This window comes from Populus trichocarpa, chromosome 1 (assembly GCF_000002775.5).
Source record: "Populus trichocarpa isolate Nisqually-1 chromosome 1, P.trichocarpa_v4.1, whole genome shotgun sequence".
NCBI classification, from domain to species: domain Eukaryota; kingdom Viridiplantae; phylum Streptophyta; class Magnoliopsida; order Malpighiales; family Salicaceae; genus Populus; species Populus trichocarpa.
In genome coordinates this window covers 9376346-9504230 of record NC_037285.2, presented here as the reverse complement: position 1 = coordinate 9504230, position 127885 = coordinate 9376346, and the positions used below count along the sequence as shown (strand labels likewise).

At 33.0% G+C, this 127885-nt stretch overlaps 10 protein-coding genes, 3 long non-coding RNA genes and 1 other non-coding gene across 26 annotated transcripts in view; 8 read left to right on the top strand and 6 right to left on the bottom strand.

The window, feature by feature from the left end:
- LOC18094410 (SNARE-interacting protein KEULE) overlaps positions 1-6389 on the top strand; it is an 11052-nt gene extending 4663 nt beyond the window's left edge. For 4 of the 7 annotated variants that reach the window (XM_024607051.2, XM_024607085.2, XM_024607069.2 and 1 more), the window contains 13 exons: positions 1-74; positions 164-247; positions 345-443; positions 520-596; positions 1617-1713; positions 3297-3422; positions 3504-3599; positions 3745-3864; positions 3952-4032; positions 4522-4712; positions 5046-5136; positions 5255-5344; positions 5443-5802. The exon at positions 1-74 is cut by the window's left edge and continues 118 nt beyond it. In XM_024607051.2, coding sequence (XP_024462819.2) covers positions 1-74; positions 164-247; positions 345-443; positions 520-596; positions 1617-1713; positions 3297-3422; positions 3504-3599; positions 3745-3864; positions 3952-4032; positions 4522-4712; positions 5046-5136; positions 5255-5344; positions 5443-5496 — 1280 coding nt within the window. In that variant the 3' untranslated portion in view covers positions 5497-5802. Of the gene's footprint in view, positions 75-163; positions 248-344; positions 444-519; positions 597-1616; positions 1714-3296; positions 3423-3503; positions 3600-3744; positions 3865-3951; positions 4033-4521; positions 4713-5045; positions 5137-5254; positions 5345-5442; positions 5803-5890 lie in introns of those variants that run through there. The other 3 variants (XR_002983351.2, XR_002983350.2, XM_024607062.2) reach the window with 3 other exon arrangements.
- Positions 5719-9856, bottom strand: LOC18094411 (deoxyribodipyrimidine photo-lyase). 3 transcript variants are annotated; one of them, XM_006368651.3, is made up of 10 exons: positions 9382-9854; positions 8793-9136; positions 8472-8712; positions 8081-8238; positions 7949-7985; positions 7779-7837; positions 7284-7365; positions 7134-7205; positions 6654-6822; positions 5719-5950 (listed from the first exon to the last, which is right to left on the bottom strand). In XM_006368651.3, exons 1-10 carry the CDS (start codon positions 9706-9708, stop codon positions 5931-5933), a joined length of 1509 nt encoding a protein of 502 aa, XP_006368713.2. In that variant the 5' UTR covers positions 9709-9854; the 3' UTR covers positions 5719-5930. The 3 variants fall into 3 exon arrangements, 2 of the variants coding, with proteins under 2 accessions (XP_006368713.2, XP_052309125.1); XR_008059290.1 differs by lacking the exons at positions 7134-7205; positions 7284-7365 and having other exon boundaries at positions 9382-9856; XM_052453165.1 differs by lacking the exons at positions 5719-5950; positions 7134-7205; positions 7284-7365 and having other exon boundaries at positions 6343-6822; positions 9382-9856.
- Positions 9857-10006: 150 nt separating this feature from the next.
- On the top strand, positions 10007-13615 carry LOC112328464 (uncharacterized). The gene is made up of 2 exons (XR_002983352.2): positions 10007-10313; positions 13299-13615. It is a non-coding gene; the product is annotated as an uncharacterized LOC112328464 (long non-coding RNA).
- A 15762-nt stretch (positions 13616-29377) lies between these two features.
- On the bottom strand, positions 29378-34324 carry LOC18094412 (uncharacterized). 3 transcript variants are annotated; one of them, XM_024588683.2, is made up of 2 exons: positions 31601-34324; positions 29378-30230 (listed from the first exon to the last, which is right to left on the bottom strand). In XM_024588683.2, exons 1-2 carry the CDS (start codon positions 33949-33951, stop codon positions 30107-30109), a joined length of 2475 nt encoding a protein of 824 aa, XP_024444451.2. In that variant the 5' UTR covers positions 33952-34324; the 3' UTR covers positions 29378-30106. The 3 variants fall into 3 exon arrangements, with proteins under 3 accessions (XP_024444451.2, XP_006368715.3, XP_024444456.2); XM_006368653.3 differs by having other exon boundaries at positions 31647-34323; XM_024588688.2 differs by lacking the exon at positions 29378-30230 and having other exon boundaries at positions 31198-34321.
- Positions 34325-41606: 7282 nt separating this feature from the next.
- Positions 41607-41679, bottom strand: TRNAK-CUU (transfer RNA lysine (anticodon CUU)). Its single transcript has one exon. It is a non-coding gene; the product is annotated as a tRNA-Lys (tRNA).
- A 2968-nt stretch (positions 41680-44647) lies between these two features.
- LOC18094413 (methylsterol monooxygenase 1-1) lies at positions 44648-48527 on the bottom strand. Its single transcript, XM_024596295.2, has 5 exons — positions 47939-48527; positions 47047-47369; positions 45326-45473; positions 45211-45243; positions 44648-45012 (listed from the first exon to the last, which is right to left on the bottom strand). The coding sequence occupies exons 1-5, from the start codon at positions 48266-48268 to the stop codon at positions 44932-44934; spliced, it is 915 nt and encodes a 304-aa protein (XP_024452063.1). The 5' UTR covers positions 48269-48527; the 3' UTR covers positions 44648-44931.
- Positions 48528-59986: 11459 nt separating this feature from the next.
- Positions 59987-62905, top strand: LOC112323562 (uncharacterized). Its single transcript, XR_002976994.2, has 2 exons — positions 59987-60141; positions 60445-62905. It is a non-coding gene; the product is annotated as an uncharacterized LOC112323562 (long non-coding RNA).
- Positions 62906-64321: 1416 nt separating this feature from the next.
- On the top strand, positions 64322-65835 carry LOC18094415 (uncharacterized protein At4g22758). Its single transcript, XM_006368656.3, has 3 exons — positions 64322-64813; positions 64968-65175; positions 65459-65835. Exons 1-3 carry the CDS (start codon positions 64568-64570, stop codon positions 65710-65712), a joined length of 708 nt encoding a protein of 235 aa, XP_006368718.2. The 5' UTR covers positions 64322-64567; the 3' UTR covers positions 65713-65835.
- A 1480-nt stretch (positions 65836-67315) lies between these two features.
- Positions 67316-69729, top strand: LOC18094416 (protein cornichon homolog 4). Its single transcript, XM_006368657.3, has 4 exons — positions 67316-67582; positions 68115-68296; positions 69297-69419; positions 69513-69729. The coding sequence occupies exons 1-4, from the start codon at positions 67511-67513 to the stop codon at positions 69550-69552; spliced, it is 417 nt and encodes a 138-aa protein (XP_006368719.1). The 5' UTR covers positions 67316-67510; the 3' UTR covers positions 69553-69729.
- A 14848-nt stretch (positions 69730-84577) lies between these two features.
- LOC18094417 (general transcription and DNA repair factor IIH subunit TFB5) lies at positions 84578-85947 on the top strand. Of its 3 annotated transcripts, none has more exons than XM_006368660.3 (3): positions 84578-84791; positions 85087-85191; positions 85457-85947. In XM_006368660.3, exons 2-3 carry the CDS (start codon positions 85157-85159, stop codon positions 85632-85634), a joined length of 213 nt encoding a protein of 70 aa, XP_006368722.1. In that variant the 5' UTR covers positions 84578-84791; positions 85087-85156; the 3' UTR covers positions 85635-85947. The 3 variants fall into 3 exon arrangements, with proteins under 3 accessions (XP_006368722.1, XP_006368720.1, XP_006368721.1); XM_006368658.3 differs by having other exon boundaries at positions 84579-84791; positions 85139-85191; XM_006368659.3 differs by having other exon boundaries at positions 84587-84791; positions 85134-85191.
- A 5574-nt stretch (positions 85948-91521) lies between these two features.
- Positions 91522-94557, top strand: LOC18094418 (ATP-dependent Clp protease proteolytic subunit-related protein 2, chloroplastic). Its single transcript, XM_006368661.3, has 9 exons — positions 91522-91685; positions 91774-91817; positions 91917-91989; positions 92544-92664; positions 92749-92886; positions 92999-93115; positions 93630-93698; positions 93802-93897; positions 94197-94557. Exons 1-9 carry the CDS (start codon positions 91642-91644, stop codon positions 94332-94334), a joined length of 840 nt encoding a protein of 279 aa, XP_006368723.2. The 5' UTR covers positions 91522-91641; the 3' UTR covers positions 94335-94557.
- An 899-nt stretch (positions 94558-95456) lies between these two features.
- Positions 95457-101554, bottom strand: LOC18094419 (AT-hook motif nuclear-localized protein 1). The gene is made up of 5 exons (XM_024586514.2): positions 99959-101554; positions 97766-97833; positions 97249-97380; positions 96259-96420; positions 95457-96097 (listed from the first exon to the last, which is right to left on the bottom strand). Exons 1-5 carry the CDS (start codon positions 100338-100340, stop codon positions 95867-95869), a joined length of 975 nt encoding a protein of 324 aa, XP_024442282.2. The 5' UTR covers positions 100341-101554; the 3' UTR covers positions 95457-95866.
- LOC112324336 (uncharacterized) lies at positions 100173-101880 on the top strand. The gene is made up of 2 exons (XR_008060109.1): positions 100173-100317; positions 101553-101880. It is a non-coding gene; the product is annotated as an uncharacterized LOC112324336 (long non-coding RNA).
- Positions 101881-112939: 11059 nt separating this feature from the next.
- Positions 112940-116153, bottom strand: LOC18094420 (ACT domain-containing protein ACR8). Its single transcript, XM_006368664.3, has 7 exons — positions 115727-116153; positions 115155-115200; positions 114891-115005; positions 114674-114741; positions 114011-114577; positions 113800-113904; positions 112940-113689 (listed from the first exon to the last, which is right to left on the bottom strand). The coding sequence occupies exons 1-7, from the start codon at positions 115786-115788 to the stop codon at positions 113324-113326; spliced, it is 1329 nt and encodes a 442-aa protein (XP_006368726.1). The 5' UTR covers positions 115789-116153; the 3' UTR covers positions 112940-113323.
- Between the last annotated feature and the right edge of the window lie 11732 nt (positions 116154-127885).

Below are 127885 nucleotides of genomic sequence, written 5' to 3'. Positions count from 1 at the left end.
ATAAGCAAAAGACTGAACACTTCCCTCAGACAGAAACATGTGAACTGCTTATCCTGGATAGATCTATAGATCAGGTCTCTCAAGTGCATGTTGCTTAGAAACTCGCTATATGCTTGTTGTATAGCTTGGTTGTATTGCTTACGTGCTTATTTTGCAATTCTAGATTGCTCCTATCATACACGAGTGGACATATGATGCCATGTGTCATGATCTATTGAATATGGAGGGAAACAAATATGTGCATGAGGTAAGTCAACAGTTGAGAGTTCTATATACTTCAGCATTTACTGATTTGAGGTTGGATCTCTTTGTTATACTGTTTATCAAGGAATTGCATTTTTCAGGTGCTCAGCAAAGCTGGTGGTCCACCGGAAAAAAAGGATGTTCTTTTGGAGGAACATGATCCTGTCTGGCTTGAGCTTCGGCATGCACACATAGCAGATGTAAGTATGGTTATATGTTTTGTTAGGTTTTAAACCTCCACTCTGTGAATGCTCTAAGCTTTGGTTTCTTTATTAGGCTAGTGAGCGGCTGCACGAGAAGATGACCAACTTCGTATCAAAAAATAAAGCAGCCAAAATCCAACATGGTTCAAGGTTGATGAAAATTCTTTATCCATGTAAATTGCTGACCATTGTCATGATGTCATTAGTGACCTAGTGTATTCTGTTAGTTTCATCAACTTTAACTTCATAGAAGCATTGCTTAATGATTCAAAATTCACAAATGAGTAATTCAATAGAAAATTCTTTCCCTGTTTTCAAAGGCACTTAGTTACTGATGCTACTTATGAGATATTGCTCTAATAACTGATCTGTGTTAAATTGAAGTTAAAATTTTTCATTAATTCAGTGTTGTTTAATTAATGGAGGGTTTTACATGTCTTCTATTCCCTTTCTTGTGATCTGAAATTCTTTTTTCTCAGCTCTTGCTTTGAACCACCTGGTTCATAATATTTTGCAGTCTGGGATCCCATTGCCAAATGGTCTAGAGTATTTTTCATGAAGAGAAAAAGGTGTAGAGAAGACTAGCCATTAGAAATCTGGGAGTAGTTGACATTGCAAAGAGTATTCTTTCATGTGCCTACTCATTTATCTCCCCTGGAAGTGCCCACATCAGGGGAGGGTTGAGAAATTTTAGATTCTTATAGGAAGTGGGGAGCACCTGTATGGTAGGTTGGTTGTTGTGAGGATGCTGATATTTTGTTTTCTTTTACACACACCTGTGGAGGGGAATTGAGAGGGATTGTTTTTTAAGGAGGGAGGTGGCCATGAAGTATGGGAAATGAGTGGACAGATGCCTGATGCAGTAAGAAGTTAACAATATCAATGGTGTTAATGTACTGAGAACAACCGCTACTCATATTATCTTAAAGCGAATTTTTTCTTGTTATGTTTCCATCCTCTTTCTTTTTTTTATAAATACCTGTCGAAGCTGGGAATTGATATGTGCTTGTTTCTATATCAACCATGTATAGTTCACTTTGATTGTTCAATTAGAGGTGTGGCATATGCCTTGTGTATTTTTATTTCTTCCTGTTTTGTAAAAGCTACTTGTTAATCAGATTTTGAGTTTATGTGATGGTATATCTCCAACCTTGAAGTTTACCTGTGTAGAGATGGTGGTGAACTTTCTACAAGGGACTTGCAACAGATGGTTCAAGCATTGCCTCAATACAGTGAGCAGATTGACAAGATCTCCCTCCATGTGGAGGTTAGTTTCTTGCTTCTGGCAGCAAACTACCTCTTTTTTTCCCACTTTTGTTGGCAATGTGTAACATAAGCAAAGGAATACAGTTTTAATATGATGCTCTTATTTTCAAATCTGGCTCAGAAGTTTGGCTTCGTTCTTCCCACTTGTTTAGCAAAATAATCTTCAGGCTCCGGACCACTATGCCATGTGATGCTTTCGCCATGGCAATTTGACATATATTGTATTGTAGCTATTATACATGTTATTTGAAACTAATTTCCCATTCTAGATATCCTTTCCAAACAACTTTTTTGATGAATGAATAGTTATTTTATGGGATGGGTATTTGAAATCCCAGACCTTTTCTTTGAAGGAGATGTGCTGTTACCACCAGGTTATGCCTCTGTCTCACCCCTTAAGATTGAATGTTGGTGTTGTACATAGTTTTAATTACAAATGAACAATGCTTGGCTTGATGACACCATGATTTTGCTATTTCATTCTCATGAACGATTTTATCTTTGAATTCCTAATGTTTGTTGGCATTATGGCTTTAATGTAAACCACCAGCCCCCCCCCCCCCCCCCCGATTAAGAGGTCATTGATGCTATTTGCTTATTAGCTCAAATGCTACGGGTTAACGGAGATCATTTTGTGTAGATTTGATCAGTAACAAAATAAGATGAGGTTATTGACCAAAGTGCATCTTGCTTTATTTCTTGTCCAAATAATTCTCTATTCATTCCATTACTGACTCAAACTAATGAGGCAGGATACTTTTTGAGCACTTTCTTGATTGTTGCTTTTTACTCTTGCTTGTCTCTATACTTGTATTTTAGCTAGGCTGCTGAAGTCCCTTTTAGAACAGCACAATGTTTGTTTAGAGAGTGCGGCAAATGGACCCATTTTTTGTTTATCTACTTCTCAATGTTGCCTTTTTTAGAGCTTTATGTTTAGGCATCCTACTCATACTCCCTCTGAGTGCAGTGTCACATAGATATTGTTAAGGCTCTGCTTGGTTTATTTGAGGTGACTTGTTAATTAATTAACTTACTTAACCAAACCAGTGTGTCATGATTGTGAAGCCTCACTGGAAATATCAATTAATATTAGGGTCTTCAATTCTTCCTCTTCGCTCAGTTCTCCTTCCCTGCATGTCACTTTTGAGTTTCAGATAATTTTACATAACATTATACGAACCTTGCTTTTGATACCAGTGGGTGGAGTTTGAATTTTTGCCCTGATGGAAATGCCATTAGATTATTTGGTTCCATTTTTTCATTTGCCTGCTTTCTAGTAACTATGAAATGCTACACTTTTGACTGCCTTTGTAGATATCGATGTTGAATTTCTGCTTTCTGAATATTAAGTTGTGTGCTCTGCTTAAAACTCATAATTCACGGGAGCACAAATGATTAAGGTCAAATTTTTTTCCTGATGGAAGCACGAATTGCAATCAGCTTAAATTGTATTATTCAGTTTTTTCCCCTTTGGAATACACATGGAATAGTTAGTGCGTAATCAGAAAGAAAAAGAAGAACCACTGGTTGATGGAATTTTCTTGCGGTCCATGGCTTCATGCAAATTATGTTTTATGGATGCAGATTGCTGGAAAAATTAATAGAATTATCAGGGAGTCGGGGCTTCGAGAGCTTGGGCAACTAGAGCAGGACCTGGTTTTTGGAGATGCAGGAATGACAGATGTTATCAAATTTTTGACTACAAAAGAGGTAAAACTTGAAGTAAATTTTAATGGATGCATTTCAACTTGTCAATAATATTTATCAAGTAGGAGTCTCACTCTTTTGCAGGATGCAACTCGTGAAAATAAGTTGCGGTTGTTGATGATTCTTGCAGCCATTTATCCTGAGAAGTTTGAGGGTGAAGAAGGTCATAATATAATGAAGGTATTTTTCTTTGTTTCCGTGCTGGTTTTCAATTTCTTGTACTGTTTTGAGGTCAATGAGCAGAGCTTTTGCTTACCTTCCTGGTTTGATATTATTGAGAACATTTTCCATGCATATCACAATTAATTGTTCGAATTTCTTTCAGGTGGTAAGATTACCGCAGGATGACATGAATGCTGTGAATAATATGAGATTGCTTGCGGCGGCATCAGAGACCAAAAAAAGTTCAACTGGTGCTTTCTCCCTGAAGTTTGATATTCATAAGGTGAACACAAATGTTTGTTGAAATGCCACTTCTGATTGACACTTTCAAAGCTTACAGTTTCTGTTCTCCTTCCCAATCAACTGCCAGAAGAAGCGCGCTGCCAGGAAAGACCGCACTGGTGCTGAAGAAACAACATGGCAGTTGTCTCGCTTTTACCCCATGATAGAGGTACATCCGAATTCTTTGTATTTGGTTTTTCATGTATAGGCTGACCTATTGTGCTTTGTTATCTTTGACGTCAAAAATTTCCTTTCAAAAAGCTTTTATTGTTCCCCTTTCATTTTTATATTGCTTTTGCTACATGTAGTTTTGTTACTAATTCCTCCCTCTTCCATTATCAAATTTGCTTCTAAATGGGGAGAAATCATTGTGTAGATTTAGTTTACTGACTCATTCATAGACTAGGCAAATAAAAACAGAACATGTGGTCAAAATCATGCAAGACTCACACTTCATTATATGGGATCATTGAGCTTTTTATCCGTGTGCCTTGTGTCTATGGGTGAGTTTGTGGTTTCCTAAATAGGTAATTTCCGTTGGTGCGAAATGTTTATGTGATTTATCAACAGCATGTGATTTATCAACAGCCTTGATGCCTTAACTTTTGGTTAGATAATATGAAAGGATGGTACTCACCCTAATGCAAATCCTTTTCAGGAACTTATTGATAAACTTAACAAAGGAGAACTCTCCAAGGATGAATATCCATGCATGAATGACCCAAGCCCAACTTTCCATGGGACATCCCAGTCTACACCAATGCATCAAGCTCCAGCACCCCATTCAATGAGATCAAGACGGACTCCTACATGGGCTCGACCACGGAACTCTGATGATGGTTATTCAAGGTATTGCTGTTCTTTCATGCATAGTCAATTGAATATTCTATGATTGTCTGAGAAAATAAACCATGGAATTCAACTCCTGATATTTTCCTCTTTAAACTTAACACATTCTTAATCTTTTGTTATGCTCCTGTGCTGTATCTGTTAAACGAATTCCCTGCTTGTTTATGGTCTCCTGATTGATGTAGGTTGTTGCTCTTATGACCTCAAAATTAACCGTGCCACCGTAGTCTGTTGTGCTTGTATTTGGAGTGTTAGGGAACTTAATAGGCCAAGAGTAGCTTTATTATCCTCGTGGCTTTATTTGTAATGTTGTTTTTTTGCATTTCCCTACAGTGATTCTGTTCTAAGACATGCATCTAGTGATTTCAAAAAGATGGGCCAGCGTATTTTTGTATTCATCGTAGGTGGAGCTACAAGATCTGAGGTAAGAAGATGTTGAATCCCAGATCAATTATTATGGTTGTCTTTATGTTGAATCCCAAATCAATTATTATGGTTGTCTTTTTGGCTTGTTTGGTGTTTCTACTCTAATTAATCTCCAGCTAAGAGTTTGCCACAAGCTTACAAGCAAGTTACAGAGGGAAGTAATTTTGGGTTCTTCGAGTCTGGATGATCCTCCACATTTTATTACGGTAACTAGTTTTCTCTAGAGCCTCCAATGACCCCTATACGTTATTTTTTGAACTGAATGTCTGGCCAAAATAATAATGTCATTGATTTAAAATTGCAGAAGCTGAAACTGCTGACAGCAAATGAACTTTCACTGGACGATCTACAGATATAAATGTGTTGGGATTAGAAGCGGAACACGAGGCTTCTCTAGGTTCTGACTATCCGATTTGTAATTCATCAACACATTCTTTCATTTTATTGTATCCATTTTTTTAATGTAAAATGTCTGCCCCTTGATAGTCGTAGCTGTGTGGTTCATGTTTCATGTTATAGGAAGGCGCCCCTGCTCAAGGCTGTAGCTTCTTGTGTGTTTTGTAATACAAGCCAAAGCTGCAGAGAAACTGACTACGTGTATAAATATTGCTTTACTAAATAAAACTGAAAAAAAAAATCAATCTAATTTTGAAACTGAAAACAATGAGTTCCCGTACTATATATGATAGTGATAAGATGTTATGGCATCCTGGTTTGATCTTTTGGATATTATGTTTTTGGCGCACCATCAGATGTTAGCTGCACCGCGCCAGTTGTGAAGGTTGTTGGGGTTCAGCGGCGACTCATTGGTTCTGCAATTCATGGACACCGAGAACAGAGACATGTTTAGTGGTGGTAAAGACGAAAGGAACCACGCAGCACTGCTTTCAAATTTTATGACTGGGATGAAGATGAAAAAATTCTCTTCTTAAATAGGCCAGTCCAGGGAAGCCGGAACAAGAAGAACGACACTTACGCGGTTTAGAAGCAAGCAAGGTGCGTTTTCTTTTTGGGTTCATATGAGAAGATCCATGGAGTTAGCATACGGCTAATCTTTCAGTAGGAAAAACCTCGACCATTATTACTCTAAAATCTCTTTGGCATTGTTTGAGGATACGAGCACATGTGCCATAATTAGAAAAGTTTTGTTGAGCAGTTACTTGCTGTGCAGCCATTTACGTAACATGGAACTCAGTCTCATGCATAACGAGAACCATCTTTGAAGAATAAATTTCTCAATGTGTTCGCAAATATTATTTTAAATTTAAAATAAAAGTACTGTGTCACGCTGTAATCCGCACCGCATGCTTATGCTGCTCCGATTACGGTACACACTCTTAACTAGGTAATTGTAATGAGGTACTGGTTCGGCTCAAGGCTGAGAGGTTAGGTGAGTTGGAGTCGCCGGAACAGATCACATCGATCTGTGTTGAAAATTTGAATACACACTAGGAGTTCACAGATAATTTTCTTTTAACAGATTATTCCTAATCTTTCAGTTAAAGCAAACTTAACTGGGGAGCTCCTTCATTGTTTTGTGGAGCTCATTTTCCGCTTTTCTCTTCTTAATGTCGCCCACAATTCTCTTGACATAAGTGATGTATCCATCAACATTAAATTTCCGCTTGCAGCCTGCATAGTTCATATAACGTATTTTCCCAAAAATCGGTCGCTCTTTCCAACCCTGAAATCAAAACCAGAAGGGCTAGTTGATGCCACTTATTATGTAAAAGAAAGATTAACCAGAACCATTCCTAGTTTCAATTTTTTATTTATTTATTTACAGAAGAGATGAATACAACTACTGTCGTAAATTTACAGTTCAGTCAACTATGGAAATCACGCATTCATTTCACTCAAAAGTACATCTTTATTTTTATCTATACCAGCTTCTTACTATGATATAGAATGATGTTAGATGGATTTCAGGAAAGAACTTTAGCACTGCATAAAATCAGGAGGTAGCTTATCCCACTAAAATTATTGAAACCAAACCTGATCGTGGATGCCACATATTGACCACATGCAACCAACATATCCACCTGGATCCCTCCCATCTATCTCATACTGCAGGCAGGTTAGTTGAACACATTATGCTCTGGTTTGAAAATTCATGGAAGCACTATGTCATTGTAGTAAAATTACCTTGTCATTTAGATATATGGATATCGCAAGGGCTTCTTCAGGCCCTCTTGTCCACTCAAGAATCTTTTTCGCCCAATACATACTGCACAAAGTTTTCTAGTTTCTAAGAACATCAAATGACAGCAACCAAACCAATACAAACAGCTAGCCAATATTGATGCCAACAGTCAATACTCTCAAATTAAAAGCACCACCACTTAACATGCTTGCAGATATATAAAATGACACTGAATACCATTGATATGAATGTATGTTCAAAAGATTTCACATTGGCTTCTTCATACAATCATGCTTTTGCATTTCTCCGTCAATGTAACGTCAGTTGCTTAATTTCTTTGCATTGGTTCACCTGGCTCTATTATATTCATTCATATTAGACATCCAACTTTTCCTGATTTTCATTGACTTACTATCAGGCCAGAAAAAATAAATATGAGAATAACAATCAGGAAGTTACTAGCCACACATTCTCAGAAAAAAAGAAAAGTTACTTGCCGCATGAAACCATGCATCTTCCCATGGCAAACCATCTCCAGCTGAGAAGCATTCCAAAGCTGCAAATTGATATAAGATGATATTAGCAATGCATAAGCAAAAGAAAACTATGAAAATAATCTTTGGCAGGTCCTCATAGAATAGTATTTATGGACAAAACATAGGCTTACAGGATCAGCTGTCTGTGCCTTCTCTAATTGCTCTTTCCTATAAATGCAGTTGTCATTTGAAATTTCAGAAAGTCTGGCATGCGACAGAAACTTTTGCAGTATAAATAACCAAATGAAAACAATTGCACTCACGAGTAAATATGTTCTCGCTTGTCAGAAGCATGGTCAGCCAAGGTCTTACGTGCCCACTCCCATGCCCCATGTATGGAATCATAATTGGGCTGGTAAAAGCAAAAGTTGTCCGCAAGTTCTCTACGCACAATCAACTCCTCCAAAAATGCATCGGCTGACTTCAGAGTAACAGGTACATGCACATATTTTAAGCTATACATTAGTTGTATGTAAGAACCACAGAGAAAAAGCAATTGATGAAACGATCAACATGTGATAGATTGTTAATTACGGGGGCTTAGGAAAAATTAACATGTAAAATGACAAGCCGAAGGACTAAGTAATTGTAATTATCCATGCTTCACTTGAAAATAAAATTTGAACCAAGATTCTAGGATTTGACACTGCAAACCTGAGGGCTAAGATTCCTCACTTTACGTGCCTCCAAGGCACACCGCTGTGCAGAAATCTGCCCAAAATGAAGATATGGAGACAGACCGGAGAGCCCTTTAGGTTTTAGTGGGTTATTCCTATCTGTAGAATAATTCTTCAACCTTTGCGTCAAGAATCCATCTTTACTTCCCATCAACACTTCCATTGCTGCATCTTCTCCTGGCTCACACCATTTGATTTCAGGAACTTCTGCCCCTTTCCTACACATACGAAATCACGAATCAACACTACAATCCAATGAAGCTCAACGCAGCTTTACTCAAACACATTAATGTCTAACCTCAAAACATTGTCAATGAGATCATTCCAATCAATTGACTGCTTTGTAGCTGCAACCCACTTGTTCTTCGGCAGTTGTAACATTGGGAAATCAATGAGGTACTCAGGTAGCAATTTATTTATCTTACCCCTTAAAGTCCTAGCACTGTATTCCAACTTCTCTGACGCCACCCAAATAGGTACAACATTATGAGCATCAACTTCATGTATGGTCACTGAATCACTTACTCTCTTACAAATTTCATCTTGGCATGTACGAAATTGTCTAAGAGGTGAAAAATCAGTAACTAAAAGTGAAGCCCCACAGTCTTTTAAGAATGCTGGTATAGTCTCTTCAGCTTCTCCCTACACACCAAACCCCAGAAAAGCCAATAAATTTCACATGATAATGGTTTGTTTATAGCTAAGCGGGTGCAATGCAAAGTACCAAGCACATTTCGTCAAAGTTTGAGTCTTTTTTCTTTTTTGATTATTGAAGTTTGAATATTTTCATCGCCATATATAAGAGCACCCCAAAAAAGAACACAAATTACCACAAGCAGCACAGAAAAAACCAAACGGGTTTCATTCAACATTCTTATAAAACTGACCAGGAACAAGAAAAATGGGATCTGAAGTGTCTCTTCAATATGACTTTGAAGCTGACACAAACCCCTTAACATAAACCCTAATTGTCTTGCTTTGGCCCCCAAGAACTGATCAAACAAATTGAATGCCACAGCTACAGGCACATTGCTCCTGTTAGCCTGATCAACGGCATGGATCAAAGCCCAGTTGTCTTGAAGTCGTTGATCTCTAAACATCCAGTAAACAACAGGACCACCGCCCACTTGCCCTCTGGATCCTTCTTTGATGACCCGGATCCGTCCCGGTTGGACGATGGTGTTTTGGGTTGGCGGGGAAGATAGAGAGGCCATAGTAGAGAATAAGAGGGCAGCAGAGTTATAGTGCTTGGTAACGTGCGCAATGGATGCAGAATAGCGGAGGATTACGTGAGCCAGAGTGCGTAGATTTAAGGAGAGGGAAAATCGGGAACTGTGGAGAAGAGAGAAAAATGGAGCGAAGTGGAAACAGTTAAAGTTGTGGTTTCGAAATGATAGACGTGGAGACTCTTTTTGTTTGACACGTGTTGGTTTAGTTGTGGGCCCATAAACTTTCCCGGCTGCTCCTCTTCCCGGGACAGTAAAATTGGGTTAAACAACGAAAACCGAAACTAAAATATCCAAAACTAAAATCTTTTCTCCCACTGAAACGCTATTCCTACGCCTTCCACACATCCCTGAAAAAAGCAAAAAAGCAAAAAAGCATGGAGGAGGTACTTATACCTGTTGGCCAACGACTCTTTTATCTACAGGTGTCTCTTGCTTCCCTCTTCAAAAACAAGAACAAGAAGCCTGCAAACCTCAAAGCCTTGTGCCCTAGCTTCTTTGTGGTTTACTAAGAAGAACAAGAGGCGGTTGTCCTTTGATTGTCCTTGCTCGTCAATTGATTGTCTTAGCCGTGCCCAAACCTCTCAATTCAGGTGATTATTGTCCTTGCTCATCAATTATTGCTTTACCTTTTCAATTGGCTTGCTTACCGTTCTCAAAATGGTTTTTTCTCTTTAATTATGATCTGTTTGATGATTTTTTTTATTAGACTTTACCTTTTAAACTTTCTATTGTTGGTAGCCATTCTCTGCGAATTTGAGTGTTGGTTTTGGTGATTTTTGGTTTGATTCGAAGCCTGTATTGGTGAAATCTCATTTTTGTAGAGTGATTTGAAGCCTGTGCGAACATGTAGATAATTCTTCAATTCCTTGCATTTTCATCTCCTAATGAAAAAAACTAAGATAACAGTTTTGTTTTCAATTCCTACTTGGATGATGGATGATCTATAATGATACATCAAAGTACAAGAACTAGAAAGGATTCAAAAAGAAGAACAAATTATGAAAATTGATATTTCTAAGTTGCATCCGATTTCGAAAATATGAAGTTAGAAATTGTGCAAACTATGGGTTTTAATTTTAATTTACTCAGTTGATGTATTGTTTAGGCTAATGCATTTTTAATTAACTATGTCGAGATTTCTTGGTTATTTTAAACATACCTTGTAAAATTAATTCACACATGATGCAACAATATTACTTCATTAATTTTAAATTTAGTTATATAATTAATAACATTTTATATCATATAAAAATTAATTAAATTATAGTTGTATGATATCAAATATATTAAAATATAAATAAGTTGTTAAAATAACGTGTTGTTAAAATAGCATCTTCCATTGGAGTATGCATAAGAAAAGAAAATATATTTACTGTCTTATTAACAATTTGGTTTTTCTAAATGGCCACTTCCATTGGCGATGCTCTCACTCATTCAATATTTTCATGTGATATTTTACCTATTAAAAACAAGTTGTTAATTTTGTTATGGTTGGTGTTATATTATTCTTATTGGAATAAATTTTGATTTCAGAGCATTTCATGTTTCGTCGCGCTCACATACACATATATATAATAAAAAATATTAATTCAATATACATAATTCCAATTCAAATATAAAGATAAATTAAATTCAAATTATACAATACAAATACAATGTTAAGCATCTAAACATAATTTCAAAATTTAAAACATTAATAAATAGTCAAAAGTAAAACTAAAGAGAACTTTAACTTAAAATAATCCAACACAAAGAAAATGCTAAAATATTGAGAAATTAAAAGGGTTTTTATATGCAAAAGAAGTATAAATCAAACATCATCTCTATCATTAACATATAAATAAGGATCTTGATTTTGTAGTGGTATGGAGGGAAAGTCATCAACTAAATATTATTATAGATTGTCATTTTCACTATCAAAATGGATCTATTCATTCTCTAAAGTAGACAAATATACCTTAATAAATAAACAACTATCAATGTTTTTATAACAAAAATTATAATAATCTACCAAGAGGAATGGAATCTTGTAAAGTCTAGATCAATAAACATCTAATGGTCAGTCAAACATATATAATAATAACTGCCAGAATATCAAGTATATATTTATAGATACAAAAATTTTGAATGGTCTATCTAGTGTTATTATCCCCAGCCAGAGCCATCATCCATGTATTGGTCTAGAAGGATTTAACTTCATGCATTTTGAGGACCAAATGGTAAGTTTTTTTTTAATATATATAAATAAATCCTTGAGTGATGAAGAACAAAAGTTGATCATCCGGAAAATAACAAACAAAGAAAACCTAAAATATCTTGGCTAGAATATGGATGAGAAATCCTAAATGACTTGAGATCATGAGCAAGATGAAATATATTTCACTTTGTTCCATTTTTTAAAATGATAAAAGTATGCGGGTCATTTCAGACAAAATAGAACAAAATTAACAACCTAAATAAATAAACATAATTAAAATTATAAGAAATATTAAAAAAACCATTAAAGCTATTCATTGGCACCTAAATCAGGTATACAATTCTAAAAACAAGAACAAATATTCTTGTTTTTAGAATTTAAAGCTCATTCACTTATTTATTGCAATATCTTATTAAAAATCACAAATTTTATTATCAGAGGGTCTTTAAATATTAAATCCCACTAAAAAAACTGTTTTACAAGTGTCGGGTCTTCTATTATCAATTATCAATTATCAATTTTATAAATTCTGAATAAAAGAATATTAATGTGAATATATGATCACTCTTTATTAAAACACTACAAAAATCTTCATTCACTTATTTATTGCAATATCTTATTAAAAATCACTAATTTTATTATCAGAGGGTCTTTAAATATTAAATCCCACTAAAAAAACTGTTTTACAAGTGTCGGGTCTTCTATTATCAATTATCAATTTTATAAATTCTGAATAAAAGAATATTAATGTGAATATATGATAAAAGAATATTAATGTGAATATATGATCACTCTTTATTAAAACACTACAAAAATCTTCATTCCTGATCATATTGGATTTAGAAACAGACCATCAATAGTTTTGATGTGTTCACAAGCTCAACTATTAGCTTCTGGATTTCTATCCTCTCATAGCAGCAGTCCTAGCACATCCCAAATGGTACACCGACTGTAGGAGTAGACATGTCCTTTTAGTGATCACAAGGGTGTAGGTGATGTAGATGATTCATATTTCATTTTATGCGAAAAGGGTTAGCAAGTGGAATAAGGATGCCGAGCCATACGGTCAGCCGTGGGTTCTTATTGATATTTGTATTAATACCGAAGGTTAGTAAATACCGAAGCAAGTCATTCTTGACTCCCTTCAGGAAACCAACCATTCTCTAAATGGCCAAAATCTATCACTTCACCAGAATCAGGAACATCAAATAATTCATCAGAGGCATCATTCAGGCTCATTAAACTTCTGTGCCCTGAATTTGTTTTTTTCTGCCTTGTCTTCCTCTAAATCAGAATTCAGTTCGAACTTCTGTTGGCTTTTATCTTCTAGTTTAATATCCTCCATTTCAGCCTGGGAAAACATTTTTTTTTCCTGCAGTCTGCAAAAGAGAAGTCAGATGGATAGTTGCCGGCTTTGGCTCGGGACAGCCCCCTTAGTGCTGCGAAATGCATCAATAGAGATAGTGATTTAATAAAATGTACCATAGATGCAGTTCCCCAAGGAAAAGTAGAGATATGGAATAATGAAATGCAAAACTCTTTTAGTTTTATCTATAATTATAATAGATTAGGGTTTGGTGATGTGTAAAAAAGCATTTTGTCTCTGTAATCTTATAATCTTTCAATTTTGTCCCTGTAGTCTTGTAACATTCCATTTTAATCTTTCATTTATAATGTAGTATATCATTGACCTAACTTTTTTCTAGGTCGATTTCTGGATCTAGTCTAACAACCATGCTAGGAATATAGATTAAATAAACTAGACTAAATAAATGTGTACCCAATTGGTGTCCAAAATCATGTGGCAATAGCTTACTCTTTATTAAAAAAAACTAAAAGAGGACGGCGTATTACTGTGTAAAACATTATTCACCCTCCCATAAAATGTTATTCATAGTAGTGTTCATTGACCAACCTTTCTTCCTTGGTCCCTTGATTTTTTATTTTGATTTATCTCAGTCATCCAAACTTTAATTTCTTTCAATTTGGACTTGAAAAGTTTGTTTCTTTCTGTCCTAGATTTTTCATTCTTTTTGGATTGTCTTTTATCACATTCCCCGGGTGTTTAAGAATTTTTTAGTATTGGATGACATGTTATTTTTACTTTGAGATTTTTGAATTATTATAAAAAACAAAATTAGTAAACAAGGATCAAAATTGACATTTGATAATAAATGATAGCCTTTTTCCTTGTTGACTGTTATAAGATGCGTAAATCTACAATTTAGTCTCAATATTTTTTTAAAAAATTGATCCCTTGTGATTTTGAAATATTTATTTTGATCTTAAAATTTATTTATTTTACGTTTCAGTCATCGAAACTTAAAAAGAAGAACAAAAAATCATGATAAACTAAAAGAGTGTTTGAGTGATTGGATTTCAATCACCAATAAATTTGATTTTGGTGTCTAAAGATTTGTATTAGAGAGAAGAGTGGAATTTAATGGAGGTGGTTTCTCCTAATAATATATTTTTTTTGTTATTTTTCAATTTATTTATATTAATTTTATTATTTAATATTTGATGTATTGAAAATTAATATCTGTGTTTTTTTTCCTTTTCATTTCAAGTAATTTTTTTTGCATGTATTTTTTGTTGTGAGATAACCTAGTTTAACTTATCTTTTTCTTCTTGGTTTTTTTTTCCAGTTTCCCTTTTAGTATTGAGTTTTTTATATTTTCAGTGAGCACAAGTCTTTTTTTTTCCAACCTTTCTTCATTTTTTTTCACTATTATTGTTATATTTTTTTTAATTAAAATTATCAATTAGGCAAGTGACTTGGGTATAAATTTTTTTATAATTAGCATTTTTTTCATGTCGAAATGTTTTTATCCACAGCGTGCCAGAATGCAAGTACTCGGACTGACAAGCCCATATGACTCTTGTGTATGGACCTGGTTCCAAAAAAGTTTTTTCTTTTAAACTCATTTCGGGATAAAACAAAGTTTATCCAATGGGATAGAAAGGCCAACACTAATGAAAACCAAAGAAAGTCAATCTTATTTTTGGTGACTGGTAATGCTGCTGCTGCTGCTATTTTACTGTGAATGTGCATGAGCCTTAATTTGGCCATCCGTGCGTTGATGCAACAATTAAAAGGGAGTTGAAGAATTAAGTTTGAGTATTTACATGCATGATCTGATCTGACAATGCTTTGAACATTGGATTGTTCTTTAACTGGTTTACAAGTTGATTGTAGATGATGATCTGCACTCGCATAAAGCTTGGTATGTACTAATACAAGTATTATGTTACACATTAACCAGAGACTCAGGATATTTTAAGCTTGTTTTCCGGCATATATATAATCTATTTTTTCAAATATATAACATTTTGGATGCAAGCTCGAGTGCTACAAATTTATGGCGTTATAGTATCGGGTTTTCTATTCTATTTTTATAAAAGAGAGTTTTAAACCGAGACATCGAGAGAGGAAATGACGCCTGAATGTTAACTGACCCACCGCGGCAATACATCTTGCAAATGACCGGAAAAGAACAAAATACTGGGCATGGCCGACATTGTCTTTGGGTGGCGATTAGGATTCATATGTTAGAGGTGGTTTGCCATGTGGACTGAGGCTGCTTTCAAGAACAAGTTAATAAATGTTGGAAAGTTAAGACGTCAGTCAGGTCAGGAACTCTCGCGAGAAAACAAATGCATCTGATACCTACAAAGAAGTAAAAGTGAGGCTACCTTCATATTTACCCCTACAATCATTCTCTGTAAATGATCTCCTCTGGTTTATCAAGGAATAGAAGGATTACTTTTTCCACAAGCAACATGTTGGCAATCAACCTCGTATAATGACATGGTGAATCACTCTGCCATTAATGCATGTCTCTCTTCAGACAAAGGAGATCGGGCGTTGAAAGGGATTGTTTCAACGAGGGAGTTGAAAGGAAGGGGCTGCGGGCCTAGAGCTTCGTGTCAAATTGGATTTCTCAGTTTTTTTTGTCCTCTAATTAAACTATAGGAATATTTTTCCATCATATTATCTGAGGAATGATCACTAATCAATCAAGAACTGGAAAGTGAGACTGAAAATCAACAACTTCGTGCTTGTTGTTGCTGGTGCATGAACATGCTTGAGAGCCTCCAAGATTTCAACTTTGAAAGCAAAAAATAAAAATGAAAAGTTACTCTCTCCCGTAATCATGCATAAAACAAAACCATAGTCAATCAGTAACGATTAGTTATTGCTCTGGCTAACAACCTTTGAAAAGATAGAAACTGTTTCTGTGCCTCCCTCCTATGGATGCCTTGTTTGGAGCTTCAAAACCATGTTAGGACATGATGCCTTTCCTTGTCCCAAGAGAATTTGACCTAATGATGCACATTTTGTCCTTAAATTCCAGGTCACGGAACTAGTTTAAAACCATATATTTTATAAGATATTTCCAATTATAATGAAACCAAAAGTATATATTAAACCTTTCTTCTTTTCTTTTTGTTTTTTTTCACTTTTCCTTTTCATTCACAACTGCTATCATCATGTTCATGACCCCCAAAACCTTGTCCTTTGCTTCTTTTTTTTTTTTTTTCCTTGCCCCTTTCCCTCTACGATAGTTAAGCCAGTACTGTCAATTAAGAAATGAGAACTAAGAACAAATGTTTATCTTATAATTTTTTCTCTTATAAGATGTGTTTCTTAATTCTTAATTCTTATACATGTATAATAAGATAATTTATCTTTGCCTAGTTAAAATTTTGGAATTGGATCCTTTCATGTCTTTTGGAGCATGATTTAGAATTCCGGACTATGATTTAAAAATAATAATAAATAATCCAAAAAAAATATATTATCTGACCATCTACTAAATAACTGCAGCCAATATCTTTCGTTTTAAGCAATTAATTCAGTCGGACTTTAAAATACATCCCGTCGGACCTTGTCAACTTGCTTTGATAAATCAAGATTTGGTTTCCCATGTCACCTGACTCGTATTTGTTTATTTTATTTTGTCTTGCCTTTTCACCAAACTAAAACTTTTGATATTGTAATAACAATTATTTTTTAAACTGATTTTTAATTAATAATATTTTGAAATAATCTTTTTAATATCAACTCATCAAGGTAATTTAAAAACAATTTTTTTTAATTTTTTTAAAATACAAAAACAAAAGACTCTAGGAATTCCCGGCGATAATATAAATAAAAGTAATGATTATACTCAGAAAGAATAACAAGAAAATCAAAGCATAATTGACTGCTCAGAAAGCGGAAAAAGAAGAGTGATGTGGACGTTTAAGTTGCCTAATGAAATAATGTTGGTAGGGGAGGGGTTAGATTTGTCCCACAAGACCAACCAGATGAAGCCCACATTTTCAACTAAAACCCAGTAGACACATCATAAGCCCCACTTTTCTTTTGATTTGTTATGGACCGTTACTCGCTAGCCAATCAGCTTAGAAATCAGATTAATAATAATAATAATAAAATACTGCAGAGTTACATGAAATAAGTGGAGGAGATGGCAGCAATGATTCCTTTCGGTGTTTCAGAAAGCTATGTTTCAACTGAAACTATATAAATATATATATATATATATATATATATAGATGCTACTTTAGTTAATTGGAAGAGATTTTTAAAAAAGAAAGAAAGAAAGAAAAGGACGAAGATGATGACCAACCCACCCAGATTGTGCCATGGGTACTGTCGCAGGGGATCCCAGCTGCTTTCCATGTCGGGTTCCTCCACGTGCCAAGCACGTGGCGAATCACCAAATCCAATCTCTATCTGCTGATGACCAATGACCGTAATTGGTGTTAAGCTTAATGGAGGTCGTGATATCATTACACAGAAGATCTGCTTGATTAGGCAACTTAACCTTGAAGATTTCTTGTGCAGTAGACACGACACGACACGATGATGAGACTCTTTAATATAATTAATTAATTAATTAATATATATAAATCATGTTAGTTGGGTTAAGACACCTTTATGAACTCATTATTCATTATAGAAAAAGAAAAACCTCTCCTTTTAGCCAGGGGGACCTCTTACTCATGAGATTTACTTTAGATTTATGAGATTTAATTATTCTTTAATTTTCAAATATATTGTTTTGTTTCTTTTTTAATCGATTCTCTCCTTGCAAAAGTATTTTTTAAAAAAATATTATTTCTTTATTTCATATTAATTTTTTAATTTACGTTTTAAAAACACTTTTGAAAAAATTTGAAATTTTTTTATTTTTTTATTTGCTTCAAATTAATATTTTTTTATTGTTTTTAAATCATTTTGGTGCGCTGATGTCAAAAATAATTTTTTAAAAATAAAAAAAAATATTATTTTGATACATTTCTGAATGAAAAACATTTTAAAAAACAACTATAACCACACTCCATGCGTGCTCTACTATTTTAAATTTTTAATTCTTAAAGTACCCCTCTCTCTCATGTGCTTTTACTGTTTGGAATTTAAGGTTACTGAAGATCTTTTTTATAGGTAATAATAAATGATGTATTTTGTTTCTTGAAATTTAAATTTATGATGATCACGTTATTGATATCATTGCCTTCCTTTTTTTTAATTAACAAATGAAAGATTACTAAGATCAATATACTGTGTGTTTAATTTAGATATATGTTGCTGTTTATTTAATTAATTTTAATTTACATCGTATTTTCTAACCTCGTTAACTAACACTAGCAGTAGCCTTTCAAAATAAAATAAAAATTCAAAATCATTACAGTTTTGCTATTTAACACCCTTTATGACTCCTTTTTTCTCCAATTTACCCTTATAACTAAAACCATTTTATTAACTGGAATTAAAATCCATGGTCCTACACCCTTGGCTCATGTTAGCAACCGCCCACCGCCTCTGCTAAAAACAGTGCCGTCAGCAACCACCTCTCAGTGCTCTCACCTCTACCTGTGGCTCACGTTAGCAACCACCCTTCTTCTATGCTAAATAGCGCCATCCCTCTCCAAGTCTCAACTCAGACGATTCATATCTACACTCCTCACTCATCTTCACACCCTCGCATTTTATTCCATCTTCACACCCTCCTTCTCCCCGCCTGCCTTAGCATCAATCTCCATTGTAACTTTTCTCCTTCAACAGCTCCTCTCTTTAGTATTTTACTATTCTATCAAGAACCGCGCGCAGGTGTAAGGCATAATAACAATTCTCTAAACTAGGCACTGCATTCAACCTCTCACTTCTTGAAATCTAATTCGACACAAACTCCTCTATAAACCCATTTAACTTTCCACTCTCCTTCAGATACCTCATCTCTTACATTATCTTTATCTTTCTTCACCGGTAACTTTAAAACACACCCTAAATCATCCCAATTTCACCATAATTTTCAACTATTTTCCTTTATCTTACTGGTTTTTGTGGCAAATGTTGATGGTGGTAGTTTTTTTGAGTTTGTCGATGGTGGAATTAGATGATGGTGGTGGTTTTGTAGGGTTGCTAGGTCGTGTCTGCGATTTTACTGCTTATTTTATGTGGAGGCTGATTTTTTTTTTTTTATTGATGTTAGTGTCCGGATCAGTTTGCGCGCATCTTGACTAATTTCATGAATTCTGAAGTTAACGATCATATAAGATTCCAATAACCCTGAGATTTGTGAGACTCGAACTGATTATTTTTAGAGAACAAACCTAAAGCTTGACTAATAAAGATTGATTTTGATGGGCAAAAAGCGAGTGATAGTGGTTATGGGTTGAGTGCGAAAAACTATTTTTTAAAATATAGTAGTGGTATTTAGTTGTTTTTTTTAATTTGAAAATATATTAAAAATATATTTTTTATTTTTTAAAAATTATTTTTACATTAATATATTAAAATGATGTAAAAACACTAAAAAATTATTAATTTAAAACAAAAAATAAAAAAATTAATTTTTTTAAAAAAATTTTAAAATACAAAAATTAACATACTTCAAAATAGCTTTAAAAATTCTTTGAGTGATTGTTCTTTTCATGGTTTTTGGTTGCTTAATTCACCATATTTAAGTGGATTTTGGTGTTCTTCTACGTTCTCATTGTTTAAGGAGGAGAGGGAGATAGATTTGGTTGGAAGTAAAATATAATTTCTTTAAATATGGTAGCTAAGAGTCCAAATACCTCTACTACATTAATTGCATGATGTTTCTAGAAATGATTTGATAAGCATTTTACTGATTGTGATTTAAATTTCATCATAATTTCACTTCAATAAAAAGAAAATTACTCTTATCCTCTCAAATTCAAATATAATTTTATTTTTTGGTAGTTTTAGAAATTAGACTTATATTAAATTTAAATTTTAATGAAAAGATAAAATACTATTTTTTTTATTTTTAAAAAATTTATTTTTTACCTCAAAACAATCTAAAAACATCAAGAAAAAAAACTTAATTATCTTGATTTTGATATTGACATTTTAAGGTGATATATTTATAGATTTTTTTGGTAGAGAGATAAATTATGTGGCGTGGTGTGTGCGTGCTGGGTTAGTTCGGCTATGAGAAAGAAATGACTGGTGCTGGGTTAGTTCCCAAAGTTTTATGACGAGTCTGAGAACTTTTGGGTTGTCGTCGAGAAATTGCGTTCTGACTATGAATTCGACCATGGATGCTAAGCACCTTTCACATGGGGAATCATCAATGTCTAGAACCCTAATTCGGCGAAGTCTGGAAAGGTTAGACAGGGAAATGGCTAGCTTGAACCATATGCTGCTTAATTGCAGATTTTTCCGTTACTGTGTAGAACAATAGCTTGGTAGGAAGGGGAAAAAAAGGTACCGAATCATTTTTGTTCATTCCATCATGATTTGCTTAATTAATTCCATATTTTTCTTTGCATCCCTTCATAAAATAACAATGTATCATGCCGCTATATTGAACAAATATAATAAGGTTGTTTTTTAAAAGAAATATTTGAAAGTATAATAATGATTGTTTTTTTTAATGTTTTTAGCTCAAAAAAACATTAAATTAATTTTTTAAGAAATATTTCTAAGATCCAAAAAATATATATAAAAAAATTTAATTTTCTTAGAATATTTGGGACGTAATTCCAAACGGCCAAAATCTCACTTAAACTCTTTTTTTTATTATTTATTTAAGATTGGTTGTTTTATCATATATATGAATTGTTGGCGACTTCCATTAAAGCCTTCTTTTGTACCATAGATTACGTATCGTCTAAGAACCCGATTGACAATTGCAGGTAATGTTGTTTATGAACTTCAGCAGTGAAAGTGTTGATTCTATTCGAGTGGATAGAGTAAATTAATTTTTAATTTGGTGGCGGATCCCAGATTGATTTTCTTAAGAAGATGCCTAAATTATGTGGAATCAAAGGAGAAAGGAGAGATGATTATTGTGGCCGTCGGAGATAAAAAGAAAGAAGCAACAAGAAAAGAAAGTAGAGGAGATTGCTCTTTCATCATTAATTCAATTATAATGACAATCTTGTAATCTTATTTAATTTTTTTGTTGATTAATTTTTCAATTATAATGACAATCTTGTAATCTTATTTAATTTTTTTGTTGATTAATTTTTCGTGTGTGTATATTTAGTGAAGTGCTATAAATATTATAAATTATGATATGTAAGGTATAAATTTTGAAAAAAAGAAGAAGTAAAATTGCATTTCATCCTTGAAAAGAATCAGAATAATTGTTCTTTTTACTAATTAACCAATGTATTTACTTAATATAAGCATTTAATCAATTAATAATTTATAAATTTTGATTTTTTCACATTGTATTGTCATTTTATGATTAAATAATTATGAGTTTGAATCTTATCATCTTTATTTTATTTAATAAAAATTATATATATAATATATATATATATATATATATATATATATATCTTAAATTTAAAGAGCTCACATTTAAAAGATATGTTCCGGAAAATTATATAAATAATATATTTTCACCTCCTAACAATTTAAGAATAATGTAAACCTGATCTTGAGAGGTGTAGTTCAACCAGTCAGATTCTAAGTTTGTTCTCTAAAAATCATCAGTTCGAGTATCATAAACTTCGGAACCACTAGAGACTTACATGGTCGTTAATTTCAGGCAGTCGATATGTGCGGAAACTAATCCGAACACCAATGTTAATAATAATAAAAAATAAATAAAGAATAATTTGAACTCACGAGTAGTTCTTCTGGCTACATATCAGGTTTGTTTCGTAGCAACAACAGATACCGGCGATTGCACCGCCACATTCATAGAGCATGATCGATTTTATTTTTCTCTATCCTTTTTCCTTGAGGTTGCTAACTGAAGAAGCCAGCCAGCCAGCCAGCCAGCCTGCTACTCTTTCTTTCCTTCTTTCAAGAGTGACGTCACTGGAAAAGGGATGGACCGTCATGTGTACGGACATGAACAAATATGATCACGTCCTATGAAATCAAGATTCAACAGTAGCTGACCTGGCAACTCTTGAAAATAATATTTCTAGTCCAGACGTGTCCCCTTCCCCTCCAGTCGGCTCCCTCACTCGCTCATTTGCCGTGTCTTGCGCGCTTTACCATACATTCAAGATTTCTTTTGCCAGCCAACGCAGCATATATATATATATATATATATATATATATATATATATATATATATATATATATATATATATATATTAAAGAAATCCTCATGAATATGCAATGAAAGTAAAATATTTATTTTATTATTTTTATTGTTATTATTTTAAATAATTTTCTTAAATGAACTATTTTTTTATGTTTTATACAATCATGTAAAAATTATCAAGATATGATTTTTTTTTTAACTTGCTTTTTTGTTCTTATTTAAAACTATACTTTTGATGAAGAAAGCATGTTTACTTTTAAAAGAAAAGGAAACTTCTTCCAAATTTTTTTTCAAACATTTAAATCATCAAAACTTTTATAAATATTTAATTTAATTGATAAAATAATTAAATAAAAATAGATTTTGAATATAATCCCGCGGTATCACACAAGGGAAAAAAAACTAGTTTCGATTATTTTAACTCGACCTGAACATATCCTGTTTACTTACCGTTATGCTGTTTTTTTTACCTTCATTCTTCACCAGCCTCAGACCCCTCACACGGTGGCTTTGATACGAAGACCAATGCCGACACGTCACAGATTATGCCTACTCACTTGTTGGAAATCAAAACAAAGTTTTATTTATTTATTTATTTGCAGGGGATGGGATCTTAAAGGCATGGATGCTTGGGACTGTGATTAAATCGTGTTTTTAGAAGTTTTTATTTTTTTAAAATTAATTATTTTAGTATTTTTAAATGATTTTGATATCAAAATTAAATTTTAAAAAATTAAAAAATATTTTAAAAATAATAAATAAGCTCTAAATTTTTAAATAAAAAACGTCTGATGCATTGAGCAATGTGTCACTACTTTTTATGAAAAGAAAAAAAAAAAAAAAAAAAGAGGACTAAGGAAGCGTTTTTATGATTTTGCGACGGGATATTCCATCGTCCGGGTGGAAGAAAAATAAAAGTAAACATGGTACATGTTTTAATCACGGTCACAGGTCAACTACCAATGACAGCTTGGGGACACGCATTATTAATTTATTATACAGTTCACCTTCGGCACAACAAGCGATTTAAAGCAGGAGTGGTGGGCCCATTGTACGGCCTTGTGAATTATATAAAAGTCCATGATTGTGACACGTGCCTCGGTTTCCCAACCCTGATTAACTTATTATATGAATGGTGGTACTCTAAATCATTTTCATTCTAGCACTTTATACTTGCTTTTCACGGTAACCAATGCAGTCTTGATAAATAACTGAATCAATATTCAATAAACCCTCTGAATTAAATTAATGGGCAGAGATAAAGAGGTATGTGATAAAATAATTTAAATTTAATTATTTTTTATATTAACACATCAAAATAATATAAAAACATAATTAAATTTTTATTTTTCATAAAACACTATTTAAAATTTGAAATTCAATGCTAAACTGCTCCTATTATATATTGAAAAGATAGATAGTGTCTCATGAATGCATGCATGCATGGTAAACAATACGTTATAGTTATTTTATTTTAATTGAATGGTTAGATTACAGAATACAAGAAGCTTTTTTATTTCTTCAGCCACATATGGTGCTGTGATGAATTATTACTTTTAAGCTTGTCTTGGAACAAGGTGGGATCATAATTTAAGTGACATTCATTATTAGCGTTGATATATAGTTCCTGCACTCTCGTAAGTTCAAGCTTCTTTAAATTCTTCACTCAAATCAACTGTTCCCATCCCTTGCCGTGAACATGTTTGGTTGCTGCGAAATCGAAAGTATCTCTTCTTTTTCTGTCGAGATAATGTATGCCATGTTGACTCTTGAGCCAATCTTTTCTCCAGGAAAAAAGAAAGAGAAATATATAGAAATAGAAATGATTGCAAAAGCACTACTATCATTTTCTTCTACTCTGTCCTTCGACATATGAAACAATCTGTGAAGATCGATCAAGATGAAGGACCCAAAGGGTCAACTGGGAATTTTTTGAAATGAGATAAATATTTAATGGGAGGTTAATTTGGTGACTGATGAACCGAGGGAAAGAAAATCAATCGCATATAAATTTGTCCATACGAACAGACATGATTTTATGCAATCCTAGCTATAAGTAATGCTCGTGCGATAGGTGGATATATACAAGTTATGAGTTAGGACCACAAAATTCAAACGAGTTGCAACTTGCAAGACATAATTATATATATGATGTAAACAAACCAGCCAAATTAGGGTTCGTGAAAGAACAGAAAGAGAGAACACTTTCTCGCAGCATTATTCTAAGATAAACTTGTCAGTTATGCAGGACAGAAATAGCATACCATGTGGAAGAACAGTGAAATGAAAGCAGAACCGTATCTTTCTTTCCAAAAGGAAGGTATTTTCTATGTTAACTTTGTGGTTGAAAAAAGAAGAGAAAGGAGTGGTCCGCGAAGCATCATGATGGGTGTAAGATGAAGTTTAATCTAGAACTGTAGTTCAGGTTAATTTGACGACGAATAAACAAATATATTTGTGAAAATTAAATATTTATGAAACATTATTTTGAAAAGGAAAAGAAGACCTTTCTCAAGAACCCAAATGATATATATATATCTTTATATATGTGAAACAAATTAATTGGAGATAAAAAGGCTCTGAGATTATTGTGCATCTCCAAACCCTAATCTAACTACCATCACTACTGAGCATGCGATAGTCGTCCTTATTATAATTCGATTTCTTGACATTTCACCGAAAAGTAGAGGCGATAAGATAAATATAGGCAACATCATGACAGGTGCAATGTAGTGCAAATCTCGTGTATCTTCTTCTAAATTTTACCTTCTCAACTTCTCCTATTAAACCTTCATTAGCTACATCAGGCTCATTACAAACTATTAAACCTTCAAATCAATTAATTACCCTGGTTCTCACAATGCACATATATCGAGACTTGATTTCTTAAAAAAAATAATATTATTTCAGTTCTATTTAAGTTCCCTTTGTAACTTCTGATTATATATCAAAGAAAAAAAAAGAATATTGACCAAATTAATTTAGGTAAACCAGACTCATTAATTATCAATGAAACCCATTTTAAAACCTTGGTGTTCTTAATTTCTCCACGAAGAAAAGAGGGCACTGCACAATATATAATTGTAAAATCGTGCACATGTATAGTAAAATGTGAAAATCACCATGCACATACAAGCATATATATAGAAGACAACGAAAATTTCTCTTTGTGCAAAGTGAGCGGGGCGACAGAAAAGATTGAAGAAAATAAACCCTAATTAATGTCGAAACAAAAATAAGGGTAAAGGAAAAGGAAATGGGTAACATTGGAAGAGGGACAGATTCTTGTATAAAGAAAGGGTGTCGTCCTGTACTAATCATTAATATATTTCTTTTTTCCCTTTAACCTAAAATGAGTGGAGTTCAGCATACCATACCAATGGCAAAAAGTTCAAGATCAGGAGAGCTAATTAGCTGGTGAGCAGTCAGCATTGGTATGCCTTGCCGACAAGAATTTCTGTCTCTCCACTCAACGAGTAATTAGAAGACTCCAGAGTGGTAAAATAATACCATACTCAATCCACTCTACTTTTATACTCTCTTCGTTCACTCACCAGAAAGTGAAAATCGATCACACTTGATTTTTCACCTTTTTACTGTAAGTTTGCGGAGTTGGGTGGGTGAATCTGAAATCCATCAAGAGAGTTTGAAGTATAGGAGGGATAGTATGATGAGAGAATATGTTGACATAAGTGGATAGTTTTCCTTGAAAAAGCAACACATTAGCTGCCATGAAAAGTAATTGCTAGGGTAGTAAACATTATAGCATGGAAGACCGCTAGCTTTACTTGTAGTAAAAATGCTTGAAGCACTACTCTTGGTAATTCAATGTCTTTGTTTCGTTCCTCTTATTTTTGGCTCAAACTTTCAAATCCCCCAGCTCCTAGTTTCTCCTGATGAGTAATAAATTCTGAAATCATGCCTTCGAATCCATTCAAGCCGAGCAGTTATCGTGGGAAGTTTAACGCCCCTGTGCCCATGCTAGCTAGTACTGTGTCAGAATGATGGGGTAAAAGTTCACATTTTATCTCGTTAATTTAGCATGAAACTTAAATATGAAACTTTAAACCATGCCTAGAAAAAAAGGACGACGACGACATGAATCTGTGAACGAGTGGAGAGATTTTACGATCAACCATTTAAGATTTTTGTGGGCTCACCGCAAGATTCGTTGGAAAAATTAGTTATGGCATACTCAATTGATGTGTTTGAAGCTAAATTAAAATTGAAGGTCCAGTTATATTCGAGGTGAAGAATTTGTCAAAAATATTTTTTATTATATAACATATAGAATATTAACATTAATATGAGAAATTGATCTTGAAAAATCTTAATTTACTTGGCAAAATACTCAATTAATCTAAACTGAAAGCGGCCATATACTATATTGGAAGATTATAAACATTTTTAGTAGTTTATATATATAGTGGTGTCTTGAAAAATAAATAGGAGTGGTCGCTCCGATTTTCAAACATAGAAATTATTTGCTCTTTTTACCTTATTTATTTTCTTTTACTCTCCCTATCCTAGCTTTAACTTGTATTTCTGTAAAGAGAAAGTTTGAGAGTGTTTTCTAAGCCATAGGCATTGATTGGAAATGCATCCTTAATTTCAAAAGATATTGATGTTAGAATTTTGGAAGGTTTCATGCACTAAGATCGTTTACACTAGTTGATGGTCAATTTCGCCTTGAAGGACAGAGAACACAGTCATTGACAATAATCTTTTTATGCTTTGTTTTGATTTGAAATTCTACTAGAAAGCACTTTATATTCATAGTTCTATATTTTGTACTTATCTCTAGTCTAATTTATTTATAAATTTATACATTACTCTTTTGATTACATGTTTATTGTTCATAATAAACAATCTCTCTCTCTCTCTCTCTCTCTCTCTCTCTCTCTACACGCGCGTGCGCGCGCGCACACACAAAACTATCAATTTTTTTTTTAATTGTGAAACAGAATAATAAGCACTGCTTAAGAGAATGTTGATTGGGCCAACACTACTTCGATATAAAATTTTTCACCATCACCTTTTATAGTACATTCAGAGAAACCTGAGAAATTCAGTGGTGTGAACTTCAAAAGATGGTAATAAAATATGTTATTTTATCTCATCATCTTGAACTAGAAAAAACTCTTGATAGAAAATATGCTAAAGTTGTCTGACAAATAATCTAATTTTACCATAATAGAAGTTGTTGATGAATGGAAGCAAAATCATTTCATATAGAGGAATTACATCTTGAATAGGATGGACAATTCAGTTTATGATATCTATAGTTCCATCGATTGTCCTAAAACACTATGAAGATTCTTGGATTAAAAGTCTAATGATAAAGATGCTAGCTTGAAAACAATTCAAAGTCGATAAATCTTTTATCTTCAAAATGATTGATTCAATGAAAATGATGAGCCAAATCCAAGAGATTCAGCTCATCCTTTATGATATTCATGCTGAGATGATGGTTTTAAGTGAATCTTTTCAAGTGGCTGCTGTTATTAAGAAATTGTCAGCCATTTGAAAAGACTTTAACAACTACTTTAGATATAAGAAAAAAAAAGATGAAAATTGAAGATCTTATTTTGAGATTAGGGATGTGAAAGGATAATAAGTTGTCCAAGGGATAGCTAGCTCCTCTTTAATTGCCCCTACAGAAAATGTAGTTGGATAATTGGCAAAGTCTCATAAAAAAAAACACAACCAAAACAAAAGGCTTGTTGTAAATGGCAAAGGCATTGCCAATAATTTCAATGATAAATTCTTTATCTATAACAAGGTTGGATAGTAAGCTAAAGATTAGAGAAATTTGTTTCAATAAGGCAACTCAAGAAAGGAAGGGCACCTCGGGCTAATGTTATTGAAATAGAGAACCTTTCAAATGACATGTTGAAGATGAGCTTATCTAGGGTTTATCTCTAAGGTCAACCTAGTAAATAATCCTAAGCAGTGGTGATTGTTACTGATACAACAAAACATGTATATGTCGAGAAAATAATGTTATTCACTTACCAAAAAGCAGATGATGAATATTTGTATATGAAGAGTTCTTTAACTTTAAAATTACTAAGCTTTACGAAGGTCACATGGAAGATAACTTTCAAAAAACAATTTACCTTCAATAATATATTACATGTTGCTGATATTAAAAACTTAGTGTTTGACTTGTTATTAAGCAAAAATATGTTCAAAATGGTTTGTGAGTGTAATAAATTTATCATCATAAAAAATAGAATATCTATAAAGTAAAAGGTATTTATATGATGTCCTTTTTTAAAATGAATGTTATTCTATTATGAAAAAAAATTAAAAATAAGATTATCGTTTCTTATTTACTTGGGTTTTGTGATATATGGTATGGCATACTAGAACATATGAATTATAATTCCATGCAAAGATTAATTAATTTTGAATCATTACCAACTATAGGTTTTTTTTAGAAGAAATCATAAGTTTTGTCTTTATAAAGAGAGTTTGAGAAAGTTTTTTAGCCTGTATGACTTGATTGAAAGTGTATCCTTTCAAATGATATTGAAATTCTAAAAGGATAAGACTTTATATTAATTGAAGTGCATTTCAACCTTAAAAATAAAAAATAAAGTCCTTGACAACAACTATATATATTTTTTTCACTCTGTTTTGATCTGAAATTTTGCAAGTACTTGTACAAAGTTTATATATATAGCATGCGGGAAAACTAAACACTTCTAACAGGATTCATGTTCACTCCTCAAACTATCAATAAGATTCTCAACTTCCATTCCCAAGCAGACGCAGACGCAGACGCAGACACAAAATGTGGAGTCTTTGACAGAACCGAGGTTCCCATCATTCCTCCGATATCAAGCAGTGATGTTTCGATGCCTTCCATGTGAATAATTATGATTGGTAAAGGACATAGTATCCAGAACAAACAAAACAGGTTAACCCTTTTCTATTAGCAGCCATAAAAGCATCACATGTACATAGTGTTTATATTCAGGAACATACACACGGAGGGAAAGAAGAAGAAGAAGAAACAACAATTCAAAACCAATCAGCATGTAATTCCTTAGCACATCATTGGTGAACTGCATAATGAAACTAAGGATGATTGAATCCACTGCGTCCCGTTAAACTATATTTTTCCAACTTGATCAGCTATAGATAAGGAACCAATAAAATTGGTTTGAATTTGTTGCAGAACCACTCTCCAGCATCTTTTGCAGTGCTTCATGCCGACAGTCTTCGTTTTGGGTCCTATAAACACCTTTCACGCAATTATGGGGAACATTGCCCAATTACCCTGCATGAACGTCACAAGCTTTGGAATGTTTAAAAGAGAAGTTACCCGAAAGATGATTTGATGGGAAAAACCCTGATGTCTCTCTTTCTCCCTCCATGACAACCAAAGTTTGGAAAAAGACTTCCACTTCTTTCATGGTGGGGCTCCACCTTCCCAAAGACACAAAAACCAGGAGATATAGATTGAGATAAAAAAAAGAAAACAGTTGCAAGTGCTTCTCCAGCTAGAAAGGTGTTCTTTCAGGTCCTTCCGAGGTTGTTGACCCACGTAGAGGTACTTGGCTTGCCATTCACCGAACCAGCTTGTTTAAGCAACCTCTGGTTACAAATTGACATTTCACTTCCAAAAATTTCAAGTCAAGTCCTTGGATCCTTCTGGCAGAATTCCACCTTTAATCATTGTCCATGGCATTGTACTAACATCCAACAATCTTACGGTGGTTTCTCCAGTCCAACAATATCTTTGTCGAACGCTTCTGCCACCACAAAGATTAATTTAGCACAATATCTCAGTTTTCTTCAGTTCAATTAATAATGATTATCACTCAGATCAAAGTTCCTGACAAATGGAAAATCATTATGTTCCCAGAGTAGATTGTTGCACTCACATATACCAGGCAATAGATTAGTATAGTGATTAAAGTTACATCATTAAAGAAGACTTATTAATTGTAGAAACAAAATATTAAAAGAGGAAAGGAGCAGATCCCGCCTAGGAATCCCCAGGTTATGAACTCAGGGCAGAGAATGATACTGCAAACTTTGTGATTCAGCATTTAGGCAAGCAGCTCGAGTAGATTTGATAAAGATACTTCTAAGCATGACATGTGAAGGAGCTCCTATAGGCAGGAACTTTACCTAATTTTGGAACATAACCAGGAAAATATGTGGCAAGGTTCAACAGAAGAATCTATTTTCATTGTGGGAAATAAAACTAGAATCCCATCCTAAGAAACCTATTTGGGCACATAAAGGAGCACAAAAAACATGAAAAGTTTTCAAGCAGACCCCTTCTAATCATTACACCATACATGCAAAACATGAAACTCAATTAGGGAAAATATGATCATATAAGGCAGTGAATCATGCTTGTTGCTCAAGGAATTATAAGATCATCAGGCAAGAACAGAGGGATCTACATCGCAATGAATAGGAGAACAGGCACTAAACTCCACAGTCTCGTTAACTTCAAAAGTTTAGCAGGACTTTTGGTTGAATTTAAGAACGGTGACAAACTTTTATGATTGAAAGCAAGTCATCCTTGGAAATGGAGAACTTCAACAATCATGACATAATGGTGAAGAATATAATAACCATAATGGCTACCAGAGTTTCATAACGACTATCTAAATAAAGTCATGAACATCATGCTCAGAAAATCAACTGCTGAACAACCCAGATATACTTCACCCAAGCTTAAATGAGAGTATTTAACATGTTAGGTTCAGAGAATTCGTAGCAATTGCTATTGTATAAACTCAATCTTAGAAAGTACGGAGAATACTTGAAGAACAAAATTGTACAAGTGTTCCCGTTCTGAAAAATCTGTTAAAAAGAAATTGCTATCTTTACAAACAAGATTCTTTCTTTCTTCTTTTTTTTTCCCGCAAACTCAGAACCTCCAAAATTCATCCTAGAATGAAAGATGAGAACTTGCTCAATTTATGAGCTATGCATTACTGGGCATACAGAAACAGAATCCCTATTAATTCCTCTCTTCCTCCAATCTGACTGCCCAAAAATCTTCTAAAGAGTAAGTAAAGAAATACAAAAGGATATAAGAAGTGGGAAGAATTCAAATAAATCCTACAAATTTAAATTCAAAAGTAGTGGAAAAAAATGTTACACTGAGGATGTATCAACAAGAACCTCGTTTAGCACATCATCCTCACCATTTGCCAATGCAAAGAGATCTGCATCCTTATCTTCATCGCTCAAAACCTCCCGCCTATCAAGCTTTGAGTGAGCTGCAATAAATATCAACTTTTGCACCTTGTCCATGCCTTCCCTTGAGTGCCCATGGGCACACACCCATCTCAGCAAAGACCAATTGCATTTGAACCCGCATGAAGTGGCATGAAGAAAAATAAGCCTAACTGCAACTTTCCCTAGTGACTTGAACTCAGTAAGATAAGTCTCCCAGACAAGCCTACTACTCTGGGGATTTACTATCCTCATCTTTCCTGTAATGGGATCCCTCTCCTTCATCTGGACAGCCCTTGCATACACAGGATCAAGCCCTTCTGTTCTCCATTTCATGAGTTCCATCAGTGCAATATGAGCCTCCTCCCTTGAAACAAGCCTGGTTATAAGCTTGTCTACATCCTTTTCCTGCTCCGGGGTCAAGCACTTGAAAGGAGGAAGGTATTTGCCACTGTTGTCCCTCAGCAAATAAAGTGGATCTAGTATGTAAGCCGCAGCCCAAGCAGGATGATAATTCTTCTTGAATCGTCTTTCGATCACTTTCTCCACTGCTCCTTCAGCAATGTGGAACTTTGAACACCAATCCTTCACTTTTGCTCTAAGTTCATCCCATAGCGGCAGACATTGCCCTACTAATGGCCTCTCTATCTCAATCTCTTGAGCCATTTCCTTGATCAACTTAACTAGCGAATGCACCGCATCCAAATCATTCCAAAACCCCACATCTCTAATCATCTCAGCAACTTCTCTTGAAGTAGGATCCTCCATGGATACTATCTTATACGATTCATCTTGCAAGACCAACTGCAATGCTTGAGCTGAGCTCATTATATCCTCTAGCATTGTATACACAGGTCCAAAATCCATCTTCTCATACCCCCGCAAGGGCACTCTCAACAATCCTGCATTCCCGTACTCTTGCAATTGATATTTGTGGAAACTATTTCGAATTGGTGTCTTATTATTGATAAAACTTGCAAGCTTGAAGCAATTCTCACTAACAGTCCTGAACAGTGGAAGCTCCTTACTAAAATCCTTAATCAAACTAGTGAACCCTTGTAACTGACAAGAAAGATTGACCATCCAATGGTTCTGGTTCTCTAAATTCCTCAATGCCTTAGCCTTAAACCTGTCTGCAACTATCCCTACACACTGTTGCACAAGACTCCCGCAGATGCCTGTTATAGTCTCCCAAAAAACCTCCTCTGCATATTTGGAAGGCACTGAACCACTAACAAACACAGCTCTCCTATACAAACCAGTTCCATTAGGCAAATTCACTGTCAAATTAACCAAATTTACATCACCAAAACCCCCATTACTCTTCACCTTCCACCCGTCTGACGCAATCTGAAAAAACATAGCATCTCTAATCCTCGCTTCAGACTCAGCCCTAGCTTCCTCGTACTTAACATTCAATCTCCCACCAACAAAATCCCTTCTTGAAACCACAGGCAACCCAACTTGATTCAGAAAAGCCCTGAACTTTGGATGCTCTAAACTAGTAAACGACACAGACCCACAAGACTCGTAAACCCAATCAGCTAAATAATCAAACGCGCAGTCAATCTGGGTCTTACTCAGAGCTTGTCCTGGCAAAGTTTTAGGACTCTTTAACTTTTTTACACTATCTTCCAACATAGCTAAAGCACCTAAATCATCTTTGCCACCAGACAACATCAAATGTGGTTGTTGTGGCAACATAGCTATCTCATCTGAGAATCGTGATGGATCGACGATAGCAAGAGGACTCACTTGGTACGTACTACCCACAGCTGTCACTGGATACGTTGATGATGCAACGCCACCAGAACCAGAAATTCCTGAACTAGAAACGACAGGTCGCTTCCTATTACTACTAGTATGCACTACTGTAGCGCCACCGCCACCGCAAGAAGGAGAAGGCAATAAGGCAGTGTTGGGTGAGATTGAAGAAATGGGTTTCGGTAGAGAGTTAAAATTAGGACAAGTACCACGTTTCAGATGCTCAGAGGCAGTTCTGGAGGGATTGGAAGCGGAGAAAACGGCGTCGCAAAATGAACACCGTAGCTTCACAGCTTTAGGAAGGCCAGTGTCGGTGTTGTGGACCAGCATAGGCTCTAAATGAGCCCAATACCACGCGCCTTTTCCTTTTATTGCTTTGGTCCTTACCATCACCAAACCTTCATATCTCTTGTGAGCTGCCTTTGCTGTTAGCTCTTCTGCCATGGCTGTATCTACTTGTTGTTGTGGTGGTGGTGGTGGTGTAGTTGCTGTGTTAGTTGTTGTTGCCATTTTATGTGCAATATTATATTTATAGTAGTGGAACAAAAAAATGGTCAAAGTTTGAAACTTTTGCGGCGTTTCAAGACTGACATTCAGCTTGGGAAGGCTGCCGGCGGTAGTTGCTGCCGGATTTTCGTTTTCCGGCGGGTGTCCATGTCAAGAAGTTTTGGTCTTTTTTCTTGTTGTTTTCAGTATGGGGTGTGGCTTAGTTTGGTCTTTCTTTAAAGGGTCTGTTTTCTTAGAGAGAGAGAGAGAGGTGATGGGGTAAGAAGAGAGAAATAAGGGAGGCATGAAAGACTGGGAGAGGAGTTTCAATGGTGGAACATGGAGCGTGGAATAACGCGCGGGTATATTTGCGAGTAGGGGGGAACAGGAGAGAGCCATGCTGATGGGAACCGAGCCTTTACAATTGAAGAAACACACTAACGCCACGGTCCGACGTACGAAAACACTACTGACATTGGCTGTCACTTTCTGTTGATTGGGGAGTGAAGTGCACGCTCATTGAAAACAAAGGTTCTAGTTTTGGCATCCTTTTCATGTTTCTTGCCTCTTCTTTTTCATTTTTTTCTCCCTTTTCTTTTTTGGATTGTGGGTCTGGTAGGGAAGGAGTCTTCTTGTCTGTTTCTCCCTTTTTCTTCTCTTTAAAAAAAAAAGCTTTAAGTTTTATTTTTATTTTTATTTTATTTTTTCATGGAGAGTATCATGTAATTTGGGTATTTCCTTTTGTGACTTCTTGTTCATGTGGTTTTTTTCCAGAATGTGGACGGAAGAAGGCAGCCTAGGAATTTAATGAATTCCACCAGTTTCTTAGGGGGGGCAGTGTTGACCAAGACAACCATGGAGCTTTCTCCCTTTCTTTATTTATGTCTTATTACTATGAGTTTTATAATATAGTATTACATATATAAGGGTTTATATATATATATATATAAAGTAGGTAGCAGCATGCACGGTAAAATAGAGCAACGAGTTTTTAAAATATTTTTTATTAAAAAAATATAAAAATTAAAATGGTTAATTTACAAGTCATATAACTAATAGTCTAATATGTGTCCCACTTCCCACCCCATGAAACAGTAAATCAATTTATTTTGTTAACCTATAGTTCATGGACTACGCACTAATCTATGGTTCAGAAGCAAAACGAAGAAAAAGAGCTTTCATAGAACAAGAATTACAACGACAAACAATATGACTGCCTCGTAAGGATTTTAATCCACCATGAAATTATACAATATGCTCCACCTTCTAATCCAAATGCATTAGATTTATAGCGTCTGGGTTTAAGGTTTAGAATTTTACAGATTTATTATATTTTTCAAGGAAGGAAAGACTCTCTTTTTCTATCAACCAGAAGGAGGCAGCTATTGAAGTACTCTTGAATGAGGTTAGTGCACAGTATTAATGTCTAATGCCTGTCAATATTGCCAATTAGTCAATGAACCATATGTCACAACTGCCACCCACTTTCCAATCCTAGGCATCAAGAGCGCTTGGCCCATGATTTGTTATTGGCGTGAAAATTTGAAGTATAGTACGATACATCAGAGAGCTTGGATGAAAGTTCAGATTAGGATCACAGTGCAGTGACTTGCTACCTAAAAGTTCTCTATGCATGCTCGTTAAGAGGAAAAAAAATTGAATACAAGGCCATATGGGCTGGCCTCTGCCTCCCTGTTCTAACTCATTTTGGATATTCGAAGACCTTTTAAGGAGCTAGGGATGATGATTGAATTTGAAGATGGGAAATTATACATCTGGCCTGTCATTTTCTCTACTTTAATGCCTGCTGGATTTTAGCTTTCCTTTCTCTAAGCATTTCCAAAAGGTGTTCGTCCCTTACTGCTCAACGTCTTCCCCGCTCAAGTAACATCTCCATACCTTTTCCCCCCCTCCAAAGTACGTAATTTTGATGTGTCTGATACCTGATCTCACCTCTAAGGGCCGGCATTATTGAGCTAGGAGCGAATTTCCACACGCAAGTGACCATCCAATTATTCAGTTCATCTCTCGTTTGATTGTTTTCAAAACCTTAATTTGTCTTGGTTTAGAAGAAGAAGAAGAAGAAGAAGAAGAAAACTATATTCGAGACTAAATTAATAACTTAATACAGGGTAGGTTCTGCTAGCTACTACACAATTCCAATATGGGACTAACTTGATATCATGGAGTAGCTAGCTACGTATAAGAGAAAGGGTAAAAATAGCAAAAAAACACTAGTTCAACAAGAGAGAATATGCATACATAGCAAGTGTATGGAGACATAGCTGAAATGGCTTCCAACAAGACCTAACTCTTCATGCCCCCCCTCCCACACCAACCAGGAACTTTCGGTGCTACTACAATATCAATATGGAACATTCATGAGCGTGTATTTTCACCATATAAAAAGGTAACCAACTTGGTGACGGCATCCCACAAACAGCTCCAGCAAGGTGGCTTTTTAAGACATAAAGGAAAAACAACTCTCGAAAAAAAAAAAAGCAATGTGAGATTACAGAGGGATTCTATGCATTTGTGCGGGAGAAAGGATTGAGAACTTGGTTCTATTCAGCAATGGATGGTATCAGTCAGGTTAGGTTTGAATTTTATCTTAAAAATATATATTTATTAGTTCCAAGAGATTGAATATATTTTTAAACTTGTACATTACATCGAACTAAAATTTTTAAGCAAAAAACTAGACTTATAAAAATATATTTTGGTAAGATTTCAAGTCAATTAAAATTTGAAAACATATTTACTTAAATTGATCTATATTGTTGTTACTGTTTTAGCAGATTTGTCGATATAGTGTTTTTTCTTGGCTATTTTTTGCTCAATTAGTATAGACCTTTAATTGATTAATTTTGAAAAGCAAAAAAAGATTAAATTAAGCTTATTTATGCTCTAAACTTGTGCACGGGCTTAGGCTACAAGAGTTTATAATAATTACAAGGATTTGTTGAAGAATTAAAGTCCATATTTTGCAAAGATTATAAGTTGATGTGGTATAATCTAAAGAAATCTTTCTCTTGGGTTTTTTTTTTTTATTTTGCAAGTATTCCTAACACACACTACAAGATTTAACAGTTTTACCGACGGAATTTATTCGTCGGTGTAAGACACATATTCCATCGGTAATTATATTACCGACGGAATCACAGATGGAAATGATTCGTCGGTGAATCGTTCGTCGGTAATGTTTTGTCCGTCGGTAAATCCGTTGGTAATATAATCACCAACGGATTTACTGACGAAACAGACACATCGGTAATAATTTTTTTATTACCAACGGAATTACCGAGGGATATACCGACGGAAATTCCATCGGAAATTATATAAAAAAATTAAAAAATTTTTCATTTTATAAAATTATAAAATAATTAAATTAACATAAATCAACACTGTATATTATATACTCAAAATGCTTGGAAAAAAAAATAAGAAAATCAACTCAAACAAATTTCAACAGATAAATAAAATGAAAAAAATAAATTCAACTAAAAAACTTCATATGAAAAAAATGAAGTTGCAATTGCTAAAAATTTAAAAATCCTATAAATAAATCAACTAAAAATTGGTCTCATATGAAAAAAAAATATCACAACAAAATTTATACAATTATTAAGAACAAAAACAATTAAAAATAGAATAAAAAAAATATGGTGAAAAAAATCATGAAAAAAGAAGTAAAAAGAAAAATATTACCTTAATGTAGTTGCAAGTGAAACTAAGGAGAGATAAAAAATTTCGTAAAGCATATTAATTAAAAAAAACTTAGAGGATAAAAGAAGAAAGAAGAAGAAGAAGAAGACATACACGAGCATGGAGGAAAAGAGAAGAAGATGAGGAGAGAAAAGAAGAGAAAGAAATAGATATTGATGTTTTTTACATATAGTGAAGAAGAAGAAGAAGTAGTAGAAGAAGAAGAAGAAGTAGAAGTAGAAGAGAAATTATAAGAAATGAGTCTGTCTCTTGTGAAATAAGGGGATCTAGACTTTTTATTGAATATTAATATTTTTTAATTATTCCGTCGGTAATTTCATCGGTAATATTTAATTTAAATTTTCAATTTTGGAAAAAGTTTTCAGAAACCGCCAAAAATTACTGATGATTTTTCAATCCGTCGGTGATTCCGTCTGTAATATTTAAATGAAAATTTTGAAATTAATTGAATTTTTTCAGAAAACCGCCAAATAACATCGACGACTTTTCAATCCGTCGGTGATTTTGTCCGTAAAGAACAACAATTAACAGTGCAATTGGAAAGTGAACAGTTCTGGAGCTCTCTAGAAAATACCGACAGAAATTTCCGTCGGTGATTCCCTTTGTAATTGACATGATGAACAATGTTCACAGTTTACCGACGGATTTACCAACGGAATAAATTTCCGTCGGTAATTATGTTGGTAAAAATGACACATCATTATTTTTTTTGCTTTGTTTTAATATTTTTTTCCACGGTAATTCCCTCGGTATATACCGAGGGAATATTTTCGTCGGTAAAATCCCTCGGAAATTTACCGATGGAAATATTCCCTCGGCATTTCCGTTTGTATTTATCGATTTTCTGGTAGTGACATCAAGAATACTAAAAGGAGGCAATATAAGGAATAAAATTCTAGCAATCAAAACAAAGTTTCCTTGTTGAATTCCTACACTAAAAGTTTCAGTCAAAACACCAATCGAGAGAGCTTGGAGATTTCGGATATATGAAGGAATACTAACATTAAGACTTTGTTTTTATTATCCTATTTTATTTATTTGATGTTGAACAATTATTTTTAATTTGAGTTTATTTTAGTTCATTAGACATTGTTTAAGTGTTTATTTCATTATTGGACTTGTGTTAGTTAATTCTTAGTTTGGGTTCATTGGCTTACAACTCAAAAGAGATCTATTCGGATTATTTAGAGGAGACTCTATAATGTTTTTGAAGCTGAAAATTTTAGCATCTTGATGATAATAAACGTGAATTTTTTTCCTTTTCATTGTTTATGGTAAAGCATCCTTCTTTATAAAGACAAAGATTGTAAACATGATTTATCAAAGATTAATTAGTTTTTTTATGTCATTAGAAGGAAACCAATACCTTAAAGGAAATATGAGCTTCCTAGATGATACCCAATAAAAAAAAACAATAAGGTATAAAGGAAATAACAAAACATTTCATTTGCAAAGTTTCACCCTCCTTTATAAGAACCGGAAAAGCAAAAAGGAAAATGGGCCGATCAAGCCTTATTACATTTTGAATCACTTATTATTTTCAAAAATCAGAACAACTATATATATATATATATATATATATATATATTAAAAAGAAAAACGACCAGGAATTAGTATATCACGATAAATTGTAATCATTAATTTTTCATTCTAAAAAAAAACAATGAATTAGTTATTAAAGAAAATACGGTTTTTTCACAAGGATTCATTAGTCATTCTCAGATTAATAGGAGATAAATCAATCTTTTAATATTTTTAAAACATAATAAAATTATTATATTACCTTTTAAAAAATTAAACATGCATTAAAGAGTATTTTTATATTTTCACTTTTTAAAACACAATCAAATAACTAAATTACCTTTAAAAATAAAACTTTCTATATTCAAGTCCAATGAATTTTTTATATTTTCATCTTGGTTTTTTGTTATAATCATGTTGAATGAGAAACAATTTAGTAATTTTATAAATATAAATATTATTTTAAAAAAAGTGGTTGATGTGTGCATTGCACACGTCAATGCATAGGTGATGGTCGCGCCATTCGAGCATCGCATAAGAAGACCTTTGGTATCCAAACGGTGGCTTCCAAAGCAGCATTTAAATCATCGCATCGGCCTCTCCATCCCTAGGTGTCACAAGCGGCTTACCGATCTTTGGAACTAGCGGCCTTTTCCCCCCTCTTTTTTTATCTTCTTCTTGATTTTTGCACTTGACCCTCTAAATTTTTAAACCATCTCTTTATTTTGTTTTTCCTTTAGATTTGATCCATGTTCTTTCGATTATTATTTGTTTTATTTAAAATAATTTATAAAATTAGTTTTTTTTCAATTTCACCCTCCAAATTTTTTTTTATCTATCATTTGATTCTTATTCTTCTTATTGCTATTTGTTTTATTTGAGATAATTTTTAAAATTAAATTTTTTTTCCGTACAATTTCATCCTCCTTCAATTTCTTTCCTATCAGATTTGATCTTCATTCTTTTAATTACTATTTTTTTTTACTTTGATAAATTTCTAAAATTGATATTTTCTTTTCTAGTTTTATCCTTCAGTATTAAATTAGTTAATACTTGATCTTCTTGAATGAGTTAATGTCTAGGATTTTTGGGTTGCGAGTTTGAGAGATTAACCAAGATTTAGGAGATTCACTTGGTTTATTTGATTTTTTTTTCTTTTTTTAAGCCCATGATTTTTCTAGTTTCATCCTTCAGCATTTATTTAATTGGATACCGGGCTCTGTTATTTTTTTTCTATAAGATTTTTCATTGATTTTAAAAATAACCCTAGTTATCTGAAGTCTTTTTATTTATCATTTTTTTTTGTTAAAATTAGCTTTTTTTGGTTAAAGAGATTTTGTTTTTAAATTAAATTAAATGAATTGATTAAATACAAGTATGAGATACTCACTTCATGATATTTTATTTGATTTTCTATTTAGGTTGCTGCTTTGATGGCATGTGACACCTCTTTAATTGTCATCATGTAGCCTTTCACAGTGTTGTTAAAACTATTTCAATAAGCTTTTTTTAGTAGTAGGACGGTGTCCATGAAAGAACAACAATGATTCTTCAATAAAGGTTTTTTTTTTCTCATTCTAAATATAATATTAACAGCTCATTTTTTATAGTTAATTACTGTTATTTTTTTATTTGTTTTATTTATTATCAATATTTTTTTTAATAATATTATAAAATTAATTAAGTTTATTGAACTAATAATCAAAGATTTATATCTCATATTTTTCTTACTTCATTCAAAAAAATATTAGTATTCTCCTCATATTTTTTTTATATTAAAAACATTTTACACGACTCGCGATATAACAAAAGTAATCTATCTAATATGTATATTATATATCTACCACATGATTATTGCTGGACCCACTCTGGTCAAATTGACATTTGGCTTGGTTCTACTTCCACCTGGAGATCACTTAAAATTAACTTGATTGGACAGCCAATGGCCTTGATTCCGCTAACCGCTGTTTTGCTCTTCTTTTCCTTTTTTCTTTCTCCATCTGATAAATCGCCGATTGGGCCATTCAGCATCTCCAATGTTTAGGGCTCACAGTAGGCCTCGAAAAAGTAAGTCTTATGAACCTCAACTTGCAACTTACAATGGTAGGACGGCCCATGTACACAATGGGCTTCTCTAAGCCCAGAACGTGACCTTTCAATTTTCAAGGCTTCCTCGTGCAAGATTTGTCTTTCCGGTTGGCCCAGGTAATAACTAATAGCTGGGTGGGTTTATTCCTGAAAGAAAATATCGTGAATTCATCCATTCAAATTAAATAGCATCCTTAAAAAAAAATAAAAAATAAAGGAGAGTTTGAGAATGCTTTCATTGGCTAATGGATTAACTTTTTTGTTTTCGATAGGAAGCACTGTGCCACAGCTGGAAGCCCCTCACAGTGAATGGCACACTTGTCCTCAACAAAACAAAAAGAATGCGCCCACCGTGGGGCTCGAACCCACGACCACAAGGTTAAGAGCCTTGCGCTCTACCAACTGAGCTAGACGGGCTTGTTGTCTTGTTTTCATATTTGGTTTTATATCATTTATAAACTAAGAGAACTGCAACGTACGTTTTGATTCCGATGGAGTCACTCCAGGCTACATATGCCGGTATTAAAAGAAAAATATTTCATTTATCTTTGTTTGTCATTGTAATGGTAAAATAATAATTTTTTTCTAAAAAAAAATCTTATATTAATATATTTTTAAAGGTAAAATAGTATTTTTTTTCATTTCTTATATGAAAATTATTCAAAAGTTTTATTGTCTTTTTATTATATTGATGCATAGTCAAATGATATTAATATCTTTAAAAGTAAAAAATCATTTCATTAAGATTAAGGGTCTTTTGAGACAGTTTACCTTTTGATATACAATAAAATTACAAATTTAACCTTAGAATTAAAAACATTAAGCCATTGATATATATAGGGTTATTAATGTTTTTTTCAATTCTGGTTTTTTTTTTTTTTTTTTTTTTTTTGTGATGGTTGGCTTGCTTATGGTGATAACATAATTTGCAATTTAATTATTTAAATTTAAATTGAAAAAGTTGATGGCGTGTGGGAGAAGCCGCACCTTTTGAGCTGTGCGTGCAGCACCTCACAACAGTTAAAAATATGATTCTATCAAATTATTTTGTTTTCTGCCATGTTTTTTTTATAGATGTTGCGTATCATTTAAAAATAACATGTTTATCGCCGGTGACTCTTTCTCTTTTTTTTTTCTCTCCCAAAAATAAATTTGTCCATCATTGTTGTTGGTGTTTCAAAATCCATCCTATTAGTTTTGATTTTTCATTTTAATTCTTTTTTTTTTTGTTAAAATTTTATTTGTTTTTAATTTAATCATTCAACTCTAATTTGTATATATAATGTTTTTTATTTAGTCATTCTACTTTTGATTTTTTTTTTATTCTTTTGTTAAAAAAATTATAGTTTTTAATTTTATCATTCCAATCAAGTTTTTTATTTTTTATTTCAATAATAATAATATCTATTTTAGTTTGGTCTTTCTTTTTTTTTAATTTTTTATTTGTTTTTTGTTTGTCCTTTTATCAAAGTTTTTATGATTTTTAGTTTTATCCTACAATCAAGTTTATAGTTTTTTATAATAATAATAATAATAATAATGATAGTAGTAACTATTAAACCAATAATAATACTAATAATATTGCTAATAGTGATAATAATTGTAGTAATAATAATAGTTTTTCATGACAATAACAGCTACAATGATAGTAATAATTATGATAATAATAATGGTGGTGATGATAATAGTTTATTAAGATAGTAAATGGTAGTAGTAGTGATAATAATGATAATAGTGATAATAATAGTAATAGTAATAATTTATTATGATGGTTATAATGGTAATAATATCCATAATTATGATGACAATAGTGATAATAATGATAATGATAATGATAATGAGAACAACAACAACAACAATAGTATTAATGTCATTAATAGTAATAGTAATAATAATTATAGTAGTAGTAGTAGTAGTAATGATAGCAATAATAATAATTATAATAATATTTATAGTAGTAATGATAATAGTGGCTATAATAACATTAATAATAATAATAGTAATGATAATAGTGACGATAATGGATAGTAATAATAATAATAAGGCTAACAACAACAACAACAACAACAACAATAATAGTATTAAGAGTAATAATAATAACAATAGTAATAGTAATAGTGTCATAATAATAATAATGTCAGCCTTCTTTTTTTTTCATTTCTATAAAGTTAGCATGACTTGCAAGTTTGTCAGGGTAATCCAGATTGTCCTGATTTACGAGTTTGTTAGGTTGTTTTTTTTTCATTTTTTAATTGAACTTTACTTTTTTTGTAATATCCCACATCGGCGGGTGAGGATTTAGTAGCTGGTTTTGTTAGTAGTGCTGGTTGCTGACTTGTTAGACGCGTTTTGAGGTCATGCATGATCACCAAGAACAAATCTGTGATGGCAATAAGGCCCAAAACGGACAATATCTAGCAGGTTGGGTCGGGCTGTGACATTTTTGTCCATTAATTTTTTTTTATACTGTAAAAAAATAGTTTCAGAGAAAAATCATGTTATTAGAATTTATAGAGTTCATGAACATTTTCACAAGTTTGGTTGGTTGACTTGGTTAACAAGTCTAACAAGTTATTTTTTTATTTTTTAGTTATTTTTCAACATCTTAGTATGGGATTGGTCTTCAATCTAACGATTTTTTTTTTTGTTATTATATAGTTAAATAAAAGATAGTTTCAAAAAAAAAATTATAATCCCACTAGAGTCTATGACCTGGTCTACATGTCTAACATGCTAACCCAGGTTAGCTGGTTCACAAGTTTGATGATTTTACTCACTGGATAAATATGTTTTTTTTCCTTTATTTTTTTTTAATTTTTTCTCAATCTTGTCCTTCAATATTAAACTGGTTGAAAAATAAACTGCAAGATTTATTTTTATTTGTTTTCTCGTTGTCTCAAATAAATATCTATTTTTAGATTGAAGCTTAATTTTATAAGCATATATTTTTAGCATATAATTAAAAAAAAATATTTATAGAATATTATTAAATTTAATATTGTTCTTACCATGAGTTGTTGGGAGAGTATAATTAATATAACTTGTTATTATCTCAATATATTTTTTTTAAAATAAAACTATATTTTTATTAATTATCAAAATTATATTTAAACAAATAAAATCAGTATATTTAATTAGGCTAGCTTCCACATTGTTTAAATGAAAACTTGAGTTAATAGTAGGATTTCAGGATTATCAGTTTTGCTAAGTTTAATAACAATGTAAAAAAAATTTCGTGAACCTGATCCGCAGCAGAGCAGAGACAATGAACAAGTAAGATACTGATCAAACTGAGAATTGATGTGGGACTGTTATTTCTTTCGCTTAAAGAACCCCTTAGTCACGCAGCGCTCATCCTAAAGCAAAGACAACCAAGTCAAAGAGAGAGACCGAAACTAACAGCATTTGATTGCACTTTTCACGGATAACAAACACGAAAGAAAACCAGATTTCATTTAAACAAAACCCCCACATTCTGAAACTTGACATTGAGCCCTAACACCCTCTCCTTCTCACGACTACACAAAACATGAATTAATATCCACCTGAAATACTCACAACTTGTAATTAACCAGACTAGCATATGGACAACGTCAGCTTAAAATGGCTCGTTTACAAGAGTTGTACCCTAACGGCATTGTGCTGAATAAGAGTTCTGCAGTCTGACAGCTAGTCAGATTTAAGATCTTGTGTAGCAATATGGTAGGAACCTCCATTCTGCTCACCACCATTTTCCACTCCCTCTTTCAACTGAATTACATAAAAGAAACATGATGTTAGCAGGAATCAATGATACAAAATCCAAATAGAAAGCGTAACTATGTTCATTCTGCTTCACATTGACCTGTACTGAACTACAACCGTCTGTATTTTTCAAACATAGATGATAGATATCAAACACGTTCCATTAGGCAATCAACATGTTTGGAAAATGAAAAAAGCCATTACCTTCCGAAGAAGCTTCTTCTGAAACCGATAGCCCTAATCATCAAAGAAAACATTCCAATATCAGTTATCATAACTTCCAGGATAGCATTGTTAGTCACAAGAATTGTCTGTTTACCTTGTCAGTTCCATAAATAAAATCACAGTAAGTGAACACTGATGCAAAGTTGCTCTGGCTTTGTCCTCCAACATAATGATGGTAATCATGGTAGTCTGCACCACCATAAAATGGAATATATTTTGTGGGAGTCCAGGGAAAGTTGTAACTGCATAGCAAGATGTAAGTTACTCACATGCATACCATGTGTGCCCCCGAAAGTTAAGTTAAATCATCATTGCAAAATATATATAGCCAGGAGATGAAGAGTAGCAGAAGAATAAGCGGGTCCTTATGCTGCTTATCAACCAAAAAAACAAAAGAAGAAAGAAAGAAAGAAAGAAAAACAGAAAGAAAACTATCGAGGGAGGAGTCAACATGTACTAACAGGATCCGAAAAACTCACAAAAGACATGAAACATGCTCAATGTGGTTCATGCTGCAATTACCACCCATCATTGATGATGGGAAAAGGAAGTCCTGAAAATGTCCATAACTAAATGTGTATCACAATGAAACAAAATATGAAGATGTCTAGTAAGCACACCTCTCCATTCTTAGGCAGTTGCACAGACCCATGTTTCGGTAGTATTGTTCCTTTTTCCTTTTTCACTCCTTCATACGAGGAAGGAAACAACTGAGTAATATCTCTTAGCTCTATTTAAGCTATTTTTTATTCCCAAATTATATAGAAAAAAGTTTGAAAACATAGGAAGCAGCATTGTTATCTCTTAGCTCCATGCAAGTCATTTCAATTCATAGTGAAGCTATCACTTGGAGCCATCACAACACCTGTCTGCAGGATAATGAATTGAGGGAAATTAAACCCATGGCTCCTTGTAGTAGCACTGGATTTTATCTCCATATATCTATTGCATACAGATTTGCATGTCTTAAGCCTACACAATAGTTAGATACTACAACTCTTACTAGGAGACTCCATCCCAAACATCAAATTTACTTTTAAACAGTTTCAACCCTAGCAAACCACTCTGTATCATAGTTAGAAAGCACACAGCATTTAGCTAATGTAACTGCCATAAACACAATATTACCACACCATAGTCTGGTCAAGACAAAACTAACTTGGCAATATTTATTACATACACCATTCATTCATCCTATACAAGGAACCCGCAGACCCATGAGCTTCTATAAATTTTGGGAAAAGTGAAGAGCCAGAATCTAATTAGGTAATATTCACTGATCTTAAACTCCTTGGCATGCATAATCTAAGGATAGGAACTAGTATACACTACATTTGAACAGTAATCACAATATTCATCCATCACCTGTTGTATGCTTTTAAATTTTACAAGAATAAAATCAACAAGAAAAAGAAAATTTGTTACTTTATAGGCACTTCCCTTTCCGTGGAGAGAGCGACATGGCCTAACCTCTCCAGAAAAACATTAGCTGCCTTTTGCAAGTTTTGCATTTTTATCTTGCCCTAACTCTATCAATTGATCAGGCAAATGATTGTCAATTTGCTTATAAATCAGTAACCATTCGCTGACTAAACCAAAGAAAAAGAAAAATAATAACAAAAGAAAAGGTGCCATGCCGATCCCCATATCAAAAAAAGGTAAGCCACTACTGAAGATACTTGAGATCTACTATTTTACAAAGTCTAATAATAAAACAGTAAAACAGCAGAGAAGTTCTAAAGTTGTTATCATTTTGTTACAATTAAGTAAAGTAGAAAGGGCTCTCAGCAAATAAGAAAAGCATAGCATGCGTACCCGCTGTGCGTCTCAATTGCCTCAATCTGCCGTAAAGCAATCCACAACCAAAATGTGATCATGTGCCCAGGAACCATTGCTGGACCAAGAAAAGATGGAATTCCAAGGATCAAAATTTCAGCCCAGTGTGCATATGGGGCAGCAAACCCAATGGGAGCTGTATATTCATGGTGAACCTTGTGAATTTTCTCGTATCCCCATTTACCATGAAGAAATCTATGGATCCAGTAATTGGTATAGTCCTCAACCATGAAATACACCAACAACTGTAGAAAGATTTCCCATCCGGAGGGCAATGGCAAACCTGCTCGAATCCCAATCATCTGTGGACATGCAAAGTTAAATACGCAACATCAGAAGTCTTAATCTCATTTCAAAATTTCACAAAAAAAAAAAATAGCAATTATTTGTCAACGGATGGTTAAAAATATTCAAAATGTCACAACCACGTCCTAAAAGAATCAAACGTTAAAACTGGTTGATCAATATACTCCAATAAAATTAAACATGGTACCAGAAAATCAATCAAAGGGAAAAAAAATATATACATACAGCAGGCTTTAATTAATAGAAATCACGCAATAATTACCCAAGTAAACAAAACAAATTATCCAATATCACATAAATCAACATATTAAAATATGTGATTTCCAACGGAAAACAATGCCAAAACCCAGCAAATACCATTACACAGAGTCTGTTAAAAAGCCAAAATACCCATCAAAAACCAAACTTTAACGATCAAAACCTCACTAACAAATTCTTTTAACAAAAACACAAATCCCCCCCTCAAAAAAAAAAAAAGAAGTTCCCATCAAAATCCAAAATGAGACTAACAAACTCTTTTAACAAAGACATTTTTTTTCCAAAAAAGAAACAAAAGTTGTTTTACCTTAATGGAAGGGTAGGAAACCAATTGTAAAGGCCCCACGACAAAAAAGAACATGAACATAACATCCTTGTAACACTTGAACTCTTCAGAAGGAGACAACTTGACTTTAGGCTGAATCTTGTACTTGTCAAGCCCAGCAGATCGCCAGAGACTTGTGAAGAACAAGGGTAAAGGCACGACAGAGAAGATCAGAAAAAGAAACAAGATGTTGTGGCAAAATAGATAATAATCAGACTTTTTTGCAGAATAATTGAACCACAATGTCTCCGCTACAGTCAAATTCCTTCCTAGCGCCGCCGATGCCTCGTCGAGGGTGGAGTACGGGAGCATTGCGGCGGTGGAGAAGACAGAGGCGGAGACTAAATTTGGGTGATGAAAATTGGTGGTGGTGAGAGAAAAGGGAGAGAGAGAGTGATGGGTGTTAGTTAAACTTAAAATATGCGGGAAATTAAAACTGGATTGAGGAACAAACAAAGGGCTTTGGTCTTTATATCAGCGTTCGCGGGGCCATAGGAGTCCCATAATAGGATAGGACAACGCAATTACACTAGGATGGCATTATGTTTTCTGATAAAATTAGATTTATAAAGCACAATGGACTTCTCTCTGTTTTCTTTTCATCGGAGGTGTTAGTTTGACTGTTCCCGTTTGCAAAGATATTTTTTATTCCATTCTTGATATAAGTACAACTAATACGTCATCCATGCAACTATTATATATAGTGTTTTAAAAGGAGAGAAAAAATTCCGAATCTAATAAACTTGATTAATTTTATAATATAATTATAAAAGAAATTAAAAATAACAATGACTAATAAAAGGTAATCATTTGCTAATATTATAAGAAAATATATCTTTTAAATATTTCTAAAAGGTTTAGATAATTTTATTTGATAATAAAGCAAAAATTAAATTAGAACATGATAACTTTGTAAAGAGAAAAAATTAAAAACCTAAAATTCAATTACCAACAAATCAAACACCGAATGATGAACTGGAAAAAAATCAATTTTAAAAAGATAAAAAAAACCTGACTCGAGTCGACATGCTAAATTCACGGTCCAGTCGTGAAATCAGGATAATCTCATACAAAATAAATAAATAAAATAATGGAGGTAAACTCTTAAGCAAACTAAATAATGAAAGACAAAACTGAAAAAAAATCAATTAAAAAAACATGTAAAAAAAAACCAAAGTCAAATCATGCTAATATTTGACACCTATGACCCATGTCACGAGACCCGGATTACCAAATAGAAGGAAAATACAAAAAAATAACGAAGCAAAACTCTCAATCACCCAAAATTAAAAAACAATCTAATATATAAAAAAAGGAACAAATCTAGTATAAAATAAAATAATGAGGGATGAAATTAAAAAATAAAATAAATCAATAAAATGGTAAAAAAAAAATAGCAATAAAAAAATGAGGACCAAATTGGATATAAAAATTATATGAAATCAAGCATTGAGGAATTAAATTGAAAAATAAAATCAACTTCAAAAGGCATTAAAAGAAAAACAAATAGTAATCAAAAGAATAAAAATTAAAATTGATACAAATATAAACTAACAAGACACATTTTATTTGAAATATATATATATTATAAACAAATAACAATAAAAAAATAAGGATCAAATTTGAAAGATAAAAAAAATAGATGTGGTATGAAATTGAAAAAAAATAATTTTATAAATTATTCAAAGTAAAATAAATAGTAATAAAATGAATAGAAATGAAATACAAAGACATTAATAATTGAAGGGTTTTTTTGAAATTTTGAAGGTGTAGGTGCGTAGATCAAGGGGAGCGAGAAGAAGAGAGGAAAAAAGAAAAGGTTGTGATGTTAAGGCAATTCAAATACCCTTGTGAAAGACAATATTTAACTATTAGGTGACTGCACGTATCACACAAATGACATCGAGGCTGCCCACGCGCTGACGTGAGCAACACACATTAGGAATATTTTTTTTAATAATACTTGTATATTTAATTACTCAATTACTCGTTAACCAACTTGACAATTACAAAAAGCTGGAGTGCAGGGATAAAAATGCCCCTGAAAGTAAATTAAAAAAAATCCCAACCCAAGAGCATGGAAGTCATTTTATTATTCATTAGAAATGAAAAAGATGAAAACAACCCTAAACGTAAAGCTTTAAAAGTTTTTTAATATAAGGATATGAGGGTTATTTTACTATGTATTATAAACTAAAACGATGTGATTGCCCCTTAAAATTTTAGAATGACAAATAGATCATCGTGAAATTATTAAATTACCCCATTATCATATTTTATTGGTTTTGTTTCCCAGGAAAAAATAGGCATTTAACCCTAAATTTAAAAAAAACCACATATTTTATTAGCTTTTTTTTTTTCATTTGAACCCCCGTCTTTTATTCTCACATTCCCTTAATAAATTAATCTGAATGGCCTACTACTTATTCTAATAAAGGATAAAAAAATAATAATAATAAACACTGTGAATAGTATATTCATAGTTTTTTTTTTAACGTGGGTATCCGGGCCAACTTGCGTGCACCTCGACTAATCTCATAGACCCTGAAGTTAACAATAATGTAAGCCTCTAGTGGTATTAAGAGGACTTAAATTCGTGACCATTAAAAAATAAATCTAACATCTAACTAATTAAACTACTTCTCATAAATGTTAGATTTTTTTTTTTTGAAAAGATTCATAGTGTATAAATAATGAATTCTCTATATATTTTAGATTTATTTATAATATTATTAATAATAGTAGCAGCGGAGCAGCAAAGTAAAATCTATAAGCTCTCGTCATCTTGAAGAGTGGATTCAAAAAATGGTAATTATAAGCCAAATAAAACTATTAATATCCTATAACTGTGCATCATAGAATCAAAATCTGAACATCTTGGCAATTAGGTAAGATAAGGAGAGATATTAAAGATAAATTTTTAAAATTAAAAAACTTCGAATGAAAATTTTTTACAAAATATTTATTTTATAAATTATTTTTATTTTGGCCAAATAAAAGATCATATTATAAGTTTTCATTTAAGTGGTAAATTAATTGCATATTTTTTCGTTGAACATAAAATACGAAAAATATCTTCAAATTCGTATTCGTCCATTTTAAGGTCCCTTAAATTGTTTAAAAAATTATTTTAATATAGAGATTGAATTAAGTAAAATAATTACTACCTAGCAACTCACATATGAAGGCATCGAGCATCAATAGAACAATTTATAAGAACTTTCCAACTTCATATGGCCATAGGATTTGATGTACGTGTATACGCATATCTTTTATGTAATATTCAGCTTGAAATAATAAATAAAAAACTAAAAGTATATATATCATGGATCAGAAATAAAAATCAGGCAGGTCCTCACAGCTATAAGGAAAAACAAAACAGGTTATTTATCTATAAAAATTTAAAACAAATATTATTAACTAAGCAGATAGAAAATTCCCTTATATTGAATAGAAAAACTCCATTCACTATATGTTTCTTAATAAATAATTAATTCAAATAAGATTGGATTTATAAATTCATCTTGTTTTTTCACAATAAAAATCCGACACAGCCCAGGCACGCACGTGTAGATGGAGGGCACATGTTATTGTCATGGACTGGAGACACGCAGGCAACAAGTAAGCCTCGCAAGTCTGCAAGTCACAGGCTGAAACTGGAAGCATGTCTACGTCGACCTTGTCCTCTTCTCTAACACTCCAAACTCCAGAGAAAAGAATCTGAGATGCACGTGGGCTCCAAGCCAATGAGATTGAAAATGGATTAATGGTATATTTAGTATTCCAATTCTTTGTTTATTCTTTTCCGTCGCAGTTTCATCCCATACTCTCTAATTATGCCAATCATCCGATCATCGTAAGTGTTGTTAAATCGAAGGTGGTGATGCGGTGAAGTTAGGATTTTTTAAACAAATTAATAATAAATATTTGGTATTATGTATTATGTAGATATATATTATATAAAGAAATCAATTTAAAATATATGTGCTAACTCATATCAAACAAAATTAATTTAAGAAAATTTTTAAAATAAAAAAAACTTATATTATAATTGTTCTTTTAAAGTTTTTATATTTTAAACCGTTTCATAATAACTTTATTATCAATCTCATCAAATATTTTTTTTTCAATATATACAATCAAACTGTCATTCATCTATTTTTAATTTAGGGTGGGTTCAATGTTTATGTTTTCTAAATCTTCCAAGGACTAGTAAAGTTCTTGGTAATAATTCTATACTGACATGTGGTAGAGAATAGCTAAAACCATAGCTTAAAAGGATTGTTATGACAAATTGATGTTGTTATTGTTGACTTATTGTTTTTTATAGGTGAGTTAAACATAAATGTTTAATGTATTTTTTTATTTTTCTATTGTGTCCCTAATTTTCTGAGTTGTCCTATACCTCATTTTTAATCACTAGTAAGTTCATCACCATCCATTTTCAATATGAAATTCATAACAAAATACTTGTCAATTCATCAAAATCCATTTCAATTCATATCCATATGCATATAATATAGATATAATTTTTTTTTCTTTTGTAAGGGAAGAAATATACCATTCTTTATTTATTTCTAGCCGAATAAAAAAAAAATCGAATTGATTAATGTTGACAAAATTAGGAATTCCTAACGAATTGAAGATTATTTTGTATACCAAATTCAAACAAACTACATAGAAAAGACTATTTATCTCAAATAGAAAAGACTATTTATCTCAAATAGTAAATTGAAGACAAAAAAGAAAACAAGGGATCCGTTGAATTTCAAATAGTAAGTTTTACTAATAAGATACGAAGACTTACTTCACATTTGGAATTACATAGAAAAGACTATTTATCTCAAAGAGGTTTACGGAAAATTCTAGGAAAACGCCAACGACTACTGTCTTATTTGACAAAGAAAAATGGAGTACGTTATAAAGAATTAATTAGCCAGTTGAACATTCGGGAATCAAAAACTCGTTAATTTGAAGAGTCTTTTTTTTTTATTATTTGATTTATTAGATCTTAAACTTGAATTTTGATGAACTTCTTTTCGTTTTCAGTAATTCATGGAAAAATAAATCGAGGAACCCCCTAAATTTATGTTTTTACTCTTAAAATCAACAAAATTTAGAGCTGTTAACTAATAACTTTTTTATAGCATTTCATAAACTTTTAAATAAGATGATATCGCTTTTTTCATATTCAAATATAATATAAGAATTATAACTCTTATATGTCTTTTGGTATTTATATGATTGGCTTGTTTTAACCCAAGCAATAAAATAAATTTAATATACTTGAATCATGTTACTCTAACTATGCCTTTATTATGCTATCTAAGTGTGTTTGGTATTGCGGTAACTGTAGTGGTTGTGGTTTGAAAAAAATTATTTTTATAAAAAGTACTTTTAGTTGAGGTTGGTTTTAAAAAATAGATGTTTGGTTAAAACTGTGGTTAAAATTGAGGTTGAAGAAAAAGTAGTTTAATGTGTTTAGTTAATAATACTTTTGAAATTGAGATTATAAAATAATTTTAAAAAATATATATTAATATTGATGGTTTTTAATTTAAATATTGTAGATTTAACTATTGTTATTATATCATAAAATACATAATACTTTATATAAAATATTTTTTATTGTTCCATTAAACTATTTACAATTCCATCACGTATGACATACATCCGACAAGTACTATAATTTTTTTGATTTCTTAAGCACGCAACAACATCAGGTAAAATATAATTAGGAACGAAATTGGAATTGCGATCAAATTCTGCAAATGCTATGTCATCACGCGATCTCTATCTAATTTATGTAATGTCATTGAATAATGTTAAACACTAGTTTTTCGAATAAAACACAATTAAAAAATTAAAAATATAATGTCATTGAATAATGTTAAACACTAGTTTTTCGAATAAAACAAAATTAAAAAATAATATCATTAAAGATATGCTATGTCATCACGCGATCTCTATCTAATTTATGTAATGTCATCGGACTCGGTTTAATGCATGTAGAGCTTTGGATCGGACCCGGTCCGGCCGAAACTGGTCCGATCGGAACAGTGTAGCATGCTACACTGTTCAGTGAACAGTGCAACATGCTACACTTTTTATGTTAATTGCACTGTTACATGTTACTGTTCATGATAATTGCACTGTTCACTTAACAGTGCAATTATCATGAACAATGTAACATGTTACTGTTCATGCTAATTGCACTGTTCACTGAACAGTGCAATTAGCATGAAAATTGCGTAGAAAGCAGGTAAGATTCACTCGCACTGTTCACTTTAATGAACTGTGCGAGTGAAAAGGCAGCACAGAGCTGCTTTTATTTTTTTGCGTTTCAAATGCAATATGTTAGTGGGCCCCATTAAGATTTGATTGTATTTTTATATTTACCAAATAATTATTTGGTTATGGTTGCTTCAAACGCAGAAGCAATCACGCAAACAAATGAAAATGTGTAGGTTGCCAATTCAAACTTGAATGGTGTACTCTAGTTCAATGTACCCTTATGTGACTATGTCTCATTATTTATCTGTAAAATCACAAATTTTAAGGAAATATATTAATAGTTTATTAATCAGTATTGACTTTACAATGCTAATTTTTTTCTATTCCTAAATTATCCAAACTTTGTGCATTCTTAAATAATAAATCTAAAAGGGCTAGACGTCATAATGAAAAAATTTTAGTATCCATAAAACTTTAACTTTTAAAATAACCGGATAATTAAAAATTGTAAAAAAATATCAATAAAATGAGAGAGAGGGAGTGCTAGTTAACCGAGATATAACACAAGCTTAGTGTCAATTGAAACAATGTGCCGATCAGAGATGTGTCCTGATCACCCCAGATGCAGGAATCCGGATAAGAAAATTCTGTCTCCAACAACTGTTTCATATGATCATATTCGACTGAGTCATCTTTATGACCAAATGATTGTTTCTTTTGAAACACGAGTTCTGTCTACTTTCCACATGCGAATTGGACAGTTGTTTACAGAAACTAAAATCAGCTCCAAGCACGATGAAGCAAGTTCCTCGAGATGGGATTTACCTTCTACTTAATTTATTACCGAATAATTAAGATTTGCCGTCACCTTCAACTTAGCCGATCGGGCACAGTTCTGGATAGATTCAAGAATGTTCTGGATTAAAAGAGAGAGGGAGAGAGATATCTAATAATTCAAAATCTAGTGAGCTAAAGAAAGGGTAAAAACGAATGAAATTCATGACGGTGTGAATCAAGGCTCCTTCCATGTGTGCCATATGCATGCTTGGAAAGCAAAAGCATCTGCTAAAAATCTCGATTTTCAATTATAATATTCTCGTGCATTATGAGCCCGATTGGTTAACTTGTCTACTGTTAAGCTCTCACTAAGAAAGAACAAAATCAAGTTTAGCTTAAGAAAGTGACGTAGGAACAGGATTGTTACAGAAAGAGGATAGGAAACACGGCATCCTTCACATGATAAGTTGCCATCATAGCTCTGCGCTTCTCTCTCTCTTATCATTCATTGCTTTCATGCCACTGCTTTCACGTTTGTCTTTGACTTTGAGTGCCATCAATTATTATCTGATTCATGGAATTCATATCGGTGCATAATCTTGAGCAAATTATATATACGTGTTATGTTAATCAAGTAGAAGACAAAATTCTTTCGCCACGTTACAATTGTTTTGACCGTATATGAGCCATGTATTTGTAATTAATTATCGTGGTTTCGTGACTTGATAGACAACCGTTTCTACCAATTTTTTTTTAAAAATTATTGATGATTAAGGTAATTTTAAATTAATATTTACACATTAAAACTACATGTCCTTGAAAGTTAATCCTTTTAAGAAATATTGATGAAAAAATGAATTACTTTTTCATGTTAATTTGACTATATCATAAAAAATAAAGAAAAAAACATTTTTTTTAATGTTTGGACCTATTTTTTTTATGTTTAGATCTATAATGAAAAATGACGTGTAAAATAATATTTTTGTGTTATTTACTTTAATAATAATAATAATAAATTATAATTTTTGAGTTATCAACTTTCTTTTAGGGTAAGTTAATTGTATTCACTATAAAATAAACTACTTTATTATGTTTGGTTGTAACATAAAAAATTAATTAAAAATTATTTTTGTTTTATGATATCCATTAAAAAATAAATTACAAATTCCAACAGTATGTAACAATTAAAACATAAACATGAAGTATTTAAACACAAATAAATCCATAATTCCAATGAAATAAATAACTTAATTATTATTATTATTTGATAATGAAATTTCAAGTTAAATTTGTAAAACAATAAAAATATTGAAAATGAGGATGAGAAGTAGTATAGAATGAACAAATAATGGAAAGTAAGTTTTTACATTACAAAAAGTGATGAACGGTAAATCTCAAAATACTTTAAATCAATAATATGCAAATATAAAGTATAGTGTTAACATATAACACGTACATTAAAAAAGTGTCTTTCCAAAAGTCGAAGAAAAACACTTCGATCCCCTCAGAAAGCATTATATCTTCCTTTGACTGTTTTTTTTTATTAGCCTATTTCTAAAGAGCCACAAAAGACTAGAAAGGAAAAGAAAAACACTTTTCATCTAACAAATAAACATTAATAGATCTGTGGTCTAGGGACATTTAACTTACTGTAATTTCAATTCCTAGAGGTTAACTTTTACAGGATATCAGAGTAATATGACTTCTTCCTAACTGTATTAAAAAGAAAAATACAGAGCAATTAATATTCATCTACACTCATTATGTGAATTACAATAATAATTTAAAATATTTATTTTTTAATTTTAGTTTCATCCTTCTAGTTCTAGAATAAAAAAAATACATCTATTAATGTTAGGCAAAAAGCCTTAGTTGACTAGAGGTGGAAAACAACCATGTACAAAGAGATAAAATCCTTACAAAAAAATAAATTTGTGGAAACTTATTAATCCTTTATTAGAAAAAAAAAAACAGTTGAATATTGATGGATTTATATGATAAAGTACAAGGTTGATGACATAATTGAAAACTTGAAAGCAGGATTGATGATGAAATGTTACACTCAAATCTATAACTTAAACCTATAAGATCAATTACACAAAGATTTTTACATTTATAGAAAAAATCAACACAGTTGAGGTTTTATTATCTTTATCTGTGAACTTAGATTGACTAATACAATATTTCCATTTGAAGAACACTTTTTTACATGATGAATTATCCAAAAACATTATAGCAATTAAGATCACACACCGTTTTTTTGAAGGAATTAATAGCAAGGTTTGTGTGTATATATATATATATAAGGAAGACCTCACAACATTACTTTTGGCCCTAGAATTTGAAATGAAAGACCAACGTCATTTAAAATGTTTTCTTAGAATCAAAGTTTCTTGATCTTATAAAAAATCTTTCTTTCTCAAAGAAAACATGCCATAAATCTTCTACAAGAGACAATTTTATTTTATTTGTGTTTTAATTGTGTACAATTTCTTATTGCTTATCCTTTTCTTACTACGGTTTGATTCCAATCAACTTAATACAAGCCTAGAACAGAGAAAGGTCGCTCGAGTGTTTGAATGAGAATCGTCACATATGATAATATGAAGCACGATTACCATGATTATAATTAACTTGCAAGCTAAAAAAATAATTTAATCATTAGTTTCTTTCACGCTAGAGGATCCGATTTATGCGTCATTGGAGATGCCTTTTGATACTCAACTTATGAATCATAGAAGCTCTGATCAACACCTCTCAGCTTGATCGATTTGTGAAGAATTTAGGGATGGATTTTGTAGTAGATGAAACACGTTTATGGTTTAAAGAACTCCCACCAGCTAATTCCAATTAACAGAGGGAAAAAGGCCTTCCCGCTGCCCCCCTCGATCTTTCAACTTGTAGAATCGCTGACATTCTTCTCTTCTGACATCATTTACGCGATCCCAATAGTGAAAGCAACTCACATAAAAGTTATCAAGCAGACAACTAAGACCAAAGCAAAGCTAGCTTCGAGGATGACATCATCTTCCATCTTTTTCTGTAAAAACAGTGTTGATTCACAGAGAACGCATCGAAATCCAATCATGCGATGGACTCGTCCATCTTCACTTTCATGCGGCCTGCCTTATTTTGATCGAATGACTCAGTGATGTTGATGATGATATGCCACGCACTTGCCGGATTTGAAGATATGATTGACCAGGCAGTGGTGAAGAAACTGATGCCTAGCATGCGAGAAGAGGCAAAATTGATTGCTGATAAATAATGAAAGGTCATCATTAACCTTCTTATTTGTCATCAATGGTTATAAGATCAACGGCATGATAATACTTGCACATCCTTCTACTCGTCGGTCTGCATAATTAAGTGATATATAGAAGCCAACTGAAAATGTAACTGGGATATCGAGCGCAAATTAAAATCAAGAAAAACTTGGATGATCGGCTTGTTAAGGATTCAGATCCATGGATATAAAGAAAATATAACATTTTTTGTGGTACGATTGTGCCTCTACCGAGGAACAACAGGAGAGAAAATTACTCTAATCAAATCAATACAAGTCTGAAGAACTCTCAACTTTAATTTAGCTTCCATTGAAAATACTTACTATTAAATAAAAAAAAAGTTTAACAGCGTGCATTCCATGCTTAAATCCTGTTGCTGCTCATGAACACATGATTTACTTGACCATCGAATCATAGCCCGTCTGATGATGTGTAGGTGTGATGATCTGTCCTGCAAAACAAATTCCTTGTATAGTCAGGGATCCTCTAATACTTAAATCAATGAACAAATAAATGAGAGGAAAATTACAGAGAAGAGAAATTAATGTTCCCATGCTCTTTTTTCTTTTTACTATTCAAAGGGAGTAAAAGTACACTCTGATCACTAAATGTTTTTAGATTTTCATTTTTGGTCCATATTTGGAGCATTTTGCATTTATGTTCTGAACTTCATTTGTTTTTATGTTTTAGTCCTTAAAATTTAAGAAAAAAGAGAAAGTTGTTGATAATTTTGAGAGGAGAGGGAAAATTATTGATTTGCTACATTTCAACAACAAAAAATATTGATCTTAATATTATTGGGTTACATTTGATGATAGGAGTATCATTGAAGTGTTTTTGAGCTTTTATCTCGAAAAAAAAAAACAAACAGAAAATTAGGGTTAAGAACTTAAAATTTTTATTTATTTTGTGTTTTTTTGACTTTTTTTAATTTTTTGGGGTGGTAATTGATTTATTGAGTTTTTTAGGGTGTTTATTAAGTGTTTTTAGATGAAAGTATATTACAAAAAAGTTTTTTAGATCCGAAAAATCTTTGTATGACTTTCCAACCATCTCTCCTTAGTCGAAAACTAAGCCATTAAACAATATGTTATTCGCCACTACATACGACTCAAAGTTTTTTTTTTTTTAATAAAAGAGTAGACAACATGCTATTTGTTTTTACGCGTCCAATTTCTTTGTTTTTTTAGATTTTGATTTAGTTGTCCTGTAAATTAAATATTTAAAATGACATTTATATTATTATTTAATTTTTTCATAGTTTTTAAGTAATATTATAATTTTTTATGAGAGCGTTAAAAATTTATTTATTTTTAATTATTATATATCTAATGTGCAAATAAAATTAAAAATTTACTCATAAATATTCAATGATGATGCAATTTGTTTTTATTATCTTTAATATATCCTTGATATGATTTTATCTCATTAATTAATTTCCTTTTGTGTTCAATCACATACAAAAGTAACAAAAATGAATTGATTTTAGAGTCATTAAATTCTTTTTAAGATGGAAACCTATTAATTTTATTTTTTATTCAATTTAATTTATGATTTTTAAGCTTTAAATGATGTTCGAAGCTAGAAAATGATTTAATAGAGATTTTTAGAATGTTTTTAGATATTAAATGATGTTTGAAACTTGAAAATGATTTAATAAAGATTTTTAGAATGTTTTTAGATTAAAATAAGTTTAAGATTTCATTTGGATTCGGTTTGATTTATGATTTTTTATACTTTATATATAAACCATTGTTTTTTTAATAGTAAAAGATCATAATTACTAATAAGTATGGCTGTTTCCGAGAGATGAGGCAGAGGCAGGAAGGTCATTGAGAAGTTAAAGAGAAAGCCCAGATAATGGAAGTGGCGTGATATTCAATTCAGGTATTCGTTAGTATTAATTCATTTGATGTTAAGGGACTTTTTTTTTTTTTTGGGTTAAGGCTGAAAGCTCAAAGCTTAGTCATTTCTTACTGGGTATCTATGCTTGCTGATATGCCTGATGAAGAAATGAATGTATTTTGTTTTTAATTTAGTTCTCTGGTCGCTATTTAGTTTATTCGATCGATTCGTTGGAGATTCTATTAAATGAAGGCAAGCATAGTGAAGAATTTGAGCTCTTTTAGTGTTATGGGTTCCTTTGAAGTCTGTAAAAGTAAGCTGGATGATTTGGTTTTCTTGTTTCAGGTTTGGGTTGTCTGTGGGAATACTCTCTGTGCAGGTTAATAGCTTGAAGGATTGAATTTCTGCTCTATAATACATTTAACCTTATCATCTTTTATCCTTTGTGGGTATTATGGCCGATCATCCATCAGTGTGGTATGGTTGTGTGGGAGTGAAAGGCTTGACTTCCCTCGTTTTTTTGTGATGCCATTTCTTCACCTCAAGACGTACTGATTACGAGGCAAGCTGAAGCTAAGTTTTCTAATTGAATAGAAACGAAGAATTTACAACCAAATGGTTCAATAACCAGAGATTCGTTCTGGATTGTTCAACCTTGCCATGTAGATGCTGCCTGCCAAACTGACGACGATATTGAATAATTATCCGACTGCCAGCCAGACAAAACAAAGTCATGCATGCATGCATCATCAATGGTCTTAATAACCTGGAGCCTCTCTTAGTTCGTCAAATCCTCCTGTCTGCTTGTAACTACCATAGAAGAATTGATCAATATGTCCATAATATCCTTGACCATTTGCGACTTCCAGATCCATTCACATGGGGTTGCACTGTTAGATATTTCTCGCAGCAAGGCCAATTCAAGGAAGCCTTTAATCTCTGTGCTCAGATGCAGAGACAAGGGTTGTGTCAAGCGCATTTGATGTATCCTCTGCTTAATGGCGTATGCTAGGACCTTTTACAAGATGGTTGGAATATTGATCCACGCTCAAAGTTATAAATATGACTCTCTAGCTGTGTTTATGCTCAAACAGCCCTTGTGGATTTATATATAAAACTGGGTGATATGAGCACTGCACAGAAGGTTTTTGATGAGCTGGCGGAGAAGAATGTAGTCTCATGGAATTCAATTTTATCTGGGCATCTGAAATCTGGGGATTTACTAGAGGTTCAGTGGGTGTTTGACCAGATTCCAAGGAAAGATATCATATCCTGGAATTCAATGATATCAGGGTATGCAAAAATAGAGGACATGGACCGTGCATTGTTTTGTTTCAACAGATGCCAGAGAAAAACTATTTTCTTGGAATGCATTCATTAGTGTGTACGTTGATTTTGGGAACATAGAATCAGCACGGAGATTCTTTGATGCAATGCCCCAAAGAGACTGTTTCCTGGATCACAATGATTGTTGGGTGCTCAAAATGTGGAGATGTTGTTTTATCAGATAGCTAAGAAGGATCTGCTTACGTTTAATGCCGTGATATCTTGCTTTGCTCAGAATAGCCAACCGAAGAAGGCCTTTCAGTTGTTTAGCGAGATGGTTTAAGCTTATGCAAATATTCAGCCAGGTCAGATTGACTTTGGTGAGTGTTGTAACAGCTTGTTTACAACTGGGGGACAGGAGATTTGCGTCATGGCTAGTCATATGTAAATGATATTGGAACAGATATTGATGACCCGTTGGTTACTGCTTTGCATTACCTATATGCATAGTGTGGGAGTGTTGAACAGGCATATGATCTATTTCATGGCCTAAACAATAAGGTTGCGGTTGCATATAGTGCAATGATCTCGGGATGTGGCATGAATGGAAAGGTTGCCGATGCCATCAAGTTGTTGGAAATGATGGTGGACACCCAAACTCGTCTGAATTTAGCTACCTTTACAGGGCTATTTACAGGCATGTAACCATGCCGGTCTGGTTGAAGAGGGCTACCGATTCTTTAGTTCCATGAAGGACCATGACCTGTACCTTCAATTGATCATTATGTAATCATGGTCACTCTTTTAGGGAGAGCTGGAAGATTACAAGAGGCATGTGAGCTGACCATGCCAATGCAGCCTCATTCTAGGGCCTGGGGGACTTTGCTGCTTGCCTGCAGCGTGCATAACAATGTTGAGTTTGGAGAAATTGCAGCTCAGCGTCGTTTTGATTTGGAGCCTAATGCAACTGCTTATTATTCTCTTCTTGCCAACATTCATTCCTCTGCTGGAAGGTGGGATGATGTCAGGAGATTGAGGAAGTTGTGGAAAGAGAAGAAACTGTCCAAGTTATCAGGGTGTAGTTAGATAGAATCAACGTATAACCCTTTGATAATTGAAGGATCAGATGCTAGTCTGCTCCAAATCTAGTTTTGGGATGGCAAATTAATTCGATTATCATGAATCTGCTTCGAGTTTTAAAATGCCTCAAGGCTTCATCAGGGAGGCCAATTCTGATATTATGAAGGCTAAGATTGACTTGGAAAAGGCAAATTCTGGTACGATATGAAATATAAAGTTGATTGGGAGAAGATGAATATTTTCCCAGCTTCATTATCCTGAAATTGTGGGCTGGGATGTTCTTATTTTCCAGTGGATCATACTCAGCATGGCAAGGTCATATAATGTCTGTAAACATGTCCACTTTATGGATGGTTCACGAACAGCGGCATGATTATATACCCATGTTTTCTTTATCCTTTGGTTAATTCTTTGTCCGCACAAGGTGCACTGATTTTCTCCGAATAAATCATTTCTTTTCTCTACCTTGTTGGAATAGAGAAGTTAGTATTTTAATGTTGTTGGAAAAAGTAGCAGAAGGGAGAAACCAAAATAAACATGTCCCAAAAAACAAAATCTTGTATCACCAGTACAAGTATAATTATATTAAATTATAAAAAAAACCATGTTCTTTTTGTTTACTGTCTAAATATACCTTGTTTGTATAAACAATTCTTCCGAAAATTAGCAGATAGTTTTCTTTAAGAGTTTTTTTTTTGACAAAGAGCACATTCTTTTCTTTTCTTTTTTTACTTTGTTGTTGTTTATTACTGTTAACCAATATATTTATAAGGGTGAAGAGTTATAACCATTAGCAGTTATTGCTAGGATATACTATTCTTTTATTTTATATTATCCTGGATAATGTTTTGAAGAAAAGAACTTAATTTGTAACCTGTGATGGCTGACTTTCCCATTCCGCAACAAAAGGAGTTTTGCCTGCCTTGTTCTCGGCAGCATTAGAGGATTCATGCCCGTCAAAATCAATGTTGCCCTGAGATGGAGAAGAGTTGAAAAGGACCATGGCGCCACAGATACGGGAAAATCTTTTTTAATGTAGAAAATAAATGGAAATGGGCAGGAAAATTAAGGGTCTGTTTGGCATTAAACCATTGTTTTGTTATTTTTTGATTTTTTTAAATTAATTTTTTTTAATAATTTTAGATTGTTTAGATATACTAACTCTAATATATTTCTTAATAAACAATAAGTATTATTCAGTATGTAGTGTCTAAACCAACAGGGTAACTATATAACTTTATGTCTTAGCACCTCTGTTAGTTTAGGTTGTTTTAAATATATGCATCAAGGTTTAATCCCATAAAAACGATCGCATCCAAATAATTACTGATTTAAGAGAGCTAATTATGAGCACTTTTCTTGGTACCCTTTGTGCGAGCATACTTAGCCAATACTCTGCATACATATGCAGAAGTCGTAGCAAAAATTGTTTAAACATAGATTATAAGATCTCAGAGAGCTTGTAAGAGATTTCTGATGTGTTACCGTTTGGAAATTAGGGAGTGGTTATTAGTTCTCCTTTTCCCGTTAGGAAAGATTTCATGTCTGTTGCGAATCTTGTTTTTCAGGTGAGAGTAACTATCATGAGGGGCCGGAGAACTCTACCAGCTTTGCTAAGAGAAGTGCGTTGTTTTATATTTAGTACTCAAATTGAGAGTTTGATATATAATATATGTGATAAATTTCTAACCTCCATGCGGATAAATTACACTTTTTTCAATATTTAGAATGGCCTTGACCATGTTTTCAGCACCAAAATAACAAAATCTATTTTTTTTTTACGAGTTTAATAAAAAAAAAAAAAACGCAGAGGCAAGCAAGTACAATTAATATACAAGTTTCCTCCATCGTCACTCAAACAGTTCAACTACTCACCTTTCCAACGTTCCACCTTCCTTTCCCTCTCTATCTTCACACAACCTCTACCTCTCCGCTCTCATGTAAAAAACCATAACTAAAACTTGTAATTTTATCACTGTTTTAATCACACGTAATCAATATATATATATAATACCACATATATGCCAAAGAGGGATGTCCGGCGTAGAGTTCCGGAGAACGGTGGCCGGAAGATCAGGCCACCATACCCATCTCCATCTCCAAGTAGACCGACCCCATCACCATGGCGATCGGTGAAGCACTCCAAGCCTGTAAAGTTTTTGAAGCGATGTGGTCCTCAGAGCCCATGATGGTGTGGGGGAGCCGTGCTGAAGATAGTGTTGATCAGCAGAAAAAGAGGAGCAGCATCTTACTGTACGAGGGTGATGGTGGTGTTTTGTTTAGGCCTCATACTTGTACAGATGTTCTTGCTTCTTCTCCTTCTTTGATCGTGCCCACTAATTTCTCTCCTCGCTCCAGTCTTGATCAGGTACCAGAAGTTTTTTTTCTTACTTAATTAGTCCCTTACTAATACATTGCTGAAGTATGGTGAATCAACCCTCAATTTGGACACAATTTTACTGAATTCAAGAATTTCATTCATAAATAGTCTATGCTGTATTGATACAAAACTTGGACTGTAGGGATACAAGAAGGATGCAGAAGTAGTGATTACTGTAACAGTTGAAGGGAGTCCAGGGCCTGTTAGGACCATGGTTAAATTGGGATCTAATGTAGAGGACACATTTAAGCTTGTGGTAGACAAGTACAGTGAAGAAGGGCGAACCCCAAAACTTGATAAGAATGCAGCATCAACATGTGAATTGCATCATTCCTATTTCAGCCTTCGAAGTAAGTCAAGGTTTGGACTTTTCATCTATTTATTAGTAATTATGATTTTGCATTTTTCTTAGGATTTCAGTGATTAGGTGTTCCTTGTCATTCACCAAGGGATAGTGTTGTTTTGCTGATTTCTTTTTTATTCAGCTAATACGCCTTGATTTTGTTGCTAGATTCGATACAACAATCTTAATATTTACATGTTGCTTTTTGTTTTTTTAATTTTGTAACTTTCTGTCATGTTATCCTCTTACCTTCTAAAGAAGTAATCAATTATGCTTCTCGGTGTTAACAGGTTTAGATAAATCAGAAATGGTTGGGGATGTCGGTAGCAGAAGCTTCTATCTCAGAAGCAGCAGCCGCAATCGTAGAAGTAATGGAGGCTCAGCTTCTTCCATTACAGAAACAGTTTCTGGGAGAGCTAACCCACCACCACCACCACCAATTCCATGCCCTCTATTCTTACTTCCGGAATTCTTTGCTAGCAAATTTGGCAAAATTGTGAGAAGGACGCTTCAGCTTTGGAAGGTCTTGGTTAGCTGGAAATGACACCAAGATCCTGTCTTTGTTAGAGTTCAATAGCATCACATTATTTACTTGGCTCTAACATAAATCAAGATACCTTTTTTTCATCTTTTTATCCTTATTTTATTTTCTTACAAATTCTTTTTGGATGGAGATGAAGAGTTTTATATTATCCAAGCTGAATTAACTATTCAAATCTAATCTAAACCTGAATGAGTATGAATTATTATATCAAAACCCAATCAGATATCCATCAATTATCTATGATCTAAATTTAAATCCGAACTCGAATACTATAATTTAAATAGCTACCTTAACATGTAACTCATTATCAATATGACTAATTTTCAACACCCTTTAACTCTTTTTTATCATTTCTTGAAAATCAAATCTTTAACCTCTATCTATGTGGGTAGCACAATGATACTGGTATTACTATATTGATATTATTAGCTTTCACCTCATGAATAATTGATAAAAAAATATGTCCATACCGATCTCCTTGGTATCATTAGCTTTTATTTTTATGGAGAACTAATTAAGTTTAATTCAATATATTTCTTTTACTATTAATATTAATACCAATCATCTTGGTATCATTATCCTCTATTTTTATGGATGACTTATCAACTTCAATTAATTATATTTTCTTGGCTAAGTTCCTTCCAACACAAATCAATTAGGAGACATTAAAACACATCAACTCAATTATCATAAACCAAACCCTTTCCTTCAGTCCTTTTGGCTGAAACCCCTCTAAAGAGTCGTGTGTTTCTTTTTTACAATTTCCCTAAACAAGTTTTATTTAACCATTTTACATCAAAATAAACATGAAAGAAATCTATTCCATCATTGTACTCTTTGATACTCATTGGCCTAACCTTATAATTCCACGGATTGTTTTAATCTTTCCATGAATTTCAACACTAAACAACAATATTTCATATTTAAACACTAATTCTATGAAAAAACATCACATTCATCAAAATGAGTTCATCAAACCCGAATCCATTTACAACTCATCTCAATCTTTCAACAAAATCACACCAAACTTATATGTAAATGGAGGAAAAGAGGTGTGCTTACTCTTTTAAACATAATCAAGAAGAACTTGGAAGATTTGCTCAAACTTTCCTTTCATTCTTTTTAAATTCATCAGTTTCTCTCACTAAGTTTACCATCCCAAAACTTGATTTTTTTCCCTTTTTAAAACCACTTAGATCATGTTGTCCTCTCTTATAATCAACTCAATACTCCCTTTGGAATTTAATTTGGCGCAGGGAAAGTTTAAGATTAATCCAAGAACAATATAACTATTAAAATACAAAAAGAGAACAAATTCACCTCGTGTGTTGGGAAAAAAGAATTTTATCGAACAAAAAGAAAGAAAACAAAACAGAACACGTATTTTAAAGTCTGAGCTCATGTACATGCGACGTGGACTCAGAAGACACTCAATTCATAAACCCAGTTTAAGACCAAAGTAGAAGAAAAACAGAGGACACGAATAGACAAAAATGTCCCCAAGTCGTGTATTTTTAATCCCTGAAAGAGTCTTGTCAGCTTTTAAGGACAGAATGGGGTTTTAGGTAATTATCTTAACTCATAACTTAGCATCCTTAACTATCTAAATCAAAGGAAAACCGAACAAGAAAAGAATTGTGGCATTTCAGACAGAAAGGAAAAGCAAAGCCCCCGTGCGTGCCAGAGTGATTAACAAGCACCCATCTCAGCTTTACCTCTTTCTTGAGCTAACGAAGCAGAGTACTTAAGGGAGAAGAGAGAGAGTAAAACAATAGAGCAGGGAGGGTAAGGAAGGAGCATGGGAGATCTCTTTGTATGGCTGATAGCCTTCTTCATTCTTATTGCCCTTCTTGTTATCGTCATCTTCCAGGTCATTCTCGAACCCCTTTACTTGTTAATAAATTTGGTGATTTTTTTTTAATGTTAGTTGTTTCTAAATTGAGAAAATTAGACTTTTGTTTTCTTTGATTTTGAGTGCTTATTGGGTACTTAGTAATGTTAAATTTCGACTGGGATTTTAATTGCTTTTTTACAGGGTAGCTGCATAGCTAAATTTGTCAGCTTGTCGTCCACTTCATGCTGATGGGTTGTTTGCTTTTTGTCTGTTTGGTTTTGATCAATTCACTTTCCAACTTGATTAGGTCTGGTATTTATTGTTTTATGTGGATAATAAAAATAGTGAAGACTGATTTTAATAAATAACAAAAAAGCCTCTGCTTTTTAGTGGAGTAATTGTAAAAAGTAAGGTGATTTTAGACGATGATTGATTGCTAAACAAATTAGAAGAAAAATGCGTGGGAATTGCTCCATGTATGGATTAGTCCGGCATTTTTTCGCTTGTGTAAATTGAGGTGTATGATGTTGGCATATGGATTTTGACATTTTGAAGAATTTTGCTGCAGCTTATGGCCTTAGCAGATCTGGAGTTTGATTACATCAATCCTTATGATTCCTCATCTCGGATAAATAAAGTGATTTTGCCAGAGTATATAACAGAAGGGGTTTTGTGCTTATTTTTTCTCATTACAGGGCACTGGTGTATGTCACTTTTGTGTATTCCATACCTTTATTACAATGTGAGGCTGTAAGTTTTATCTTCTTCTTTGTTGTTCAGAATTATACTTTGCCCGCATCTGAAAATTGTTGTTTATCTGTCTATGGGAGAAAGGTAGAGATGTAGCTTTTAAGAGGAAGGGAGGTCTACTGTATTAAGACTATACATTTATTGCTTACCAGTGAAAAGGGTACCATTTCATCAATGCAGTGTGAATAGGATATTTTCAACGAATTGCTGCTCAATCCATGCTATTATGATTGGTTGAGTTGATTATTTGGTGGATTGTTAGAGAGAAGCACGAGATTTACTTCAGAATATCCAAACAAAGTAGTTGGATACCTGTAGTTTTAGAAGGCTTCAATGCTTTAGAATTACAGCCTTGATTTCTGCTTAGACTTGAGGTTCCATGTTTGGAGCCATGAACTCATATTAAAGCAACATATTTGTACCCCGATGAAGCTGAGGGTATCACGAGCTTCACACAGTTTTTGAGTCTTGCTCTATGTTTATTTCACGTTTGTCAGTCTATCTACACAGTCACTTATATAATCCAGCCATGTCCGTATTAGAGATAGACTTGTCCAAAATTCTGCCAGTACTCACAGTGGATGCAGTAATGCTTGCTTGTCTCTCATCTTAACCTTGAACAGTTATAAGAAGTAAAATCATAATGATGTTGTCATATATTTTATAATTTGTTGAGCTGACGTGCCTGTATTACACTCTGTGTTGCCATTGTGAGGTTCTCAAGCTATGGTTTTCGAGTTTTGGGGTTGGTGGGTCAGGATCTTCCCTGATCTTCCAGACAAGTTGAATTGATTTCTTATATAGTTAGGGTTAACACACTCTTGCTTATCTCGCTGATAGAAGCAACCTCATGCATTACATAAAGGGATCGTTATGCAAATCATTTCATTTTGCTGTAGAGATCGCATCTTAGGAATATGCTAAGCTTGTACTTTGCTGGCTACATGTGATAGAACATGATATGATTTGCTTCTTTTAACTTTTTCATTCTTTTGATTAGTTACACACAAAGACAGCATTTGGTAGATGTGACTGAGATATTCAACATGCTCAACTGGGAAAAGAAACAACGACTTTTCAAACTAGGCTATCTCGTTGTTCTCCTGTTTCTTTCGATTTTCTGGTGGGTGAAATTGCTATATTGCTTCTACCTTTAAGGTTATTGTAATCGTTAGTGAAACAACTAAAGCAAGATTGTTTTACTCTTTGTTTACAGGATGATTTTTACCGCCTTGGAAGACAGTGATTATGATTAATTGGGATAATTACCTGCTTTAGTGAGACATTGGAGATACTGGATACCATAAACTGCTCCCTTGTGCAAAATAAAGGGCGTGTTGTAACTGATATAGTTCCAGTTCCATGATTGTAAGATTGTTTAGAATGCTGTTGATGTATTGAATAACATTTGAGGTTCCACTTCTTTTGGCCAAGTCATGTGATTCTGTGGCTTTCTGCTGGTTTCTTATTTTTATTTTACTGTTTTTTTGTTTGAATATTCTTCCTCGGTGACAAGATGAAGTTCAATTCAGTTCTTGGAACATATCTTGAAAATAAAACAGTTGTAAGTGAAGAATTTTGAGAGAAGTCTCTCTTTTCTTAATATTACTAGCAGTATGTTTGTACAATAAATAGGGAAGAGAAGCTAATCTACTAACCCTCAAAACAAGAAATAAATACTAGATAGGAAAGTATCTTACACTAAACTAGAAAGCAATAATCTAGAGAATCTGGATAGTTAATACCAGATTCTCTTTCCTAAACCATATATACTAAGATTTCTCTAAGATCCTAACTGATTTTGAGACTGATTTCCACACTCCCCCTCAAGCTGGGTTGTATATGTTATACATGCCCAGCTTGTGACTCAATTCTTCAAAATTAGTTCTTGGTAGAGCTTTGGTGAGGATGTCTGCAATCTGAGATCTTGTTGGAGTGTAGGTAAGGTGAACAATGTTCTTCTCAATCTTTTCTGTGATGAAGTGTCGATCTATTTCAATGTGCTTTGTCCTGTCATGATGAACTGGATTCGTTGCTATGCTTATGGCTGCTTGATTATCACAATGCATCTGGATAGGTGTCAATGATTCCATGCCAAGTTCTTTAAGTAATCTTTGTATCCACATCCCTTCACAGATACCAAGAGCTAGAGCTCTCAGCTCAGATTCTGCACTGCTTCTAGATACCACATGTTGTTTCTTGTTTCTCCAAGTTACTAGATTTCCCCAAACATAGGAGCAATATCCAGAAGTAGATCTCCTATCTATAATGTTTCCTGCCCAGTCTGCATCTGTGTAGATTTCAATATTTCTGCTGTCACATTTCTTGTATAGAAGGCCTCTACCAGGAGTCATTTTTAGGTACCTCAAGATTCTATTAACTACTGTCATATGATCTTCTGTTGGGGGTTCATGAATTGGCTTACAAAACTGACTGCAAAGCCAATATCAGGTCTGGTATGTGAGAGATAGATGAGTCGACCCACAAGTCTTTAATATCTCCCCCTATCCACTAATATACTATCATTTTCTACTCCTATCTTCTTTGTTGAATCCATTGGAGTGTCTGCAGGTTTGCATCCAAGCATTCCTGTTTCTTTTAGCAGATCCAAGACATATTTTCGTTGAGAAACATATATACCTTTCCTTGACCTTGCCACTTCCATGCCAAGGAAGTATTTGAGATACCCAAGGTCTTTGATCTCAAATTCCTTGGCTAAGAGTTTCTTCAGTCTCACCAGTTCTTCCTCATAATCCCCAGTTAAGATGATGTCATCCACATATACTATTAGGATTGCTATTTCCTTTTCTGGAGAGGTTTTTACAAATAGTGTGTGGTCTGCTTGGCATTGGGAATATCCATACTATGCTACTGTCTTTGTAAATCTGTCAAACCATGCCCGAGGGGATTGCTTGAGTCCATATAGTGATTTTTTCAGTCTGCATACTCTGTTGACATTGGAGGATGTTTCTAGTCCTGGAGGAATCTCCATGTATACTTCTTCTTCCAAGTCTCCATTAAGGAAAGCATTTTTGATGTCTAGTTGATGTAATGGCCAATCTTGGTTAGCTGCTAGGGATAGAAGCACTCTGATTGTATTAAGTTTGGCCACTGGAGCAAATGTTTCTTGATAATCTATTTCATAGGACTGAGTAAACCCTTTTGCAACCAGACAAGCTTTTAACCTTTCAATACTTCCATCAGCCTTATGTTTGATAGTAAATAACCATTTACACCCAACTGGTTTCTTTCCAGGTGAAAGTTCAGAAATTTCCCAAGTTCTATTCTTGTTTAAGGCACTGATTTCATCACTCACCGCCTTTCTCCACCCTAAATCTTTGAGAGCTTCTTCAATAGACTTAGGAATCTGCACACTGTCAATGGCTGAAACAAATGCATGATAGGTTGGTGATAACCCTTCATATGAAACAAATTTGCTGATGGGATGACTTGTGCATGATCTAACACCCTTTCTCAAAGCAATTGGAATATTTGAATCATCAATAACAGAGGCAGTATTCTCATGGTCAGAAGTTTCCATACCTGAGTATATTGGGGCAGAATCTGGACTTGGTTCTGAATCTTGGTCATGTGCAAGAGGTATTGTGTGCTCTATCTCCTTTCCAAGTTTTTTCCTTCTAGAATAAGTAAGAAACTCATGATTTGTGATCTGTTTTGGTGTAGGATGAATCTGGTCAGGAGATTGGACTGAGGCTGGTGGTGTTGGGACTGATTGGATTGAGGCTGGAGGTGTAGTGTAAGGACTCAAATGACTTTGGACAAGACTATGTTGGTTGTCTCCTGAGTTAATTACATGATCAGATTGTATATCCCAATTCTGATATTCTCTCATATTTGCCCCCTGAAGATCATACTTGAGATAGTATGCTTGGTGTTCAAAAAATGTGACATCCATAGAGGTATAGACCTTTTTGAGAACAAGAGAGTAACATTTATAACCCTTTTGGTGTGGAGAGTATCCTATAAAAATGCACTTGAGAGAGGTAGGGTCTAATTTTCCTCTATGGTGTATATGAACAAACATTGAGCAGCCAAATACTTTAGAGTCTAAGGAAGAGAGTATTTTGGTATGTGGAAAGGCTTGTAGAAGAACTTGGTTGGGAGTTCTGAAGTTTAGAACTCTAGAAGGCATTCTGTTGATGAGATAGGTTGCTGTGAGTACAGCTTCTTCCCATAATTGTTTTGGCACATGAGTAGAGAGCATAAGGGATCTAGCAACTTCCAACAGATGTCTATTCTTCCTTTCAGCCACTCCATTTTGTTGTGGAGTGTTAACACAAGAGCTTATATGGATAATGCCTTGATTTAGACAATAAGTATTAAGGTTAGAATTGAAATATTCTTTGGCATTATCAGTTTTTAGGATTTGGATTTTAGTCTGGAATTGGGTTTGTATCATGGCATGGAAGTTTTGGAAAATCTGGCTGACCTCAGATTTTTCTTTCATAAGGAATAACCAAGTCAATCTAATGTGATCATCAACAAAGGAGACAAACCACCGAGTTCCAGTTATATTGTGCACTTGTGAGGGGCCCCATACATCACTATGAATCATTGCAAATGGATGTGATGGTTTATATGAAATGGTGGGATAGCTACTGCGAACATGTTTAGAGAGTTGACATATTTCACTTTTGAAGGATTGTGAGCTTTTATTGGAAAACAATGATGGAAACAGCTTTTCAAGGTACATGAAGTATGGATGACCAAGACAATACTGCCATAACAGAACTTCACTATCTTTATTGACATGAAAATTTAAAGCTAACTGACCCTTGGATGATACATAGCTTCTGTTTTGAGTTTGCTTTAGAGGAATCTCACTTTTGAGCAGATAGAGCCCAGAACACATCTTAGCACTGCCAATCTTCTTCCCCGTATCCAAATCCTGAAATATACACAAATGAGGAAAGAATTTAGCAACACAATTTAGGTCACGAGTCAATTTGCTAATTGAGAGTAGGTTGCAGTCTAGGTTAGGAACATGGAGAATAGAGTTTAGGATCATGTCCCTTGAGAGTCTACTCAGCCCTATTCCCTTTACTTGGGAGGAAGACCCATCAGCAATACGGACTGTAGAATTATTAGTGCACTGATTGTATTCATTAAGAAGAGTGGCATCTCCTGTCATATGGTCTGATGCTCCGGAGTCGATGATCCAAGGGTTTGAGTGTTTCTTACTAACAGTAAGGGCTGTTGAAAATTTACCTTTTTGTGCTGACAGACCAGATCCAGAACCAGAGGCTGACATACTTGGTTGAGACAGTGAATTCTGACTGAAGAGTTTCTGTAAGATCTCAAGCTGTTCCTTGCTGAAAGGACTTGTTTCTGTTGGCAGAATGGTGTTCTTATCTCGGTTGTTATCTGAGATAACATTGTGGGCACGTCTATCTTTGTCATTTATTGATTTTGATGGTTTCCAATCAGCAGGTTTGCCATGAATCTTCCAGCAGTTTTCCTTGACATGTCCTGGTTTGTTGCAGTGATCACACCAGGGTCTTCCTTTCCTCTATCGGTTATCATAGTTGCTGTTTGAATAGCCTCGAGCAGCAAGGGCAGATCCTTCCATTATATGAGCTGAGTTGTGAGGTCCCATCATTACTTTCTTTCTACTTTCTTCACGTCTAACCTCAGAGAATGCTTCTCTGAGATTTGGAAGAGGTTTGGTTCCCATTATTCTTCCTCTGACTTTATCAAGGTTCTTGTTGAGCCCAATAAGAAATTTAAAAGTTCTTTTCTGCTCAACAATTCTTCTATATAGGACTGTGTCTTCAGGGCAATTCCAGCTGTGAATTTCAAACATATCTAGGTGCTGCCAATGACGGCAGAGAGTGTTGAAGTATTGAGTAATAGAAAGTTCTCCTTGGCGTAGATCATGTAACACTGCCTCAATCTCAAATAGTTCTGATGTATTTTCAGAACTTGAGTAGGTTTCTCTTGCTGCTTCCCAGATTTCCTTTGCTGTTCCATATAGGAGAAAATTTTCTCCAATTTCATTGGTCATTGAATTGATCAGCCATGACATTACCATATGATTTTCAGTCTTCCATGTTCGGAACATGGGATCATTCTTTCCTGGTATGATGATATCCCCTGTGAGGCAGTCATCTCTGTCCTTTCCATAAATAAACATCATGACTGATGATGACCATTGAAGATAATTATATCCATTGAATTTGTGTCCTGTGATTTGGTGTGATGTGCCTTCAGTGCCTCCTGAAAGGCTACCATGAAAGGTTGTTCCTGGCTGTGAGGTCACCTCAGAGAAAGAGCTTTATCCTGCTGCTGCCATGCCTTAGAGAAGCAGATTAGGGTTCAAGAGTAGGCTCTGATACCATGAAGAATTTTAAGAGAAGTCTTTCTCTTTTCTTAATATTACTAGCAGTATGTTTGTACAATAAATAGGGAAGAGAAGCTAACCTACTAACCCTCAAAACAAGAAATAAATACTAGATAGGAAAGTATCCTACACTAAACTAAAAAGCAATAATCTAGAGAATCTGGATAGTTAATACCAGATTCTCTTTTCTAAACCATATATACTAAGATTTCTCTAAGATCCTAACTGATTTTGAGACTGATTTCCACAATAAGAAAACCCTTTCAATGAATTGATGTGGTTTTAAGGGGCCTTCTTCAAGATGTTGGAAGCAACTCGAGTTCAGCTTGAATTTGATTTGTTTAGCTTTTGCCTTGTTAAGTGGGGTAACGTCGATTACTGAATTGGTCGCAACTCGCAACAGTGTTCTATAATTGCTCCAGTGACCCCTGAAGAAGTCAAAATCACGATATTCTCCCTGAATGGCAGCAAGGCTGGGCCAGATGGATGTTCAGCCGATTTCTTCAAAAAAGCTTGGAGTACTGTGGGAGAGGATGTTATTTGATGCGGTTCTGAGTTTCGTTTTCAGTAGGAACCCTTTGAAAGCAATCAATTCCGTCGCGAGTACCTTGGTTCCAAAATTGCAAAATGTAAACAGGGTTGCTGACTTTGGACCTGTTTCTTGTTGCTCCACAATCTGTAAATGCATTTCAAAGATTCTTGCTAATAGGTTAAGGTTTGCTTGCCTTCTCTAATTAGCTTGAATCCAACCGCATTTATTCATGTTTGGAAAATTGGAGGCCATATTTTAATTGGCTTAAGAAATTATGAAGGGTAAGGAATATTTGGAGTTTCTCAAGGTTGTGCTCTGAAGGTGGACATTATGAAAGCCTTTGATTCGGTTCATTGGGGCTTTCTCTTAACGTTATGAGGGCAAATGATTTTCCATTAATGGTGGTCTCTGGTTATTTTGATGGAAGAAGGGGGCTTAGGCAGGTGGACCTCTCTTCCCTGACCTACTGGTTATTGCTATGGAGATCCTATCTTGCATTCTTAATGATGCTGCGTTCTCTTGAATTATTCCTTATCATCCAAAATGCAAGAAAATTAGTCCTACCCATCTTTGCTTTGCTGATGATCTGTTGATTTTCGCTGCTGGTTGTGCTTCTGCTGTTCAGGGTGTAATCAGCTCTTTGCAGGCTTTAACATGGTATCAGGCCTTAAATGCAATCCTTCGAAAAACGAATTTTTCAGTGCTGACTTTTCTTCTTCTCTCTCGAACGATTTGCGAGGTGTGTGTGGGTTTAAATTGGCAAATTGTCTATAAGGTATCTTGGAGTTCCTTTGATCACAGGAAGATTAAACGTTGATGATTGTAAGTCTGTGCTTGAGAGACTTTCATCAGGGTTGCACTGGGCATAAAAAAAGTCTTTTGCAGGAAGCCTGCAATTAATTTCACGTGTCATTTTTAGTATCCAGAACTATTGGTGTTCTATTTTCATTCTGCCTTTGCAACTGATTAAATGCATTGAGAAGCTTTGTAATACTTTTCTTTGGAAAGGATAGGAATGGTCAGCTAATGGTGCTAAAGTTGCACGGAGGGTTGTAACTCTTCCAAACCAGGAAGGAGGTCTTGGACTATGATTATAGAGTGGAATAATACTTGTGTGCTCGGAAATTTATGGAGTATTTATCTTGCAAACAGGTTCTCTACGAGAGCTTGGATTTATGCTTATAAGTTGAAAGGAAAAGGTATCTGGATCCTGAAAATTCCATGTGACTGTAGGGATTGTGTGGGGTTAAATGGATCATGGGCTTGGGAATGGGAAGAAGACACATATGGTGGGAGGATCGATTCTTGACATCCTTTCGGGCTTTTGGTGAAGGAATACGGCCCGAGAATTTTCCACCATACTGGACCTTCTACTGTTGCGAAAGTGGCTGATGTTATACGTGCCAATAATTGGGCATGGCCTGCTGTGAGGTCTGATTATATGGCTGATGTTATTAGTGCTGTTTGCAGGACTATTTTTTCGGACTGATCAGCTGAAGAGATAATGTTATATGAAAAGATTGGTTCAGATGGAAAATACTCTGTTCGAAGTGCTTGGGATTTCTCAAGGTTGAAGGGCAGTAAATTAGATTGCATAAGTTGGTCTGGGGACCTCTTCACGTCCCTAGACACAGCTTCATCTCATGGCTTGAAGTGTTAGGACAGATTTTCTACAGATATTAGACAATATCAGCATGGCAGATTGATCGATACAAGCAGTGCTTTGTGCAGTAACAGTGACAAAACCAGGGACCATTTGTGTCTTGAATGTGAATACTCTAAAGTAGTATGGTTTACAGAACTACTAATGTGGCATTAGTAGGAATGTGGATGGCTGGAGGTCTGCGTTTGCATGGGCAGTGCAACGTACAGAAATGTTTTCCATCTGTTATTTTGCGGCTTTCTTGGAATGCAAGTGTTTATGGGATGTGGAAAGAGCGAAACAATAGGGTTCGTGGTAATGGCAGTCGATCTGCAGAGTTTGTGGTTAATTTGGACTGCACAGCTTTTTAGCTGCGGGCTTCATAAGTTACCCAGTTTTGCTGGATGCGGTTGTTTTTTTTTTTCTTTCTTTCTTTTTTGTTCAAACCTCAAGCTTATAATTAACTTATCTCAATTATTATTCTTTTAGGGAAAATTATCACGATATTACAACTTTCATTGAAAAAAAAAAACTAACAATTACATTGTTATTTTCTCCTTGCTAAAAAAAACTAAAATACAAGAAATTATGAAGATATTATTTTTTTTGTTCGAAACTTGTGTCTTAGATTAAAATAACTTTATTTCGATCGATAAAAATATATATTTTTATAAATAAATAAATTAATAAGAAAATGGGAGTTGGAAATGAAAATTTTCACCCTTATTTAATTATTGAGATTCTTATAAATATTTATTTTTATTATTTTAAATTTGTTTATTAAATAATTACATTGTGAATAATAAAAAGATATTTTTTATCAAATAAACAAATGCATAAACAAGGAAGGAAAGAAGACTTTAACTTAATAAATACTTTTTTTTAGAGTTTAAATATTTTAAATTCTCATGAGTATTTATTTTAGTTATTATATAATTAAATAAAAATCAGCTTTGAAAACTACCATGATATCTTGTGTAAAATTTATTTTAATTCAAATTCTCCTTTCAACATTGCCGATTCTTTTTAACCCTAAAAGTCCCAACTCTACACCGAATTCCCTTTCCCCACTCGCCACCCTCCACTTCTCTTCTGTCCCAATACCCACAATTTCACCCCTAATTTTTATCAAACATTACGTTTTGAGTGATTTTGGGCTCTGACATTCATTTATTTTTCAACGTTGAAACTCCTCAAAGTGGTTGGCGAGAATGGAGTTGCACCATTCAATTTTGATTTTTGGATATGTTTTAGAATTTGGATTAGTGTTATGTTCATTATATTTTTTTAAAAAATTTCTTGTCATAATCCAATTTCAGGTCCCTAAAATTTTTTCAACCTTTTATTTTCTTAAAAAATAATCCAAAAACATTATTTAAATCAAAATTTCCATTAAAAAAAAAGATTTTTAGGTCACAAATAAGCAAGAATTCAAGTTGAGCTACTTAGAAATCAACGTGGGCATGCAAGTTGGTGTTTACTTAAAGAAAAATGGAAAAAATAGATTGAAATTGGTCAAGATGGTATAAATTGGATGATTGAGGACCAAAAGAAATAAAGTGGTAATTTTTAGGAGTCCAATTTGGTTAGCTGAGGGCCTAATTGAAGAAAAAAATTGAAGATTGGGGTAAAATTGCATAAACTTGAGGGCCAATGACCTAACTAAAAGAGATAGAAACTTGGAAGGGCTTAATTGAAAGAAAAATCAAGTTTAGAAGTCAAATTGACTAAAATTGAAAGAATTAATAGTCTAGGGATTGGAGTGTAATAGGCATTGAAAGTTGAGGGTCTTAATTGACTGGATCGGGGGGTAAGTAAAAGGAAATCTAAAGTTAAATGGCCAATTGAGGATCAAATTAAACAATTCTGAAACCAATGACCATTTTGTAACAAACGCTGAAGTCTGAATGTTTAATTAAAGAACGCCAAGGGTGTAATTGCAAGAGTTTATGAGGAAAGGGCTCAAGTAAAGGTCAAATTAAAAACTGGTGGAGTTGAGGACTAAAATGAAAATGCATAGAGCCAAACAACATCATTTATTCCTAAATTAGGAACTTTAAATGGGTAAGAGAACGACAAGTCATTTAATATATAAGAGGACGACGTGTCGTCTGAGAACCTAGACTTTAACCTTAAAACTCAAATGACATGTCGTCTAAAAACCCTAAGTAAGAATGACATGTCTTCTAAGGTCTCGATTTGCCCTAATAGTGGTGAACGACATGTAGTTCATTAATAGGGCTTAGAAAACAATGTCATTTTAAAGCTATTATTTATCTTTTTCCCATAGAAATCACAATTTGCCCAATGAGAAGACTTTGACTGGATTAAAAAACAAATTATCACAATTAATTAAAGATATTGGCAGAATAACACAATTAAAAAAATAATTAGTGAAATAGCACCATTTGTATATGTCACGATTGAAAAACAACTTTTATAACTTACCGTTATTCAGAATAGTGACATTCAATAACAAATATTAAATGTGCAGGAAAGATAGAGAGAAAATGAAAGAAGAGAGAAAAAGAAAGAAAAAAAATTTGGAGACATTAGTAACATAAAAAAAATATCGAGGAGATAAATTTAACGACATCAAAAAAAGTGATCAACGGTAACCCGAGTGGGCCACACTTATTGTCCAAAGGGTGAGGGTGGCTCACTTGTGTTTGGAGGCAAGTGTGACCCATTCGGATCACCGTTGGTGACCTTTCATGATGGTATCAACGATATCATAATTGGAGTTTCGGTGTGTCTCCGATATCTTTTTCTTTATTTCCTTTTCTCTCTCATCTCCCTTCTCTCCTGCCCATTTAATATTTTTATTGGATATTGTTATTCTGAATAGCAACAAGCTATAAAAGTCATGTTTTCCAATCACAATATATACAAACTGTGTTTTTTTTGTCAATTATTTTTTTAACCATGTTATTTTGCCTATATTATTTTTTTAAATGTGCTAAAAACCAAGCGGTTTACCAAGCGCTCCAATGAGAACTGGTTATACCGCTATACATGCAAAATGTATTGAAATGGATGAGAAAAAGGTTAAAGCTATCCAAGAATAGCCTACACCTAAATCAATCATTAAGGTTAAAACTTTTCATGGTTTGGCTAGTTTTTATAGACGATTTGTTATAGATTGTAATACTCCTGCCATATCTTTAACTAAAATTATTAGAAAATCAGTAGGTTTTAAATAGGATATTGAACAAGATACTACATTTAAAATTCTTGAATAAAATCTTTGTTCAACACCTTTATTAGTTTTACCTAACTTACAAGAACTTTTAAAATTGAATGTAATACCTCGGGAATAGATATTGAATTTGTTTTAATGCAGGAGAAGCAACCTATTATATATTTTAGCAAAAAACTTAATGGTGTAGCATTGAGCTACTCTATCATATCGCAACGTCATAGGAATCAAACTACTTAGTAAGGAGCCATTCAATTGTTACACCTGGAACCATTCAATTTCCAAATCCTAAATCATTTTATGATCAATTTGGATAGTGATTATGTGATGGAACTCATTCTTATGTTTTTAATCTCTACTTCTATTTTCTCAATTTTAATTAATTATAAAATTTTATTTTTTAGTTTTTCATGTGACGTTTTATTTTCTCTTTTTGAATGTCAAGGAAATTTTAATTAACATATTTAGCGTTTGTGAAGTTAGGTGTAGCTCAATCAATGTTAAAACATCTTCACTTCTCTAACTTGAAGAAAAAAAAATTGATGGATGGAGGGTACAATTTGTTAATGAAACAGGCACTAAAAGGATTTAATTAATCAAATATAATGTAGTTGGACTCAATTACGAAAAGCAACCTAGAATATTTACCTCATGTGCAGTTATTACTTTCACGGTACAACCAGACATGTTGCATTGTGGATTAAAACAATATAATGATAAATTTGTCATTCTCAACAAAAATCAATGGCTTGACTATTAGTGGTATTATGGTTTTTTTTGCAAGGCCCATTGGTTATTGCAAAATTAATTAGGGATAACTTGATTTTTTATATTTTAAAAACATAGTAAATTATCCTTAAAAGAAAATTTTATTTAATTGACAGCTAAAGGCTTTTCTGAATTTTTATTTTTTAAAAGTATAATAAAATGACTAAATTATACTTAGAAGCAAAATAAAATAAAATTGAAGTGGTGTTTAGGGGTTTTTTTTTGTATTTTTCATCATTTGTTTTAGTTATAATTAAGTTGATTAAGGTCAATTTGGTGTTTTAGCAAGTGGGAGACACGTGCAACGTGTAAGGCGTCTTTCGGTGACCAAACGTCCTCTTCTCTCTTCTAGTGTTCAGGCAGATGTATATGATAGCGCAACGGTTAGGCTTCGATAAATTTGTTTTCTTCTCCTCCTTTTTTCTCTCTTCTCTTCTCGGGTTTCGTGTTTTTCCGTTCAAAAATCAAATATGTATTGTCAATTTGTATTTGTATTAATTTTTGTTCTTATTATTTTGATTGCTATTTTTTTTGTTTTTAATGCATTTTGAAATTAATTTTGGTTTTCAATTTCATCCCTCAGAATTTGATTTCATTTAATTTTTTCTATTGATTTTAGTCCTCATTATTTTAATTGTTATTTTTTTTTATCATTTTCTTGATTTATTTTTTTTAATTTTATTCCTTATTTTTTATTTAATTTCTATACTAAATTTAGTCTTCATTATTTTTATTGTTATTTTTTTTTTGTTTTTTAATCCTTTTTATGATTAATTTTAAAAAAAAACAATTATCCCTTGATATTTGAATAATTGAGAATTTTGCTTTATAATTTTTTTTGTCTTTGTTTTTTATAGGGCAATCTTAGTCTCATGACTCGGGTCACGGGTTTAGAAAATTAGCTTGATTTGACTTCGGTCTTTTTTTAAATTAATTTTTTTTTAATTTCATCTTTCAATATTAAGTTAGTGGGTCTTGAGCTTTGTGATTTTTTCTATTTTTTTTCTATGGGGTTATCTCAATCTCATATCATGGGTTATAGATTAGTCAAATTAACCCAGGTTAACTTGAGGTTTTATTTTTTATGTTTTTTTAATTAATTTTTTTAAATTTTATCTTTCATCATTTAGCTTACTTGAAAGTTGACCTTTATTTTTTTATTTAATTTTTTGTATGGAGTTATTCTGGTCTCACGACTGAGGTGCTGTTTGGTAATGCGGTTATACCGGAGATTAAAATAAACCACAGTTTTTATGTGTTTAGTTATTAAAAAAATGAGTTTTATTTTAGTGGGACCCACATTAATTGTGGTTGCACCTGTGGCTGATAAGAAGCTGGAAAATTATGCTTTCCAACAGCAGCTAACCTCATTTTTAAGATCCACTGTGCTAAGAAAAAAAAGCCGGCTCAACTATTCATCTTTTGTCTCTGGAATTGCAAATTCTATATGTTGTAGCTTGTCTTCCCCAAACATTACAAGAGCAGGTAAAAGATGACTTCCTGGAGCTTTTCCCTGACATGATTGTGTATGACCCAGCCGAAGACTTGTTTGAAGATCAAGATAAGGAAGATGACTAGGGGCGGAGCGATCCAGCTCCACGATCTGCTTCACAAGGAATGGTGCCTTTCCTCTCTCAAACTTCAATCATCTGCAACAGCTGGAAGAGGTGGATGCCTATACATGATCGAAAGTTGTAGATGAATTAATCATGGCAGATCACTCGTTCAAGTTTCTTTACAAAAGTGAACAGTGGAGAGTGAATTAATTCACTCTCCACTGTTCACTTTTGTAAAGAAAGGTGGAGCACTGTTTCGGCCGGGTCCTGTGTAAATCTAAATGTATTAAGGGCCCGTTTGTTTGCAGGAAAGTAGTTTTTTTTTGGAAAGTGAATTCCGGGGAAAGTGAATTCCGGGAAAGTAAATTCCGGGAAAGTATTTTCCGATGTTTGGTAGTGTAATGGAAAATAAGTTGGAAAACACTTTCCAGTGTTTGGTTATGTTATGGAAAATGAGCTGGAAAATAACTTATTAATGTTTTATTTTTTCAAGTTTATTAAAATAATAAGGAACAAATCTTACAAATTAAAAAGTTGAATGAGAATGAAATTGAAAAAAAAATATAATTTCATAAATTATCTCAAATAAAATAAATAATAATCAAAATAATAGAGATCAAATCTAAAAAATTAAAAAAAATAAAAGGTGAAGAAATTAAAATAATAATAATTAACATTTCATAAATTATTTCAAATAAAATAAGTAAAAATCAAAAGAATGAGGACCAAATTTGATAGATAAAAAATTTCAATAAAAAAATGATAAGGAAAAAGCAAATAGCAATTATAAAAATAAGGACCAAAATTAATATAAAAATTAAATTTTAAGATATGAAATTGAAAAATAAATATTCAAAACAAATTATATATAGCAATCAAAAGTATGAGGATCAAATTTGATATAATCAGCAAATAATGACATTTCTAAATTTTTCACAACTTCCGGAAAGTGTTTTCCGCCCAAATTTTTCAGGAAAACACTTTCCTGAAAACCAAGCCAAATTTTCCTTTGACTGGAAAGTGTTTTCCGTTGACCAACTTTTTCAATGGCAAACAAACACAGGAAAGTTTGGAAAGTGGTTTCCCGGAAACCACTTTCCGGAAAACAAACACAGCCAAAAAGGAAAACACTTTCCTAGAAATCAAACCAAATTTTTCTTTGACTGGAAAGTGTTTTCCGTTTACTGAAAAGTGTTTCCGTTGACCAGAAAGTGTTTTCCATTGACCGGAAAGTGTTTTCCGTTGACCAACTTTCCTAATGGCAAACAAATACAGGAAAGTTTGGAAAGTGGTTTCCCGGAAAATAAATTCCGGGAAACAAACATGGCCTAAATAGTTCCGATCCAATAAAATAAAATAAAATTATTTTTTTATTTTTAATTATGTTTTATTCAAAAAAACTAGTATTTATCATTATTTAATGTCATTACATAAATTAGAAGGATATCGCATAATGACGTAACATTTACAAAATTTGATGGCAATTTCAATTTTATTCTTGATAATATTTTACCTGATGTTGTTGCACGCTCAATAAATCATGGAAAATATAGTCCTTATTGAATGAATTTTGTACGTTATGGAATTGTAGATAGTTTAATGGAACAATAAAAAATATTTTATATAAAATATTATTTATTTCATGATGTAATAGCAATAGTTTATAATACTTTGAATTAAAAACCATCAATATTAATATATATATTTTTAAAATTATTTTATAACCTCAATTTCAAAAGCATTCTTAACCAAACACATTAAATTACTTTTTGTTCAACCTCAATTTCAACCACAGTTTTAACTAAATATATATTTTTTCAAATCAACCGCAACTAAAAGTACTTTTTATAAAACAATTTTTTTCAAACTACAACCACAACAACTGCCGCAATACCAAACACACCCTAAGTTGTGATTTTAGCATACTGACTCAAGTCAAATATTTTTATTTTTAAAAAAAATTAATTTTTTTTCACTGAATCATTATTGTTGATAATTGAGATTTGAATTTTTTAATTTTTATTTTTATTATATAGTGTTGGCGAACATTTATTTTTATCAATTAGTCATTATTATTTTTTTATTATTGTTAGCTTTTTTATAATTATATTATTAAATTAATCATATAAAATCCATTGATATCAATGTTCTGATCCTAACTTTTTTTAAAAAAATAAATATCATCACCTAAACATTTTTATTTTACATTAGAAAAAGTTTATCCCGAATCATAATCCACCCACTTGTTACCCCACTAATTGGATACAAATCAGAGCAAAGCCCACGGATCCACTGCCTAATGTTAGAGTGTTAACCGGACCGCTCCTTGAAACAGAGAGAGCAGCGGTCTTGGGGGCAACGTCATCTAAATCCGATCAAAGCCACTCTCTTTCTTGACGACGGCAGCAGCCTCTGAATCTCCGACTCCGTCAAAAAGGTCCTCTCTCTCCCTTTCTTTGGTTATTGCTATTATAATTGATTACACCTTTTTTTTTTCAAAAAAAAATAGAAAAAAAATTGCTAAACGAAGTCCAACATGGTGGCTTTCTGATGTAATTGAATGTGAAATCTCTGTTATTCAATTATGTTCTCTCTGGTGGTGAAGCAATTATTTGAAAATCCGTGTTTTGGTCCATGGGTTTCCGTAGAAACCAACAATAAGATTCTTTTTGTTGTTTTGGCTCTTTTGTCTAGGTCTGATGTTTTTGCATTTGTTTATGGTATTATATCAGTCCCAGAAAATGTGCTAGCTTTCAGATCCCTGTAACTTTTCTTGCAGTTCAGACTCCAGACTCCTACAAGATGGTTAATGCCACTAAAGGGTTGTTCATATCCTGGTAAATATCTCATTAGCTTAAAACCTTTTCAGCCCAGGAAATTGTTTACTGGTGAATACATCTCTAGCCATTCACTCTTGGGCTGGTATGTGATTGTCATCAATTTTATAATTTGAAGTCATTCGTTGCTTGTAATGGAATGGCCAAGCAGGTGTATTGCATTTAGATGTGCATATATTTCATGCTCGTGGTGGAGGCTTTTGCTTAGTTTCACCCAAGCTCTTAACTTTGTTACTGAAGGGCTCTTGTCATGTTTATATTGTAGTGACATACCTATGGCACAATTCATCATCAATTTGAATGCTTCACTACCGGCATCACAGAAGTTCATCATTCATATTTTGGACAGCACTCACATGTTTGTCCAACCGCATGTGTCTGATATGATACGAAGTGCAATTTCAGACTTCAGAGAGCAGAATTCCTACGAGAAGCCCTCTTAATTTGCCCATCTGTTCCCTCGTTTATGGTATTTTTATTATAAACACTCGATTAGACCATCATACCCATACTTCAGCTCATCAATATTTCTGTTTGCGTTTCTGTCATTCAATGCAAATCAAAGCTTTCTTGTTAATGGAAAGGAACAAAATATCCTCGGGCAATATCAGATTTAAGTTGGAGTTTACTTGGAAGGGTATGCAGTTGAAACCTGTTTTCCTGTATAGCTCCTGAACTAGCTGGCTGAGCTTGGAAAATGTAGATGGACATGATACTATATATCTATTTTACTGCACCGATTATTTCTTTTTTTTATTTTTGTCAAGCCATAAAATGCTTCTATCTAATCTCGATAACTAATTCAATTCCATTAAGTTTCGTAGGATACTTGTAATCAGCAACCCATTCTCGGCATTTTCTCTTTCCTTTATTAATGATTTGTAATATTTTCATACCGATATTTATTTTCTAATTTGATTTTAAATAAGTCGTAGAAATAATTTAACTCGTGGCCATCATTTGAAAGCAAACTGTGTCTAAGAAGGGTTTTTTTTTTTTTGTCACAGGGTGACTTGTTGGGCTATACAATGGAGGGTAACCCTCCCCCCATTACAGTATAATTATTAACAAAAATATATTTGAGATAAAATACCGTGAATTGCATGGTAGAACATGATGCATTTTTTGCATGTGAAAGTTCATTTTAATTCTTGAAAGTTTTAAATTTTACATATGTGGTCCATGTAGTTTTGGGTATTTATACTTTGGTCCTCAATCTTTATTTATATTATATTTCAATTCATAAGTTTTAAGATAAGAGAGAAAAAATTACCGGAAAAAAAAGTGAAAAGAGAAAGAATTTGTTCGACTATATTTTGATCACAAAAGGAACAATTTTGGTGTTAATAAGTTTATATTAGAGACTAGAGTTCACTGAAGATGATTTTGCCATGTAATCAAATATTGGAAAATAAAGAAAATGGTTTCTAAAAAAGTGTTTTTCTATAAAGTTGATGTCTAAGAAAGGTTTTTTTTTATTATTATTATTAGGTGATTTGATGGGTTATTAGATAGAGGATAACCCTCCCAAATTAAAAAAAAAAAAAAAGATTTGAGACAAAATATTGTGAATTTCTTGGTAGAACACGATGTATTTTTTACATGTGAAAGTTCATTTTAATCCTTGAGATTTTCAACTTTTACATATATGGTCCATATAGTTTTGGGTATTTATATTTCAATCCTTAATCTTTATTTTTATTAAATTTTAGTTTTTGAGTTCTAAGAGATGAGAAAGAAAGTAACCAAAAAAGAAAGAGAAAAGAGAGAATTTGATCGATCATATTTTGACCATAAAAATGAGGATTTTGGTGTTAATGGGTTTGTAATAGAGAGTGTAGTTCAATGAGGATTGTCTTTTTATGTAACCAAATATTGAAAAGTGCATAAAGTGGTTTCTAGAAACAAACGGAGTTGATGTCTAAAAAAGTTTTTTTTTTCACGGAGTGATTTGTTGGGCTATACAATTAAGGGTAACCCTCCCAGATTAAATTATAATTATTAACAAAAACATATTTGAGACAAAATACCATGAGTTGCATGGTAGAAAACAATGTTTTTTTTCCCATGTGAAAGTTCATTTTAATCTCTAAAATTTTCAACTTTTACATATTTGGTCCATATAGTTTTGGGCATTCATGTTTTAGTCCCTTTATTTTTATCATATTTTAAATTTTGAGTTCTAAGAAATGAGAGAGAAAGTAATTGGAAAAGGAATAGAAAAGTGAAAGAATTCGACCAACCATATTTCAGCCACAAAAAGATAATCTTACTATTAATGAGTTTGTATTAGAAAGTAGAGTTCACTAAAGATAGTTTTGTCTTGTAAACAAACTTTGAAAAGTAGAGAAAGTGGTTTACAGGAAAGTGTTTTCTAGAAACAAATAAGGTTGATGTCTAAAAAGGTTATTTTTTTTCCAATAAGGTGATTTATTGGGCTATACAATAGTGGGTAACCCTCCTATATTACATAAGAATTATTAACAAAAATAGATTTGAGATAAAATACTGTAAATTGCATGGTAGAATATGATACATGTTTTGCACATGAAAGTTTATTTTAACCCCTGAAATTTTCAACTTTTACATATATGGTCTATGTAGTTTTGGGTATTTATGTTTCAGTTCTCAATATTTATGTATATCATATTTCAGTTCTTGAATTCTAAGAGATGAGAGAGAAAATCACTAAAAAAAAGATGAGAAAAAGAATTCGACCAACCATATTTCAGTCACAAAAAAAATAATCTTAGCATTAATGGATTTGTATTAGAAAATAGAGTTCACTAAAGATGGTTTTGCCATGTAACCATGTTAAAAAAAAATATTCAAGAACTATAAGGTTTTTATGGATTTTATTTTATTTTTAGTTTTTATAATGATTAGAGGATGTTTTGGGGTTGAAAAATAAGATTCTTGAGGTTTATGTTTTTGGTTTGTTTTCGAGTCAAGAAAAGGTTGAAAAATGAATTATAAAGAGCTAAAAACTAGTCTCCTATTTTTCATAATCAAAGGTGGCCAAAAATTGTTGCAACAAATTATGCAACGTTTGCTGTCAATTTTTTTATTATACTGGGAAGAAAAAAATGTCAAGCACCGGCCTTTTTTAAGCCCATGCTCCTCTAGGCCTTCCGTTTTGAAAGCCAGGCACACAAGCTAGTCTTCTAGGCTTAGAAACACTTTTCTTTTTTAATTTAAAATAAGTTTTTTTAAAATTAATAATTACAGTGTTATCTAAAGAAATCATCTGATTATGTCAAATTTTTAAAAAAAAATTTGAGTTTTTCATGATTATATTTTGCAATAACTTTGTTAATAATTATATGAAAAAATTACCCTTAACATCTTGAGTTTGATCAAAATTATACTCCTATGCTGAGTTTTTAAAAAATACAATTTGTATCATGAATTATTACAAATTTTCAAATTATATAAAAAAACTAAACTACCCTTATATATAATATATCATAAACTCAAACAAAAGATAAATAAAAAGCTTTCCCTCCTCTCTAAACACAGATTCTCTCTTTTTAAACTTATTAGGTAGAACCCTAATCTTTTAATTTTTGTCAATTTATTGGTGAAAGGAAATTGATTCTAAGCAAAAGGAATAAATACTCATTTTCCAAGGAAATTCAAATATTTTCTGGGAAAACCTCTCAATCATCTCTTTGATTCTCCATGTAATCCACCTCTTATCTAGTACTTTTAGAGAAATTCATAAAATCTCACAATACTCAATCGATATCGAAGCACTACCACCTATCTGATGATGATGATTACTGCAATAGCGATGATGCTGGAGTTTCTAAGTAGAATGCCAAGGCCGAGAAGAAAAAAGTGAAGCAGAAGAAGCCTAAGAAACCTAAGGTGACTGCAGCTGAAGTCGTCGTAAGAGGTTTTGTTGTTGTTGGATGTAGAATGGTTTAGTTTTGAGGGATATTGTGGCAGTGTGAGATTGGGGTTTCAATGAATAATAATAGTAATAATCCTGAAAGAAGTATTGGGAACCCACGTTCGTGATATTTATGTAGTTGTGCATTTGGTATATTTTGCACTTCATAGAATATCATGAAGATTCAATCTAATAGAAAGGATGCCAGCAAGTTCGTCATTTCCTTTGTAAAATTTGTCAATTTATTACATTTTGCTCATAAAAGAATGTCAAAATTCATGCAGAGAATAAGATTTTGCACGAGAGAAAGGCCAAGAAGAAGACTTCGTCGTCTAACAATTTGTCTTTAATGAAAGTAATGAGTTGGTTGCTTAATTGTATCTCAAAAGAACTATCTTAAATCAATAATTTAAGTTATTAGATGAGGTTCCAAGATATAATTTGTATTATTTTTTAATACACCACTTCAAGTGAAAGTTCTTTGAACTTGAAACTTGTACAGACCAACATTACCTTGTATTTAATTTTTATCACATAAATAGTGATGATAAGATTCGAAACTAGCCATTTGGTCATTAAAACTCTGATTTCATGTCAAAGAACCATCTTAACTCAATAGTTTAAGCCGTTAGGTGAGGTTCCTGTTAGAAAATTCCAGAAATCAAACACATACAATTTACGTTGTTCGGCAACTTGCCTACTCCACGAAGCTATTGGTTTGTATTAATCAAGCTTAGAAACAATACAAACAACAAAACAAGGAGGAAGAGAAAATTCTTCTATACTCAACTCAACTCTCTCTAACTCTCTCTTTGTGTTTCTCTCTATTTTCGTGTGTCACTTACCTCTCATTAGCACCTTCTATTTATAGCTGATATGGGAGACAATCCTCCCCATTTTAGTTGATTATAACAGTCACTCCTGCCACCGTATTTAATATTCGGCAACCACTCTTAACCTTCACCATGCAGCCATGTTTGACATGGCAGCCAACAATTAGTTTGTGTCTATACATAACAGTTTTAAAATATAATTTATATTATTCTTTAACATGGTATTCGTATAAAAGAATTACTTGGAGCTCATGAACAAAAGTGAGATCTTGAAAATGCACACATTAAATAAGAACTAAAATGGATGAAAAAGTTTTATCACTAAATTAAAACACAAGTTTTTTAAATTTGAGCTCAATGGTATATTAATGGGTGAGCTTCTGGGTTTATGGTTGGAGATGGTGGCGAGGGGAAGGGAAGGTGGTGACTAGGTTTGGTGTTTAGAGAAGAAAGATAGGTGAAAGAAGATGGCTAAGGTTTTGTTTATTCAATAACAAATTTATAATATTTAAGTCTTTTTATTTAATGAAAAAATTATAATATTTAATATAAGAACTTTTTAGTCATTGAATAAAAAATAATAGCAAGCTTGTAAATAATCAAATAATTTGTGTTGATTGTTTTTTGGTGCCCTAGATGTAGAATGTAAACTGTTATGTGCACACCAAAATTTAAAATGCAAACATTAATTTTTCAAAACTTGATAAATAAGTGTAATTTTAATTAAATAATAGGACAGTAGCAATAATTTTAAATGATTATATATGAGCGTAATATGCAATAAGTTGCAGAAAAATTATATGTAAATATTCAATGAGAATAAAATAAATATTTTTTTGTTATTGTTATTTTTTTTATAATGTTCACAAATTAATTATTCTTTTATTTTTTTCATACAACTTCATGAAAATTAAGAAGGCATGAATTTTTTTTGTTTAAAACTTGCTTTCTAGATTATAATAAGTTTTCATTTTAAAAAAAACATACTACTAAAAAGACATATTAAAAAAAATATAATAAGGAAATGAGATTTTTTCGTCAAAAAATAATTTTTTTACTTCTTAATTTAAACTATTGAAATTCTTGCTAATATTTATTTTAATTACATTGGATTTCTATTAAAAATGATATTGTTAATATAAAAAGCTATTTTCATAAATAAAAAAAAGCATAAATAAAAAATAAAGACTTTGACTTAAAAAATACATTTTCTTCTCTAGATTTTAAATCCTTAAAACTCTTATAATTATTTATTTTAATTGTCATAAACTTAATAAAGATTAGCATTGTAATTTACTCTCCAACATTACAGGGCCATAAAATCTAGTGATAACTAAATAAAATGGAATAATAGTAACTCAAATCTGTTTCCGAGAACGAAATTATTGGATGTAACTTAAATTGATTTTTATTTTTTATTTGAAAAGGCATTAATTTAAATATTATTTAATAAAATTGATTTTAGGCTGTCAAGATTATTAAAAAAATACATAAAAAATTAAATTAATATATTTTCAAATTCAAAATCATTTAAAAAACTGACTTTCCACCGCATTTACAAAGACATGGACATTGCTTAAGCCGAACCTCAAAAGATACGGCCAACATTCATTGATGAAACGGTTACAATAGTAGCGGCACCATCCTATCCTAACTTATTCTAAGCACCTAAAATTTCCTCCCAATCCTCGTTCCAAACAGCACTTCATCTTCTTCCTGAAAATGGCATCCTCTCTTAATGCGAACCTCAGTCAGCCTTCTCTCAGGTTCCCTCTTTCTCTGCCTACATAAATATGCAAAGTATGCAACTTCTTTTATCCAATTTAATGTTAGTTTAGCTTTTGGATTTTTCAGTTGCGGAGCCAAACTTTATTCAGGATTGAAGCTTCAATTTCCAAGTTTGCTCCTTTCCTTCACTTTCTGCTCTTAATCTCAAAACCATTTTCCCTTGCCCTTTGTTTTCTAATTCTGTTTTTTTTTTTTTCCTTTTGTTTTAGGTCTGTATGCAACTGGGAGACCTAATTTAACTGCAGAGTTTTATGGAAAGGTTAATAAGAGCCTTCAATGCGGGTAACTAATTTTCAGTTTATTTTTTCAATGACACGATTAGGGGATAAAAAATATTAGCCTGTGATAAACTTTCATACTCTGTAAGTGTTTGTGTTAGTGGGTATGGAATTGGAGATAAATACCACTGATTTGGAGATTCAGTAAAAGATAAAGGAGTAAATTTGACAAACACTTTATTTTGTGTGTATTGTTGGGGTTACTTGCTTGGATTATGAGCTAGGAATCAACATAAAATCTTTTTTAGCTGTTGAATTTCAACTTGATTTCTTATTCATGGGAAAAAGTGATTTTATGGTCGAGACATTGTGTGAAAGCATTCATCATATCATGTTTCTTAGCATCTTTACAAGCGTTCTTCAACTATAGAGAGATTGCATTTAGCTGAAGTTTGAGTTAATTTGTTATATTTTGTTGGTATATAAATAAAGATTAAATGTTTGTTTGTCCTTTTAAATTTTCATGACGTGCAGTTGATCCCTGCTTGATGTTCATCTCCGTGCAACATTTTGTTTTGGTATACATGTTTTATAGATGGTACATTTCTCTGTTGACAGGACTCGTAATCATAAACCAACACGGGCAGCAGTTAAAATGATGCCTATAGGGACTCCCAGGGTGCCCTATAGAACTCCTGGGGAGGGAACCTGGCAATGGGTTGATATATGGAATGCCCTAGTAAGTGGAGCACTATAGGGACCTTGTAGCTTTTATTTATTTACTTTATACAGGTTTAAAACTGACCAAATTCATTGGTTTCAGTATCGAGAGCGTATTCTCTTCATTGGACAAAATATAGACGAAGAGTTTAGCAACCAAATATTGGCCACAATGTTATACCTTGACACAATTGATGATTCCAAAAGGATGTATTTATATATCAATGGTCCTGGTGGAGATGTAAGTCCTTTGCTTAGCAATTCCTCCTCGAAAAAATATGAAGTATCTGCTCTTTTGTATTCTTATTGCCTCTATTATTGTGCTCTTTTTCTGAAAAGCTTCTTATTTGCAGCTTACTCCAAGCTTGGCCATATATGACACTATGCAGAGCTTGAAGAGTCCTGTTGGTACCCACTGTGTGGGATTTGCCTATAACCTAGCAGGCTTTCTTCTTACAGCTGGGGAAAAGGTAATATTTTCACTATTGGAATCTGTATTGATGAAAGTTTTCCTACCAGTACCTAGGGATGTTTTGTTATTGATTTGGGGGGAACATCTCGTAAAGGCGTCTCAAAAAAAAATTAATTTAAGGCATCATAGGGATTTGGGAAATTTTTTGTGCTTCAGTTTTTGAGGGGTGTTAGAGACCAAGACCACCCCTAAATTCACCCCTGCTATTACCCATCTGGTCATTGTGAAGTCAAGACAGCTCAAATGTGGTATAGTTTGGGGGAGTGACTCCTATAACTTATGAATTTGCGAGGTTCGACAGAATAGCAGCAAATATCTTTACTGTCCACACTAAATTTTAGCTTTATCATATGTTCGTATATTTTTGTCTATGAAAAGGCCTGATCGAATTTGTGTAGGGTTTATCAACTCAGGGATATTAAGCTATGCCCCTTCAATTATACTCTTTACAATTCAGCAGCTTCATGTCATTCTTATGGTGTACTTTGTATGATTCTTTTTCTGTATCAAAGGGAAATCGCTCTGCAATGCCTCTTTCAAGAATTGCTCTACAATCACCAGCTGGGGCTGCTCGGGGTCAGGTATGAATGTCATCTCTCATTAAAAGTTGTTCTAGATATTATCCATATGTAATTTATTGTACATGTTTGGGATGATATGAAACATGTGACATTTTTCTCACAGGCTGATGACATTTGTAATGAAGCAAATGAGCTTCTTAGAATCAGGGACTATCTTTACAATGAGTTATCTAAGAAAACAGGACAGCCTTTTGAAAAGGTTAGTTTTTGATTTCCTAGTATTTTATTGGTTGATTCATTCTGTGAACTTGATTTATTGTTAGATATGCTATTGGCCACAACCTAGATTGAAATACTAGCTGAACAAAGATGTGCATATAAATTTCCCCTCAAAAAGTTTATTGTGATACTTTTTGCACTAAATAATGTGGCACATCTTAATCTTCTCATCTTACAGTCTATTTTCCCATCATTTCTTTGAACTTGCATTTTTGGGATGCTTGTTACTCTGTCATATGGTCTGATTCGCTTAAAAACATGTTTTACTACTGAATGTAGATTAGCAAAGACTTGAGCAGAATGAAGCGCTTTGAAGCCCAAGATGCCCTTGAGTATGGTCTCATTGATCGCATAATCAGGCCACCCCGAATAGATGATGATGTAGGTCCCAGTGATGCATCAGCAGGTCTTGGTTAGTGTATATGATGGTTGTTATTAGCCGATGGGCATTATAAACTACCAAAATTTTCTGTCTGCTTGTACAACTAGCTATTTAATTCAGAATTGTTTGAATTTACTAGCACCTTAGACACAGCTTTTTGAAGGCATAAAAATGTCCAAATTGGTTATGCAATTAAAATGTTTGCAATTGCGCCCCCGTCATACTATGAAGGAAGAGGTCTGACAGGTTTGATTTCTAGTTCTACATGCTTCATTTTCAGCTCTCTCAGTCAATTTTCTAAAAAACATGCTCAGCCTAAGAAAATGTATGCATATTGCATGATGAGGAATGCCCGTGTCTCTCTCCTTGTGGTTATTACCAAATGTATTTTTGTGACGTTCGCTTTGGCGTGTATTATTGCCATGGCATACTTGAGGTTAAAACGCAATCGAAGCATCCCTCTTGATCAGGTTTCGTGTAGCTTAGAATCTTTACCTTGAGAGTTCCGTGAACTAAATATAATAAAAGTATTCTACCCTCATCAAGGATTCGTGAAGCGAGTTGAGTAGCAGATTGTCCTACACATTTGTTTCATTTGACCAGGTCGTTGGCACATCATGAAGCAATTGGAAAAAATCTCCCCTCGATGTTTGCTTGATTTTTTGCATTAATTTTTATGGCTTTTGTGAAATATCTCTGAAAATGTTGAAAACGAGTAAAAAAAAGTCGAGGGTTGAAGAAAATTAGTTTATTGTGGATGTAGATGAGCTGTTTAAGATCATTGAGTAAATTGGAAAAAAAAATTGGCAACCAAAGTGCGAAAATTTTGAAAGGGAGAAAAAAAGAAAAAACAGATCACCGAGTAAATCCACAATGATCTATGTTTTCCTCCACAATGCAGACAGTTTCTAACACCCTTTAGATATCTTCGTGATGTCAACACTTTTTTTTAATAAAGATATTGTTGAATGGACTTAGATTAGATTTTTTTTCTAGATAATCTTTAAAATATATTGTTTTACATCAATTTGACGACGCATTTAAAATATTATATATATATATATATATATATATATAAATTGGTTTGGAACTGTACAAAAACACACATTTGAACTGTGGCCACGAGGCTACTTGGTAGAAATTAAAAAAAAAAAAAATCAATGAAAGCACAATCAATAAAAGAATAAAAAGATTTGAAAGTGCCATTACAATTATTTCCAATATTGCTTCCAGTAAAGCACCATTAAGTGCCTTTCAAAAGAGTAGATGAAATGTTAGCAATAACAATAATTTCCAATCCGAAGAAAGGCAACTCAAGGGGAGGGATAAATATTACATCAGCTATTTTACATGACACAACAGCAACAGGAGCCTACCTAATCAGCTAACTAAAATTCTACCTGAAAAAGAAAATAGGTAAAATCGACATGCCAGTACTGATAAAACTTTGATAAGATTACAGATAAAACAAACACAGGAGGAAGGTGTGAAGGTGAGTTTCTAGGATCCGAGGTTGAATGCCATTGTTGTCAGTGACAAACCTTTTGATGTACCAGTGAGGTGAACCCTATTGCCCTGCTGGCAAAGTTACATTAATGTCAGCCGGCTTGTTCCTTGAATCAGGAGGCAAAGGAGACCAGCTATCTCCACGAAACGAGGAAGACGAGAAGTTGGTTTTAGGATCAGCACTAGATATAGGAATGGCTGCAGTCAGCACGACACCTGATAACGAATCATGCTTCTGTTTCTTTGGCTTCTGCTCATGCTGGTTCCCAGCCAGAAAACTGCCTACTACAACCTAATCAATTAACAAGAAAAAAGACAGCACGTGTCATGAACCCTGTCCAAAAACCATCAATGACGATCATTACTTCTTACACAGGTTTAGCACCACAGTTTACAGTGCACTGGGATCAAGGAGAAAGAGACAGGAAAACAGTGAAATTTGACAAGCCAAACCTGTACAGGACTTGCAGCTACCAGCAGACCGGCAACTCCACCACCTACAACTCGTCCATCTGGACTAGCTAATGAAACGCTCATCCCACCAGATCTGCTTCTTGTTCCTCCAGTTTCAGTGGGCATAAATGAACCAGATAAAGACAATATCTCAAAGCGACCCTGGAAGAAAACAAGGAAAAGCTAGGATTTCAGCCAATAACAAATTGATATTGCAAATTACGAAGTACAAGCAACATGAGGTGATAGAATGAGATAGTTGACCAAAAGTCCTAAAGTGTTTTTTCAAATCCAATATTGAATTGGTGAGGAAAGGCAGTTTACAAGTTTAAAGGGCACCAGTAAGAGGAGCAAAATAGAACAAGATCCATTTTACAAATGTAATGTTTTAGATGAATAGCCAGCACCAGAACCCAAGGATAAAAGGCAGGAGAAAGGATGAAAAGAACAAGGACATGCATGTAACACATCACCAACCACGAGCATTTGTTCCTTTTCCATTCTATAAAGAGTTGAAAGAAAAGGTTTCGTGATTAGGATTGCCAGTAACTCTTAAGGTAGAATTGCTATCACTAACTTTCATGCAGAAGTGCAACTTTACAGTAAAGACAGACAGTTGTTTCAGAGAACTAAAAGCTGAGGCTCCAAACACTCATCCATGCACATTGCGCCATCAAAGAAAGAATGAGCAGGGTTGCAGATACCAATTTGAATGAAAAACCCAAATGAGAATTTTTTAAAGTGAATTTATTATCCCTGGATACAGCCAAGAGATGAACTGATATTGTGGACTACAAATTCCCATGCGCAGAGGAAAAATGATGGAAAACAACACAAAATGAAATGGAATGGCTTGACCTTAAGCATATCAAAGGGAGATGTAAATCATTTAGCATGAATTAGAATCAAGCATAAACAAAACATGATAATTCATAACAGCTTAACTAGATGACAAAATCATTGTACATGAGGAAGGACAAAATGCCTCACCTCATATGTTAATGTGCCCCCAGAAGAATCAGGCTGGCGAAGCGTAACACTAGAGATCACACCATTAGCTGAGAGGATGCATATAGCTCGAGGCCCTTGTTGAGAAAATGATATGACCTTCATTGTGACGTCCTAAACAACCAAAATGATAATTCTCTTTACATAAGTCAACACAGTCTTAAAACCTAGGAAAACATATAATTCAATATCAGAAGTTATGAAAAAACCCTTGATTTTGCAACTTCCAGGATAATTCACAAAGTATGAGGGAATCTTACACAAATCAAAGTTTTTAATTTTTATGCCTTGTCTATTTTGGAAATATATGCAAATCCTGATCAATTTTGGAAATATATGCATATCCTGATCACTGTTCACAGTTGCTCAAATCCCAACCACTTTTTTCAAACACAAGTCATATTATGTGTGCATTTATACTAACAAATGACAAAACGAAAATCACAATGTCAATACAGGGCATAAATACAAAACTACACTGGCTATGTTCAATATATACCTCGCCTGCATTGACCGTGATGATATGGGGAGTAAAATTAGCACCTACAGAGCATGCAACCCATTCACCTAGAAGAACAAATTACCACAGCATCAGTAACCAAGACATGGGAATTCTCATTCTGCAACAAATTCTCAATTCACAGGGCTTCAAGCAACAAAAATACACCTCAAAGGTAATAGGAAAATCAATGCAGAAATTTTCAGAAATTTAAATTCAGAAATTCTTACTTTAATAGAAAATCAGGTAAGACATCATATTTGGGGTGGCCTCTTGGGCAATAGGAGACCCAATTGATGTGGCATAGAATACATGAAACCTTATGGTGGCATGGCCAAAGAAAAACAATTCCCATTGCCTTCTAAGGCAGCATTATCAATAAAAGTATGACATGCCTGCAGCCCATCAAGAACTTACAAAATTGCATGATCAAAGAAAAGTCCCATGCATCAATGGCTGGTATGAATTGAGTACCAGTATAAAGATATTTGGGGATCCTTCAATCTCCAGGTGGAAGTTCTCTGTAATGGTATTTAAAGGCTCCTCAACCGGTGGGGCATGGATGTACGTAACTAACTCAAACAACAAGGAGAAAACTTCCAAGCCATCTCATAGCAAAAGAAGAGCCTCTCCAAGTACAGAATCTCCCCATTTAAGAGAAGAGCTTAATGACCCAATTTCTAGATAATTATGGAAAGCTATTATCATGCTCCAAGCAAATGCAACAATCCTTCGAGTGGTGCAAAACCAATGTACCATGTAAGCCACTAGATTACTCATAGGCGGGAATCTCCACTTATGGATCAGATTCAACACTGCAACCTAAAAACAGAAAGAAAGAAGGAAATTGAAGCACTGTTGCTATTGGGGTGGCAAGATAATCGCTAAGAGCTTGGGCTGCCTAGTAGAGGTGGTCTAAGAGTTCAAACTCATGAATTTTGTATGTGGAATAATCAAATACCAGGTAAAATGAGGAGGAATTATAGTAAACGAATAATTTCAAGCAAACCCTTTTCACTTGATAAATAATATTCAGCAAACCGTGAAAAAAGGAACTGACTTTGCCTAAAATACACTGCCAATGGCTTGTTGGAAATTGATGGTACTCCATTCTACTGATGGCCTGTTAAAAATTGAGGGCAGTGCATTTTATGGTCTCTGCTGCAATTTGCCAAAAGTTCTAAATAAGGCAGCAACCATGAAGATAGTTACATAGCTAAATGGAGAACTACAAAATAATTACTCCCATCTTTTCATATAATCTAGAAAATTTTATTTTAGTAAGCAACCGAGATGCCCAACTCAACCAGAGATGGTAGAGATGAGAAGTCAAAACTCGCAACTCTCTGACTAGATTGTACATGCTATGGCATTTACTAGTCACAGTTGACCAAAATTCTTATCTTTCGTATGATCATGTAGGAAACTTGAGAACTGCTCGGGGGGGAAAGCCAACTTCAGCAAGTGAGACGCAGCCCACGAAGACTAAAGAGGGCAAGTTCGGCAACTAAGACAGGTCAAAACAATAGATCCAGATATTCTTACATCCGACCCACTTGGCATGAAATGATCACACAAGGTAAGAATCTAAAAGATAACCACAAAAACATCCCCGGTAGATAATATCGTAAACAGAACCAGTCATAAATACGATCAAAACATGGTAACCAAAAAACTCCCTCCTTTCTTTTGGAAGCAAAGCGATGACACCTCTCTCTATTCCAATTCTGTTAACCATACGAAACACAGCAGCAGACCTTTTACCAGGTAACCAACAACAGTACCTTCCACAAATTCTTTCCCCAAAAAAGGGAACACAAGCGCCAAAATACACCCTCGTAACAGCAAGATTCCCTCGTTACCACACCGACTTACATACCCTCACCTCACTACTCTCTTTCCAAACCCACTACACACACAAACACACATATCAAGATCTCAACTGAAGCATCATTTCACAGGCCCCACTTTCACAGAACCCTTACTAATAACCACCCAAATTTCTCTTACATTAAAACAGAAGACTGATATAAACATCAAAGATCCAAACTTTAAACCTAAAACAAGCACAAAAACCACTTAAGCTCAAATATCAAATTTCTCACCAAGATCCAAACTTCAACCACAAAACAAGCACAAAACACTTCAGCTCAAAAGGAATCCATAAAATAGATAAATTTATCCATTCGTTACCTAAATTCTCCAGCTCATACTTGGCTTTGCTCACTGGCTTTATTTTCTTTTGTTTCCCAGCTGAGAAATCAATCACCGGTGGAAGCGGCGCCGGAGCCGCCGACGAAATCGGCTTCGGAGACAAGGTCACGGTGACACTCCCGTCCGGACCATACTTTCTAGGCCTCCCTCTCTTCTTCTTCACTGGCATAGACCCCGCCGCGGGCGGCGGGTGGGGCGGTGGAGCTTGCGGTGGAGCTTGCGGCGGAGCTTGCGGCGCGGATCCAGGTGTTGAATTTGGGTTGTTGTCGGACCTGGGAGCGATTTGGTAATCTGAGGGAGCACCGGATCCCACCACTGTAACCCCACCACCACCACTGGTACTATTTACAGTTGTTTCCATTCTTAAACCCTTCAAAAGATTTTTTTTTAATTATTTTTTTGGACAAGTTTTCCTAAAAACCCATTTTGATTTTGAGCTCAAATCATCTCCAAATATTAAAAAGTCTCGATTTTTCTTGAAAATTAAACCTAAAAAATTCCAACTTTTTTAGAGGAAAAAAAAAACTCAAAAATATAAAACCCAGAAAGGAACAAAAAAATGGAAGAAAAGCTGGGGATGAGCTAGAAGAGAGAGCTTTATACAGGTAGATTTTAATCTTAAAAAAGAAACAAAAAAAGAAAAACTTGAGATTTTTTTAGCTTAATTTTTGAGATTAGAGAGCTCCAAGTTAAGCAGAAACAGAACTTAACCGGGGTTTTAAGGAAAAAAGCAAAAAGGAAAAGAAAATTTGTGTTTTTATTTTTTATTTTTTTGTAGAGTAAAGAGAGTGATGAGAGCAGAAAGGAAGATTGGATTTAAACTGTGAGAGTGAATTTAGATTTTTTTTGAATTAGTGGGGTGGTTTGAATTGGAAAATGGTTTTTTTTTTTTTTCTGCGATAAAAATAATACGAAAGTTTGTTTTGGTTTTTAGTTGTTGTTGAGCTAATTTAGTTCCTAACTTCCCAAAGTCTGTCCGAAATGGGATTAAGAAAACAACAATAATAATAATAATAATAATAATGGCAAATCGAAAATATTTAATAATAATAAAAAGCTGGCATTGATGAATATATGTGTGTGATGATTATTGGAGATTTGTATTTCATGTTATATATATTATAAAGATATTGATGTTATGGTTGGAATCTTGTGGGAAATTAAATAAATTAAATAAAGTTGAAAGTGGGAGGGGTTTTCTTTTCTCTCTCTCTCTCTTCTTTTTCAAATTTTTTTCTTTTTTTAATTCTTGATAGGGAAAGTGACAAAAGATGATATTATTGCCATCATTTTAATTACAGTTTTCTTTTCTCTTTTTAATTTTTGAGTGAATGGCAAGTAAAATTAAGCTGTCAAGAGAAGAAGAAAAAAATGTCTGGAAAAGGGAAAAGAGGAGAGTGGTTTAAGGGCAAGCATGCCCCTTTTTATGGGGCCTGAATCCTGATAAGCTTCTATCTGTTGCAAGCAAAACCCACAAATCCATGGTGGTGTACAGTGCTGTAGATGGATAGCCCCTTGTGCATTTCATGCTTGTATTTTTGTTTATTTTTTCTCAAATTCTGGTTCTATTTAGAACAGGGGTTAGTGAAGAAAGAGCTTGCAAAGCAACAAAAGATAGTACAGCGATGCAATCCTCTGCTTATGCAAAATGGATTTCATTCTCTTGTATTGTTCCCTTGGCTTGTCAATGATGCAGTGATGAAAAAGATTGAGATGATGAAAGCTGTTCTCGTGTTTCTTATACTGTGCAGGGAGCGAAGATGGATTTTCTACTGCAAACTTACTAGCTTTACATGATCTGAATCAAGGGTTTACTGGACTCACAAATAGATTGATTAGGATTTTGACTCGAATGGAATCCATTCAAGTTTTAATGGAAAATAATACCCTTCAGTTTTTTATATTAACCTGGTTATATTAAAGATAGTTGTGGTAGCCCCGATTTTTTTTAAAGTATTTTTTTGTTTTAAAAATTTATTAAAATTATATTTATTTTATTTTTTATACTAGTGTATTTAAACGATTCAAAATTATAAAAAAAAATAAAAATAATTATTACTATAATACCAAACACACGTATCTTCTTCCTCTCCGTTAACTGTTGCCATATTTGTTTCATATTTTCATACGGAAAAAAAATCCATAATTGCTGCATGCATCCTTCTGTCAAAAACTCGTCGCCTTCAGGTAAAATTACTGGCCACGTTATTTCTCTTTATTGCCAAACAGCGATTATTTTTTAAGTGTTTACTAATATTTGAAAAAAGAATATTATAGAGATAAGAAAAATAGAGGGGAGATCAGATCATAATATCAGCACAATCCCCTTTCATGGGACCACGAGATTTGACCTTTAAAAATGCTGTTAACGACAGCTTTAATATTCACAAACAAGACTATAAAGCATCTTTTTCTGAACTAGGGTTAGATTATCAATTACCAAGAACAAGAAAAATAAATAAACTAACAAAGGTTTAGATAAGAACCAGTTAATTATTAAATTGCTCGAGCATTTGAATACATACGGTGATGACCTCGATGCATATTAACTTCCACGACTTTCTTTTTTGTAACTTCTTTTCGCATGCCCTGTGTATTAATATTTTAATTGTTGGTCGGTAATCAGACCTAACTTTTGCATTAATTTAAGTGATGGGATAGAGAAAACTTGATTTAACAATTAAGAAATATCAGAAATTCATATAAATAAATTTCCACTTGAAGTTAGTGGTGCTTGTATTGCACGTCCATGTCAAAAAAACAAAAAAAAAATTGGAATCTCGAAGGAGATGGAACGTTACAAATTAATCTCGTTTTCATAAAAAGAAAAATAACTTGTTTATGCCTTCCTGCACTTGGTACGTAATTATAAACAAGAATTTGTATTATCTTACTTGCCGGCCCTCCATGTAATGGTGGTCATCGGCTTGACAGTGTCACAACTTTTGGGAAAAAATACTCACTGGCAATATATATATATAGACTATATAGTTAGTTAGTTAGTTAGTTAGTTAGTTAAATCAAACCTAGTTACACTTGACATCGTTGCCATGTTTAGACAAGCTTGTGTTTTGGAAGTGTAGTCAATGTAAGTTGAAATAACAGTCAAATGGGGTGTTGCTATCTAGGTTGGATCTTGATGAAAATGTGTCTTGACTCTAGTTTAATTAATGGAGAAAGAGAGAGATACAAGGTTGCTGCTATGGAGTCTAAAATCACATGTGGCTTTTAATATGTAGGGTTTTCACGCATCGATCGATCAACTCCGCAGAAAGAAGAGTCCTGCCATGCCCTAGTCTATCCATGGTTTGGTTCCTCGTCCTGCGTGGTGGTAGAGGTCTAAATCCAGAGCTTTTTAATTTAATCAGTTCATGATCTACATCCGAGTTTAATTAATTAATTGTTAGAGACACGATCAATTTCGCAGTTCTTTTTTGTTTTTGGTAAAGATCATTTTCTTTGTTATTTTTATTTTGAAAATTAAGATATTATCAAAGTCAACAAACTACTGCTTTGAATGAGAAGCAAACAAATTATAAAAGAAAAAAAAAGGGTTCCATGAGCTCCCATGACTCGTCCAATTGGTTGTTATTATTATTTTAAGAGCCGTGATTCTATAAGTTTTGTGAGAAAATGCATGAACCTACAGGCAAGGAAATTAAATCTAAATAAAAGACATTGCAGTTTCAGTTTCACATCGACAACTCACGACAGAAAAATAAGGCCATTTTTTCCTGTCTCTCTCTCTCTCTCTCTCTCTATTTTCAAGGGGGGGAAAAGTCTCTGATTTTCTCACTCAATACTTGGGTTTGAGTCCTGCCAAAAACCTATATGGATACGCTGAACGTAATACATGCTGAGAATTGGAAAAGCTAGCTTTGCTGTCTCTCATTTTCTCCTACCAAGATTGATAGCAACTCCGAGAATTATCGGTCATTACTCCATGTGTTATTGTGTAGATCGCATACTTGTAACCTACGATCACGCAATGGAGAAATTGCAATCTTCGATTGTACAAATGGCAAAGAATCAGCTCATACCGTCAGTTTGGACTTCATCTGCAGTCTCTGACTGCAAGCACGCCATTTTTCCCTGATAATCCTGAAAGACCGGTTTGTTAACTCGAGGCCAGCCCAACTTTATTTCCCATTCCCGCCGGTATTGCTTTGTGCTAGATAGGTGCCCCGCGATTTCCCTTGCTAGCCAAGTTGATTTTGTTTGTAATTTAAAATTTTTCAAATGTTGTTAGAGTGTTTAAGAACTCAATTCTTATTAATTTAATATTAAAAAATAAAATTAAAAAAAATCAATTTAAAAATACAATGAAAAGCAAAAAAAAATAAAACAATAATTAAAAAAAAAGACCAAACTTGATATAAAATAATATAAAAGTATTGAGTCAATCCAAGTTAACATGAAAAACCTTGTGGCATGGGTCATGAGACCATCTCATCTTTGATTATGAGCCGCACATGTTAGAAGCATAGAATAAACCTCTTGCAATATGAAAAACTTTATCAAGGTAAGTAACTATGAAAATAAAAGAGAACCAAGTTCATCAAGTAAATACATGATGATATTATCACACATCAAAGGTTGTCCAACAATAGTAATCTCGTTTGTGAGACATTTGATTGATATGAAATAATCACTTGTAGAATGACTTCCTTTTCATGTAATAGAGAGTTGAAAGCGAACTTATACTACTTTGGCACGAGACTATAATGCAAAGGCAGAGTTTAGAGCCATCCAAACTTTAATGAAGGTGTTGTAATGAGCAACTTGTTCTAGTACCTCGTCTGAAAAGGAAGAATTGATGCGGCTAAGAACAAGATTATCCTAGGTTTCTCAATCATATGATGGGTTTTAGCAAGTTGTTGAATGGTGTCATTTACATAGTCGATGACCTCTAACCTTTAAGGTAGAGTAACATGGTGGCTTTCCAATGTTGTGTAATTCAAGCGTGTGAGTTTAATGAGGCTGATGGAGGAGGATGGGTTAAAGATGACAAGGTTGGATTCAAACGCAGTTAAAGTTATTGAATTTTGAGAGGCAGACATTTTGAAGATGATTAATTAGACGTGAGTATATATTGTGCAACTCTAATACCATACAAGGAGAGAAGAATACACAATGTAAAGGGTTTTATAAATAGACTATTTATAATTAACCTTCTCCTCTGCATAAGCTCTCCGAAAGTCAAAAAATAATATTACAATGTTAACAAACAAATCAGTTGACCCAAAGTATTAGCAAGCAGTTTGAGTTTTGAATTCTACTTCCAACAACGTAGAACAATAGGTAATTAATCATGTTTGAGATATTGGAGTAAATTGTTGTAACTTATCCTTCAATAAAATAAAATAAAAAAGAGAGAGATTTAGAGTAAAGGTATAGTTATTGAGCAATTAGTAAAATTTCAAAATTACATTTGATATTTTGTGAAAATTATTCGTATGTTATGGAATTTAGTTTTTTAAAAGATAAATTTTGTTGAAAAGATGAAATTATTTTTGTTAATATCTTGGTAAATATAAAGAAATCAAGGTTGTGAAGTGAAAATAACTTTTTTTTATTACTTTTAAATTTATATAAAATTAACACTAATAAAAATAACGATGTTTTTTTAAAAAAAATTATTGGGAAAAAACATTAATAACCAACTCGGGTCGATTGATTTTTTTTTTTCATATATTAAAATGACCTTTATTAAGTAAACCTCTAAGAATAAGATGGAAAATACCTTGGACCCAACACAAATTTTCACCGTGATTTATGAAACTGGATCGACCCTCTCAAAACTCTCGGGCAAAAATCCAGGTCATAAAAATTATGAAACCTTTCTGACGGCCCATGAAATATTATAGGAGGTGAGCTAGCCCATTTATAGGACCTTTTAAGACGCCTAAGCACTCGTAACGTTGGATTTGTGCTCTCACTGAATGCAGCCCTAAATAAATTACAGTCTTGAGACTTTAGGCCAGTGATCGCTGCCAATCTCCTAGAATCACTCCTGGTTTAGCCTTTTTGCCAAACAAATGGGCCAGCAATTTTCGTTTCTAAAATTAAGAGCACATTTATTATTATATTTTAAAAATATTTTTTAATATTTTCATATTATTTTAATTTTAATGTATTTTCAATAAAAAATTATTTTAAAAAACAAAAAAAATCGCTACAGTACTACTAATCGCAGCTTAAATCTTCGTTGGTGAATGAAATCTTTAACTAGTTCTTCGTTAACTTTGTAATTTGCTCCTTTTAACTTTAAAGTAACTCTTTGAAGTGTTTCATTAACGTTATTTTGTGAGATAATGAACCATTGAAGATTTGTTTTTTTTCTTTCCATTAAAGATTTCATTTGTTGGCTCTCATCATGTTTATCCAACAGATTTCAAGCATTCATGGAGTCAACTTATCAATGGCCAGCTCGAAAACCCTCGAGTTGAACTCACCAATATTATTAACTGAACTCGAAGAACAATAGCTGTTTGAGCTGACTGACTGGTTCGATCCTTTTCAAAAGGAGGCAATGGGAGTCCCTACATGACACAAAAAAACATTAGCATGTGCAATTTGACAACCAGCTAGGGTAGAGGGAAGCCGATTTTTGTAGCATAATTCGATGGTTTCAACTATTGGCCAGTTAGGATCTTTCTATAAGGCCTCATTTAGATGACCAGGCATCGATCCTTTTAGAACATTCCATTAACACGCCTTCTTACATCATCAGCTGGACAACTCAACGGCACATTCATGAGCATGTTACAACTAGAAAAGGACGAAAGCAAGCCATTTGGATAGATTCTAGTTACAAACACTAGCAGAACATTTTAGTTCCCAAGATTCTTACATAAACAAACTGTCAATAAGTTAGGTGCATTATGCATGGTCAAAGTCCGGCGACACAGGAGATGATGTTAGAAGAACTTAGAAAATTAATTAAGTTAATTAAGCAGGCTAGCTAGCTACTTAATTGTTCGTCTCTTTGGAGACATCCGGTAAAATTGGAATTACATAGTGATAGCTACCTTTGTACAATATTGGAGTTGCCGCTCTAGAATTATTCTGAAAAACTACGTTGTTAGCTAAAAAAATAGCATAGTAATTATCCCTCTTAATATGTTGTCCTCCTCGCCTCATCTTTTGTCAACGTGTAGATGATTTTGCCACTACAGCGTGTTTGGCCCTGCGTTTAAAGTAGAATTTAAAAAAAAATTAATTTTTTTTTAAAATTAATTTTTTTAATGTATTTTTGTATCGTTTTAATGTATTAATGTTAAAAATAATTTTTAAAAAAATAAAATTAAAAAACAACCATTACTATTATATTAAACAATTTGACAACCATCCAGCCGAAGCGGCTAACCTGGTCAGAGCTATATATATATATAAAAGTTTTTGAATTTAGTTATTGATGAATCTAGTCCAAGCTTTTCAAGGTCCTAGTTACTTACCTGATATCCCGGGGAGGTTTTAAAATATTATCAAAGGGAGCTCGTTAATTAGTCAAGTACTGATGGCGAGAATAGAACCTTTGTTCCTAGTTGAAAGGATAACTCATTATAGAGAGATGGTGGGTTGATTTTTATTCTTCTAACTGTATGTAATATTCCCTATGGATCGCTCATTTATTCTTCAGCTTCTAGAAGGAGAAAGATTGATTAAAGGAAAATGCCACCATGACATGTTAAATATTGTACTTGCCTGAGAATTAATGAGATACATGTATGAGATATTCATAGACATTTGCTACTCAAATTTGATCATATTTTTTAGCATTATAGGAGTATTCTCCAGGTCGGTTTGAATCTCCTTTACGAAAAAGAAAAAAAAGAAAAAAAAGGTGCTGGGAGGCCTTACTGTTTTTGCTAGAATAGTAAGGGCATGCGTTGTGAGATTCATGTAATAGATGCTTATCCAATGCATTTCGCATAAGCAGGAACTGCAGTCCTGCAAAGCTGTGTGAAACTAGAAAAAGTCCACTAGCAGGAATAAAATTAAAGAGATTCTTACTCGCAAAGAAAACAGCTAATAGCAAACAAAATAGCTAGTCTGGCTGTAAAGCAATTGCTTGTTGGATTCTCCAGCAAACTATAGCAAAAACAGTTCAAGAAATTTGGATAAATTAGACTATAGAATTAGAACTAAACGACAGGAATTATATTAAAAAAAACAAACCGGATATCATTCATATATATAAACACACACACTCAGAGAGTTGTTTTTCATTCCGTTGTCATGCCGATCTCAACTTATCTTCTGTCCCTTGTTAGTCAGCATAAAGGTATTAAGCATCTGTTTTTCATTATCTACCACTTGCAACTAAGAGATATGGGTGGTTTGTCTTGATCTTTGTCATTGTACGAATGATGGTAAGAACATTACAATGGTAACAGGACGACGCATATGTCTAGCTATTGAGCTTGCACAGATCTTATAATGTCGTATTCTTAACTTGCATGAAATTCCAGAGGATTCTCAACACCAAACCAATCATATATTAAGCTAAATTTGTCCTCTTAGAAGCACCAAATATTTTTCTTGCGCCACGAGTACACCAGTATGGGTGGCAAGGGTTCTTGGTTTCTTGGTTTTTTTCCTTTTCCTTAAAGCAATATCAATGGAAGCTTCATATGGTTAGATTCCAAACAGTATTCATAAATTAGCAAAAACAGACAAAATATTCCACTCTATCCCAATGACGTACACAGTTATTGAGTCTTTTTTTAGTTTTTTTTGGTGCACGGAATGCTCAATTTTCTTTAGTGGTTAGTTATTATCATAATTATTAAAATTACTAATCATGTGAACCAGGCCTCTAAGTTGTGTGCCTTGAATTACAAGCATCTAAGTTTTATTAGGACCTATATATTACAAGCATCTAAGTTTTATTAGGACCTATATATACTTCCTTTTGACAATGGTGCAGGCATTACTGAGGAAATTAATTTTCTTTTGCACTAAAAGAATCAATATTCTTGTAGTATCAAGAATATTGGGAATACTGGGAAAGCGATTGCTGGCTATAAAAAGTCACGATGGGGTATATATCTGGTTTTCATTGAGGAGAAAGATCCAAGAGCTGACTCTGGAAAATCATCCTGCAATATTTTGGAACAAATGCTAGGATGGTCTGGCAATATTCTGCACACAATTCCTGCATTGCACCACTATCTTGCAGCTTCATTTGCTAACTTAGGTAGCTGCCTAGTGGCTAACTAATGCCTTGGCGATAAGGTTTGAGCGCTGACCGCATAAATCCTCTTTAAAGTCTTACTGTAATGAATTTTAATGTTTTAAACTCTTGCCACTAGTTAGATTTGAAACTAGCTCGGTGCCCCCCCAACGCCACCGCGAAACGCTTTTTAAATTTTGTTTTTATTTAATTATATGAGAATTAAAATAGGTATTTATATATAAGAAAAAAAACAATAATTAAAATTTTAAGGAGAAATATATATTGTTTTAGTCAAAATTATATTTTCTCATCATTCATGTATTTTTTTTGTATAATAATGTCCTTTTTTACTAGCAGAATGTTTTATTAAATAAAAACTAATAGTAATTAAAAAATATTCATGAAAAATCTAGTAAATTAAATTAAAGAGGAAAAAAATATATAAAAAAAAAACTTTCCTTATTCATGTATCTCTTTTTTTATTATTAAAGCATGTCTTTTTTGTTATAAGTTTTAAAAAAATAATCATGATCTAAAAGAAATTTTTTATTTGATTGTATTAAAAGCTAAAAGAATAATTAATTTGAGAAAAATAGATAAAAAATTCATAATAAAAATTTATATATATATATTATTCTCATTGATTATCCATGTGTAATTTAAAAAAAAAAAACATTTGTCTATCACGTTCGTATATAATAATTTAAAAAATTATTATCAGTATTATCATAAAAAGATCAAATATTATTTAAAAAATGAAATAATCAAATTTTTTATTATAAATATCATTGTGATTATTTATTTAAAAATGATTTTATTTTAAAATATAAAAAACAATTAAAAATAGGTTAAAGAGTCGTGGAGAAATCGTAGCCATGCCTGTTCTTGAAAAGAAGACCCATGAGCACCTAAACTTCGAAATTAAAAATGATTTTATTTTAAAATATAAAAAACAACTAGTTAAGGTCAGGCAGGTAACCCATTCAACACTTCTGTCTTACTGTCTAGTCTCTCTCTTTTTTCTTTCTTTTTTCGCTGTAGAACACTGCTTATTCAAGAAAAGTAAATAAAAAATAGTAAGAAAATCCATAAATTAGGACATGGCATGTATCCAAGATAAATCGATTAACAAGTCTCTGGAAAGCAGAGCCAAAGAAGATTTTCCACTGTGAAGAAGCACGTGACTTGCACAGCATAACTGTCTTTTCTCTCTTAACAACAATTGACAGCTCACTTACCCGCGACAACCGGCGCATTAACCGGTGAGGTCTTAAATCTTAACCCCACGCTAACGCGGTTAACCGAGGGCAAATAAAGAAAAGAAAAAAACCTGCATGCAATGCAAGAATCTGTCTTTTGCCCTTCTTTGGAGTTTTTGGCTCGCAAGTCAACAAAGACTCGTAGTTGGATATCCATTTCTATCTTCTTCTTCTTCTTCTTCTTCTTCTTCTTCTGCTCCTCGTGGACCACTAGGGACACTATTGACTGTTGTTCGGAATGATGTATTTATAAGAAGTTTTGTTCTTGTTGTTGTCTTTTTTCTATTTTGAGCCCAATATGCAGATGCAACTATATATGTTGAAGGGTTGATGAGAGCCATTGCACCCTCAAAATCTGAAATATATATATATATATATATGATAAATATTGAGAATTGTGATAACTTCATATCCTATAAATATCAACTGGTTGGACAAATTTAAACGGTACACATAAAAAAATGATTTAAGAGTACATATATACCACACGAATTATTTTTATTTTTTTTTTGGATATTGAGTAAAATAAGCTAAGTTGCATATATAGGTTTTAGAAATGTTCAGGTTGTATAACGAGCCTAATTACTCCTAGATGCATATTTATTATAAGATACAGTTTAACCATGTCACGGATTGGATGTATTGGGTGGATTAACCTATAAATAATTAGAAAAAATATAAAAACATCAACATGAATTATCTCAATTGAGTTTTGACTTGCAAACTCGTTCAAATTCAAACCTGTTTGAAGTTCAAAGTGGATACTTAGTTTTTTTTTATTTTTTCGCTCCATTGGACCTACTCAGACCGACAAGTTTTTGGATCGACTTTTCCGCAGCAGCTATACATAGCAAGCATGTCTATACATAGCAGCTACCGCGTGACAAGGACAAACCTACATTTTACCTTGCCCAAACCTTTAATTGCAAGAACCATCGGTGAACTATCAAGATTTTCACGTGACGCAGTTAACGATAAAAAGAATAGCTAGCTAATATAGGTAAACGAGTGACTGTCCTTGAGCCTTTTAACGTAAACCAGGCACCTGAACGATTTTAATGGATGGAGGTAAGCTAACCGTTGTATATAGCAACTTGCTAGCTAGGACGGAGGCAAGACTTGTACATCTTAAAGAGTTGAGGAGTTTACTTCCCATCACTTGGACTTAACATGGCAGCTACCATATGCATGTACAGTTTTTAGCTAGTTTTCAGACATCATACAGCTAAACCAATCGTTCATAAATTACAGCGTCACTCTATTTTGCAATTAAATATAATAATCCCTGCATGGTTGAACAAAATAATAAGTAAAGTTTAAAGAAAAATAAACATGCATTCTATATTGATTTGGATAATGTGTGGGCAATGTGCTGTTTGAAAGGATTAGTTGCATGAGGAATGAGATACAATAAGCCTAAATTTTAACTCGATTATTAAGAGCAAAAATGGATCTAATTAGGGGAGCAAGAAAGCTATAAGCTAGAGAAGGACACTGAATGTCGGGAACCGTGTTGTTTTGCTTGGACGCACGAAAACATGGTGAAGACAACTAGCCGTCTTGCACTTTCTTTTGTAATATTTATATTTCTATCTTTGACTGCTTTTCCTCTCTTTTTTCAATTCTTCAAGAGAATCAACTCTCACTGTAGTAGCCAATCCATGTTTTTTTTAGCCATGCTGTATTTTTCTTCGTTGTTAGGAGAAGAGGTTCCTAGAAAAATGTGGAAGCTACGGATTCCTCCGTCTCTAGACATTCTGAGAAATGGGGAGTCGCGACCCAATTTCCAGCTACAATTCAAAGAACGCGTCGTGTCCTTATTTCGCATGCCCAACTATGAGGGGTTTAGGACGGTGGTTCGGTGCATTCCGTCACGCCCACATCATGATTCAGACGCATTTTCAACGTAACTATCAATCTATTCAATTAATATCTTCACAAGATTACATGAAAAAGTCATCCTGCAAGTCCTGCCTAGATTTATTCCAAGCATCTACTCTTCCAAGTGCTTACAAACCCTTATAATGGCCCCCCAAGCAACCCTATAATAAATAACACAAAAGGCTCTCAATGAATTATTGTAATGATCCCTCGATCCCTCCAAGAAAAAACAAAAGGGAGTCATTCTATATGATTCTTTACTTCCTAGTATCGATTTATTATTTCCCAACTTCACCCCAAATAAGGAATTAGAAACGGTTTGTTTTTGCGATAAAATTTGTATTTTTTAAAATTTAAATAAAAAAATAATTATTTTCTTCGACAACAAACACTAACTTAAGGTAAGTTTTAACATGGCTTAACAAAATCCTAGTTACCGACTTACAACTAATTATATTTGAGTGTTTTTAATTAAAATTAAAAGGGGCATCATCTAGAAGCATGCATGCTTTTTTATTGATAATTGTTGGCCCCCATGTCCTTCCAAATGCTATAATCAAAGAGAGCTTTCAATTCATCCGTGGGGGAAGGGGGGAGAGAGAGAGAGAGAGAGAGAGAGATGGTTAAATAAGACTGGTATAAAGAATAAAGTCAACCATTAAAACTAATATATTAAAGGGGTCGCGTTATATGTACACCTGTGAGCGGTATTTGAAGCCATTATTGATATTCGATCTAACCTCACTTACTCCCTCAACAAACCTCTATCTATTTACCACAAACCCTCCACCAGCACCTTTTACTTTCCATCTGTTCTTCAAAAGCATATGGTGAAGCGGCCTCCGATCTGTATTCTGTCAATTCAACCAATCATGCCCTACTCTAATATCACCAAATCCCTCCTCCGCCTTTTCCATATGTACACAACACAAGCCCAAACCTGGAGCAAATAATATGGCCAGCAGCAGTGAACAATGTATCCCTTGCCTAACACCAATTTGTCTTTTCATGCCCTCCACTTTTTTAAGAATATGATCTGATCAATCCCAAATGGTATAAATTCTTTTTCACTAGGCTTCCAAGTGATAACAACACCGTCCCAGCAACCCCTGCCGTTTGATCTTCCCTTTCTGCCTCTTGATGGTAAATCAATGGTGGCAATTCCTTCACTTTCAAATTACTCACTCCAATCTTTTGTCGGACCGATTCGATTAGTTTAGGATCAGCCGGGTTACCTACTGCATCCGTTACATAAAATACATTTAGAGCCATGTCTCCTGCTGTGGATATCTCAGCCCTTGTCACATTAAGACCATTCTCTCTAAATGTTCTCGTCACATCAGCTAAAAGGCCCTGCCTATCAGGTGTACATAATTCTAGCCTCACACCCTGTTCATGGAAAAAGATGTTCTCATTAACATTTCAAATGTTCGTCTAACAACTGCATGATCTAACAGTTTAGCTGAGAAACTCCACACCAATTCTAATAAAACAATTACCTCGGATGCTCTTCTTTCAACCGCAGCTTGTAAGCACTGAATTACACGTTGCCTCTCGGGCTCTGAACTAATTGGGGTTCCATCAGTGTGCCTGATGTAGAATTCCTGGAAGAAAAAAATATTCAAACAAGGTCAGTAAACTAAACCAGACAATTTGGTTTTAATAGTTTCATCTATGCAACGATACAAATAAACTAAGATAAATATATACCAGGTATGCTCTGTCTCCTGCTGTGTTGATAGTCGCATGAAACACAATGTATTCCATGTCTGTCAACGTGCAAACAACATCAAACAAAAGCTTTGTTCTGTCCTTGCACTGAACATTCACAACCGAATAACCTCTCTCCACCCAATTTTGCACCGTCACTACCGGAGAATCACCACTAGGCTGCAAAATAGGCTTTCTCTCATAGTCCCTATCAGCAAACATCACTTGATGCAACCTTCTCTCCGTATGTGTGACGGCCATTGATACCATGGTTTTCGCGCTCCTGATATCATTGTCTCCCTTAAGAACATTCCTTAAACGTGCCTCTATTCTATCAATATGCTGTGTGTCCTCAATTGGTGAACCTGAATTGCAATCTTTCACATACATCAGTGATGCAATCCGACCATTGTGAGTCCAGACTTTAGCATCGACCACACTGCATTGTAGGTCAGCTAGTACTGCAAATACCTCTGAAAGAAGGCCAATCCGGTCGGTACCAGTTAGTTCTAATGCTGTTAGACCGTTAGAACCGGTTGTTTTCCCAGGATGAATGGTACCAAGTGACTGATAACATACAAAACACGAAACACACTTCAGTTACCACAAAAACCTCCATCATTTAGTTACTAATTAACAACGCGTTTAAGGATAACAAATCACCTGCTCAATGTAGTTAATAACACTCTCGTCAGTTAACTTATTTCCGTTTAGATCAGTCACATGAAAAACTGCAAAACACAATTTAAAAAATAAAAATTAAAAGAGAACTTCAAAAGGATTTGAAACTGCTAACGTGGCACATATATGCATCCAAGCGCACGTAAGAAACAAAATGAAAAATCATAAAAGAAAAGTTGGTGTAGTAAAAAAATCTTACCATCCATGAACCAGCGTCCATCGGAAGAAATGTAAGCCTTCTTTATAGAAAGGTTCAGATCCGTGAGGACTTGAACAGCTTCGAGTAAGATTCTATGTTTTCTAGCACTATCAACCTGTGAAACCAAACAAAAGAATCTCGAATGAATAGTCAATTTTTGGAAGGAAATACGGAAGATTAGTCAATTTTTGAAGCACTTAAAAGAAGACTGATTTGTTCTGTAGTTTGTGTATATCTTTTGTGTGGGTTTCGTAGAAGGATTACCTTGACAACAGTCGCTTTAGAGGAAACGGCATTGTCGATGACGACCCTGAAAACAAAGAAAGGTCAAGTCAGAGAGGGATTGCGTTTACACGAGAGTTTAAATTTTAAAGTTAAGGAATTAATATTGAAAAAGTCTCATAACAGAGGTTTTAAAGTTCTAGAGAGAAGAAAATCAGGAGACAAAGTCAGATTATTATTTAAAAAAAAAACAAGAAAACTGAAAAGTAAATTGAATTGGTATAAGAAAGGGAATGATTTCAAAGAGGAGATTTGAAATCAGACCGTGTGTGATGTGGGTTCGGTAACCGGTTTCAGGAAAATGGAAAGTAAAGATTTCAGTCTCAGAAATTTCAGCTTAACCAAACAAAAAAAATTGTCAATGATTTTGTACAGTTGATCACTAAATTGGGAACAAGTAACAAATCAAAAGAGAAAATCACAAAAATGTGGCAGTACAGACAATGAAACTCAAACAAGTAGGCAAGAACAACAAAGAAACTCAAGAAAAACTTGTGAAAGTCAAAAGGAGAAGAAAACGCAGCAAACTCATGAAGGTTTTAAGAGAAACAAACCTGGGAGTGGTCATCCTTATAACAAGCTTCTCGTATTCATCCGAACAAGCACTCCACTCCATTTTTGTAATTTCTCTTCTTTCAAACAACAGAAAAACAGAACCAAGGAGAGAGGTCTTCTCTTTCTCTTTCAAACGTTGTGTGTTTTCACTCTTCCCTTTAAAAAGCCTCAACAGACGACGAGATACTCAAAGACCCAGTAAGGCAAAATCCGTGAATTGGGAGAAAAAACCCAGAAGCTTGATTCTTTAAAATTCTCACTTCTTTCGAGCAAATCGAAATTAAACCCACCAAACTCAAACTTGTTTCCTTGTTTTTTTCTCTCTACCTCTGGCTCCAGAGAGTTTCTATTTTTTTTCTTCTCCCTCTCTCTCACTTTCTACTTTCGCTTCTTTCAAGCGTGGTCTTAACTCTCTACCCCTCTCTGCCTCTCTCGTATTTATATTTCCCGTTTTTATTCCGTTTTTATTATCATATTATTATTTCTAATACCATGCCGAAACCACGCCTATAAGGAAAGGCTCGAGTCACATGGCGTGACGAACGCCTCTCTCGCGCACAAAAAGAAGTCCACAGTCTACACTCACTGTGCCAAATTTAGGAATTAAAAAAAATCGGTGGCTACGTGTCACTTGATCCCCTATCCGGGGTGTTCAAAAGTCCAGCTAGGATGACACGTGTGCACTTTAAAGGTCCTTTGCGTGCCTTCGACTCAATAGAAATAGAAGGTATATATAAGGGTGTTTGGGAGTGTAGTTGTTATTGTTTTTTAAATAATTTTTTTATGTTAAAATATATTAAAATGATATTTTTTATTTTTTAAAAGTTATTTTTTAGATCAGCACATCAAAACGATCCAAAATATATAAAAAATTTAATTTTCTGCAAAAAAAAAATTAAATTTTTCGTGTTTCCAAACGAATACTAATTCAATTCGGGGTGTTTAGCCGTGTTTTAACGGAGTTTTTTTATATTTATTTTAAAATGAATTTTAAATAAAAAAATTAATATATTTTTAAATAACAAACTTTACTGTTATTCCAAACACCCATCCATTATAGATTAATTAAGGGCAAGCGAGGGTCAGTCCATGTGGTAATTCTTGTAGACATGGCTTTGTTATTAAGGTGAGATTTGCCGACTATTATCATGACGTCCACACGTGACAACACACCGCTCCTATCGGCTTTTCTTCTGTCATTTTTTCTCGCCGGTTCCCTTGTAGTTCTCGCTGTGAAGAGGATCTTTCGATCTTTGCACTTACTTATAACTTACTTTATTTCCCACTTTCAACCTCACCGTATCTCATGGTGCGTAAGTATTTTTTGTGTAAGAATTTATTTTTTAAATTATTTTTTATTTTTTAGAAATATTTAATAGTTTAAATATGTTGATATTAAAAATTTAAAAAGAATATTTTAATATATTTTTTTAATTTTATCTATTGAATCTTTTTATTACCTAATTCAATGAGATAAAGTTTTAAATTGTAATAAAAAAATAAAATTAAATGAGAACTACAAGATTACCTAATTGTAATCTTTTTATTACCTAATTAGGTAATCTTTTTATTACCTAATTACAAACAAAACACAAAAAACACGTGTGTTCAATTTTAATTTTGATCTAAAAACTTATTTTGTTTATTTCTAAATCTTTTTTATTAAGGAAAATTAAAGAAACTCCATTAAAAATAGTGAATGAAAGAGAAAAAGTTGTCCATGGGTCATAATCCAACAAGAAAAAAGTTAATAGTAGACCACAATTAAAAATCCTTTAAACAAAAAATCCTTCTTCCAATTGTTTTAACAAACATGTATTTTTTAAAATCACAGTTAAAAATATTTGTTTAAAATTTATTTTTAAAAACCATACTCGTGAATGGTACAATAATGCCAAAAACGCACAATCTATTTTAATGAAGTGAATTCTGGGTTTTTTCCTTGAAAAAACACCTCATGTCTTGAGGTTCTCGAATATTACTCAAATACACGTTCAATTTGAGATATCGCATTATCATTTGACATTAACATAATTATTTAATATACTTGCTATAAATATTTATTACTATTCATATAGTAACCAATTAGTCTTGGTGTTCGCACTTCGCCTTAAGGCCAAGCAATTTTTTATGCAAAAAAATAATATCCAAGTGTCAAAATGAGGTCGAAAGGTGACATAAAAAATCAATAATGACAAGTTTGTAATTTCGGTGATCAAGGTCAAACCAGCACGGGATATCCTACAAAACCCGAGGCCCATATCATGAGATTCAAATAACCCGATAAAAAAAATAAAGAGAAAGCTGTTTTTTCAGGAAAAAAAATGTTAACTTTTCAAACCCGTGACTTGAGTCATTAGACTCGAAGCATCTAATTTGAAAAAAACATGAAGTCTAATTTCTAATCAATCAAGTGTTGAAGAATGAAACTGAAAAAAATATTTTTCATTATACAAATTTACAAAAGAATTTTAAAAATATAAATTAAAAGAACGAGGATCAAAATTAAAATACAATATATTTTTTATATTTAATTGAAAGGTGAAATTAAAAAAAAATTAATATAGTAAAAGGTCATTTTAAAACAAGAATGAATATCAAAATTGACATGAAAAATAAACACAATGCTATGATTAAAGGGTGAAATTGAAAAGAATATTATTTTTTACAACAAAATAAGAAAAAAAAATCAAAACAATAAAGATCAAATTGAAAAACGTAATACCATCAATATGAATTGACGAATGAAATTGATAACCACTGCAACTTTTACAAACGAGTCAAGAAAAAAAATTAAAAATTCAAAGAATAAGGACCACATTAGAGAATATGATATTTGGCAAATTGAGATTGAATAATAAAATTGAAAACAAATAAAACTTATACAAAAGAGTCAAGATAAGAAATTAAAGATAAAAAACAAGGACTGAAGTTGAAATAACAATACTCAAAAGGGGCAAATTGTAATTTTTAGGGGATGAGAGGGAGAACAAGGGGAAAAAAAAAGGTTCATCGAAGACAAACCGAATCACCACTATATACATGTGTCGCACCAATAAAAATAGGATACAATGGTGTTTTTATCGACATAATGGAAGTGCATTTTAAGATGTAGGGAGGTGTCACACATATTGCCCAAAGGGCATGGACGTTTCCTGCACGTCCTCGAGTGTCGTACACGCACGTCCACTTTTTTGTTTTTTAACCAAATATGAAATTACCCCTGAGATGACCTTATAATTACAAAAAAAAAAGGTTATTATGAAAATCCGAAAACAACTTTTTACCTCGTGCTTTATTTTTTCAAGGGTATTCTCGTGGTTTTCACTGTGCATTTTGTTTATTGTTTTTTATATTTATGTAAATACTAAAGTGCCCCCGGCTTAAATGATAATAGCAAAAAAAACCATCGTAAAAATACAAAAACACCTCTTGATTCCAACTTTATTTTGTTTTGCTTTGCTTCCCTTCTAGTGATATTTAAATCATTTTATTACATAATTAAGATAAAAATATATATATTTTTTTTATCTCCGCTCTCTTTGATAATAGTAAATAAGCTATATTAAAAGAATTCAATTTTATTGAAAGCTTGTGTTAATTTTATTTTTCTCAATGAAAGTACAAAAAATCAGTGTTTTAAAGAGTCCATATATAATGATAGATTTTCCAAGGTGTTTTTGGCATCTTTTAATTGCGTTCTCTCTTTATAGCCTTTTAGCACACTGAACATACTATTGAATAAGGTTGTACTTGAATTTCCTCGTTGCAGCTGGATCGTTCATGTACAGCGAAGCCTATACTCTCTTAACGGTGCGGTAAATAATCCATCCACGTTGTAACATAGAATTTGGGTAGGTGAAATAATTTCTCCCACTACACAATTATGCTCCGTAAAATTGAAATTATACCCACCCGCCAGCTACTCCCCACTTGTGATTGTCCTCTGCATCTCTTCCCTTCCATGTAATCTCCGCAGAGAGCCAGCTGTACGAGGCACTTAACTGTACGGAAAGTGTAGGAGGCCAAACCTGTCAATTTAATGGAAAAAGTTGTGATCTCCCGTGATTGCATTTAATGGTGTTTTTGCAAGGTTTACCGTTGATTTTTTTTTTTTTGAAATATTCACTTGTTAGAAATATATTAAAATAATATTTTAAAAAGATTTATTTTTATATTAAAATAATTTTGAAAATATCCAAACCTATTAAAAACATCATTCAAAACGCAATTGCAATCAACTCCGTAATCGTGGAGGGAGGCACGCCTTCGGACGTATTATGTTTTTTTTTTTTTCATATGGGCACTCCACTACAACAGCAGCAGTAATGAGTTCATGAATTTATTTAAATTTAAACTATGACACGTGTCTGACATATAACTAATGTCAACTCAAATTAGATGCTGTCACTAACCCATGCCACATGGGTCCCTGCCTTGTCTGTCCATCACGTGCAGGCCTGTCAGAAAACACGTTCGCCGGCTGGTCCGTTGTCTCTGGTCACCGACTGCCTACATGTCACCTATAAAATAGCCACTAACCACCAACAATAAAAAACTACTCCGTAATTATCAACCAAAATACTCTCCCTCGCGCCTCACGATTGTTAGTTTGTTACCACTTAAGTTAATGGCCAACTACAAGTCAGTCCCTCACTTTTTATATCATTCTCAAGTCAGTGTAGCATGGATATAGTCTCTACATGGATCAGACTAATTAAATTACAATATCCACTAATTACATTACTAAAATCTAATGCAACAGATAATTAAATAGTCTTCATTGGCATGAATTTGAATTTTTGTTCTTCTCAGCCTTTCCAATGACGTGTTAATATACGAACTAAAGATGCATGTTCACGTATAATGTGATTGGAATATTAAGGAAAATTTATATAAAAATATATTTTTTGACACTCAATTGAAGTATATAATTCCTAGTTAGTTCTATAATTACTGCTTTTTGATGCAAAGGTTTACATGTTGGAAAACCACTCTAAAAAATTAAGGTATTTTTTATATATATTTTATTGTTAATATAAGCAATAAAGCACTTTAATTTATTTTTTAAATTATTTCTTAACAATTATTTGTTGTAACTCAATCGATTAAGAAGGTATATACATCATGTGATAACAGATCACGGATTTGAATCTCATTGACAACAATATTTCATCACATGAGTCAAACAACATGTCATATGACTATTTTTTAAAAAAAAAAACGGTGTTATCCGCCCCCTTAATAAAAGAAATAAAGAAGGGTCAGGCGTTGGCCTGACTCTTTTCTTTATTTTTTTTGTTATTTTTTTTATATTAAAAATTTTTATTAAATTTGCTCACTTTTCATATATGATATTGTTCTTAAATACTATGATAGTTTTTTTAATGAATATTAATGATTTTTTTTAATTATCATGTACCTGATATAAAAACTAATAATACCAATGATTAATTATTCATAAAAATTCAATTCAAAATTTTTTTTATTTTAAAATTCTAAAATGGATTTTTAATATGATTTTGTTATATTTATGATATTTTTGGCTTCCAGTCACGTAATACCATCTTGAATTTTTAAAATTTTTTTAACAAGCATAAGATTTTTTTTAAAAAACAAAAATAATGATCCCAATTCAAAACCCTGAACTCCTTAAAATAAATATAAAATAAATTAATAAATTTTTTATCTTGATTGAAAAAAAATTATTATATTTAATAATAATGCCAAAAAATTGCTAGAGACCTGAGCAATTTTTTTTTTTTTTTTTGGTGTTTAGAAAATTTGTAGTCCGTGGGCATACAAAGTTGTTACTTTTTAAAATTGGAAAACTAAATGGTGTACTTGAATGTTTAAAAAAGTCATCGAATTCTGCTCACGTTTTGTTTTCTTAATGTGAAAGAAGAGGGATCAGATTAAAGTATGAAAGTAAGTTTGATTACAGAAGTGGAGGAATCTTAAACTTTATCCAGCGATGTAAAACAACAACCCCTTGTATTAATTACACTGACAGCTTGGGGTGGTTGCATTCTGTCTCTAGTAACCGAATGTTAACGGTGAACGGTAACCTGTGTCTTCAGAACGACGCGTCCGTTAGAATTGACAGGTTGTGGCGGTTAAACTCCCTTTTCATTTGGTTTTTAAAATGAAATGGCCTGACCTCAACCTTTTTCTCTTATCTTGGCGGGAAGGCGGTGGCATTCCCGCCAAATCAGACGGCAAGTGCGATGGTAGGTACTATGTGGGCAAGGGGTCTATTCATCACGAGAAAATATCCACATTGGTGGAAGAAATCTTGGCCCACATTTTTTTGGTGCGTCTTTAAATATTTTGACGTGGAGATTACGTTGATTGAGTGAGGGCGGGTAATTTGAGAATGTAATGATTTTTTTTAGGTTTTAAGGTATTTTCAAAGCACTTTTGTTCGAAAATCATTCTTCTCCTCTTTTTTTTTTTTCATCATAAAATCAATAGTGCATTTTATGATTCGAGATGACTATCATTATATGTATTTTTAGAGCTATTTATTTTAAAAAAATTTAAAAAATATTATTTTTTTATATTATAAAATCATTTTGACAGGTGATGTAACAAATAAATTTTGAAAAATAATAATAAATAAATATTCTTTAAAAAATATTTTGAAAAACAATTAAATATTAATAAAAAAATTTCTTGAAACAAGAAGCTTGAATGTTTTTTTTGAAGATATTGTAATTATCCCACTCTTGTTTTTTTTTTTTTTCACTCTCTCTCTCTCTCACTCAGAATAGGAGACAACTGGTTAATCAGTTTGGAAGCTCAGTACCATCTCCCATAGCAATTAATACGATCGTGACTCTTCGGAGCATCCAAAGGGTCATATACGGGTGGCAAGAGAAAGCAGAAATGAACGATGACACGTGGATGACAGCTCAAGGAGTCGGTCGTTTGGGTCCCGTTATAGTAAATTCATCGTCTATTTGAAGTTTATATATATATATTTTTTGGGAAATGCCCCTCCTTTTTGAGGGGCTCTTACCTTTTTGACCGTTAAAAATCTTGTTTGGCGCCAAATTCGAAAACCGCATTCACATTTGGAAACTAGGCGGGGGGGGGGGGGGGGGGGGGGGGGGTTGGATTTTGATTGTATACAACGGCGCCGCAGATCTCTCCGTGAGACACTCGAGGCATGTTTCCAGACAACGTGAGAAAACATAAGCATGTCGATTTAATTAAAATGTTCAAACTAATTGATTAATCCGAAAGACCTAACAAATCTTCTTTTGATATGCTATTGGATTTGGACCTGGTTCCCACTTGGGCCACTCCCCTTCTTCTTCTTCTTCTTTTTTTTTTAATGTTTTTCCTGTTATAATATTTAAAATAGTCTGGATTTGACCCACGGTTTCAGCGGTGTTCCCAGATAAGAATGCTTCGAGATCGTTACTTGATCAGAAAATCTTGGCCGTCAAACCAGGTCGCTGATTTTTTTCTAAAAGATTCGGTCAAAATGGTACATGTGAATTATGAGACTTAAATACTTCACATGGTTTGAAAGTGCGGCTGCGGGATAGTCATGACCACGACGCGTTCATTCTCCACAGTGTCTTCGGCGTAGTGGGCTCGTCATGAAGAACTGTCTCGACGTGTTGAGCTCGATCGATTTGAATTAAAATGGCTTTTTTTCCCAAACCATGGCTGGAAAATGGCCTTTTTTGTTTTCAGCGCTGCGAGGAACATGGCTGGAACGCTATTTGATGGAATGTTTACATTCACGTTTCTTGTCCTTTAATAATTCCATAATTTTAAAAAAGTATCGCTAGAATTTGAATTTAAATCAAATGGTTAAGCTTTTTTATTAACAAATAATTATGGTTATGGTTATAGTTTTTATGATTATTAAATTGAAAACTGAAGCAAAATAGACTCGAATGAATACTATTTACTGTTATACATGTTCTGCATGAGTATTGAAATATTACCATTACAACATTGATTACAAACAATGAGTAATTCAGTACTTCATATTTAAGAATGGTTATTTTTATATTTCTTATCGTGGTATTAAAACTTGCCTTGTGTTTATTTTCTATACTTATTTGATTATTGCCATTGCCATATTTTTTTTTATTAATAGTTTCCATGTTGGCATGTGATTATGGCAATTTGTTAAATTTTTATATGTTGAAATGTAGTCCAATTATCCTATATTAAAAAAAAAATATATGTTGAAAATTTGTTAAATTTTTATGTGTTAAATTTTTTTTATTAAATTTTTATTTTTTTAAGAAACAATCAATGAAATATAGCATTCTTATCTTACATAAAAAACTTAAAAAATAATTATTATGAATATAGATTATATATAGTTATCATACCAATTCATTCAATTGATTTTATATTTTTTGAATTTATTAAGAGAATTAACAAAAAAAACAGCGGGTCTCACCCGGGTTTTGTGTTGACTTGGCGGGTAGCCCATGTTCGATTGGGCCAATTACAAACCTAATTTCTTGTGAATTAAATCCCGACCAAAATTCCAGGTTATCTAAGTTTCGAGTTAATCTACGAGGCTAGACCGGATTATATATATATATATATATATATATATATATATATATATATATATATATATGAGAAAATCCTAGTAATTTATCTATAGGAAAACAAAACCTCATTAATGCATAAAATTTTATGCATCTTTGGGTTGTTGGTTTTCAACAATATTCTAGGTAGTGATGGAAGGACAAGAAGCAGCAACCATTCATCTTCCTCTTCTTATAATTATTTTTTTTTCTATTTAAATATACCACGCACCGAGTACTTCTATAATGGATTTGTAAGAGAATAATTCTTTAAACTTAACCACAAGTGATATGCAACAGCATGAAATATACTGTTCACGTTTCATAAACAACAAAGCCATTATAATAATGTACATTGCAGTTTATTTTATAACCCATCATTTAAAAATAGTGAGATTAAGTCGATATTTTTATCACTTTAATGAAAAAATATGACATGAAAAGATGGATTGAATAATAACCCTATATTCATGAATAAATTTGAAAATAGTAAAACTTTAGAAGCAAATTGAAGATTTTTAAAATATTAAGATTAATTGAGCTACTCCAAGCTCTGCTATATTGCAACACATGATCATTTATTTTTTGACTAATCAAATAGAATTGTTTGGTTATATTATAATGAACTTTTTTATATATATCAAGGATAAGAAATTTTGTTGATAAACTGGTAATACAAAGTAAGTTTTATAGTCTCAAATGACAACTGAGACAAATAAAAGAAGGACTACACTAAAAAAAAAAAAAAAAACTGGAGCAAAATCATTATATTGTAAAAGGAAAATAAACATTTTTTTTTATTAACGTGAGTGTCCGAGCCAGTTTGCGCGCACCTCGACTAATCTCACAGGCCCTGAATTTAACGACCATGTAAGCCTTCAGTGGCCATTATATTAGCAACTACAGGGCTCGGACCTGAGATCACGGGGAAGCAAACTCCAAAAACACATCTTAATTTTAAATATTGTGGAGATTGGTAGCTCTACTATTTTGTTAGACATTTCTTCATCTTGATAAGTATTGTTGTCTATCAAATCGCCTTCAATTTATTATTTTGATTATAGAATGATTTGTTATCTCCCAATAAGAAAGAGAGTAGCTAGAAAGACGAGGCTTGTTTTCATTTTGATTATAGAATGATTTGTTGGTAATGGGTACTATAGTTTAGTTTAATTCAACATGATCAATATTTTTACAATAAATACAAACTTACTAATTAATTATCATAACAATAAATTTATAGTTTAATTAATTCAACTTGATCAATAATTGTATCCTTGCCATCTCGGTTGTTTTTCACAAGACTTCAATCAATCTCAAACTAGTTGTGAAAAATCCGAGCAAACCAAATAGTAATACAAGATAAAAAGGAACACAAAAACCTTACCATAAAAAACTAGGTTTACAATCATAAATCAACCATACACACAAGCACTTCACTATCAAAAACCCAATTCATGTAAAAAAAAATTCATTTACAAGAAAATATTACATCGATGCCTTTAATGGCAAAATCACAAAGAAAGGTGACCACCATAAAGTAACGATCATCCTTCTCATTCTAAAATGTTTGTAGCATAAATGCACACACATGATCAAAGTTGCCCAGTGGTAAAAGCTTGAGATCAAGAGGTTTGCTCCCTCTGTGATCTCAGGTTCGAGCCATGTGGTTGCTCATATGATGGCCACTAGAGGCTTACATGATCGTTAACTTCAGGGCCCGTGAGATTAGTCGAGGTGCGCGCAAGCTGGCCCGAACACCCACGTTAAACTAAAAAAAAAAAAAAAGTTATGCTACACAAGTCCATATCTAACTAGCTAGAAAACTAGTGTCAATCCAAAATCTTATTTTGCTCAACTCTTGTCACTAATTATTATCTTATTTGAATTCAAAGAATAGGAATCCGAATCAATCCTCTTTATCTCTAAAAACAAGATCTTTAGGTCTTGATGAGATCATTATCAATCAATTTGAAATTCTCAATCATTTTGATAATAGAATTCCCATGGATTAGGGCCACCTCATTATCCACCTCTAATACGTTTGTTTTTTAGATAACTTTTGTGATTGTGGTTTGAAAAAAGTAAGTTTTTAAAAAGTATGGTTAGGTAGATTTAGATACGTGTTTGGTAAAATTTATGGTTGAAGTTTATGTACAATAAAAAACATGTATAAAATATTTGGTAGTTGTGTGGTTGCTTTTCAAAGTGTATTTTACTTGAAAATGCATCAAAATAATTTTTTTTATTTTTTTAAAATTATTTTTGATATTAGCGCATCAAAATGATCTGAAAACACAAAAACAATATTAATTTGAAGTAAAAAGAAATTATTTTTTTTTCAAAAGCGCTTTTAAAACACAAAAACAAACAGAGTTTTACAAAATTCAATTACATGTAAAAACTGCTTATCAAAAACTGCGTTTCAAACTCAATTTTTTAATGGGTCTCATAGTAAAAAACACAGTTTGGTGTGTTATCTAACACCTTACTGTATTTTTTGCACCGCAAACACAAAAGCTTCAAGTAAACAAACGCAGCCTTACACCCCTTTATTCTTAAGGCTAAACTTTGTGCAAACAATTTCTATACAAACAATCTCTCGGAATTCTAACACCATTATCTTAAAAAGATTTCACTATTGATCATGTTACATGAACTTAGAGAAGAGACTCAAATTCTCTTTACAAAAACCAAACCTAAACTCTATAATTAGATAATAAGAAAAAGAAAAGGAGGGCAAAGGTAAAAGTTGAGGGAGAGGGAAGTCGACAATAAAAAAACTTTGCCTAGTTTTTTTATGATTTATACAGTCCTCCCCAGCCCTATTTATATAAGGAACATGGGCTAAAAATGACATAAGAATTAATTCTGTTAATTAAAAGGAGCACATTAATTCTGTTAATCAACAAATTAATTCTCGCCCTTTAATTATGTTCCACTTTGTTCATAAATACATAACATAATTCTCTTTAAATAATTGACGTTTTAAATTAATTAAAAGAAAAAAAATATGTTAAGGTCAAGTGTTAAACATGACTTAAACTGATCAAACATATTACCTATTTATAGGTTGGCAAAAAATACCTAATGAACCCTAGCTCGAGCTGATCGCATGTATGTGATTTAAGCGTAGCGTCCACAGTCTCTCTTTTATAAAAGTTCTGGTGTTAAATGAGCTAAGCTTTTATTTCTCAAGCCATCACTATAAAAGTCAGTACTGTAAAATCTTGCAATCTTTAAACATGAGATATATAGGTTTAAAACTTTATTGATAAATTATTTTTCGAGTTCCATTCATTATTCATCCACAAATAGTTTTAAACATATTAATATTTTATATTAAAATACTTATATATAGATAAATATTTTTCAATAAAGTCTAGAATGAATTCATCTCCACTCTATAGTGATTTAAATATGTGCATTAGCCATATTTAATAACCATTTTCGAACATGATTGTTTACAATTACTTTTATAAAGTAAATACCCGGATCTTCCACAAGATTCAGCATGGTGATAGAAACAAATTAAGAACATGTTTGGCAAAGTCTTCGAGTGTGTATTAATAAAAAAATTTATTTTTTATT

What these genes read in the sequence shown, in the direction of transcription:
- LOC18094411 (XM_006368651.3), bottom strand. Translation starts at nt 9,708, where the DNA reads ATGGCCTCTCTATCTTCCCCGCCAACCCAAAACACCATCGTCCAACCG. An exon ending in CTCATTGACAATGTTTTGAG is followed by an intron (nt 8,713 to 8,792) that starts GTTAGACATTAA and finishes TCGTATGTGTAG; the next exon opens with GAAAGGGGCAGAAGTTCCTG. An exon ending in TATGTGGCATCCACGATCAG is followed by an intron (nt 6,823 to 7,133) that starts GTTTGGTTTCAA and finishes TTTTGATTTCAG; the next exon opens with GGTTGGAAAGAGCGACCGAT.
- LOC18094412 (XM_024588683.2), bottom strand. Translation starts at nt 33,951, where the DNA reads ATGGCAACAACAACTAACACAGCAACTACACCACCACCACCACCACAA. An exon ending in CTTGTTGATACATCCTCAGT is followed by an intron (nt 30,231 to 31,600) that starts GTAACATTTTTT and finishes TTGTGGTGGCAG; the next exon opens with AAGCGTTCGACAAAGATATT.
- LOC18094413 (XM_024596295.2), bottom strand. Translation starts at nt 48,268, where the DNA reads ATGCTCCCGTACTCCACCCTCGACGAGGCATCGGCGGCGCTAGGAAGG. An exon ending in TTTCCTACCCTTCCATTAAG is followed by an intron (nt 47,370 to 47,938) that starts GTAAAACAACTT and finishes GCATGTCCACAG; the next exon opens with ATGATTGGGATTCGAGCAGG. An exon ending in TTATTTATGGAACTGACAAG is followed by an intron (nt 45,244 to 45,325) that starts GTAAACAGACAA and finishes TTTGATGATTAG; the next exon opens with GGCTATCGGTTTCAGAAGAA.
- LOC18094415 (XM_006368656.3), top strand. Translation starts at nt 64,568, where the DNA reads ATGGCGATCGGTGAAGCACTCCAAGCCTGTAAAGTTTTTGAAGCGATG. An exon ending in CTCGCTCCAGTCTTGATCAG is followed by an intron (nt 64,814 to 64,967) that starts GTACCAGAAGTT and finishes CTTGGACTGTAG; the next exon opens with GGATACAAGAAGGATGCAGA. An exon ending in TTCCTATTTCAGCCTTCGAA is followed by an intron (nt 65,176 to 65,458) that starts GTAAGTCAAGGT and finishes CGGTGTTAACAG; the next exon opens with GTTTAGATAAATCAGAAATG.
- LOC18094416 (XM_006368657.3), top strand. Translation starts at nt 67,511, where the DNA reads ATGGGAGATCTCTTTGTATGGCTGATAGCCTTCTTCATTCTTATTGCC. An exon ending in TTGTTATCGTCATCTTCCAG is followed by an intron (nt 67,583 to 68,114) that starts GTCATTCTCGAA and finishes ATTTTGCTGCAG; the next exon opens with CTTATGGCCTTAGCAGATCT. An exon ending in CTTTATTACAATGTGAGGCT is followed by an intron (nt 68,297 to 69,296) that starts GTAAGTTTTATC and finishes TCTTTTGATTAG; the next exon opens with TTACACACAAAGACAGCATT.
- LOC18094417 (XM_006368660.3), top strand. Translation starts at nt 85,157, where the DNA reads ATGGTTAATGCCACTAAAGGGTTGTTCATATCCTG. An exon ending in AAAGGGTTGTTCATATCCTG is followed by an intron (nt 85,192 to 85,456) that starts GTAAATATCTCA and finishes TTTATATTGTAG; the next exon opens with TGACATACCTATGGCACAAT.
- LOC18094418 (XM_006368661.3), top strand. Translation starts at nt 91,642, where the DNA reads ATGGCATCCTCTCTTAATGCGAACCTCAGTCAGCCTTCTCTCAG. An exon ending in AATAAGAGCCTTCAATGCGG is followed by an intron (nt 91,990 to 92,543) that starts GTAACTAATTTT and finishes CTCTGTTGACAG; the next exon opens with GACTCGTAATCATAAACCAA. An exon ending in CAGGACAGCCTTTTGAAAAG is followed by an intron (nt 93,898 to 94,196) that starts GTTAGTTTTTGA and finishes TACTGAATGTAG; the next exon opens with ATTAGCAAAGACTTGAGCAG.
- LOC18094419 (XM_024586514.2), bottom strand. Translation starts at nt 100,340, where the DNA reads ATGGAAACAACTGTAAATAGTACCAGTGGTGGTGGTGGGGTTACAGTG. An exon ending in GTATGAGCTGGAGAATTTAG is followed by an intron (nt 97,834 to 99,958) that starts GTAACGAATGGA and finishes TTGTTCTTCTAG; the next exon opens with GTGAATGGGTTGCATGCTCT. An exon ending in GGGGCACATTAACATATGAG is followed by an intron (nt 96,421 to 97,248) that starts GTGAGGCATTTT and finishes GTTTTCTTCCAG; the next exon opens with GGTCGCTTTGAGATATTGTC.
- LOC18094420 (XM_006368664.3), bottom strand. Translation starts at nt 115,788, where the DNA reads ATGGAGTGGAGTGCTTGTTCGGATGAATACGAGAAGCTTGTTATAAGG. An exon ending in TGGACGCTGGTTCATGGATG is followed by an intron (nt 114,742 to 114,890) that starts GTAAGATTTTTT and finishes TGTGTTTTGCAG; the next exon opens with TTTTTCATGTGACTGATCTA. An exon ending in TTATTAACTACATTGAGCAG is followed by an intron (nt 114,578 to 114,673) that starts GTGATTTGTTAT and finishes GTATGTTATCAG; the next exon opens with TCACTTGGTACCATTCATCC.